This window comes from Lygodium microphyllum, chromosome 29 (genome assembly GCF_053477565.2).
Source record: "Lygodium microphyllum isolate KBCC chromosome 29, Lygodium_microphyllum_v1.1.10, whole genome shotgun sequence".
Lineage (NCBI taxonomy): Eukaryota > Viridiplantae > Streptophyta > Polypodiopsida > Schizaeales > Lygodiaceae > Lygodium > Lygodium microphyllum.
Window position 1 is genome coordinate 51,231,229 of NC_141163.1, and position 144,179 is coordinate 51,375,407.

The following is a 144,179-nucleotide window of genomic DNA, read 5'->3' on the forward strand; positions in this document are numbered from 1 at the left end:
CGTGATGAGCAATGGAGAAGATTGAAGAAGCCACATTTGAAGTGTGAGATTACTAATGAGCTTTTGAGGCACTTGGACTACAACACACAAATGTAAGAATGTGAGTATACTACAAGATTTTGGCCATTTTCTTTCTTGCTTGCTTGGATAATGAGAGGAGAGTAGATAGCTACAAGAATGCAGTGTTGATTCAATTTTGTGAGAGCTAGTTGAATCCAAAATCATTGAAGATCTTCTTATATTATGAGTTCTCTCCAATTATCGTATGTTGTGTTTTTAGATAGACAAGAAATAATCTAGTTATGGGTTGTTTTTTTTTAAGGTCAATCTCTCATGGTTACATGCCTTCCTATTTATTTCGAGACTACAATTTGCATGGGAGAGAGCTTGAAGCTTGGCTCAATATTAACATTACCTTCCTATTAGCACTCTTTATGAGTAAAAGAGTAAGATTTCACTCTATGATCATTTTTTCAAAAGCTATCTCTAAGCTTGGGGGACTAAAATATCAGTGCTAACTTGTTGAAAGTCATGCATCATGTTGATGTCACATGGTCATTTTTTATATATTGGAGATTTCATATGACTAAAACATTGTTAATCAAAATCCCCCTTTTTAGCCCATTTTGGCCCTCACTCATATATGAAATCATCAATGGATGCCCTTGTCTAAGAAAGCCTCAATATTTGCATCCTCTCTGAGCATATGTATTTCTATATACCAATAACAAGTCATAGATGGTTGCCCATACGATGGATTCTTTCATATGCATGCTTGCTCCTAGAAATTTTATGGAAACACTCTTTCTCTAACATAGTAGAGTTGCATAAGTTGGTTTCATTGTAGGTCTAAGAATAGAAATTTCATCCTGATTTTATTCTTGCCTTTATGGATAGGGATAATAGCATATATAGGCCAAGGGGTGGGGGAAAATTTGATGCAATGATGAGTTCAATATATAATAATGTTTGTGAAAAAGTTTGTCTTCTATCGTACCATCACCCATCTTGTCAATCAAATTTCTAAATTTCATAATGTTGAAGAAGCATTGTTGGGTTGAGTAGGTAAATATCAATGCTAGGCTAGTTAGAGGCATTATAGAGTTTTAGCCCATTTTGGCCCTCATGTAAGAAACTACAAATATTTGAGTCCTCTCTTTGCTTGTGAATTTATTTTAGCAAGATCAACTTATACTTGTTGCCAATGTGAGAGAATGTCAAACAACTACATCTTGATTATTTGCTCATAAAAAATGTCATTGGAAACACTATCACTCCACCTAGATGGAGCTTCATGATCTCTAAATTGTGCTAATGCAAGAAATGGACCTTGAGAATGTTTTCCCCAACTATGATAGGTAAGAAGTATCAAAGCTAAGCTAGTTAGGGGCATCATAAAATATTTGATTATAGCCCTTCCTTCATCAAGCTTGTGCAAGAATTGGGTATCATTGATAGTGGTGAAGAAGATGGATGATATGGGGTAAGAAGGGGTATTGCCATTTCTCAACTAAAACTCATGAGCTAAAGAGCTAATTCTCAAAATCTAAGCTTAAAGCACTTAATATTTATGAACATTAACACATGTTTGCAAATACCCTTGGAATAACATTTTTATGTATTTTTATGCAGCACAAGTAAATTGTAAGAGGACATCATAGAGAATTGGGCATACTTAGAGAAAGTTATATGTTAATATGCAACTCCTTATAGGAGTTTGCTGAAAGGAATCAAGAGGGAACACCTTATGTAATATCCAACTCATATTTATTGTTATATCATGTTTTATGTGAGAGTTAACCAAAGAAACATGCTCCAATGCTACTCTCCTTCCATCTGAGTGGTTAAATAACCACATTTGGACCTTGGATGTGAGAGTTATGACATTTTTTATTTCTTCAAGAAATATGTGAATTGAGAGGAATAAAATACATTTACTTTGGGGGTTTTGGCTCTAGGGTTTTAGCTTGGGGAATGTGCATATCTAATAAATATCACACAATTAGGATGGTTATCAAAGTGAGAAGGGTCACATATTGGAATGCAAGGCTTTAATCTCCTAATGCCTTGTAGCATCTTTATTGTCCCTCCTTAAGAAAATATGATACAAGCCTATGGTTTGCTGATAATTTTATCTTTTTCTTGAACTCATGTTCAAGCATATATATGTTTTTCATAGAGTTCAATGTGGTTCAGGTATACAATACATCACAAGTTATTGTCCTCATTTCATTCTCACATTACATCACTTATTGCGTGGAAAGTGGCTAGGCATCAAGGTGAAAATGAATACATTGTCATATATTTAAATTCCCACCCAAAAACTCAAATTTTCAAGAAATTCTCCCAAAACACCTCAATTTTTAGTCAACAATTTAGGTTTATTTGTTTCAAAAAAAATATTCATACACACAACATATTCAAATGAATAATGGCCCCACAACTTTTATCCTCATCTATATCACCTTCAACAAAACATATCCAATCTTTACTAGGAGGACTGTAAGGTGGATGATGTAATTAGTATGATATTATTAATTAATCAGATAGTTTTAACAAAGGCTTAGTCTAGTTGTAGTTTAAGTTAATTAGTATTTCATGTGATTATTTACATTAGCGATTACATATTGTAAATAAATAATTATTAAAGTATAATAGATTCATTATTTATTTCAATAATGAATAAGAGCCATGCATAAAATATACTAATAAAATTTGATTCAATCTTTATGTGGTTATTTTCATTAGTTGAGTGTAAACAATGAAATATTTGACTAAAATGTTTATTTATTATACATGAAATAATTGCTTATGTTGTAGTCCAAGGGAAGCTATATAGAAGAGAAAGTTAAATAAAATATGATTATGATATTTTGTATGTATGTTAGTAATGATCACAATTTAATTATACTCTTAGAGAGTTTTAAATTAAGAGCATTAATTTTTTAGTAATATTTTTCATTAAAATATTAGATTATTAAGAGAGCTGCACTATTGAATCAATTATCGCATATTGCTTGGATTAATGTTGAATTAATTGTCATTGTTCTCTTTATGCAAGTATTTAATTTAAGACTTGTAGACATATGAACATCTTCTTAAAATTTGTTCTTAGAATACCTTTGCTTTAAAAAGCATTAACACTTGATATTATACATCAATGCATTTGAATTCCTTCATTACTTTTGTCACATTTAAGGCTTTTTAGTTTAAATATGATCTTTTAATTTAAAAATGAATTGATACACTTAATTTTAAACCTCTATGAAGCACTTGAATGGAGGGCAAAGAATCCATGAAGAGTAATAAAAACTAGGGAGTTTGTTGAAATGCCACTCGAATCATTAAAGATGTTATTTTAGTTCCATGCATCTCAACTTGTCAATTTTAATATAAACATTAGTATCATGCATCTCAACTTATCAATTTTAATGTAAAGAGAACATTGCATACTAACTTATCTTTACAATAATGATTCCAAATGTATAAATGGCATTTTTTAACATTCAATACAATGATCAATTTGAATATGTTTTACTTTTATTCTTTATGTCATATTTTTCTTTCCATCCTTTGTTTTAGTATCTTTAGCTCTTCAATCAAAGTATGTAGTACAAAAGAAACTAATTTTTAAATGTATATTACACATTTGATGTTCTAAATACTTGAATATTATATATATAAGTTTTTAATGCTCAAAATATATTGTGATAGATTAAATTTGTCAATTGACATTTTAATAATCATGGGACATAAGTTCTTATACTTGCACAAGAGAAAACCAATTACCTACTTCAAAAGTTGGTCAAAAACATGATATTCAAGACAAAAAATACATAAAAGCACTTGACATTCTAAAATCATGTTAGTGAGCAAGAAGCTAGGCAAGTGATTGAATTACTAGTTTGAGTATTAGACAAATGGTCATACTATCTAGATGGAGCACAAAATTGAAGTAAAATTGGTTTTTCTATATTACCATGTGGATAACATGACAAGGACAATACACTTGGACCTACCCTACACCACAATGATTATTGCTTTTTGGTAGAACACTAGCAAGGCAAAGGAGTAAGAAGGAAAGAAAGCACTACCTAACCTAAACATAGTGCTTCAACTAATAAGGGGAAGAGGAAAGTGACAGTAGCATTATGCAAAGCCATACAATACCCCAGACAAGTGAAGGATAATAGAAGGTTGTGAAAATTTTGAACCTCACCCTCCAAGAATGGAGAGCTAAGAAGTAATCATAGAGGAATTAGAACAAATGGAGGAGACGTCATGCAAGGCAAAAAAAAAATTCCCAACTTGGTGTCTGGTAGTGTTTTACGTGCACAAGGTTAACCATGGCAGAGGAGACATTGTAAAAGGAAAAGGGAAATACCCAACTTGGTATCCAATAGTCTTTTACGTGCACAAGGTTAACCAAGGCAATCACACTTTTAGGATCAAAGGTACCTTCTATAGTAACTACCCTAACACAAAGTCTGAAGAACCTAAAACTGAGCATGCACAAACCTAGCCTACAACTACAAAATCCAAAACGTGGAGCTTTTACAACTAGCTATCACTTTGAAACCAAAAGTAAAAGAGGATTGTCAAAAGAAGTGCCTATATGCAAGGAGAAATACCCACCACCAAAGAGCAACTAGCACCACCCACCAACAACCTCAATTGCTAGTTTATTTGCAAATAAGAAAAGGGTGAAAGCCCTCACGTAGTAAATTTATGATTTAAAAATGATAAAAATGATAATCCTAAGCAAAATATAATAAAGATCCATTTCCAAAACTATCTCTCCCGCTAGTTTTGAAGCTCAACTACAAGAAGCATACAATAAGACAAATGGCTGGAAACTTGGCTAAGAAGAGTGTGTTGCTACTAGCCCAAGTTTTTGAAGGAGTTAGATTATCTTCACCATATGTGATAGTATGACAATATATGATCTTAAGGAAAGTTTATCATAATAAAATTTGACACTAATAGCTCTTACATGCGTTTCACTTGAGAAGAGCATAGATTGATAAGCATCAAATACTCAAAAATAATCTCAAGGGATAGTGTATCGATGCTTAAACTAATCTTCCTTTAAGAAGAGTTTACAGATCCCATGTGATGAAGGAAAAATGTTACCCTCAACAAGCCTTTATTGAAGAGGTGGTATGAGTCATGACAATAGGCATGCAATAACATCGATGTGGGAAAGCCCATTGACCAATGCATAATGCCACTAGGGTGGTTGAGAAGTCCATGAAGTATGATCCTATGTAAGTGGCCCCTATTTACTTGCACAAGAAGACAATCCTTCATGAGCAATCAAATCATTCATTTTTGGATAACTTTCTTAATTGAAGAAATTGTGAATTTCAAGTCATCTCTTAAAAGTGCATATCTCAACCTAACATTTGTAAACATGGGTGACTTAGATATTCTTTTAGAGTTTTTTTAAATGTGTTTTTTAAATTAATGTGAGGTATTTACAACATCCCAATCGAGACGCTTCAAACTAAATTCAGTTAGTTACAAACCTTAAGAGCTTTAATTAACAAGGACCTTTACCATTGATATGTACCCCAACATAGGTGGACCAAATTATCAATATATAGATAATTCAATTTTTTATGCCTCTATACATAAATTAAATTGTGAAAATGTTAACAACTAGCACACTAAGAGGAATAATCCACTCACATTAGAGTTTACCATAATCAACAAGAAAAACTTTTAGTGAGACGATTCATGAAGGAACTAAGGACCTTGGAAAAGTGAAATAACAACTTACATTCTATAGGGTCGAGGAATTTTAGTGGTATCCCAATGTTGAGCCAACTAAAAGATTTACCTTGACATCAATGTATACTAAGGTTGTTAACTTTAGAACCATATTTCATATTCATGCATCACTTTCACTTTTCACCTCCATCTCACTTTCCCACTTGGCATCCTTTGATTCCAAACTTCTAGTACTTATTCTCTCCTTTTTCCATGCTCTCCAAATTGCAATTCTTATCATGTGTGAAAATCTAAAAATTGTAGTCCAACAATTGTGCTTACCATTTTGGGGGGCCTAATCATATGTATATCACTTCACTCTCATGGCTACTCAATTAGAAGCAAGTTTAGATTTCTCTCATTTTGTAGCATTAATGTCATTGAAGATTATCGTGTATCAACTTTAAAAATGTGTGCCAATATCAACACACTCCAAAAAAACCTTTTATAATGAGACAATAATCTAATTTTTCCATAATTAGGGTGTGCATGTTGTTTTTCCTTATGTCAAGGTAAAACTCAAAGCAATGTTAGGCTAAAAGTAGAGCTATAGTTTTTCACAATTGAATTTAATTTTTTACGTGTTTTCATCATTACTAATCACTAGCATTGATTGTGTGTAGATGGAAAACCCAAGGAGTTAAGGACCTCCAATCCAAGGCTGAAGCAACTTGACAACAAAGATAGGAATCAAGCACTGCAAGCAATCATAGTATCTAGTTAGTGAGACCAAGGAATAGTGCACTTGATTGGAAAACCTTCATGGAGAGTCATGGTAAACTAAAGTCTCATTGTCGCAAAGGACTTGGACAACTTACCCAACTACCATTTATCCACTATTCATCCCATACACCACCAGTACAACTTGGGGCTTACTTCACTCTTTCAACCATCGCACCATTTCACTCAAGGATGTACAATTCCTCCACCCATTGTAGCTTTGATACCAACCAAATAAATTTCATAATCGCCAGGTCCAACAAAATCATGGAGTTAATCATTCCACTCAATGTCCAAGTAATAGAGAAAGTGTTTCAATTACCATGAAGGGTAAGACACTACCATCAAACGTGCAACTTCAAATTGGTATCCATGTATTTCCATGCCAACCAAGATAGAGTCATCATCCAAGATATCAAAACTATTGACGTTTGCATGCAAGTCCAGCCATTTAATGCCATTATAGCCTCACGCTTATCCTCCACATATACTTCTTAAAAGATATCATGGCAAGGAACATCAAAGTTCATAACTTCCATCACTTTGGCTGAGGTAGTCCAGCACCAAAAGTCACCAAGCAGTATGGACAACTTATATAATGACCTTAAGTTCTCCATAATCAAAGTTGGCCTTGCCCTAAGTTTAATCATAAAATCCACAATTGAAGAGGCTAGTTATCAAAATAGGCTTAACAACAATGGAAGAAACAAAAGCCCAAAACAAGGACCACAACTAGGAGCACAAAGAAGAACAAAGAAAGAGACAAGAGGAGGATGATAAGAAGATATCCTCCCCACCTCACAATGATCAAGTTGAGTTGGAGGCTACCTTGGGTAGAGGAGGAGTGCCTAGAGAAGAAATAGGATAAAGAAGAGTTCAAGCAAGTCATCCATGCATCCATAAAACAAGAATTGAAAGCAAAGTATGAGCATCTTCTTGAATATAGCTAAAATTACTACAAGGAAATAGCACCAATGGAAGATTCTTCAATTGACTACATCATTTCATTGTAACTCCAAGAGATGCTCCCTCCCAATGAGCCACCCTCAACTGACAACTCATGAAAACATTACAAGAGCTACCACCTCCATTAAATCCCACAACAAAAACTTCTCAGCCTTGCTCCATCAATAGAAGGCTATCTAAGATGAGCCCCTCACCACCCCATCAATGTGGGGTGGTAATCTCCAAAGCCTCATGGTCCCAACTTAAGGAAGGCCTAGAACTTAGAGATGCCATGGTCATATATGTGCAAGAACTAAAGGCCTCTTTGAGAAGCTGAGAGAGTGGAGAGACAAGCAATTGCATCACAAATATCCCTCAAGCTGTAAGAGATGAAGATGTAAGTGTAAGACTAGTCTTTCCTCCTACACACTTGATTCAAGCAACTCATAAAGGATTTATCTTGACAATTGGGATACTGTGACCAAGCTTATTAATAATGAAAATATTCAAGGCTAAAAAATACAAGAAAAAAGATGCTACAAAGACGCCCGCAAATGCACCATAGAGTAGGTCAACTGAACTAAGAGGGCTAACAAAAACCACCACCACCACAAGAATAGCAACAATAGGATGAATCAATATCTCACTCTAGCCAAATGGTCACCACTTTGTGGACTGTGTCTTCCATGCATAGATTAGTGATAGAAGCATAGCAATTGTTCAACAATACCACACAACAGGTGCACCACCATGATCTTCTCATCAATAAAGAAGGTATTGAAGACCTCCAAAACTCAAGGTCAAGAGCTTACAACCCTATCATTTTCAACTTCAAACTACCTTCTATGCAAGATTCTCCCCTGAATTTTTTGATTATGATGAGTTCTAGAATATTGTATAAATGCCTAGGACTTTAGCCAATCATTTCATAGATGCTCAAAAGTGACACCATATCTATCATGTCAAGCTTGAAAACATCTATGGACATCGACCAAATTGGATGTACCAACTTCTTGACCATAATGATGTGGTATGTTATGCATACTATGGCATGGAATCCACCAACAGGATGGACCCAACCTATTGTCCATAGGCCAATGTGGCCCTAATTTTGACACAAGGAGGGATAAGAATCATAACTTGTCTAAGGCTGAGAATATTTAACCTTGACGACAAACTTTAATTACTTATTTCATCTTCAAGATCTTATAGCCTCCTTTCATTCCTTGAGATTTTAGTAATTGCCCTAATCCTTTCTATGATTATTTGAGGCCTCTAAACCTATTTCTTCAAACTCTACCTACTATCTACCAAGAATGATTGTGACCCCTCCTTTTTATTGTAAATGCTAAAATAGACTCAACCAAATCTACCTTCCTACTCTTAATATTCATGCAACTACTTTATTCTACTCATCTTCTTGCAATTTCAATAGTGACCAACCACTATTTCTTTTCTCTCAATGACATTTCTTCTCATTTCCCTTCCTCCACCACCATCCCCTCCATGTATTTTATCTCTATACTTGGAAAAAATGACAAAATAAAAATGCAAAAAATTAGCTATAATGCACTAAAGGAACTATCACTGCCTCAAGGGAACATTAAGGTAGTAACAACTAGTGATCATGGTCAAATTACTCTTTGATAACCTCCTAGACCTTCCCCCATGTACTTTCAAGCTGAATTAAGGTTTAGACATCCCCAAATTTCCTCATCAAACCTAATCCCTTAGATCCACTACACAACACTCCATATCACATTTTCCTCATTAAGTAACTAACTTCCCTCAACATCCCTCCCTTCCAACCCTATCAGCAATGATTGCCAAGGGAGTGGCACCATTTGGCAAGGATTTATGTTACCACTCTATGATACATGATGCAAAAGATAAAGAAAAGAGCAACAAGAAGAAGAAAATGGTGCCAAAAGAAAGGAAAAAATGGTGTATAAAGAATAATTCAAATAATTTTTTCAACACACTAATCAATATTTATTCCTACAAATTGTGACATCAATTCTTTGTAAAACTTTAGTAATTGCTCTCTTGTTCAAATTGTTGAATCCTCCAAGACTACCATGAAGGCCTAGGCTAAGGATGGTGGACATTGTGATAAGCAATGGATGACCAAAAGGCTATGTAACTCTTACATATTATTCAAAATGGCTAATCAAATATTCTCTCTCTCTCTCTCTCTCTCTCTCTCTCTCTCTCTCTCTCTCTCTCTCTCTCTCTCTCTCTCTCTCTCTCTCTCTCTCTCTCTCTCTCTCTCTCTCTCTCTCTCTCTCTCTCTCTCTCTCTCTCTCTCTCTCTCTCTCTCTCTCTCCAATAGTTTGAGCTTGAACAAGAGTGTCTATTGCTTGACATGAGCCATTTAGTCAGCATGAAAGTGTGACACCTTCTTTCTTGCTTTGAACACTCTCCCTTGCCTCAATACCTCTCACTTTCAGGTATATATGGGTGGAGGATTCATGGCTTTTGGAGGTTCCCTTCAACCTTCTAAACTAGAATGGAACATATAGAAGTAAGGATTACTTATCACGATTCTTTTTTAGATGTCTTATAGCTTGCACACATTGTTAGAGTAGGAGTGGTGTAAAAAAATAGAGAGTGAAAGATAAGGATGGTTGAGTAGCCTAGATGAGAGATAGGTTGTCAAAGAGTGTGTGGAGACCCCTTAAGGAATAGGTGGTGTCATCACATTCCATACATTGAGCTAGATTGGCTTGACAAAACACATCTAATTATAATGTCTAATCAAAGAATGAATTTTCCTAGATAAATGTTGCGCAAGTATAAAATTAGAGTTCCAAACTACTAAAATGGTTTTTAATGCACATTGATATTATATACATAATACACTCATGAGACAAAGGAGAGTGGCTCATTGTATGAATACCATATTTGGGAGTACATATGCAGGGAGTCTTTATTTGAGTTTGTATGACTTTAGTTTCTTTTGCAATAGAGAAATTTAAGACTTTATATACTATATTTACATATATGGAACATGTCCAATATATGGTGATGATATATAGAAAAGGAAATCCCTTTCGAGAGGGTTGGACATATTTCACCAAAAACAAGTAAGAAGCTCAAATTAGAGATGGGATTAAATATACAAGCAACAAACAATGTAGAGCCAACAATAAAATACAACATAGCATGGAAGGTAGCAATGGGCATAAAAGTGAAAATTTGACTTTAATCACTTTATAATTACGAAGAAAACTTACTCAAAAAGTTTCCTTTTCTTCTTGTCGAGTATTACATCCTTGACAAAAGCACACTCTCTTCATTGCATTGCAAATATCTCTACCTTCCATATGCTTACAAGTTAGAATTTTGTTGAATATTTTGCTTTGTCCTCATCTACAGTCACTCTCCCTTTGTTGTACCCTAGATATCTTTAACTTTTGTGATGTACATAAGAACTTTATGAAACTTTTGCTCCCAAGGCATATGTTTTATAGAATGTGAAATATCAAACTCTAAATGCACACAAGCTAGGCATATAGCCAAAGAATTAAATAGTCCATGAATACATGTTTCCTTTTTACCTCAAAGAACCTTCTCTATATTGAATGGTATTTGAACAAATTCTGTGAACCTTGATAAAGCCTTGATGGAATCAGAATCCATATAGCATGTAAAACCTTACCTGGAGTGGTTTTGATATATGGCAATTGATTTTGGTTATATAGAGTGCAAGACTGGAGTATTTACCAAAAATGACTCACTAAACATATCACTCACATCCTTTTTCTCTATAGTTATGCAAAGGAAATAGTCATTTCTTGAAGTCATTAACTTGTATGTATCATTGGTATTAAGAATAGATCTCTCTCCATTCTAGATAATGCAAGAGTGTTGACACGTAATGCTTTCTATATATTCATGCCTTTCCTAACATTGAGAAGCAACTTAGGTTAGGCATGTCTTACTTTCTTTGAAAAATCAAAGTTCTTTCATGGAGATACATAGTTTGTAATAAGAACCACATCAAAAAATTCATCTTCTATTTGCTTCATTTTAATGTCATGTGGCACAACCATATAGCATCAAACAAATATCTAAGAACTTCGACAGAACGTACACAAAGGAAAGCATACCTTCAATGGTGGACAAAAGAGCTAAGACTTGAAGAGAACAAAATCCAAAATATGAAGGAGAAAAGATTTGTTGCACTTGGAACTCTGGACAAAAAAAGTTATGCTTTAGAACATGGACAAGCTAAAAAATAAGCTCTTAACGAAAAATGATATCTTAGACAAAATGGTGTGTGCAAAGGCTATCCTTATGGAAAGACGTTGCTTTTTGGAAGGAAACACCAAAACCAATCTTACTTCACAAATCAAAGATAAAAACAAGCCCTAAGAGCACTTACAAGAGCAACACACTACTTGGGAATAAGTTTCACTGATAGCAACCACCAATATAGGAAGCTTTACATGACCTTTTGGCACCGTAGGCCCAAATCGCAAGCCTCTTTCATGTCCATAACTAACTAGGTATTTCGAGGAATCATCTTATTCTCATATTACTTCTAAAGCTTCAAGGCTTTAAAACTATGGCTGGCTTATAGTGCTTATTGTAATTGTAAAAACTTTGTGTAGGGGCAAAGCAGTTTTGACTACCCTTTACACTTTTCTTATAAAATACACCATTTTTCAATTTTGGTGGATTGAAGCCACTCAGTCTTCTTTAAAATTGTGAAATGATAAGAATGACCAATTTGATAATTGTGAAGCCTTTTGTCCAATGTTCAACATCCTTCTATCACTTTGTACCATTAATTTCCACGTTTACAAATGAAAGGTGGTGTAACAAGAGAGGGTGGGATAGAAATGTTGTAGTTAAAGTGGATGTGGTCAATCCCAATGGAAGGGGAAAGTATCAACATTCTTAAATCTACAAGGTGAAAGCTCAAGGTCTCAATAGATAATCACCATGTGGGAAGCAAAGTGAATCCATGAGTTATCAAAGTGATTCGCTCAATGTGAAGCAAGATTTGTATTAGAACTACTACATTATGGTCCACTCTAAAGATATAGTAAATTTCAATGCCAAGAAATTGTAGGAGATTTATTTTCACTCCAAATCTATGCATGAGCTATTTCTCCATATGGTACCATCCTACATGCATCATCTCTTTGCCCTCAAAACTTTTTCAAACATCTTTTTAGATGATTAGCTTGGCTCGTTAGTTTTATTAGTATAATTTCTTATTATGTGCTTGTAAGTGACCTATCTCATTTCAAAAAGATTTCTTACCCAAGTATTTCACCACTCATTATAAATTTCTCTTGCTAAGATAATGCTCACATCTTACCCTTGTAGCACTATTTTCAATGACACTATTATGTGTTTAAGAGTTTGTAACACAATTTCATGTAACCTACGTTTGCACACACGCACACATTCTAATGTGTCCATTCACAAACGCATCAAAGTTTTCCAATATGCCAATTTCAATGCTAGTTATTCTAACAATTTTAAGATCCATCTTTCAATATTTGTGTGCGTGTGCACATTCACCGCACACGTGTGCACACTTGCACATATATTAACCTTTAGTTGAACTATTTCATGTATTCACTTGCACATATATTAACCTTGTAGCACTATTTTCAATGACACTATTATGTGTCTAAGAGTTTGTAACACAATTTCATGTAACCTACGTGTGCATACATGCACACATTCTAATGTCTCCATTCACAAACGCATCAAAGTTTTCCAATATGCCAATTTCAATGCTAGTTATTCTAACAATTTTAAGATCCATCTTTCAATATTTGTGAGCGTGTGTGCACATTCACCACACACGTGTGCACACTTGCACATATTTTAACCTTTGGTTGAACCTTTTTGCTAAGGTCATTGTAAGTTCCCAAAATCTATTTAAATGGCTATTATCCTGTAACACATTCCACTAGTGTGTGTTGGGGTGGGGGGGGTGGGGGGCTGTGTGCATGTGACACGCATATGTGCACACGAGCACATGCCACAAGTTTAGAGAAGACATGCAAAAGGGCAAAGATTGGTGACAAAAATTTTGCATTACCATCATCCCACAAAGATCTTGTATAGCTCAAATTTTGCCATCTAGATGACCTGAGTTGTAAACATTTCTAAAATAAAGCCAAGGTAGCCAAATAGCCAATGCCACCTTTCACTCTGCCAAATCACACATTAATTGTCATATGGCATATGAAGACTCCCAATCTTGTCTTGTACATCACAAACCTCCGTGTTGCACAATCCAAAAACATGAGACCTTTTAATTTTTAAAGATTATGCAAGTTTTACTATCAAAGTCCACAATCAAGGTTAGATATCAAGAGACTTTGGAGAAATTTCTTTTCAAAAAAAAAACCTCTAAGGTTGCTTTAAAGTCATTTTTAAAAACGTCATTCAAAGCATTCAAAAAAGCCTACAAATACTAAAGTTACACATTTTTATCTGTTGAATATATTTTTGGGAATAGGAATGCCAGCTGGGTTTTTTTCCACAAAAATGTTGCCCTTTGAAGGTACAGGCAAGGCCAAATTTGATGGGATGCCCAATATTTCATGTGACAACTAAGTTTATAGAAATACCTTTCATTTATTTGGATCAAGTATATAACTCTCTAGAAATATAAGTATACTTTACATAGTGCCAGTAAAAATAACAGACATGATCTTAGACAAAACATGTCATTTGCCAGGTATAATTTTTTTGTGTTCTGAAGGGCAAATTTTCCAAAAATAGGAAAAATAGCCGTCAAAATTTAGGCCTTCGGTACAAGCACAAACAACCATAAACAGTCAGCTTCTAAGAAGTGAATGGATGACTTGTTACAGCTTTGTGTGATAATTTTTCAACATGCATATGGTATTGGAGCTAGATTCACACCAGCAAGGCACTTTGAAAGGCAACATGCACCCTCAAAAGAAGCCAAGAAAACTGTCCTATCATGTTATCAAAGTGGAGATGATGTCTGGCTAGCCTTTCTGGTCTTTTCTCTAAATGTAAGATGAGATGTATATTGAACAAGTAAATGTAAGATGAGATGTATATTGAACAAGTAATTTCTACTGTCAGACTCCAGAGTTGTGCAGAAGTTTTCCTTTTAAAACCTATCCCTTCTGGTCTTGTGTGTTTGAGCTAGCACTCAATGTCCAAAGCATGATATTGTAGCTGAATTGTCCAAAATTATTTTGTACAGTAATAAATCAACAATCCATGAGAGCTCCACCTCAACACAGGGAGAGATGGCCAGACAAGCTTCCTTCCAGTTCTAGTACCACGTGCTTTGAGTACATGCCTACATTATATTGGAAGTTGAATGAGGATAAACAGACCCAAAGCTTGCCACTAATCTGGGTTAGAAAAAGCCTCGTCTCCTTTGTCAGCATGGTACATTTGCTGAATCCAGATGCACATACAAATTATTCAAGAAAGATCTGAATACGGTCACCAATCCCATCATTTATATCAAGCAGCTGCTGCCCAATTTGCATGTTCCCTTGTAGTGTCCTAGTAGATTCATCCAGCATTTCTTTCAAATTCAAACCTGCAACTCCTGACAGAAATGGATCACAATGAGATTCTACTATTGTTGTAGTGACTGAAAATATGTTCTGTAAATTCCTGTTAATTACTTCAGTGCAGAGTTTAAGTTATAACCTGGAATGATTCTGGTCAAGCCATCCAAAAACCCTGCCTGCACGAACCATACATATAGTAAGGGGAGACTTGACTTGATATTTTGATAACCATAAGATCAAGCACTTAATTTTAAAAGTGACTGCAAAGAGAGTGCAAAGAAGATGGAAAGCTCTGCTCTAAGACTGCACTTCACAAGATCTTTGTGACAAAGCACGTCAACTAAATCCTTCAAAAGTTAGCAGTATGTAAAAAAACGTGTCACACAGAACTAAAGGTCTACAGAAGAATACAAAATGTATGAACTGACTAACATGCCTTTCTCATTTACTGCACACATCTGCTCATCAAAATTAGTAATATCCACCTTCCTCACTCTTACACATCTGAACCTGCTGAGCTTTGTCAAGGTGGCGGCTTGCTTCTACCATGAGTATGCTGGCGTATCTGCTTTGGTCCTAGTCATCCAATCAATTCTGACTATTCTGACTGTGCCTGCCTAATCTCAGTGTGTGTAGCCCTGCGAGTTTGAAATCGCTCTCTTTAAGGTGGGACAACAATCTTCCCCCACAAACCTAACCCCTCTTTCAGACACAGCATCTTCATCAGAAAACCCCAAGGGATCTTTGATCTAGGACTGGAACACAATTAGAGAGGGTCAAACTCAGTTTTGAGAAGGCATTCCCTTACATCTCATATTACTAGAGCATCTGCCCTTTGCTTGGCTAGTCTCAGTACTCAACTGTTGTCACTCCCATTGAGCTATCCATACACCATCACCAACCAAAAAAGTTGGGGGGTCACATCCTGAAACAGGGGGCACATCCACTCTTCCATCCCTCACAGCCATCCCTGTCCCATCCATCCTGAAACAGGGGGCACATCCAATCTTCCATCCCTCACAGCCATCATCCCCTGTCCTGTCCATCCCCTGGTGAGGGACACCTTACAGGGGACCCTTCTTTTCCTCTTTTGAGTTCTCAAAAGAAAATAAAAACTTTTTCTGGACAAAAAGTTTCAATTTGTCATCATGTTGTTTTCACACACGCACACACGAGCATACTCAAGTCTCACACATATTTCACATACAAAATCAGCCAACATCTCTCTTTACAAATGCACACTCTTTTTGTGTTCTGTACACATGCATACACACACAAACGAGCACACACTTTTTGTGTGATCACTGATAGACCGTAGTGTAACAACTAATGGTAGATACAGAAAGCATTTGGCAACCAATTTGTCCAATGCAGAAAATGAAAATCATTACCGGGATACGCACATCAAGCTTCACAGCACCAGTGCTTGCTGTAACTTTCACACGAAGTGAACGAGACCAGATTTTAGAAGGTAAACTCCATGACTCATTTTCCTTTGACTCTTCTTCAACGACATAAGGAACCACATATTCCACTTCTGAGCTCTCCAACTGAGGCTCTTTTGTAGTTTCTGTTGATTCATCAACTTTGCTTTCTATAGAAGAGGAAACTTTCTCAAAAGATCGCAAAGATGCAAGATCTGTAACTTCACCATAATAGTTAGATCATTCACTTGAAGCATTATTCATCCAATTTATCAGAGAACAAGGAACAATGACTCAACAGATAAGCATGCATCCTGTCAGAAAATATTGGAGCAAAATTCAATGACGGCAAGCAGAACATTGCCTGAGATAACAGCAAGAACCCTTGCCCCCACTGGGTCTACCATTAGAAACTAAAATGTGGTACCCTAGTCTTTCAAACAAAGATTTTGGAAAGAAAGGGCAGAAATCTGAACTGCTTGACTCAGTAAAGTTACTGCATGAGGTGACATATTGTTGCTCCTCTTCATAGTATTTGTCAAAACCAACTACTCTCCTGATCTCTTCAAATGTAGGAAGGTCTGATGGAGGTGGCATGCGACCACTTTTAAGAGCAAGCAAAGCACGCTGAAAAAATTCAATAGAATCTGTCAGCTTGAGAAGTTGACTGATGTGTTTACAATGTAAATTTTCCATGCCTATATCTCACACATGTTGCAAATCATGCTTATAACTTGCAGTTGTTAACCCACCCAATTGAGAGAGTGAGGGAAGATGAGGTGACGTGCAAATTTGATACTAGCATCATGTAAGGTAGCAAATGGCCACATATTAGAACCAGATCATAACTAGAGGAGGATGAATCGAATAATAATTCAACAGATGTTCTTTTTTACAATCACCACCTAGCATTGTGTGCAACCAAATAAAAACCATTCCATTGCTCTGCTGAAAAGAGGGTGGTCAATTTTTCTAAATTTTTATTTTACCCCTAATTTGGATGACTCACCTGCATGGCAGAAATAGATACCCCAACCAAAGACAATGGATAGGCAACTATTTTGTAACCCAATTCTTCTAGCTCCATAGGAGTTAAGATAGGGGTTTTCCCACCACCCTCCAGCATATTTGCCTGCAATTCAAATCTACTTCAAGTCAACAATTGTAATCCTCCAGTTTTTGCCAACTGCAAGTTGCCAGAAACTTTGCACTTTTTTATACAATTACAAATATAAAGTAGACACTACTGGTTGTTCACTTTGAGTACAAAAGAAATCAGTCTAAGTAGACACTAGAGATATAAAGTAGCCATACACATTTGAGTACAAAAAAGGCAGAAATAAGTATCTAAATATCCTTTCCACAGCATGACACCCTTCAAACGATGTAAATGGTGCCAGTGATCTGTAAACTGTCCATCCACAGTCTTAGCTTCTGAATTGGACAGACTAGGCAATGTACAACATGAAGCAAATCCCCTTCCCACTCTAGGTACTTGGAATGTGGAATATTAAGAGTGAAGTGCTATTTTGCACATCCTCTACTATATCTAACCTCCTGCATCTCTTTTGAAAATAAAAGCGGCCTCAAACTATGTGCAGCTCTATACATGGCGCTTGCATACATGTCAACTAGCTCTAGTGATCCTCGTAGAACATCTCACGCTTTCTCCACCCTCAACTGCATCAAGATTTCTTCATCTTGCACCTCAAAGGCATTTCCACAATCTGCAAGCCAGAGGAACAAATCTCTGTCCACCTCAAGAAGTACAAGTCATCTTAACACCAGGAAGGCTATCTTTCAAAAGCAATTTGCCACCTTGACTAATACCCATGTTTGTTAGTCCACTCAAAACCCAACCTTTTATTATAGCCATTGCAATGACAGCTCTTATAGTTACCGTGTGCATAACCTTTGGCAACTACTCTTGCCTTATACATGCTCACACTATTGTTTACATTTTGTTTTACTTTGTAGACCCACTTGCAACCTATAGCTTTCTTCCCCTCAAGTAGTGGCACCAAATTCCAAGTCTGATTTACATCCAATACAGCCATTTCTTCATCCATGACTTTCTTCCAATGCACATAACCAATAGCTTTCTCAAAACAAGTAGGCCCACCTGATTTTATAACCTTCGCCATATATGCATAATGGCGAGCAACATAACCATCATATGTCAACCTATTTATGGGATGCCTTACTCTCGTTGATCCCCGCACTTGCAGAGCACTTTGTGATCCTTTTGCATTAGCCTTGGTTTTCCTTACACCAGGTGTACGAACAATTGGAAAACCAAACTCCTCATCCATACACTAATCTGAGCCATCAAATTCACCATCTATATGTGAATAGCCTGCAAAAACATCCAATACACTAAGTGACTCAACCATCTTTTCTTTTTCATTATATGATAACATTTTTTGTACTTATGGGAGTGCTATTCGCAGGCAACCTACCACTTCATAGTCTCTTAATAGACCTACTAGAATAGGACTCTTCAGGCCAACTCAATGTCTGTGACTATAGACCCACATTTTCTACAATCACCTTTTCTTTTGCATCATCTACAACAACCTATTTTTCAGCAGCATACAAACCGCTCATCTCATCAAACACAACATCTATGCTCATCTATAACTTGCGTGTAACCGAATTATAACACCTATAACCCTTTTGTTCATAGGAATAGTCCACAAATACACACTTTTCAACTATCGGATCCAACTTCTTTCTTAGCTCATCAAGAACATGTACATATGCAATGCATCTAAATACCTTAACATGTGACAAATCTGGTTTCTTGCCAATAAACTTCTTCTCTAGTATCACATCATGCATTGCAGTAGTGGGAGTCCTGTTCATAAAATACACAGCTATAGATATAGCTTCAGCCCAATAATAATGAGGCATGTTGTTTTTAGCCAACAAGGCTCATGCAATTTTTGCAATGTGCCTATTCTTCCTTTCAGCAACACCATTCTATTATGGAGTGTACCTACATATAAATTGCCTCTGAATTTCATGTTGTTTCAAAAAATTACTAAATTCATTGGAGAGATACTCTCCCCCTCCATCTGAACTCAGGCACTTTATCTGCACATATGTTTATTTCTCATTTAAATGTTTAAAATCTTGAAAGTGAAAAAATACCTTACTTTTCTCATTCATGAAGTGCACCTATACCTTTCTTGTACGATCATCAATATAGATTATATAATACTTACATCCAGCCATTGATGCAATATTTGTAAGTCCCCGTGCATCTGAATGTACAGCATCAAGTAAATGCTTGTTTACATGTTTATCACGAGAAAATGCATACCTTGCCAATTTTCCAAATTGGCATACTTCACACACTTTCTGCATAGCAGCGACTTAAAACTTAGGTAAGCCTATCACAATTTCATCATGTAATTATATATTTTTCAACCACTACACATTTACATGGCCAATACGTTTATACCAAATGTCAATGTCAACCACAACTCCTACACCTTGTGCAAATATAGTAGCCTTTAGCTCGGGTATATTTACATCCAAGGTAAACATCCTTCCCACATGCTTGCTTTTTGCAACCAATTTAAATCCATTTTTGAAATCTTCTACAAAGTAACCATTCTAATTGAACTTTACTTGCAATCCCTGCTCAACAAAAACAAAGTTCTTTGTGATGTTAGACACATGCAACACATCAACCAAACACTTAACTTTTCCATTCTATATAGATAATGAGACACTTCCAACATAAGCAATAGAATGCCTTGTATTATCACTTGTTTCCATAAAACCAACCATTTCAAGAATTTTTATTCCTCTAAACCATTCTCCATGAGATGCCATATGGTTAGAGGCACTTGAATCCCCATACTATATCATCAATCATTATTGTTGATGTATTTACATTTACTCTATTCACCACGTGCTACATAACAAACAACTTCTCATTATCAACCTAATTGCTCGTGAATGCATAATTGTTATGCTGTCTTCTCCAATTTCTGTTACTTTCACACTTTCTTTTTTCTAAACAGTCATATGAAATATGATCTTTTTGACCACAATCATAGCATTCTCTATTATCATAACTCACATTCTATCTACAATGTCCTCTATGGCTTCCCCTGCCTCAAGACTAGCCCCTACCACTTCTATATGACTGATCCTGTGAGTCATGAGATTGCCCTTGATTTTGCCCATAACAAACACCACCGCAACGTCTACCACCACAACCTACCTCTACTTGTGTTAGAGTAAAGCACCTGTTTTGAACTGTTCTTGCTTTTGACGAAGATGCACCAAGACTCAAATTTTTATCTTCTAATATCAACATAGATATGAGATTTACAAAATCAGGAATGATGCCTCTTGTGTTGATGGAGGTTCGAAACTGCTTGTACTCCTCGCCCAAGCCATCTTTACATACAACTACTATATCATCATCGTCAACCTACACTTTAATAGATCCAAGAGCTTCAACAATCCTCTCAATCTTCAATGCATAGTCATTAATAGATAGATTGCCACACTTGACATATTTAACTTAGACTTCAACTGTAACTTTCTAGCTTTGGTATTCGTACCAAAGGGGTTGGCCACGTTATTCTATGCTTCTGCAAGGCTATCTACATCTTGTATATGCCCAATTATAATATTTGAAACATTGATAAAAAGCCAATATATAACTTTCAAAGCACCTCGCTTCCACTTAAATGCCTTGGCCTACTCAAGCATGGCATTATCTCTTTCAATGTAGTTAACTCAAGAGCCTCAGCATTATCTCCTTCAATATAGTCCCAATAACCTTTACCCATAAGGAAATTAGTCAATCTGAATTTCTAAGCATGAAAGTTGTGCTTCTCAAGCTTGTCATTAACAATCTAATTAAATCCCTCAAACATTGTGCAACAAAACCCACAAATCTGCCTCAATAACCTACTAATTCAGGTAAATTATCGCCCATATTAAACTCAGTATCTAAGCATTACCCTAAGCAACACCTATAATGTCTAACAATATCTAAATATTGTCTGCCACATCCAATACCTGCAATCTGTTTGCAAAATAACAAGGTTTGCAAAGGTTGTGAATCTTATCAAATTCACATACAAACAACCTCAAACACCCGAATGGAGGCCGAAACGTGTCCAAAACGTGAATCCGAACACAAAAATCAAACCAAAGTCTATAACACTCCCTTAAGCACTTCAAGCTCACAAAGACAGCTCATCAATCAAAGATCGTATAAGAGAGATCTCCATAGGCATACTCCACAGTAGGGTTTCCTTGTAGACTCTTGTGTTTGTATCTCACAGCTCCTTACTTGAACTCCGCTCTGATACCATGAAAAGAGAGAGAGAGAGAGAGAGAGAGAGTTTAAGCTCTTACAAGACATAAAACATACAAAGAGAATGCACACATGATAGGAAGCTAAAACCCTAGTCTGTTTTCTTCTTCTTCTTCTTCACTATATGAGTCTACTTTAAATGAGAGAGAGTACAATATTCATAATATAAAAGCGTTCCATGATGTGAACACACTAAGTAAAAAGATGCCTACATAGATATCCCATAACTCAAGTAGGTGGACTTCTAACTAATGCCCAACTGTAAAGTATCACTGGAATGATAGGCCTATGCAAGTACCAACCACGTCAGTGATATGAATGCAGAAACGTTCATCCAAGTACGTGAGTGTCAGCTCGTGTTGAGCTTGACATCTCAACATTTGTCTATCTTGAATATGATCAACCTGAGATGTCTACTTTGAAATGTTGGCATCCATCAATAACAAGGTTCTCTCCTCTTGCCTTATAGAGGTAAAACATTAGCCTTGACCACCCAAAGGCCCCCACATCTAAAGATACCCATCCCCCTTTGATGGATGGCATTGATTGGCACCCGAAGGCAAACCAAAATCCTAATATCATGGCACATCTAGGAAATGCAGGGCCCCATCCTCCAGAAGGGGGTGACTACAAACTCGGTTTGGCTTGATATCCACAGCACAGCATCAAATTGAATAAGAAGACCAAGGGAATCACCTACACTACTACCAAAATAGAAAGAGTGAATGCAATCAAAAACACTTCTATCCTCTCACTGTAAACCGTTAAATTTTCATTTGAGTTCAAAACCCTTCAAGCATACACTTGTGGATTTAAACAACTAATCATCCTGTATATTTTTGTTACCAGATGATCACAATTACAAAGCTCTAACTACCACAGAATTACTGACTAAAAGGCTGTCTTGATCATGCAACAAAGCTACAGCATGACCATGGCTCAGTATCAAGATCTAATACAGCCTTGATATTGAGAAATATGTCGGATTCAAATACAGTTACTTAGTAGAAAAGGAATCTACCATCTTGGGTATGCCCACAGCTACATTACAAAAGGCCCGCATCTCTTCTTTTGAACAAAGAGCATCAATAAAAAGCACATCTGCCCCAGCATCTGCAAAGGCCTCAATTCTCCATAAAGCCTCCTCTAATGACACTGCTTGTCGAGCATCTGTACGTGCAACTATAACTATGTCCGAAAAGCTTTCCTTTCGTGCATCAACTGCTGCTTTGATTCGCGTAACTGCTTCTTCTCTTGCTATCACCTTTCTCCCCTTTGTATGACCACATGCCTTTGGAGAAACCTGCCCGCCAGGAATCAAGGAATCAGAGATCACAGCAAAGCAATTATGTGAGAACCAGAAAATGAACTTCAAATGATTTTCAAATACATATTGTCAAAGTGCACTAAACAGATTTATTGCAAAAATGATCTTCAAATGATTTTCAAAACATATTGTTAAAGTGTGCTATGCATAGATTTATTGCAAGCTTAACATTCGTGCATCATGATTCATAGACAAGAATATTGCTGCAAATGTAGAGTTTAAAGTAAAATCAAGGTTGCTAAAGATGTCACCAGCTACTAATAGATAGGATAAAGCTTTGGAATCTTTATACAACATCACATCAAAAAATTTGAAGTGACTGTTGAAGCTCCTTCCTCTCAGTCTGGTCATTGCCCCTCCTAGTTGCTCACATGGCTTGCTCAGCTCCTCCACCACCTCATATTGAGCCACTTATATTAGGTTTTGCACACAAACATAATTATGATGCATTAACCACTAATTGGTCTCCTTAAAACAGCCCCCAAAAGCAATCAATGCTAAATTACCCCCAAAAAAAAAAGACTTCAGGTTTGACAACAAACACACCCCTAATCCTCTATAAATAGGAGTCTTATGTTTGTGCATTTTCCATCCTCATTCATAGCTAGCTACTCTCAATACCTTCAAAGTAGCACTTGGGTTGGCAAAGGAGATCACACAATCTCAATTATACTCCATCGATTTGCAATAAAAGTTAAAGAAATACCACAAGGGGCGCCAATTTTGGGGCCAAAAGGCTGTCCAATGTCCAAGATTAAGAGTGGTAACATTTGCATTTTCAATTTATGTAAATAAAGTACTTGCAGTAACTATTAAATCAGGTTATTACCACCCTATCTAAGGAGGAAGGCTGGTTTCACTACTTTCAAGGGAGATTGACTTGGTTTATGTTCCCACACATGACAACTTGACAAATGTGTTTACAAAAGCGCTCTCTAGAGAGAAGCTTGAAGCCTTTTGCAAGGCTCTAAGCATGATATCATTTGGGGATTTATCTGTCTATTCCCTATATGTATTCACATCATTTACTAAAGGGGGGTTTGTTACACTTATCATGTTTCTCTGTAGTTTTGGAGTGAACACTCCCTTACCCACAAACACTTTTTACCTTTTGACTAGAGAAGGGTTCTTTTATCCATGTGAACACCCATCAGTGGGTGTGGTACTTAGTACCTTGGGGATTGTACTTTCATTATCATTCTCACATAGTTACACTTATCGAGTTCCTCTGTAGTTCTAGTGTGAGTGCTCCCTTATCCACTAGCACTTTTTACCTTCTAGTTGGAGAAGGGGTTTTTTCCCATGTGAACACCCATTAGTGGGTGTGGTACTTAGTACCTTAGGAATTGTACTTTCATCATCATTCTCACATAGTGGATGTGACCTTCCAACACTCTCCTCTCTTGTTGTTCACTTGTTTACTATGAGTGTGTGAGTGCATGTGTGCTACTAAATCCTAATCTAACACAAATTGTGTGTGTTCAAAGCTAAGCATTTTATTCTACAGAGGGCAACAGCATTTTGTACATTTTCTAAGGCTAGTCGGCCAATGTTTAGGACCCAAGCTGCTGGTGGGCCAGTTTTGATCATTTTTGGCTATATATACCCAATGGCCACTTTGGGACAGATCATATTCTTCTCCCTCTTGCAAGTGCACACTCTGACTTGGAAATTCTTCTTTTGGCATTTGCAAAGGCTGTTGGCTACACACTCTATCATCACCGTCTCTCATATTGTCATAATTTTTCAACCTGATCCGATGCCCTCACTAACACTTTGGGCCATGTACAAGGACTAATCAGTTCACCATTGTATTCAGCATTCATTTCAGATTCAATCCAGATTTCTTTTCTCTTCTTGCTGTCTTTTTCTTCTCCTTTTCTATCCGTGTTCATGTTCGTTTTCCATCGATACTCTCATAGTAGCAAGTAGGGACAAGGCTATGGGAGGCTGAGAGAGGGTCATTCCTGCCTTGTGTAAGTTGTGTGTGTGTGTGTGTGTGAGAGAGAGAGAGAGAGAGAGAGAAGGCTGCCATTGCTACTAAACAATGGACAGGTCATTTCTAGCCAGCAAGAGCTGGCGACCTACCGAAAAGAGGCTACAACAGTAGGTGACAGCAATTTGAGGGTTATTACAACCAAGCAACAGCATATTCAGTGTGTTCCATCAGTGGAGATAGCTTTCATGGTTGTCTAGAGAGGTCAGCAATTGTTTTTATTTTTTGTGATGGTAAGTCTGAATTTTCTCACCTCAATATTCTCTCTCATTCTTCAACCTATTCTTATCCTTCCTCAACAATTTCCAGCAGATTTAGCCATTGGAGGTGGAGATTTTGATGAATCTTTGTTGAAAACTCTAATTTAAAGCAAAATTTAGGGTTTGACAACCACCTCAAAAAGCATGCTCAAAACTTAAAGCCCTAAAGGCTTGAATTTCAATCACTGAATTTGGGGCAATTTCAAGAAATTCAAGCGGCCATTCAGCCAACAAGCATTTGGGCTGAATTTGTCACCCAAGGAGAACAAATGAAGGCCAATCCCCGAGCAAACCAAGGGGCAAATTGATTTGAAGGCTTGCTAGTCATTTATAACAGCGAGAGGCACTTGGGTCAACAAAGGAGATTAAAGAATCTCAATGTACTCCATCCATTTGTTGACCTAAGAAATGCATTCCATGTTGATTAGCACTTAAACAGCCCCAAAACAAGCTTAATTTAATGAAAACTCTAAAACGAGGCATTGTTCGAGAGAGTTCTCATCTATAAATAGATAGGCTGCCCCCATTCAGTTTGATCCCTTTTTGTGCATGTTTCTCACACTTGTGTGCAGATTTCAGCCATCAGTCTACGTCCACATGGCTGTCCAGCCCCACCAACTGGCCTAACGTCTAGGCTGTCCCCTTTCAGTCTAATCCCTTTTTGTGCAGGATTCTCACACTTGTGTGCAGATTTCAGCCATCAGTCAACGTCCACGTGGCTGTCCAGCCCCACCAACTATTGCTCCAGTGCCTGACGTCTTCTTCAACAATTGCCACCCACCATGAGACACCCTTCCAAGCTGCGTTTAGCATCCTCCAGCCATCACCAATATCTCCATCACCTTCTACAACTTGCGTTTGGTTCTAGACCAGTTAGGCAACAATTCCTACACAATCTAACTGCTTGCATTTGGTGTCTCTTTCTCCAAGCAATAGGTCCTAGTGCTTCTCATTTAGGCGACATCCACAGCTTGCGTTTGCATTCATCTGGGAGTCGCCTTCCATCTCCACAACCTCTCCTGCTTGCATTTGGTGCTCTAGGCTCTTCTAGCATCATCATTTTGCAGCATCCTCCTCTTCCTACACTCCGAATCGTGGTCACAGACTTGGGATCCATCTCCAATGGACATCACTCTCTGACACACTGCTCTGCCCTTGGGCACACTATATACTCTTACATTCATTTACAACATTCATTGACTTCAAAGTTGTGTTTTTTCTCTCCCTTCTTCTGTTTGTGTTTGAGTTTCTATATTTGAGTTTTGAGTTTGGCATTTAGGGTTTGAGTTTTACTTTCTATGTCTGTGTCTGTCTTTTTGTGCTTCTTTCTATCATGGTCATACACTCTGTGTTTCCTCAATGCAAACCCTAGCAGTGACTCCACAGTTTTCTTTAGATGGTATCAGAGCTGGTGCTCTTATAAAGAGTATCCTGCGGATATTGTGGAGTGCTAGTCTTTACACGAGGCACACAATACGACTCATAACCGAATCACAATGTCACAAACACCTTCTTCTCGTGAGCCCATGATGTCTTATCAGGCTTCTCCATCACTAGAGGCCTTGAGGAGATATGGACTCAACGAGGAAGATGACACTCCAAATTCACCCTCATCATCACCCTCTATGTTTACACCCATACCAAATACTCCAGATTTCATTAATCTCACAAAGGAGGAGTTTGAGGAGTACCTACACAACAAGTGTGGACCAAAAGGCATCCCTTCTTCCAATTCGCTACTCCTTCCGGAGTGGTTGGTCAGGCTGGCCACCTTTCTAATCATGTAGGCAATATGATATTTGGGATAACCACTTCTACTCGTAAGCCCATGATGTCTTATCAGGCTTTTCCATCACTGGAGGCCCTGAGAAGGCATTATGGACTCGATGAGGAAGACGACACTCTACATTCACCCTCACCATCACCCTCTATGTTTACACCTATGCTACATACTCCAAATTTCATTAATCTCACAAAGGAGGAGTCTAAGGAGTACCTACGCAACAAGTGTGGACCAAAAGACATCCCTTCTTCCAACTTGTTCCTCCATCCAAAGCACTTGGTGATGCTAGCCACCTTTCTAGTCATGGAGGCAATTCAACATTTAGGACAACTGGGAATCCATCTTCATCATCTTGGCCAGCCCTATGTCAAGTTCGTACAATCCTTTTGAGTTGTTCAAATCAAAATTCTATCTTATTTTGCCTTTCGGTGTGCAAGATCCAGATGGTCAAATGTATGTAAATCTTAATAGAGGGAGCTCAAGAAGCAAACATTCATCATCAGGTATACCTACATCTTCTGTTTCATTTGAGCAAGTCAATTACTCTTCTTCTCTCCCTCTCATCCCACCCTCTTCTCTTAAAGCCCTATCACAGTGTGCACTTCTCATATGCCTAGTGGGCACTCTGGGACCCATTCCCAAGTGTACTCCTTTCCATCACTATATCCACCCTATCCACCTTATCCGAGCACTACCACTACTCTTGCATCGGCCAAGAATGCCTTTATGGATAAGACTCATTTCAACAGATTGAATTTAACCACTTGATCGAACTATATGCAGCAAGTGCTTGAACCTCAGGATCTTTGGGACCTCATTGTTAGTCTTGAGCCTATGCCTAACCCTCACCTAGCCCACCCTAATTACATTCGTCAATGGAGAGCTCGCAATGCCACAGCCAACCTCGGGCTGATGCAAAGAGTTTCACTCTTAGTTATAGCACTTCCCTCTCGCATCGGAACGTTGGAGTCATCTCACCGGCTGCTATGCGGCTAGAGATCGTACTCGATGTATAAACATTGATCTTAAGCTTCAAGAGTTTTCCATTAAGGAAGGGGATAATCTGAAAGTCAAGCTGGCTGAATATCAGCGGTTACAAGCCAAGTTTGCCATCAGTGGCTCTATGAAGTCAAACGACAATCAGATCACGTTCTTCTTAAACAAGTTGCTCAACAAATACTTCCATTTTATCCAACACGTTATCTCACTATCTCGATTGCCAACCTTCTACGAGTTTGAGTGTCAGTTCTTGCGTTATGCAAGGTTGCATGATCAAGTCCACAAGAAGTCCACTTCTCACATCCATTCAAAGGAGGAAGGGTTGATTGCCTCTTCTTCGCTAGGGAAAACCAACATGGGCAAAACCTCACAAGATGAGTAGACAAGCCAAAACAAGGGTGACACCACTTCCTCCAACAAAAACAAAGAAACACGACCCCTTCGGCAACAAATTCCTAAGAAAAATAGGTTTTCCACCCATTGTCAGAGAGCAAGCCATGTGGACAAGGAGTGTCGCTCCAAGGCCTGAGGTTTACCACCTAAAAAACCCCGACAACCTACTACGACTACACAGTCTAGTGAGGCTACACCTCCCGCTAATGCCCCATCTGAGCCTTCAGCCCCCATGACTACTCGACGTGTGGCACACAGACAACCTTAGTGGCCATCCTTCTCTACTCTTGAGGGGTTGACTAATTAGTCTGCTAGCACCGATCCCATTGCATTTTATGCATCCACATCACATTTACCCTCATCTAAAACGACCTCACCACCTCGTCAGGCATTTCATTGCAACTACCTACTAGTGGGTGTATGCAATGATGGCCACCCTCTTAGCTTTTTCTCATTGTCGCACTCTTAGGACTTTAAACTATAGAGTCAGGCCCATAGGAGTCTTGTCTTTTTCCCTTTCATTCTTAAGTATTCTACTGCATTTACACACCCATACACATTTGCATTATTAAACTTGTTCATTCAATTAATTTTCCATTTCAATTTTTTTTTGTGTTTTTTAAAAACATCTCACTACTGACCTCTATGATTACAAACCTTGCGCTCTTTTGCAAAATTTGCTTTCAATGCAAGGGTACCATGCAAGTTTGTCTAGTCCTACTTGGGCTGGAAACATGAGATGTGCAATGTTCCATTCATAGTTTCATCTTCCTAGGAGTTTTGCTCTTCTACCAACATGGAGGCTTTCCCTCCCGAGACTGATCATGCAACATCTCTCTTGATGCTATCATGGTGGTGACTTCTATCATTGCTCTTTCAATAGGGATGCTTCCTCATTTTCATCCACATGTTTTCGACCACCTGAAGACCGACTCCTCTTCCTTCTTTGGCATCGACATCCAAGGTTGAGAGGGGATTCCTACCCTTATTGGTACTCTTCAAGTTTCGATACTTGTCTTTGACATCGGCCTTCCACCCCCCTATTGCACCTTTACCCTTTGCATTGCATGATTTCATCATCTTTGTACTAGGGCGCTTTGGCAAGTAAACAATTTTCACACAAGAGACACTCTCCAACTCGTACCTACTACATGAGCATTTCACAACATGTAGCATACTCATTGTATCGAGCACCACTAGATGGATCATAAGCTATTTCCACTAGTGGTTTATACACTACACCACCATTACTTCATCACCATTCCCTCCTCATCAACATCCTCGAGAGGAAGGGTAGCTTGTCTGTGTTGTGATGGGTTGGACCTAACCATCCCTTCTCATTCTCACATCTTCTATTGTTACTTAATCGACCATAAACCATATCTCACTTAACAAAAAAAAAAGACAAAAACGGTTCATTATAGTTCCATCCGCCTTTGTAGGGCTTGGTAGCCACTGGGCAGCCGATGATCACCCTTTGTCCAATGCCTTGTCTTCTCTAATGATTGCTTGGACTCCCTTGGTAAGATAACCATCACCTTTGTAGTCTTGGTAGACCATTAGGCAGCCACCGTGCACCCTTTGTCCGATGCCCTGGCTGCTTTGGGGTGGGACGCCTTAGGCAAAATGGGTTGGCCTTCCTTTCTCACCCTGTTTTGGGCCTGAGGGGGGGTGTTGAGCTAACAAATGCATTCCGTGCTAATTAGACACTAAAACAGCCCCAAAACAAGCTTAATTTAATGGAAACCCTAAAACAAGGTGCGGTTCGAGAGAGTTCAGTGAAACCCTAATTTGGGAGGATCCGTACTCGTCTTAAATAGACAGGATGTCCCCATTCAATCTAATCTCTTTTTGTGTAGGTTTCTCACCCTTGTGTGTAGATTTCAGCCATCAATCTATCTCCACATGGCTGTCCAATCCCATCAACTGCTACCACTCCATCGATTGTTGCTCCAATGCCTCGCATCTTTTTCTACAACTACTGCCCACTATGAGACACCCTTCCAGGCTGCATTTGGCATCCTCCAACCATCACCAATATCTCCATCACCTTTTGAGCTTGCGTTTGGTTCCAAACCAGCTAGGCGACAAATCCTACACACTCCAGCTACTTGCGTTTGATCTCTCTACCTCTAGGCGACAGGTTTTGGTGCTCCTCATCTAGGCGACATCCACAAGTTGCGTTTGCGGTCATTTGGGAATCCCCTTCCACCTCCACAGCCTCTACTGCTTGCGTTTGGTGCTCTAGGCCCTTCTGGCATTATCATTTTGCAACATCCTCTTCTTCCTACACTCCGACTAGTGGTCACAGACTTCGGATCCGTCTCGGGTGGACGTCACTCTCCGACACACTACTCTATCCTTGGGTACGCTGTATACTCTTGCATTCATTTACAACATTCATTCACTTCAGAGTTTTGTTTTTTCTCTCCCTTCTTCTATTTGTGTTCGAATTTCTATGTTTGAGTTTTGAGTTTTGCTTTCTGTGTCTATGTCTGTCTTTTTGTGCTTCTGTCGTGGTCATACACTCTATGTTTTCTCAATGCAAACCCTAGCAGTGACTCCACAGTCATCTTCACACCATTTCCAATAAAAGATAAGCAAATACTACAAGGAATGCCATTCTTGGGGCAAACAGGCTGTCCATTGTCCAAGATTAAGTGAGCATTTCAATTTATAAGCTTTAATCGCATGTTGCAATTATTGATTAATCAGGTTATTACACCCCCCTCCAAGAAGGAAGACTAGTTTCACTTTGGCCCAACCATCGATTCATCTCCATTGAAAGGATCTGACCTACATTTAGTAAGTTGGTCAGTTCTAATTTCTACCTCTATTTATGGGGCTCATCCTCATCATTGCAATCATCACTTCCTCATTCTCCACCATCATCTCTACTCATCATGATCAGTCTAATGTTGTTCGCAATCTCTCTACTCTTCCAACCACATGTACAATTTGCAATCTCTCTCCTCTTCCTCATCATTAGATCTTTGATCACATCTCTTTCCTCCATCTGGCATCCTCACTCATTCTAACCTCTATTGGCATTAATGCAAGGGTGCAAGTTCATCTTCAACATTCTATACAATCCTATTTACTTCATCATTATTCCAGTTTTGTGTTCCATTTATTGAGCTAAGAAATGCATTCCATGCTGGTTACCACTTAAACAGCCCCAAAACAAGCTTAATTTAATGAAAACCCTAAAATAGGGCACGATTTAAGAGAGTTCAGTGAAACCCTAAATTGGGAGGGTCCATCCTCATCTATAAATAGATAGGCTGTCCCCCATTCAGTCTCAATTCCTTTTTGTGGAGGTTTCTCACCCTTGAGTGCAGATTCACCCATCAGCCCCCACATACATGGCTGTCCAGCCTCATCAACTACTGTCACACCTTCCACTACATCTAGCACTCCTCCATTAGCATTGGTGACAATTTCTGACCCTCTTCTGTTTGTGTTTGAAGCCGTCACATTTTGGTAACTGCATGCATGCTTCTATCAGCCCTCCACAGCTTACGACAGCCTCTCCTCATCAAGCGGTGAGGTAACTCCTCATTGGCTGCCTTTACAGCCTTTAACTGTCGCCAGCCCTCTTCCACACTCCCTCTGCTTATGTTTAGTGTTCAGCATCAACTAACACTTGCGTTTACAGCATCCTCTTCATCCTACACTCCGATTGGTGGTCACAGACTTGAGATCCATCTCCCATGGAGTCACTCTCCAACACATTGTACACTCTTACATTCATTTACAGCATTCATTCACTTTAGAGTTGTGTTCTTTCTATTCCTTCTTCTATTTGCGTTTTGAGTTTCTATATTTGAGTTTTGAGTTTTGCGTTTAGGGTTTGAGTTTTGCTTTCTATGTCTGTGTCTGTCTTTTTGTGCTTCTGTCATGGTAGTACACTCTGTGTTTCCTCAATGAAAACCCTAGCGGTGACTCCAATCTTCTTCACATGGTATCAGAGTTGGTGCTCTTATAAAGAGTATCCTACAAATATTGTGGAGTGCTAGTCTTTGCAGGAGGCACATAATACGGCTTGTAACCGAATCACAATGTCACAAACACCTTCTTCTCGTGACCCCATGATGTCTTATCACGCTTCTCCATCACTAGAGGCCCTGAAGAGGCATTATGGACTCGGTGAGGAAGACGACACTCCATATTCACCCTCTATGGTTACACCTATGCCAGATATTTCAAATTTCATTAACCTCACAGAGAAGTTTAAGAAGTACCTACACAACAAGTATGGACCAGAAGACATCCCTTCTTCCAGTTTTGCTACTCCTTCCAAATTGGTTGGTGAGGCTGGCCACCTTTCTTATGATGGAGCCAATACGACATTTGGGATGACTCGCGATCCATCTTCATCATATTGGCCAAGCCCTGTGTCATGTTCGTACAACCCTTTTGAGTCATTCGAATCAAAACCCTCTCCTATTTTACCTTTTGGTGTGCAAGATCTGGATGGTCAAATGTGTAGAGTTAAAGCAGAAGCAGATAGAGAGAGAGAAAACAGAGAGCAGGCGCATTAATCAAGGTGCTCAATGATCCAGAACTGAACAGTGTTGAACAGTGAGATAGAGTGAGAGTGAGTCGACAGATAGGTGTGTACCAGTGTGGTACACACAAAGAATAAAAGAATGTATATATACTTAGGGTACGGTACACTTACACCCTCTAGGGTGAGTTCACGTGTGTGAAATAATAAATACACAAGTGAGCGTAAAGAGCCTTTACATTACACCCAACAACCTCCCACTTAAAGGTCCGAAGTGAACCTTTAACCAACTCCCACAATTCTAATGCAATGCTCATGTTGAGCCTTTGCAAGACTTTTAGTGGGAACATCTACAGGGTTATCCTGTGATTTGATCTTAGTCACGGTGACTAGACCATCATCCATAACCTGTCTGATAAAATGATACCGAACATCAATATGTTTGGTACGTGTATGAAACATGGCATTCTTAGCCAAGCATACAGCACTCTGGCTATCACATCTAAGTACAGGTGTTTTGGTGGGCAGCCCAAAATCCTTGACCAAACGACCAAGCCAAACTACTTCTTTTGAAGCTTCAGTGGCTGAAATATATTCAACCTCAGTGGTAGAGAGTGCTACTATTTTTTGCAATCTAGAGCACCAAGAAACCGCCCCACTAGTCAAGGTAAAGAAGTACCCGCTAGTAGACTTGCGAGTATCCAAGTCACCTGCCATGTCCGCATCACAATACCCCTGCAAATCTAACGTACCCTTGCCATAGCAAATGCATTTTCTTTGTGTGGTAGAGAGTGCTACTATTTTTTGCAATCTAGAGCACCAAGAAACCGCTCCACTAGTCAAGGTAAAGATGTACCAGCTAGTAGACTTGCGAGTATCCAAGTCACATGCCATGTCTGCATCACAATATCCTTACAAATCTAACGTACCCTTGCCATAGCAAATGCATTTTCTTTGTGTGCCCTTAAGGTACCATAAGATACATTTCTGTAGGGAAAGGATAGGCACGGAGATCGAGGTAGATAGACCTTACGCGCAGTGAGAGAGACAAAGAGAGTGCGAGTGAGCAGAGTAGAGAGTGAACACGTTTTTCGGTACAATGACAAGAGCACCACTTTAGGTTTTAGATAGATATACATATGAAAGTACAATGTGCTAAGGGTGTGTTCACACCCGTGCACATATAAAAGGCACGATGGCCCTTTATTCCCAACAACCTCCAACCTAAAGGCAATGTGCCTTAAGAAAAGAAAAGAATCAGCTAAGTCTAAGTATGTACAAAGCTGAAATAAATATATCTATCCAACTCCCATCATTTGTCGGCAATGAGCAAACCGCTCTGCTGGAAGACCCTTCGTGAGAAGGTCTACAAGATTATCATCTGTATGCACTTTGACAAGCTCAATGCTCTTGCTGTCAAATACATCTCTAATGAAGTGATACTTCACATGTATGTGCTTTGTCTTTGCATGAAAGACAGGATTCCGTGCTAGCATGATAGCACTCTGACTATCACAATGGAGAACAGGTAACTCTGTGATGCCAAGCTCTCCCACCAGACGTGAAAGCCATAAAGCCTCCTTGCATGCCTCAGTGACAACTACATACTCTGCCTCTGTAGTAGACAATGCAACACACTTTTGTAGCCTGGAGATCCAAGAGACTGCTCCTCCTATGAAAGTAAACACATACCCATAGGTGGACTTCCTGCAGTCCTTATAACCAGCATAATCTGCATCCGTAAAGTCAACAACAGATGCCTTCTGCTTTCCAAAGCAGATGCACAACTCCTTTGTGCCTTTGAGGTATCTCATAATACCTTTCACTGCCTCCCAGTGCTTCTTGCCAGCGGTTGCCATGTATCTGCTAAGCACCCCCACTGCAAAAGCAATGTCAGGACATGTAGCAACCATAGCATACATCAAACTGCCAACAGCTGAAGCATATGGTATCTTGGCCATTTCAGCCTTCTCATCATCAGATGTAGGGCTGTCCTCTGCACTGAGTTTCACATATGGAGGCAATGAAACCCCAATTGTTTTTCCCCCTTCCATATTGAAACGCTGCAAAACTTTGGAGATATACTTCTGCTGAGATAGATAGAGTAAGCCTTTAGATCTATCTTTGAGTATTCGCATGCCAAGAATGTGATTTGCATCACCCAGATCCTTCATGTCAAAGCTGCCAAGAAGACTTTGCTTCAATGAATCCAAGGCATGAGTATCCCTGCCAGCAATCAGCATGTCATCAAGATAATCAAGCTGTCATCTACAGCCTTCTTGGTGTACAAGCAATGATCCACTTGACTTCTATGAAAGCCTTGGGACTGCATGAATGTATCAAAATTATGATACCATTCTCTTGGTGCTTGTTTCAGCCCATACAAACTCCTTTTGAGTTTACATACCATTTTTTCCTTCCCTTGTTCAACAAACCCTTCAGGCTACTGCATATATATGTCTTCATGCAGATCACCATGTAAAAATGCAATCTTTACATCCATCTGTATGAGCTCCATATCCTCAACTGCAACCAAGCCCAAAATGGTTCTCAATGTAAGCATCTTGACTACAAGAGAGAAAATCTCATCAAAGTCAATTCCATGCTCCTGCTTGTACCCCTTTGCAACCAATCTTGCTTTGTACTTTGGTAAGGAACCAAAAGTGACCTTCATTTTGTAAAACCATTTGCATGGAAGGGTTTTCTAGCCTTTAGCCAACTGCACCAAGTCCCAAGTGCCATTTTTTCCAAGAGATTCCATCTCTGACAACATGGCTTTATACAATTTCTTATTGTCATGTCTGTCCATTGCTTCCTTGAAGCAAGACGGTTCACCACAGCCTGTCAACATGACATACTCAGCCACATTAATTGCACCAGGAACAAATCTATCAGGTTGTCTAGTAGCCCTAGACGATCTCCTAACCCAATGCTCATTGTGTGCTGGCTGTTCCTGCAAATTTCCATTTTCAGCATGCTGTCCTGGCATTTCAGCCTGCAAATCAGCATTAACAGCTTGCTGTCCTGGCTATTCCTGCATATGTAATGGCTCATTTTCATGGGCAATAGCTGGTTGATCATTTCCTGCATTTACAGGTTCATTTACAGCAGGTATTTGCTGCTGTACAACGGGCACATTTTGCTGTCCAAAAGGTATTTCTTCCCGGAATACAACCCTACGGACCTCCTCAATCTTTTCAGGCTGTTTGTGCATGCGATCTTCCCAGAAGATAACGTCATTGCTGCATACTATTTTCCTTTTCTCGGGATCCCACAATTTATACCCCATTTCACCCTCATCACCATATCCTAGGAAAATGCATTTACAGGACTTTGGCTCAAGTTTGCTGCGTTTTTCTTTACGAATGTGCACAAAAGACTCACAGCCAAACACTTTCAGATGAGCATATGAAGGTGGCTTGCCCGACCACACTTCTTGGGGAACTCCCCCCCCCAAAGACCTGTTTGGTGACCGATTAATCAAGTGAACCGCTGTCATAACAGCCTCTGCCCAAAAACCATGGGGTAATGTAGCATGAGACAGCATCGTACGGACCTTATCCTGTATGGTCCGATTCATACGCTCTACAACTCCATTTTGGGGTGGATTATGAGGGGCAGTGAGCTCCCTCTTTATCCCTTTGCTGTCACAAAATGCCTGAAAGGCTTTGGACACATATTCCCCACCATTGTGAGAGCAAAGACACTTAAGTGTCTTATCTATCTGATTTTCAGCCAATGCCAAGAATTTTTTGAACTTGTCAAGCACTTCATCCTTGCTACGAATAGGGTAAACCCATACTTTCTGTGTAGCATCACCGACAAAGGTGACAAAATATTTCTTTCCCCCTAAAGATAATCCTGGCATTTGACATGCATCCGAATGTACTAACTCTAGAGGAGAAGATTTCAAAGAAAGAGACTTTTTGTAAGAAGTCTGTGCATATTTGCCATAAATACAATAATCACAGTGCTCAAAATCAGCATAACGAAGACAAGGCTTGCAACCTCTAGCAATAACCCTGGATCCCTTACAGATCTTCCATTTTCCATCACCAAAGGTGGTATGAAAACCATCATCATCTAGCTGCCCTGTGCTAATCAAGCTCTTCTTGAACTAAGGTACATGCCGTACATGTTGAAGTGTAAAGACAGAGCCATGCTGAAACTCTAACTGCACACTGCCAATACCTGCAATCTCACATGCATAGTTGTCCCCAAGATGGACAACACCATGTCAATCCCCTGTATATGCAGAAAACCACTCACGATGAGGAGTGATATGAAAGAAAGCACCTGAATCAAGAATCCAGGTATACATGTTATCATCTGTATTTGCAAGTAGAGCATGTGCACCAAAATGTGAAGAGACAAAGAGTACATCACTCCCACTGTCACTGTCATGAGTGACTACATTCACCTCTTCAATTTTTATATTGCTTTTCTTAGGCTGACTGTCTTTCTTCTCTTCCTTGCAGTCATCTGTCTTCTTGCCTTTTCCTTTCTCTTTCTTCCATTTGTAGCAGTCACGTTTACAGTGACCCTTCTTACCACAATGATGGCACTCAACATCTTTTCCACATGATTTATTGCGTCCCTTGCCATCATATTTGCCCTTTTGCTGTGATCTGCCCCTAGTATGCAAAGCACTGGAAGATTTACTGGATGCATTGTTCTGCCGATTCATCTCTTCCATAAGTAGAGCACTCTCTACATCAGCATACAAAAGGATCACATTAGAATTGCTCATAGCAGTTCTGAATGTATCCCAACTCTCTAATAGAGTGCAAGGCAAGAAAATAGCCTTAAATTCCTCATCAATTATGAACTTCAAGGCAACCAGCTGGCTGAAAATGGAGTTAAACTCACTCAAGTGAGTAGACATTGCTGTACCTTCTTTCATACGCAAATCCATAAGCTTTTTCAGCCAATACACTTTACTTGCAGCGCTCTTCTGTGCATACAGTTCTTCCAGTCTAGTCCATATAGCATATGCAGAATCCAAACCTTCAATGTTGAAGAGCAAGGCATCAGAAATTGATAGCTCTATGGTTGAGTGTGCAAGCTCATTCAACTCATCCCAATCGTCCTGATCCATGTCCGCAAGCTTTGCCCCTTTAGTTTTGATCGGCTTTGCTTGCTTCTTTTGTAACAGGATATTGTAGCACTGTTTTTGCCACACTGCAAAATTATGTGCGCTTTCAAGCTTCTTTATATGCATCAAATTACTGCTGTCATTGCTGCCAGCCATGGTTTTCAGCTCAAATGTGGCCAAAAAACCAGTAAATGCAGGCCCAAATTGTCACCCAAGTGACCAACATACAAACAAGTACCAATCAGCAATAAATGACCACGCAGAAGTACAGATTTCAGATCTGTAATTCAGTTTTCAGAAGCACCAAACCAAGTGCTACAGCATTATCCAATTGATTACAGCTGTTCCAAAGGGCATGTGCATCACATTACATGAGAAATCCCAAAATTTCAGCTGCAATTTCTGTTGTACATGTACCCACGGGCATAAAATTCGACACGAACGGTCAAAAGCCCCAAAATTTTGTGCTCAAAAGCGTCAAACACACATCTGCATTTCCTCCGTCATGCATAGACTGTCCAATTTTGCCAAAATAAAACAATTTCAGCAAAACCCCCAAATTTCACCAAGTGTTGATGTCCAAATTGCGCGGAATTCAACCTGCATATACATAAAATGACCAAATACTGCACAAATTTTGCCCAAATCGCAAAAGCCCCAAATTGCACGGGGTCCAATGTGCCTCAATGTCGAGAAATTGGGTCAATTTCAGCCAAATTTATGTATGTACATGAAAAGCCCCAAATGTCGGGGACAAAATGTCACAAATTCCTGCAATTTTTGAGACAAATATCACTGTTGCATCTTGCTCGCACCAAATCTGGACAAATCCCCAAATTTTCCAAGTCCTCGTGCACTAATTTTAGTGAAATTGAAAGGATTTCACTAAAATGTAAAAAAGCCCCAAAATTCCCGAGCAAATGTGCACCGACTTTGCAATTTCTGAGTTAGATTGTCCAATTCTGCGTTGAGATCCCAAGATTCGAGAAAAGCCCCAAATTTCTGAGCCGATTTTGCACAGAACTGAAATCTTGTGCTTTCACGCGCGAAACCCCGTCAGTGGAGGTGGGTGAAGCATCAGAGGAAAAAAAAAGGTTGAATTTTGGAAAGAAAAAAAAAACTGACGGGTCAACGCCATCAGCCGTGCGCTGTAACACTAGATGCCCCCATTGCCCATCGTGCAGTCGTTGTTCCTTGCAGATGTCGCACCCTCTGGTCCACGCCTAGCACATTGTCGCCTGTCGCCGTGCAGCTCTCACCCCTGTCACCAGTTTGCAGTCGCCGTCAGCTACTACTAATCGCCCGCTACGCCTGCAGCAACAATCGCCTACTCTCCAGTATCCATGACTTATCGTGTGCCCTGCAGTGACGACTGCAAAATGTCGTCTGCTACTCGTCAAACTCTTGCAACACACGAGCCTGTTTGCAACCTGCCCGTTGCTTCTATCGACTGTATCTTGCCAGCTCTGATACCAGTTTGTAGAGAAATGATAGGCATGGAGATCGAGGTAGACAGACCTTATGCGCAGTGAGAGAGACAGAGAGAGTGCGAGTGAGCAGAGTAGAGAGTGAACACGTTTTTCAGTACAATGACAAGAGTACTACTTTAGGTTTTAGATAGATATACATATGAAAGTACAATGTGCTGAAGGGTGTGTTCACACCCGTGCACATATAAAAGGCACGATGGCCCTTTATTCCCAACATTTCACTGCTTCCCAATGTGCTTTGCCAGGATTTGACATAAACTTGCTTACAACTCCCACTACATAAGCAATGTTAGGTCTAGTGGCAACCATAGCATACATGAGTAAACCACAAGCTGAAGCATAAGGAATACCCTTCATAGTACTAGCTGCCTTATCATCTTTTGGGCAATCTGCTTTGCTTAGCTTAAGACAAGGTGGAAAAGGTACACCAAGAGGCTTAGCATCAACCATAGAAAAACGATCAAGTACTTAGCTGATGTACTTTTCTTGTGAGAGAAATAAGAGTTGTTGCTCTCTATCTCGTGTTACACACATGCCCAAAATATGTTCAACTGCACCCAAACCCTTCATGGAAAAGGCTGAATTCAGCAGTCTTTTCAATGCATTAATCTGGCTTTTATACTTACCAACAATAAACATATCATCCACATAAAGCACAAGTATAATAAGGCTTCCATCATCAGCCTTCTTAATATATAAGTAGTGATCTGCACTACTCCTTTTAAATCCATGTGAGAGTATAAAGGCATCAAACTTTTTATACCATTGTCTAGGAGCCTGTTTCAAACCATACAAGCTTCTCTTAAGCTTATATACCAAATGCTCCTTTCCTTGTATAACAAAGCCTTCAGGTTGTTTCATGTATAGCTCTTCTTCTAGATTACCATGCAAAAATGCAGTTCTAACATCCATCTGATCAAGTTCAAGATCCATAGATGCTACAATGGCAAATAACACTCGAAGAGCAGTCATTTTGACAACAGGAGAAAACACTTCCTGAAAATCAATGCCCTCCTTTTGTGTATAGCTCTTAGCCACAAGTCTCGCTTTGTATTTGGGTTTGCCATCCACACATTTGATTTAATAGACACATTTGTTAGGAATGGCTTTTCTATGCTTGGGCAATGTAACCAAATCCCAAGTATCATTATGATACAATGACTTCATTTCTTCCTACATAGCTAGCTGCCACTTTTTCTTTAATTCACGTGATAAGGCCTCTTTATATGTAAGAGGTCACCTTCATTTGTGAGCAAAATGTAGTCCAAAGAAGGATCAAATCTTTGTATAGGTCGTCTGACACGTGTAGACCTTCTTACCCAATGTAACATCTCACCGGACCCACACACGACCCCCCCCCCCTTTTTTTAATAGCTTAGATTGAAAAGAAAAATTTTAATCACTTCCCCCCCTGTTAACGCCCACAGCTGGCGGAGGGAGAGGGAGATGAAGTGAGAAAGACGGCGTGATGATAATAAGAGAGGAGGAAGTGGATGATGGCAGGAAAGAAGAAGTGGTAGGCGATGATGACGAAGTCGAAAAGGAGAAGGACGACCATGCCGAGGAGGGAGGAAGTCGAGACGTGGATGGCGAAGAAGATGATGTCAATGGAGGGGGAGGCCATGTGGCCAAGCTCCTCCCCCTTGGGCATAACGATCCCTTCACAGCAGCTAGGAGGCCCCAATTATAAACCCCCTTCCCCCTATATAAACAAACCCCCCCCCCCCCCCCCTTAAAGAGGAGGGATACCACTTCTCCCCTCCCCTTGCCGTTGAGAGAAAAGGGAGATACCACCTCCTTGGCCCCTGCAGTCTCACTGAGAGAGAGGGAGAGAGAGAGAGGGAGAAGAAGAATAGAAGAAGAAGAAGAGTAGGGAGAGAGAGAGAGGAGAAGAAGAGAAGAAGAAGAAGAGAGAGAGAGGGAGAAGAAGAGGAGAAGACGAAGAAGAGTAGGGAGAGAGAGAGAGGAGAAGAAGAGAAGAAGAAGAAGAGAGAGAGATAGGGAGAGAAAGAGAGAGGGAGAGAAAGAAGAAGAGAAGGAGAAGAAGAGGAAGAGGGAGCCCTTCCCCTCTTTAGAGGGTGACCGCACACTTCGTCTCTTCCCCGCGATTTATTCCCTTTCCCCGCAAGTTTAATCCTAGCCTTCCGGCAAATCTAATCCTTTTGAGAAGAATCATCCTGGCACACCATCTCTCCGTCAAGAGAAAAAGAGTGATTTATAGGCCAAAAGTATGGTCTCAAAACGGAGGGAGACACGCATCAACAGTAAACCTGCATCCAACAATGGAGCCACCGGCCAAGGCATTTCTGCAAATACAAATACAACGTCGGGTATGAATAATCCATATTCGAACATCCAGGTACAAATTGCCATCACCACTATTCATTGAGGCATAGGTATGCGCATGAGTTCAATTCAACAAGTAGCTTGAATTTATCTTTTTTGACAGTTAACGAACTCATAGGGGACCATAGGTTAATTCTTTCCGCAATCAAAGATGGCCTCGCTTAGATTTATACATATGGCGCATTGAGGTTCGCACAAACCCATGTACTCAAATACTTTACATCCCAGTGCTACGCAACGAAGTCATACGTGGCATAAAGAACATAAAGGTTACTTAAGGGTTATGCACATAGCCGGTGCATGCATGGGAAAGATTATATGACACATGCATCGATGGCACACAAATTGACCTTGCACTAAACTCTTGCTAATATCACGGGCTACTAGTTCATTGGGTTCTTGAAGTTATGCGTAACTAGTGTAAACAACAATCATTAGGGTTATAACTGTGAAGCCTTCAGATCCGCCCAATAAACACTATGTTCATCAATCCAAATTTGGGGATTGGGCTAGATATAGATAACTCTAGGCCTCAAAGGCAAGTAGAGAGCTCAAGGAAACCGAGACAAAGGAAAGGCCAATGTCTTCGAACTCGCCGAGAAGAGGGCTAGGTTATTGATCAATATAAGTGCTCAATAGAATTTTACATTCTCGCATAGTTGTAAAAGACCTTGGCATGTGTCTTAGCCAAAGTGTTAAGTAGATTTTGCATGAAATCGCTTAGATCCCAAGGGGGAGAGTGAGTATGCGATGGAAGGTTATCGCAATTGTTCTTACAATGTTGGAAAATGTTACTTCGGATTGGATACCTCTGCGTAAAGTAGGATGTCCAAAACACAACGCTAGAATGCTATTAGGAGACCTTGACAACTAGGAACCCAAATTTCAGATTGATCCTAGTGGGTTCGGCCGCGAACATTCCGTTGCGAGACTAACTTGAGAAACCCTAGGCGACAAACCCCGGAACATTCCATGGGAGTGCCGGGCGGTGACGCTTAGATTCGTTTCTCAATGGACCGCTAAAACGTGCTTAGATAGCCAATAGGCAGGCACGTTACACCCAATGATCTGTATTATAAAGTAATGGATCCACATCCAAGGGAATGTCAATGACCTCATTGTTTGGCTACTGAACTGCATGTTCAGGTTGCTGTAATACAATTTCAAGGTACTATAATTCATTTTCAGCATGCTGATTTTGGTGTTCAAGTTGATGTTCACCATCCCCTTGCTGCCCATTTTCATCTAGCTCAATAATGATACGCTGATTGTCATAATCAGTATCAAAAGGGGCTGAATTTTCAGTGGCTAATGGCTGCTCAAGTGATTGATCGTGCTGAAATTTAACTTTTTTTTCTGTCTGAGTCATTAGACGTGACATTTTTCAACAGCTTTCACTCATTAAATACCACATCCCGGCTGCGTAGCACCTTTTTCAAGCTTGGAACCCAAACTCTATAGCCCATTTCACCCTCATCTCCATAACCCATGAAGATGCCTCTATGAGATTTTATGTCAAGTTTGGTTCTGCTATGAAAGATGACTTAGGAAAAGACAGAAACGATGAAGCCTGAAGAAGAATAGTTCTCCTCCGTGAGCACGAGTGTCCGTTTCTCCTCCCAACCTCGCCTAAATAAGTGTTGGCTCCTCTCTCCCCGTTTCCTCTGCCAGCCGTCCACTTTTGGTGAGTCCTACTATTCTTGGACTCTCTTACTCTCTAGGCTCCCCTTAACCCTGTTCGGGCACCCAAGAGCCCGGACGGTCATTCTCATGCATGTTCCCCTAGATTTACCTTAATGTCACATTAAATGTCACTTTAATGTCACATTCAATATTTGTGACCTTAACGTTACATTAAATGTCACATTAATGTCACATTTCCTTCCCCTTAAGAATCGGTTTCGTCCTCGAAAACGATACTTGGAAGGTCTAACTGTAAATCGGGAAACCTTTTCTTTAAAGTACTTACTCGCTCCCATGTTGAGCTTTCTTCTGAACAATCTTTCCACTTAACCAAACATTCTTGATAAATAGTATTCCTTGTTCGTCTATTACGAACATTTAATATTTTTTCTGGTTCATGTGGATTAGATTGGTCATTGAATAGCTCCTCAATATCATCATTTAAGATTAGATTATCCAAGTCACCCAGCTTCTTCCTTAATTTACTTACATGAAAAACTGGATGTATTTTACTACCAGCAGGTAGTTGGAGCTTGTAAGCCAATTCTCCCACCTTTTTAAGTATTATGAAAGGACCACAATACCTTGGTGAAAGCTTTGGACATTGTCCCTTTTTCATAGTTTTAGTTTGTTCAGGCACCTTAAGATAGACCAATTCTCCTTCTTCAAAGGAGATGTCTCTTCGGTGAGGATCTGCATATGCTCTAGCTTGATTTTGAGCTTTTTTAATATTTTCCTGAGCAAATTTTAACATACTATTCATATCCTCCAAAAAGTCTTTAGCTGCCTGAACCTTTTCCTTATGCAGTCCTACTGCAAAAGGAGCTCTGGGCTGAAACCCATACATTAACATAAATGGACTATATCCAGTGGAAGAGTGCTTGGCACTGTTATATGCAAACTCTGCTATCGGTAAATACTCTTCCCAATTAGTTTGCCTTTTACTTACATATGCCCTAAGCATATCTTCAAGAATTTGGTTAACCCTTTCAGTTTGCCCATCTGTTTGCGGATGATCCGCCGTACTCATGCTAAGTTTAGTATCCAATTTCCTAAATACCGCACGCCAAAAATGGCTATCAAATTTTCTATCCCGATCAGAAACTATATTTGCCGGAAGGCCATACAATCGGTATATGTTCTCTACGAACAATCTAGCCAATTCTGGTGTTTTAACATCAATTGAAGTTGGAATGAACCTAGCCATTTTGGTTAACCTATCCACAATCACCCACACAGAGTCGTGCCCCCTCTATGTTCTAGGTAAAGCAACAATAAAGTCCATGGAGATACTCTCCCATTTTCCCGAAGGAATTTCTAGTGGATGGAGAAGTCCTCCCATTTTTAATCTTTCAGCTTTAATAACCTGGCATTTATTACATTTGACCACATAGTCAAGGACGTCCTTATTCATTCCAGGCCAATAGAACTGCCTTTTAATAAGACTATAAGTCTTATTAACTCCTGGATGTCCCGCGCTAGGGGTATCATGACACTCAAAGAGTATCTGGCGCCTTATTTCTGTATCTTTCGGGACACATACCCTACCCTTGTAGAGTAAATAACCATTATCAATGGTAAAATTCTTCCACTTGAATCCAGTTTGAGCAACCCCTGATGCTCCATTTCCTTGTTGAACATCCTCAAATATTCCTTCCTCAGTAGAAGCACTTTCATTTGGATCCCCATTTTTTATTGCTTCCCATATGTTGGAATATGCCGGATCAACCTGGCATTTCCCTTTTAAAGATTCAAGCAAGTTGGAAGTGAACTGAGTAAAACTCAATTCATTAATGATGGGCATTTTGCTGAGTGCATCAGCTACTATATTATACTTTCCTTTTCTATATCTTATCTCATAGTCGAACTCTTGGAGGAGTTCGGCCCATCTGGCTTTACGCCCGTGTAAATCCGGTTGATCATTAAGCCACTTAATGCTTTCATGATCCGATAAAATCAAAAGTTTGGCACCATACAAATAGTGCCTCCATTTCTTCATTGCATGTACTATTGCATACAGCTCCCTCTCATAAACAGAATAGTTCTGTTTTACACGGTCTAATTTCTTGCTTTCAAAAGCAACTGGTCGACCTTCTTGTAATAAGACCGCGCCTATTGCCTTATCATTGGCATCAGCTTCAACCACAAATGGTTTATTAGGATCCACTATTAATAGTACTGGAGCTGTAGCAATAGCTACCTTAAGTTTTTAAAAACTTTCATTTTGGTCTGTTCCCCAATTAAAACTTTTTCCTTTCCCTTTAAGTTGGTCTGTCATTGGAACAGCTATTTTGGCATAATCTCGAATGAATCTTCGATAAAATCCAGATAAACCTAGGAAGATCTGCAGCTCTTCCAGGTTTCTTGGAGGTGGCCATTCAATAATTGCCCTTACTTTTTCTGGATCCATGTTGATTCCCTCTTTCGAGATAATATGCCCCAAATATTTGACCTCTTGTGCAAAGAATTCACATTTAGTTTTCTTCGCATAAAGGGAATGTGTTCTTAACAGTTGGAATACTAATTGTAAGTGTTCCAAATGTTCTTCTCTTGATTTACTAAAGATCAAGATATCATCCAAGAAGACTACTATAAAATGTCCTAGATAGGGCCGTAAAACACTATTCATCAGCTTCATAAAGGTAGCTGGTGCATTAGTGAGGCCAAAAGGCATCACCAAAAAATCATAATGCCCGTATCTAGTACGAAATGCTGTCTTGGAAACATCCTGTGCCTTAATTCTTACTTGGTGATAACCTGATCTTAAATCTATCTTTGTGAAGAATTTTGCCCCTTGTAATTGATCAAAAAGATCTTCCATTCTGGACATAGGAAATTTATTCTTCACCGTTATTTTATTAAGTGCTCTATAGTCAACACAAAGTTGCATAGAACCGTCTTTTTTCTTTACCAATAAAATTGGTGAAGCCCAAGGTGAATTACTGGGTTGAATAAACCCTTTATCCAGGTAATCCTTAATTTGTCTTTCAACTTCTTGATGCTGTGTTTCGCTTAATCTATACGGTGGTTTTGAAATAGGGTGTATATCCTTATTTATATCAATTGGGTGATTTATATCACCCCTATCTGGTGGAAGGCCACTTGGTAAATCAGAAGGAAACACATCTTTAAAATCATGTAACAAACTACTTAATTCATTATTAATATTCAACTCACAAACATAAGAAAATTGTTGCTTTATATTACAGAAAGTAAAAGTATTCTGTACAGGAAGAGACCACAACATATATGCCTCACAAACTTCCTTCTTTATCAGCTTCTGAACTTCAGTAGAACACAGCAAAGGATTATCAGATACTTCATGTTCACCTTGAATAACAAAAGTCTTACCATCCCTTTCAAATTCCAGTGTATTATGGTGATAACTACGTTTTAAGGATGGTTCCAATCCCCATAGCTACTCCCTCCCTAGAGCAATATCAGCTCTTTCCATGTTCATTATTTGGAAATCAAGTTTATCTTTATATCCTTGAATCTCAATTTCCAAATTGGATACCATTGTATCCCATATTTTATTGTCTTGGCCTTGCATCATACGAACAACATATTGATGCCCACTCTTTTGTTGGGGAAGTTTCAATTTTTTGAAAAGTGCATAATTTATAAAATTATGTGTGACAGAGTCATCAATCATGACTCTAACCCTCTTTCCAGCTATCAATCCATGTACTCTAAGTAAATCATGTGGCCCAAAAGTAGGCTGCCACATAGAAGTTGACATACAACACTTATGTTGTACATCCATGTGCAAGACCTCTAAAGATTTATACTTTTCATGGCCCTTTAATTCTAAGGTCTGCACTACATGGATTTGTTTTTCTTTTCCCTTGCCCTTGTCCTTATCCTTTCCTTTGTCTTCCCCCTTTTTCTTTTGAGGGCAATTCCAAGCAGCATGGTTAGGGGATAGGCAATTGAAACACAACTTTTCTTTTTTGGCCTTATCAAAGTCATCAGGACTTAACTTTGGTCTTATATATGGTTTCTTTTCAAAAGGTTGTTTTTTACCCTTTAAAAATGGCATTTTCCTTTTAAATTTGCCCACAAATTTTGAGGTTTCCAATTCCTTAGACTTGGGCTCCGTATCAGTGAGACTAGTGAGTGTACCTGGACGCATACTATCTTCATGAATTAATGCAAATTTAATTGCCTCTTCCAGCGTCTTAGATAAACTCCGTTTTACTTCCTTTTTACAGGCTTTATCTAGTCCCCTAATGAATCCTCTTGTTTTTTGGAATTCATCTATTCCTTCCAATTTGAGGATTATCTCACGATATTCCTCCAGATATGTCAGCAGGGGTCGTCCCTTTTGTCTGACATAATCCCAATCTTCCCAATTTCTTTCCATTTCATTTTCAGGAAGGCATTCTTTCAAAAAGACGGATTCAAATTGAGCCCAAGTTTCAGGTATTTTATTTGCCTCCTTTAAAGTTCGCCACCACTTATATGCTTTGGGCCCCAAAGTTAAACTAGCCTCCAGTGCTTGGAGATGTGGTGGGGTATTTTTTAGTTTATGTAAATCTTCCCATTTTTGGAGGAAATTAAAGATTGTGTCTTTATTCCTATCTTTTTTCTCCCCGTAAAATTGAGGTGGTTTCATATCCTTTAGAACTGGATTATCCCTCAATTTATGGTAAGGTTGGGGTTCCTTAGGATCTCGCATAGTCACATCTAAATCTTTCGATGAAGATGGGACATCCGAGGTTTCTATCTTATTTTTATCTCTTTCCAACAATAAAGTTAATTGAGATTTTATTTCAGTGAGTGTTTGGGTTAAAAATTCCATTTGAACCCCAAGCTCACACGAGCAGTAAGATCATCGAATTGCTCTCGTGTAGCAAAAAATTCTTCCCATTGTTCTTCTTGTATTTCTGATTCATGGGGATCCACCATAGGTTGGTCCCCAGAACTAGAGCTTTCCATTATCCTTTCTTTCTCTTTTTCTGCCATTAATACACTAGAATTGGAAAGCAAAGATAAGAAATTTGCATACAAAGTAAAGTACTTCCCTGATTTTAATGGCAGACAGTTGTTGCTGGTTTGGAAATAAACCCGAAGAGTAAGAAATAAATTTTATCGCCCGAACAAAGTCGGTCACGCAGGAAATGGAGCTTCTTTGCACAAACTACTAGTATTCAGCCCCCTTCTTTAATAATCACGCAGGCCATCAATGTCCCTTTCCTGAATTTGCTTTCTGTTGAACTTGTACTTGTGATATAAATACAGTCGAGGCTGAAAAGAAGAATTCCGAACACGCAGTCGACTGATCAAACACGTATCAGAAAATAACTTCAACTTCAGCCCGTGAAAAGGAGAAGAATGAGTGTTTCGTTGGTGTGTTCATGGAGGGGCATTCACGGGCAGGCGTGACTAGGATTCGGTGGCCCACGATCAGCCTACGGCGTTCACGGACAGGCGTGAAAAGTAGCTGCCCTTTCGATACGTTACGTGACCAAAATTACACGTCACGTCAAGTTTTTCGTGACGTGTCACCTAACGTTTGACCAGCAGCTTTACGGGTCCGTCGACTGTCGACTGAATGGATAGCGGGGCACTTGACGTTTGACCAACGGCTTTACGGGTCCGTCGACTATCAACTGAATGGATCGCGGGGCACTTGAAAATCCGTCACTGCCCTTTCGTTGAAGATCTCCAGGAATCCACACGGCTAAACCTATAAGCTCTGATACCAATGAAAGATGACTTAGGAAAAGACAGAAACGATGAAGCCTGAAGAAGAATAGTTCTCCTCCGTGAGCACGAGTGTCCGTTTCTCCTCCCAACCTCGCCTAGATAAGTGCTGGCTCCTCTCTCCCCGTTTCCTCTGCCAGCCGTCCACTTTTGGTGAGTCCTACTATTCTTGGACTCTCTTACTCTCTAGGCTCCCCTTAACCCCGTTCGGGCGCCCAAGAGCCCGGACGGTCATTCTCGTGCATGTTCCCCTAGATTTACCTTAATGTCACATTAAATGTCACTTTAATGTCACATTCAATATTTGTGACCTTAACGTTACATTAAATGTCACTTTTAATGTCACATTAATGTCACATGCTATCAACAGATACATATACATAGCATTTGCAACCAAAGACCAACAAGTACATGTACATAGCATTCGTAGCCAAAGACCCTTAAGTAGTCATATGAAGTAAGTTTGCCAGACCAAACCTCTTCAGGGATGCCGCTTTCAAGTGCACGATGTGGAGATCAGTTGCAAATATGCATCATGGTTTTAAGTGCCCCCCAAAGCGATTGGAGATTAGCTATGGATAACATGCACCGAATCTTCTCACATAACGTGTGATTCATTCGCTCAGCCACACCATTAGATGATGGATTGTGAGGAGCTGTAAGCTCTCGTTTAATCCCATTGACATCACAAAACGTATTGAATTCTTTAGATACATACTCTCCCCCATTATCTGTTCTTATGCATTTTAACTTTAAGCCCTTTTAAGTATTAACCAATGTATAAAACCTTTTAAAAGCATCCAATGCCTCACTTTTCTGCTTAAGCAAGTAGACCCATAGCTTCCTAGAATGGTTATCAATAAAAGACACAAAATAACAGAAACCACTATGAGTTTTTATTGGCATGGTGTAAACATCAGAATGGACTAAATCCAAGATACATGCCTTCCTAGAGCCTCCATGAGAGTATGGACTCTTTACATGTTTACTAAGAACACAATCATCACAAAAGTTAAGCTTTGAGTTTTTCACATCAACTCTTCCTAGTGAAGAAAGTACCTGTAAACCCTTTTGGCTCATGTGTCCAAGACACTTGTGCCATAACTCCATGTGTGACTGTACATCAGCAACTACAACAAACTTTCCAAGAAGTGCCTTTCAGTAGAGATAATACAGAGTCCCCTTTTTACCACCTCTAGTGACTAGCATAGATCATTTCTGTATTTTCCACATACCACCACCAAAAGTAGTGAAGTAACCTTTTGTTGTCTAGCTGCCCAACACAAAGCAAGCTCTTCTTGATTCCACGTACATACCTAACATCATGAAAAATCAATTCTTGATCATTTTCTAGAGCCGGGTGTATGGTGCCCATTCCTTCAATATCACATGCATGATTGCTGCCAAGGTAGACTTTTCCAAGATTACCTTCTACATAAGTAGAAAAACACTCCAGAGATGGAGTTACATGAGAAGAAGCACCGTTGTTAACAATCCACAATTGTGGCAAACCATCATGAGCTGACAAAAGCATCTATCACATCTGTTTTAGTGATATACATGTCCTCCGCTGTCATAGCAAGCGGATCTAAAAATGCATCCAGCAAATCAACATCTTTATCATCTTCTATTTCCTCAATAACAACACTAGATACCACATTTACCTTTTCTATCTCTTTAGGGGTAGAGCTGCTATCCTTGTCATTCTTTTTGCCTTTTGCATTAGCCTGCTTCTTGCGTTCTTGTTCCTTTTTAAAGTACTTGCAATCAAGCTTTTTATGCCCTTTGCGACCACATTGATAACAAGCTACATCTTGCTGTTTTTCCTTGCTTTCGCTGCGATTTTTGTTTTTATTTGCAGTATTATATCTTTTTTCAATTCTTCCTCTTACATTGTAGGCTGATCCACTGTTTTCCCCACTTGCCTTGCGTCTAATCTCTTCATTTAGAATAGAACCACGCACACCATCAAATGTCAAGTTGGGTTATTGCTCAATGACATAACCAATGCTTCCCATGAATCTGGCAAGGTCATAAGCAAGAAGATAGCCCTCAATTTATGATCAAAAGCTGGCAAACCTACATCCTCTAACTGACTCAAAATACTAATGAAAGCATTCAAACGCTCTGAGGCAGGCTTAGACTCATCAAGCTTCAAGTTAACCAACTGTTGCATGAGATGTACCTAGTTGACAAGAGTTGTATTCTCATACGTAGCCTTGAGTTCTCCCAAATTGCATAGACAGTAGCAAGTCTCTTGATATCAATCACGATATCATTTGTGACAACCATTTTAATGTAAGTAATGGCCTTTTTATTCATTTTAGCCCAATCCTCATCTAACAAAGCAACAAGCTTATGTTCTGCCAAGGCATCATCACAATCCTTTAGAAAGAGTATACTCGACATACGATCTTTCCAAAGATCAAAACCATTGCCATCGAATTTACGAATCTCAAAGAGATTCTTTGTGTCAGATGTAGATGCACTGCCAGCCACCTTCGGCAATACACAACTGCAATAAAGGGCTGAATGCTTTCAGCCAATAGCAAGGTTGCTGAATTGTAACAGCAAGTACACACTCTTGTACTTCCAAGGTGTCCAAGAAGTAGATGTTTAGCTGCAATTTCAGTCTCAAGTATTGATTACAGCATATGCAAGAATCAAAACTGATACATTTGCATTAAAGATAGCTCCCACTTCAATAATACATCACCAAATTTCCCAAATGCAATGACCTAAATGCTGTATTTACCACTGTTTCACTGCATAGTGTGTATTCAGTAATACATGTACCAAGAGAAGCTGCCCTTTTCAACATTTGAAGCATCAGTGAATCTGCTGCAAATTTCATTGTCCAATCTCAAATCGACTCAAAAATGCATCACCAATGTGAAAAGCCCCAAAATTTCTGCAATGAATCTGCTCCAATTGCATCAATACATCTTCCTGAGCATCAAGTATGAGCTAATGTTGCAGAAATTTCACAAATCCTGCAAAAGACCCCAAATTTCGAGGTCCAAGAGTGCACAATTTCCAAGAAATTGGCTCAAACAAGGAAAATTTTCACTTGCATCTGAAAATCCCCAAAATTTTTAAGACCCATGCACTCAATGTCTGCAATTTATGGATCAAGAGTCATTGACCATGTGTCTAGCATCAAATCTCGGAAAAGCCCCAAATTTCCAGGCTCAAATTTACACAAATCTGGGTTTTGTGCCTCCAACGCGTGACCTCCGTTTAGAGGAAGGAGTTTCAAAAAGGATTTTGAGGAAAATAACGGTCTTTGCAAAGAAAAAAAAAAGAAGACCAACGAAATGACGGGTCCATTGACCCATTAGGTCTGATAGCGCCTGATCCAGCCGCATGACCCCCGTCAACTGCCGCGCCCGTCAGCTGCGCGTTGTGCCGTGGCCCCTATTGCTTGCCACGCCCGCCAACTGCCTGTTGTGCCATGTGGCCTGTGGCCCCTGTCGCTTGGCACCCGTCAACTACCTGCTTCGTTCGCCTGCACCCGACCCCGTCACTTGGCTCCCGTCAGCTACACTGTTCACCTGCTGCTGACGTTTGTTACCTACTCACCTACTCCTTAACAGCCCGACAAACTGTTACACCTATTGGTTCCAATGGTGTGATGACTGTACTGTCAACAGTGCCTACCGGTCATGATTGCCTACTTGCGTGAGCCATTGGCTCTGATACCAGTTTGTAGAGTTAAAGCGGAAGCAGATAGAGAGAGAGAGAACAGAGAGCAGGCGCATTAATTGAGTGAGGTGCTCAATGATCCAGAACCGAACAGTGTTGAACAATAAGATAGAGTGAGAGTGAGTCGACGGATAGGTGTGTACTAGTGTGGTACACACAAAGAATAAAAGAATGTATTTATACTTAGGGTACGATACACTTACACCCACTAGGGTGAGTTCACATGTGTGAAATAATATATACACAGGAGAGCGTAAAGGGCCTTTACATTACACCCAACAAAATGTATATAAATCTCAATAGAGGAGGCTCAAGAAGCAGACATTCATCATCAAGAATACCTACATCTTCTATTTTATTTAAGCAAGTCAAATACTCTTCCTCTCTCCCTCCCGTTCCACCCATTCTCTTGAAGCCATATCACACTCATTCTAAAACCTCAGCATACATTCCACATCCGCCTCTACCACACTGGAAGTTGGACCTTCTATCTCCGCTCCTAGCAAATTCTTATTCTCTCTTCCATATTCACACTTCCCTACTACTTCACATCACAATGCCTCACTAGGGGGCATCCCACCTCTTAACATTGTCACCTACTCTTTTCCACAAACCACTCCACACTATGGAGCTTCGTTTACATGGAATGCCACCCTCTAACACAATTCCCTCTACCTTTCATCATACAGGCACATCTTTTCCCACTAGGACGGTTGTGATGGGCATCCCTCTCACTACCCCTACCCACACACATACCATGACCTCTTAGATGCAAGGATTTTTATCCTTTGCTTATGGTGCATCATCACACTTTCCATGGGTCACTCCTATGCAAGGCTTTCCTTCCTTTGCTCCATGTGTCACTTTCCATGGGTCACTCCTATGCAAGGCTTTCCATCCTTTGCTCCATGTGTCCCTATCCCTCCCCCATGGGGTACTCATGTGGCAACAATGCCCATGCCTAGTCATCCCACGCAAACATTTGGATCCACCATACGCACTTCTCATATGCCTCATGGGCACTCTAACTCTAGCACCTATTCCCAAGTGTACTCCTTTCCATCACAATACCCACCCTATCCACATTATCTGAGTACTACCATTCCTATTGCATCGACAAAGAATGCCTTCACGGACAAGACTCATTTCAACATGTCGAATTTCACCACTTGGTCGAACTATATGCAGCAAGTGCTTGAGTCTAAGGATTTTTGGAACCTCGTTGTTGGTCTTGAGCCTATGCTTCACCCTCGCCTAGCCCACCCTCATTACATCCATCAATGGAGAGCTCACAATGCCACAGTCAATGTCAAGCTGATAGCCTGATAGAGGGTTTGCTTCCTGAGTTTCACTCTAAATTACAGCACTTCCCTCTTGCATCGGAACGTTGGAGTGATCTCACCAACCACTATGCGGCCAAAGATTGTACTCGGCATATAAACATTGACTTTGAGCTTCAAAATTTTTCCTTTAAGGAAGGGGATGATTTGAAAGTCAAGTTGGCCAAATATCACCCGTTACTAGCCACATTTGCCACGACTAGCTCTCCGAAGCCAAACAACAATCAAATCACATTCTTCTTGAACAAGTTGCCTGACAAATACTTCCATTTTATCCAACACGTTATCTCACTATCTCGATTGCCAACCTTCTACGAGTTTGAGAGTCAATTCTTGCGTTATGCGAGGTTGCACAATCAAGTCTACAAAAAGTCCTTAGAGAGAGGCAAGGGTTGGTTGCCTCTTCTTCGGGAGGGGAAACCAACAGTGGCAAGACCTCACAAGATGTGAAGGCAAGCCAAAACAAGTGTGACACCACTTCCTCTGACAGAAATAAAGAAACGCGACCCCTTTAACACAAATTCCTAAGAAAAATAGGTTTTGCACCCATTGTCAAATGGCAAGCCATGTAGACGAGGAGTGTCGCTCCAAGGCTTAGGGTTTACCACCCAAAAAACCCCACCAGCCTACTATGACTATACAGTCTAGTGAAGCTACACCTCTGGCTAATGCCACATCTGCTCCTTCAGCCCCCACAATTGCTCGACATAAGACCCACGAAAAGCCGCAATGGTGGCTATCCTTCTCTACTCCTAAGGGGTTGACTCCATCTCGTCAAGCATTTCACTGGTAGCTACTTGCTTGTGGGCGTACACGATGGTGGCCACCCTCTTAGCTTTTTCTCATTGTCGCACTCTTAAGACTTAAGGCTATAGGGTCGCACCCAAAGGAGTCTTGTCTTTTTCCCATTCATTCTTAAGTCTGCTGCTGCATTTACACATCCATACACATTTGCATTATTCCACTTGTTCATTCAATTAATTTTCGATTTCAGTTTTATTGCGTGTTTTTTTAAGGTATCTCACTACTAACCTCTGTGATTACAAATCTAACTCTCTTTTGCAGAATTTGTTCTCAGTGCAGGGCTACCATGCAAGTTTGTCTAGTCCTACCTGGACTGGAGACATGAGATGTGCACCGTTCCATTCATGGTTTCATCTTCCTAGAGTTTTGCTCTTCTACCAACATGGAGGCTTTCCCTCTCTACACAGATCATGCAACGTCTCTCTTGATGCTATCATGGTGGTGACTTCTATCATTGCTCTTCTAGTAGGGATGCTTCCTTATTTTCATCCATATGTTTTTCGACACCACCTAAAGACCGACATCCTCCGGCTCCTCTTCCTTCTTCGGCATCGACATCCAAGGTTGAGAGGGGATTCCTACCCTTCTTGATACTCTACAGGTTTCAACACTTGTCTTCAACATCAGCCTTCCCCTCCTTGTTGTACCTTCACCCTTTGCGTTGCATGATTTCATCATCTTTGTACTAGGGTGCTTTGGCAAGTGAATAATATCTCCACGAGGGACATTGTCCAAGTGGCACGTGTTGCATGAGTATTTCACAACATGTAGCATACTCATTGTACAGAGCACCACTAGACGGATCCTAAGTTGTTTTCACCAGCAGTTGTATAACATACCATCATTACTTCCTCATCGTTCCCTCATCATCGACATCCTCAAGTGGATAGGTAGCTTGTATGTTTTCTAATGGGTTGAACCTAACCACCTCATCTCATTCTCCTATTTTCTGCTACTGTTACTCAATCAACCGCAAACCATCTCTCACTTAACCCAAAATTATATATATTTTTTTTTATTTTATTTTATTTTATTTTTTAAACGCACTGTTCATTGTAGTTCCATCCACCTTTGTAGAGCTTGGTAGGCCACTAGGAGCACCCTTTGTCTAATGCCCTATCCTCTCTGGGGTGACTACTTGGATTCCCTTGGTAGCATAACTATCGCCTCTATAGTCTTGGTAGACCACTGGGCAGCCACCATGCACCCTTTGTCCAATGCCTTGGTTACTTTGAGGTAGGACGCCTTGGGCAAAATAGGTTGGCCCTCCTCTCACACTATTTTGGGCCTGAGAGAGGGTGTTGAGCTGAGAAATGCATTCCATACTGATTAGCCACTTAAACAGCCCCAAAACAAGCTTAATTTAATGAAAACCCTAAAACAGGACACGGTTCGAGAGAGTTCAGTGAAACCCTAATTTGGGAGGACCCATCCTCATCTATAAATAGACAGGCTACCCCCATTCAATCTCAATTCCTTTTTGTGTAGGTTTCTCACCCTTGAGTGCAAATTTCAACCATCAGCCACCCCCATTCAGTCTCAATGCCTTTCTATATAGGTTTCTCAACCTTGAGTGCAAATTTCAACCATCAATCCCCCACGTACATGGCTGTCCAACGCCATCAACTGCTGCCACACATTCCTCTAGATCTAGTGCTCCTCCATCAACAATGGCAATAGTTTCTAACCCTCTTCTATTTGTGTTTGGAGTTGCCACATCTTGGCAACTGCATACACTAATGGCATCAGCCCTCCACAGCTTGCGATAGTCTCTCTTCATCAGGCGGTAGCTTCCCTCCATCAAGCAGCCCCTCATTGGCTGCATTTACAGCCTTTGACTGTCGCCAGCCCTCTTCCACACTCCCTCTACTTGCATTTAGGTGTTCAGCATCAGCTGACACTTGCGTTTACAGCATCCTCTTCTTCCTACACTCTAACTAGTGGTGACAGACTTGGGATCCGTCTCCAATGGACGTCACTCTCCAACGCATTGCTTTGCCCTTGGGCACACTATACACTCTTACATTCATTTATAGCATTCATTCGTTTCAGGGTTGTGTTCTTTCTATCCCTTCTTCTATTTGTGTTTGAGTTTCTCTATTTGAGTTTTGACTTTTGCATTTAGGGTTTGAGTTTTGCTTTCTATGTCTGTGTTTGTTTCCTTGTGCTTCTGTCGTGGTTGTACGCTCTATGTTTCCTCAGTGCAAACCCTTAGCAATGACTCCACAATCTTCTTCACCTCTCTCTTTTTTTTTTCGTAAAAGGTAATTGTATTAATTATGAAAAAAATACTTCTTCACCTCTCTCTCTCTCTCTCTCTCTCTCTCTCTCTCTCTCTCTCTCTCATTGTTACATTGCTTTGCCCTTGGACACATTGTATACTCTTACATTCATTTACAGCATTCATTCGCTGCAGAGTTGTGTTCTTTCCATCCCTTCTTCTATTTGTGTTTGAGTTTCTCTATTTGAGTTTTAACTTTTGCATTTAGGGTTTGAGTTTTGCTTTCTTTCTTTTTTTTCGTAAATGAGTTTTGCTTTCTATGTCTATGTTTGTCTCCTTGTGCTTCTGTTGTGGTTGTACACTCTGTGTTTCCTCAGCGCAAACCCTAGTAGTGACTCCACAGTCTTCTTCACACACCTCTCTCTCTCTCTCTCTCTCTCTCTCTCTCTCTCTCTCTTGCATTGTTGCTCCCACAACCACACTCAACCAATTCCAACCAGCTTCACTCCTAGACAACACTAGTATACCCTCTCTCTATCATGCTCACCTTCCTGTTTATAGTTCATTCCTCTCATGATGCAACTAGTATGTTCTCAACCACTCCCTTTCGTCTCTAGCACCTTTCTAGTCTTTGCAGAAACCGACCTTTCTTTGAGTGATTTTTGCCTTGAGTGTGAATGATGGAAGCCTCTAATCCAATGTCAAAACAACGCACCATTCAACCTTGTGCTCATAGTTTTTTCATAGAGCAATCATATATAATATGCAAATGGATATAAAAGTATGATTGGAGTATGATTTAGACCCTAGGGCTGGATCATATATTGTCCTAATTTCAATTTTTAGAAGTAGTAACTTAAGATAATAAGTTGAATATAATATTAGAATTTCATTATTTCAATAACATTAGATTCTACAAAATAGTCAATACTAGTGAGGCATTCAATGATCAAGACACAACATTGATTTACCAACAAAAATTCAAACTTTGATTTCCAGTCATTTGAGTCATGACACAATTGAAGCATAGATGGTAAATGGCTGCCATACGATGCTGTCTATAGGTAAGCAACACCTTTTTTTATAAAATTGTCAAGTTTTGTGCTTTTTTAAGTCCTATTTTACCCCCAAAATCAATTAAGTCTAAAATAGGATATCATACTCTAGATTTCATATGTTTTTCACACGTTTGCATTAGCAATCATACGCTTTCGTGCCGCTACGCGTACACCGTGTAAAAAATCGAGTGTGGCTTTCTTATTGATTTAGAGACCCAATGACATTTTAGACATTAGTGTTAGTGTCCCTGGTTTTAAAATATTAGATTTTTGGACAAGTTTTAACCAATTTTTGATATTTTAGATATTATCTCTTGTAAAAATCCATAAAACTGTGACAACTTCTAGATTATGATAACATGTAAAAGAAAGCATGTAGCTTTCAGCTAATTTGAGAGGATTTTATGTAAAAAGAGAGATTAGCAAAATCGAGCAACGCGTAGTCGCTGTTTTCAAGCAGTGAACAACACTCCAAAGTGAGAGATAGAGTAATCTGGCTAAATTCTAGCCAGGTGTTATGGCATTTTACCCCCCTTTCAGAGCCAATGGAGGCATCAGATTGGCAATCTAAGCAACATAGAGGAAGGTATTATTTTATATACGTTTTTGTCTATTAGAGTTTTATCTTCTCATAATGCAGGAATAAACTGACATGCTTTATCTTTGTTAGTATTCTTCTACATTTTCTAATTCTCTTTGGGAGTATTCTTCTACGTCTTCAATTTCTTCGAACCCCTTCTCTTCCGTCTACTCCTCTCTCTGAATCTACTTTCACCTTGTTGTCTCTTACCCCCGTAGTGGACTCTCAACACCAAACACACCGACACCATGTTAGGGAAAGTTTATACTATCATCAGAGGTGAATTCCGGAAGATATTTGGGCTAATTTGGGGCTGATATCTTCAGCCATATTCAGAGAATTAGCTACAGCAATGTTCTTTTAATTCATTTCTTACTTTACAGAAGACATATTGTCAAAATATGCAAGTATTATGCGCCCTTATGGCAGGGCAATGTTTGTAGATCATTCATAGATGCTTTGAGTTGAATTAAGAGGAGCTTTTTGTCTTATTTCTTGGTTGTGGTAACTTATCCTTATCACGAACTCAATTTGGCTCTCTTGAAGCAAGTCTCTTTGCCCTACAAACCTTGTAATTGACTCATAAGCCTTTGTCCCTAACAATCTACATTGAATGTAATCATGCAAAGTTGATTCATGCCATGGCATCATGTATGAATGATGGGATGCAGAGTTGTTTATGATACATAACAGCATATTGTACTTGATTTAATAATTTGTGATTGCTCTTACAGTCAAGAAAACAAGCTTGATTTGAGTTAGAACTTATGAGATAATACTCTTGTGATCTTTGCTAAGAACATGCAGTTGGAAGCTCTATTAACATCTTCAAAAACTTGGCTTGAAACCTTCAACCATTTTCTTATCTCTACCATCTCTGGAGTCTAAGCTCTTGAACCCCCATATATTCTTCTCTCTCAAATCCCTGTGATTGACTGTGAAATACCTCTTGAACCTTTAAACATTCACTATAATCTACTTATCTCTTGAAGACACATCTCTATCTATCTTGTCTAGTTTTCTTGCCAAACCCCTGTGGTGACCTTCAACCCTACGCGCACCGACATTGGTGAACCCGACGTGAAGATCGGTGTAAGAGAACTCCAAGATGGGGGATTCTTCAAGAGATACTCTACAACAGTTTGTGCGCATACTGCAGCAGACTCAGCAACAACAAATCCAAATGTTACAACAACAACAACAAAGGCAAGACGAAGAGAATATTGATTTCACAACTATCAAGGCCCTAGAGGAAGTTGGGCAGAAATTAAAACAATTTAATGGTCAAAATGTGTCTGTTTTCATTCGCTTGTATGTTGAGAAAATGCTCTTCTTTGGTGTACCGCAACATGTATGGAGTCGCTATTTTGCCAGACTAGACAAGCATGGTCTTGAAGAAAGAATCCATGGTCTTTTTCAGCGAGATGCGGATTGGGCTATATTTAAAAAAGCCCTACGCGAAGAATTCTTCTAAGAAGACTCTGGTCTAATGACGAAGAAAAGTTTCACTGATTGGATTGAGAAACCCAACAAAGGTTTAGCTGCAACAGCTTTATACCATGAGTTTGAAAGTAAATTTAGACAACTTGATGCTGAAGACCAACAAAGTATAAAAGGTCAAAAGATTGGATTATTCATTAAGGTTGCAGATCCCATTCTGCAAGAGAAGCTTGTTGATCACCTAGAAGATGCTACCTCCAAATCAGGAGTCCAGACTGCATGGACAGATGTTACTGATGCAATTAACATGATTGCTCGAAGAGAGCAGATGCGACTATGATTGAGCTCTACTTCAACTTCAACAACTCCATTGATAGAGCTTGTTCCACCTTCAAAATCCCCTATTCCTTTGACTAATCAACCAACTCTTTCTTCTTCTGTTTCTTCTAAAAATGATGTAATGGATGAACTCATTAAAAGCATGCGAGATCTTCATCTGAATCTTACAAAAATTAGTTCCAAGGTGGAGAAAGTGGATGTCAAAGTTGAGGAACGAGGACGATCATCAACTCAAAGATCCATGAGAGAATGCTATAAGAGGCGTTGTATTTGGTGACAGTCAACAACATGACAAGAGGAAGTGTTCTGCCTTGCATGAGACTGAAGCACAAAAGCTCGCCTTTTGGAAAGACGGAAAAATTCATGCAGCTGAAGTTGGTCTTCCATTGGAGCCAAATTTTGGCAATGGTGAAATGAAGAAAAGATTAGAAGATTTAGCTATAAAAAAATGCCTACGCAACAATTGATGCAGCTATCTATGTGCTCCAAATTGAGTCAATTAAATCAAATTTAAAAGCATGTAAAGCTAATGTGCAATCTAAAGTATAGATGTAGGCATTAGATCAAATAGAACGCGGCAAAGTAGTCAAAGATGATTTGACTAACCCCAGTCAGTGTATTCGAGGAATAACTAGTTGGAAAGAACCGGTAGATTCATTTTCTACCTTTGCACATTTGGTTGACGTCAATCATTTGCAAGCTCTTCGAGTCTTTATGCAGAATGAAGAGAAGCTAACTCCACAAGGAATCCAGCTTGAAGCAGTTAAAGAGTTAATTGTAACAATTGAAGCTGAAGATAAAGAAAGTATGGATGCAAAAATTAAAGAAGTGAAGGCTGAAAATGTAATGGTCGGCTGGTCCAAACCAGTTGGGCAACCCACCTCTCAAAAAGAAGGCCGTCTACAGCACATGCATGATGAGGAAGAAGCCCGATTCATTCCAAGCAGTCACTACTTTCATACACATTGGGCAAGAGCAACAACGGAGACAGTCGTCAAAATTGAAGAAAAAGAAACACCATGTATTGCACTCTTAGACCATGGTTCTGAGATAAACGTCATGGCAAGGAGTCTCTATAAAAGCGGCGGATGGCCCATAGGATGTTGATCCAAGTTCTAAGTCTACTAATCTTTCAACCGTTCATAGTATGGCCTTTGCCAGACTAGTTGGTCCTTGACTTCCTACATCTCTCTCGGCCCACTCTTGCATGCCGAATAGGAATAGTCGTCTTTTGAGCTTTCACTCTTCTCTTCATCCTTATTGTTTTGACTATTGTCTTGATTCTTGTTTCCTACTTCAACTTCCTTCTCCTTGTCCTCCTTTGTATCTTGAGCTCTCCTAGATGCTTCCTCCCTAGCTAATGTATGAGAGTTGTAAACAACTCTTCTCGAGAGTTATATGCTGCATGTCCTAATGTGCAGATAACTATTGGAGACATAAAAGACAATTTTCACTTTTTTGTTCAAGACTCTTGTAGTTACCCTGTCATTCTTGGGCAACCTTACATTTCTAAAGCCCGCTTGGAAACAAAAGCTCTTAATAATGGTTCATCCTATGCTCAAATCCAAAGCAAGGATAATGAACGAGCTGTCCAATTTCTTATTGTGAGTTTTAACTATCATCAAAGCAGAGATCGATTGCGTGATTATCCTGTGCCTCCTAATGCCCGAGAATTCAAGGGTTTTCGAGCTGCACTGCTGTAAAAGGAGGCTATAGCAGTGCATCATATAAAAAGATTGAACCTCCTTATGCCACAGAAGTTGTGTCTCTAGGAAATATGTATGTATGTACAGCCAATAGTATAGGATGTTATAAGTCTCTTCCAGCTATGACTAGCTGAAAGAAAATATTTATGTCATGTAAAAAGGGAGCTGAAAACTTATGACATGATGGCTGAAAATGAAGATATTTCACGCATTATTTTTGGATTGATTACTACTGATACATTGGTTGAAATATATGCAACTGCTCATACAGAAAATCAAGCTGAAAATCAGTCCATAGAAGTATGTACATTGGATTTTTATCAAATAATTCAAGAATTTGTTGAGTAGGAAGACATTGGTTTACTCAACAAGGCTAAAGCGCCAGTGGAAACAAAATACAAGACAGTGGATAAGAAAGTCAAGCATGTGGCAGTCCCACTGCCTCCTGAAAGTGAAGGCTAGCTAATAGGGCAGCAAATCAGCCAAGTCTTCGTGATTCTTCCAACATTGGTCACAAGTTCACATCTGAAAGTATAAAAGAGCTCAAAATAGGTGAAAATTCTTTCCTTTCACCGGCTAAAAAACTCTTTTAGGCAAATACTAATGAAACATGGAAAAGCTTTTGCATTTCAACCAAGTGAAGTAGGCTGTGTGGATCCAAATATTGTGGCTCCTATGGTCATTTTTACGGTCCCACATATGCCTTGGAACCTCAAAAGCCCATTCCTGTTCCAAGGGCGCATTTGCCCAAACTATTGGAACTTCTAAATGAGAAGATTAGAATGAAGATTTTAAAACCTTCTTCAGCACCTTACTCAAATCGATGGTTTACCATGCCCAAGAAAAATGAATCCTTACGATTCATTCAAGATCTACAGCCTGTTAATCATATCACAATCCGAAATCTTGATTCGGGTCCAATTGTTGAGGAGTTTGCTGAAGCTTTTGTAGGTAGAGCAATTTATTCTATGGGTGACCTATATTCAGGATATGACCAATTTCAGCTTTCATTAGAAAGGCGAGACATTACCACAATGAAGACACCTCTTGGATTGGTCTGCATGTGCACTCTACCACAAGGTGCAACGAACTCCGTAACCCATATGATGAATGCCATGCACAAAGTCTTAAGGGACTTTATTCCGCAACTTACTCTTCCATTTCTTGATGATGTACCTATCAAGGGATGTGAAGTCAATGAAAAGAATAAGGAACTTGACGAATATGGCTGCAGGACATTTGTAGTTAACCATATTTATGATTGTGGCAAGATTTTAACAAGGCTAGAAGAGGTACGTCTTACTCTTTCTGGAGCTAAGTCGATTTTTGGAGTAAAAGAAGTCCTAGTGGTCGAGCATCTGTGTGGCCCCTACGGACGTAAACCTTCACCAATCAAGATAGATGCCATCAGCAGAATATAAGAAAAACGCACAAATATTTCAGAGGTGCAAAGATTTCTTGGTACATGTATATTCTATCTCATATGGATACCACATTTTACTCATGTCGCCGAAATCTTTATCAATTATTAAGAAAAGACCAAAGATTCTCTTGGGGGGAAGAGCATACTCTCACTATACGCAAACTAAAGAAGAAGTTAATTTCAGCCCCCACTCTCAAAAGGGCTCATTATTCTAATGGTCAATCCATCATCCTTACTGTGATACAAGTCCCATTGGGATAGGATGGGCTATTGGCCAAGAAGACCTTAAGGGTAGCAGGTATGCAATTTGTTTTGGAGCAAAGGTTCTCAATGAACGTCAAAGAAGGTATGCACAAGTAAAAAGGGAATTGTGGGGAATTGTAACAGCATTAAAGTGTGATCGCGAATACTTTATAGATGCTTCCGTAGTGGTAGAAACTGATTGTCTTCCACTCTTGGGCATGATTGCCAACTGCTCTACACTCGACATTGCTATGCTAAGATGGATTGCATATATTAAATCTCTCAACCCCGAATTAAAGCATATTGCAAGAAAGGTGAATCCAGTTGCTGAAACGTTATCACGTGTAAGATATGACAATGAAGAAGAGCTAATGGAAGAAGTTGAAGTTGAAGAATCTATGCTTATTGAATTTCATTCCATGGCTGCTAAAAGTACCTTTTCAGTTGCTGCATATACAAACCCAAAGCTGAATCTTGCAGGTGAAGCTGATCTTTTTAATGGTATAGCATTAAGTACAGTAAGAACAAGAAAAGATACTGCTGTAAATCAACATACAGCAACAAAGATCAAAGATTTATCTATGGAAAGCACTAGAACAAGTCCAAAGATACGTGAGAAGAGAGAAGGATAAAATCAAATCCGAGAATGAGCTAGCGGCAAAAGCCTTCTTTGATGTCATAGCGGAAATCTTTACAGAAGTCCCCATGGAGACTCAAGGTCCCCTTCCTAGTTAGATTCGTCCTGGAAATATTGATGTGACAGGCCAGCAAAAGAGGAAAGCTTATGGCTTTTTTCTTAAAGAATGGCATCTATGGAAGCACGCAAAGAAGAAGAAAGAAGCGTATGTCCGAGTTTTAGGTAACAAAAGATTGCAACAACAAGTAATAAAGGAATTTCATGAAAGCCTGTGGGCTAGCCATAGAGGTATATGGGGAACCTTTAGTAAAGTCAAAGAAAAATATTTGTGGCAAAACATGTATCGGGACATAGCACATTTTGTTGAAACTTGTTATGTGTATCAAATGTATTCTATGGTCAAGCATCGAGATGGGTTACAACCGACTTATCCCTTGTCTATACATTATAGATGGGTTATTGATCTTATAACCATGCCTACAAGGATATGGAATATACAGTATTTAGTGCTTGCAAGGAAAGATCTAACCAATCAAGTTGAAGGTAAAGCCTTAACAACCAAGACCACTCAAGTTGTTTGTCGTTTTTTGCTTGAAGAAGTGTTTTGCAGATATGGTTGTGTGGGTAAAGTAACTGCAGATAGAGGAGAGTTGGATGCTGATGAGACACGCAACTTCTTTGCTCAATTGGGTATTAAGTTGGCTTTAATATCAGCCTACAACCCTGAAAGCAATGGGAAAAGTGAGAGAGGGCACCAGCCTATTCTCAAAGCTCTAGCAAAGCCTTGTAGAGAAAAGATCAAAGAATGGCCTAAAATGCTACTTTTTGCATTATGGGCTGACCGGATTACTCATAGTACAGTGACTGGCTATATACCAATTGAACTTATGCATGGACAACAACCACATGGATTCTTCTACCTTGGGAGGAAGGCATCAATAGAGAAGAGTTGTTGATTTTGCGCATATGGCAGCTAGAAAGAAGGCCTGAAGATGTTCAAGTAGCTATTGAGAAGCTAAAGACAGCAAGACTAAAGAACAAAAGAAGATTTGATAAGCGACATCGACTTTGGCCAAGAGCAATTCAAGAAAATGATTGGGTGCTTGTCTATGACAACAGCCTAGACAATCAATACAGTGCTTCTAGCAAAATGGTAAAGCGTTGGTTTGGCCCGTATATGGTAAAGGTCATTCATGACAATGCCACATATTCATTGGCTGAATTGGATGGAACAAGCATGAAGATACCCATAGCTGAAAAAAGAATCAAGCTCTTCAAACGAAAAGAAAGTTCAACATATGAGTTAGAAGACTTGGATATAATTCAAAAGCATGAAGACATAGAGGAAGAAGAAAAGGTAGAAGATGAAGACATTAGCATGGCAGAAGATACTTCTTCTGACACTACAGATCTGTAAGACTTTGGCACATGCCAGAGGATGTACAGGTTAGGAGGGGATGGATGTCGTGCCACTACGTGCACACCCTGTAAAAAAATCTAAAGTGTGGCTTTCTTATTGATTTAGAGAGCCAATGCCATTTAAGACATTAGTGTTAGTATCCATGGTTTAAAAATATTAGATTTTTGGACAAGTTTTAGCCAATTTTTTATATTTTAGATATTATCTCTTGTAAAAATTCATAAAATTGTAGACAACTTTTAGATTATGATAACATGTAAAAGAAAGCATGTAGCTTTCAACTAATTTGAGAGGATTTTATGTAAAAAGAGAGATTGGCGAAATCGAGCAACGCGCAATCGCTGTTTTCAAGCAGTGAACAACATTCCAAAGTGGAAGATGAAGAAGGGGTGATCTGACTAAATTATGGCCAGGTGTCTTGGTATTTTATCCCCCTTTCGGAGTCAATGGAGGCATCAAATTGGCGATTTGAGCAGCATAGAGAAGGTTATTATTTTATACACGTTTTTGTCTATATTAGAGTTTTATCTTCTCATAATGCAAGAATAAACTGACAGGCTTCATCTCTGTTAGTATTCTTCTACATTTTCTAATTCTCTTTGGGAGTATTCTTCTATGTCTTCAATTTTTTCGAACCCCTTCTCTTCCGTCTACTCCTCTTCCTGAATCTACCTTCACCTTGATGTCTCTTACCCCCGTGGTGGACTCTCGACACCAAACGCACCGACACAATGCTAGGGAGAGTTTATGCTATCATCAGAGGTGAATTCCGGAAGATATTTGGGCTGATTTGGGGTTGATATCTTCAGCCATATTCAGAGAATTAGCTACAGCAATGTTCTTTTAATTCATTTCTTACTCTATAGAAGACATATTGTCAAAATATGCAAGTATTATGCACCCCTATGGCAAGGCAATGTTTATAGATTATTCATAGATGCTTTGAGTTGAATTAAGAGGAGCTTTTTGTCTTATTTCTTGGCTGTGGTAACTTATCCTTATCAAGAACTCAATTTGAAGCTCTCTTGAAGCAAGTCTCTTTGCCCTACAAACCTTGTAATTGACTCATAAGCTTTTGTCCCTGACAATCTACATTGAATGTAATGATGCAAAGTTGATTCATGCTATGGCATCATGTATGAATGATGGGATGCAGAGTTGTTTATGATACATGACAGCATATTGTACTTAATTTTATAATTTGTGATTACTCTTACAGTCAAGAAAACAAGCTTAATTTGAGTTAGAACTTATGAGATAATACTCTTGTGATCTTTGCTAAGAACATGCAGTTGGAAGCTCTATTAATATCTTCAAAAACTTGGCTTGAAACCTTCAACCCTTCTCTTATCTCTGCCATCTCCGGAGTCTAAGCTCTTGAACCCCCATACATTCTTCTCTCTCAAACCCCTATGATTGACCGTAAAGTACCTCTTGAACCTTTAAACATTCACTATAATCTACTTATCTCTTGAAGACACATCTCTATCTATCTTGTCCAATTTTCTTGCCAAACCCCTGTGGTGACCTTCAACCCTACGCGCAGCGACAATGCGTATGATAAAAACAATGTTTATGCTTGGTCCTTAACGAGGATCTTATCAATGAGAGCCATAGAGAAATACTCTTAAGACTGCAATCGCAGGTCTCTCCCCCTCCTACAATCAACTTTGAGATTGGTTGCAAGCATCCTTGCTTATTTAGCTTCACGAAGCAAAGGCCATGTTACTCAAGAGAGACAATTACATGGTGAGACTTACTTCGTTGGACACAATCAAAGAATTATAACAACTTCCTAGTACCACTCAAGAATAATATCCTCCAATAAGTCCCATGGTATATCAGTTTCAGCATGGAGTAGCTTAACTAACTCTACAACATACCTCATTCCTAATTGTAAAGAAATACTCAAATCAGAGAACATAAACAAAAATATACAACAAACCATAGTGTGATTGATAATAGAACTCAAAGGTGAAGAGTAACTCGAAGATGATGAACACAAAAGATGAATGAATAATGAACAGATACAATACTCAATGTAGTAAACACACTAAGTAGAGTAAATGCAAAACCTCAAACTCTTGTCTCTGAAGGACCAAGGCAAAGAGATGAACTTGAGAGTGTGCCATACTCTATATGGATCCTAAAACGTAGTGCACAGCCTCTAAATGTGACTAGCAGCTGCAAACGCAGACCTATATCTAGATCAGGCTGAAAACAGCAGTGGCAGCTCAGAATAGTGGGCAGCAAGATGAGGAAGATCAGGAAGATGAAGGCAACAGCAGCACATTGCAAAATGCAGCTGTCAGCTGCCCCTAGAGTGGAAGGCAGCTGCTGGATGCTGCAAATGGAGGCTGAGAAGGAGCTGACAGCAGCAAACAGGACTATCTGAAGGCTCACGCTGTAAACAAATCACTAGGAGCTGCAACAAGGTTGATCGTCACCGCAAACTGAGGTATCCACCATGGACCGGTGTAGACAATAATGAAGAGGTAGGCACCAGCTGGAGGAGGACCTGGGACAAATAACTAAGATGGGCTGAGTGGAAGGTCAGCCTCCTATTTATAGATGTAGATCCTCCCAAATTTGGGTTTTGGCTTATGGCGCATACACACTTTCTAGGAAAGTTTGGTAATTATCATGTTTCACAGCTGTAATAAAGAGTTAACCAGTTTGTAAGACATTTTTTAGCTCAATACCAATCCCCCTCCTCTTCCCTCATAGGAAAATGCAACAGTGGGACTGCAGCCTCACGTGAGTGACAGCATCCACAAGTCAACCTCGTGTCTTTAACTATGTTGCAAGGAGCAGTAAAGGTGTTGGCAAGGATGCTTGGGCCTTGATACCATGAAGATGATCAAAGATGCAAGGAGACAAGGAAGACAGAAAGAGAGAAACAACATTGAGCACCAAAGAACAATGTATGGATATAAAGTACATATACTAGGGCATACAAAGACATAGTTAGAAAACCTACTGACACCTAGAGACCACTAGAAAACACGGGCCAGATAACCTGGCCATGGAGAACCAGCTCATAAAAACCAAAATTCCTAAACAAAAACCACTTTGATCTCCTCCAAACTTTGGCAGGCTTGAAAGTAGCAGACGGCAAAGGTATCTCATTTCAATTTTGGACATGAATGGAGGCTAAGCGAAAATTTAAAAGAACAAATAAGCTTTAGATAGTGGTTGAAAGAACAAATAAGCTCTAGATGGTGGTGAACAACCCCAGCTCTCTAAACACTCTCTAAAAGAAGTCCAAGACATTGATCAATCAAAATATATATGGTGAAATAGGGAAAGGAACATGTCAAATATTTAAAAATGGTCTGCAAGAGTTCATTTACATGCTATCTAAATGGCAACATGGAAAAGTGTTTTGGGACATGCTAATAATCTTTACATGCATAACAACCAGTTCTAGTAATGGCCAAAAAGCTTGAATTGGCAAAACAGAAAATGTAACTAAATTGCATATCACAATGCTCACCTAAACCTTAAGCTTTCTACCTGATCTTCTATTAGAATTCCTGCAAATCCTGCTTGTATATAGCCTTTCACAGTCCTCTTCACATTCATTGCATTTCCATACCCATTGTCTGCATCACCGATCACAGGAATGGAGACAGCAGATGTGATAAGTCTGCCCTGATCTACCATCTCCCCATAGGATATCAAACCTGTGTCTGGTAAAGCAAGCCGTACAGCAGAGACACTAAAACCTGCAAATGCACCGACCAATTTTAAAAGTTTAAAGAAAGAAAAGTAAGAGATTCTAGCAGTATATCAAGTAATTACAGTACTTGATGCTAGATGGCCATACATTGACAAGCTTCCAGGAAAAAAATGTCCCAACTGTGTTAATGCAATTTATTGTTCTATTACAAGAAAAATGTTAAGGTGCATATTGTCCTACTACAAGAAAAATGCTGTCTTGTATACTCTAATGTACTCTAAACCCACCTTTTAATCAGGCTATCACTTTTGCTGCAGCCCAAGTTTTGAAGACCTGCTACATGTTACGATCACATGTGAGTTGAGTAGAATAAGATTTGGATTTGTATGAGGTGCAAAATGCCTTGTATTATCATTATGGAGAATCAATTTCCATTAAGGCTAAACCTAGCAATGCACTACTCTGAACTAAACTGGGAACTACAAGAGCATTATGTGAGGGTAATGCTTGTGGAAAGTCAGAGAAATCGAATGCAACATCTATCTATCAGAAAACAATAGTGATACTTCCATATTTTTTTGTGTATGCATTTTTTTTATTACACACCACTTCAAGAAGCCAAAATTAGCATAATAAACACCAATAATATAGCCCCCCCAATTTGGTTTTTCAGCTATGAGGTGACACCAGTCTCAAAAGGCGTTTTTCCAAAGAAAAGACAAAGCCGCCCTCTGAGGGGGTAAAAGGTCCCAAAGGAGGTGCTGCCCAGGAGCAAGTGCATCATTTACTGTGCTTTTTGCTGCTCCACCTGCATTTCTGCTGGTCAACAGCAGATGCAGTGATGCCTCATCTATATGAGGTCTTCCTAGGTGCACAGTTTTCAGCAATCTGACCAGATCTACTAATCTGCATATCAGCGTACAGTATGCTAAGCACTTTGACATTCCTGCCCTGATTGACCTTGCCATCAGCTAACCGACATTCTTTTACTTGTACTAGTGCCATACAACTCTATTTTCAACCTTGGAGGAGCAGCAGACCATGCATTTTTGTGGATGGCCACTATAGCAATCTAGCATAGTTGTGTTTTGGGTGGACAGCCACCTATAGGTGTGAAGAAATGCTATAAACGCAGAAAACACAAAACAATCATATGACAAAGTACAGACTATTAAACACAACACAATTAGGGTTAGGGTAACTTAGAGACAATGAACACAATGAATAATGAAGTGAATGACTATTGAATATACAATGCTCATGCAGCAAACCACTATGCAGCGAATACTGAACCTCGAACTCTCATATCTCTGGGATCAAGGCAGAGGTTATGAGCTGGAGAGAGTGTCATACTCAGAACAAATCCCAAATCGCAGCAGGGGCAGCCTCCAAGTGTTGAGTGCATGTGTGTTCTATTTGATATGGATTCCTCACTTTGCACATGTAGCTGATGCCCTTTATCAGCTTCTGAGGAAAGGTCAGAGATTTCATTGGGAAAGGAAACATCAGAAAACAATGAAGAAATTGAAGCAACTCTTAAAATCTGCTCCTACATTGAGAAAGGCTGACTATTCACATGGAAAGCCTATCATTATTACTGTTGATACAAGCCCAATCGGGATTGGATGGGTAATTGGGCAAGATGATGAGGAAGGGCAAAGATATGCAATACGCTTTAGTGCAAAAGTATTGACTGAACGACAGAGAAGATATCCACAGGTAAAAAGAGAATTATGGGGAATTGTGACAGCCCTTAAATGTGATAAAGAATATTTTATGGGTGCTCATGTTGTCATTAAGACTATGGAAGACTAGATCTCATGCAAATGGCAGTGCAAGAGAGAGAAAAACCAAAAAACGTGGGTACCTGAGGAGAGAGAAAACTAGGTGACAGCTGTTGGATACAAATGCAACAAATCAAGGAGAGAGAAAGTAATGGCATAAGTCATAAACAGAAAACACAGTCTAGGGAGGAGAGAGAATGTCAAGGCGGCGGCTCCAAACTGTAAACGCAGCCTCCAAAAGGGTGTGTGCAACTGGCCGATTAGTGAAAACAGCAAATCATCAATGAAGAGCAGTCACCATCAATAGCAGAGCCTCCAGATGCAGTCACCAACAATGGATGAAGGAGATGAAGGCTGAAATCAGGTGCCAGATGGTAGCAGATGGCTATGGGAAGCTCTGATTGCGATGTTCTCCGCAAACCGGATGTGGGCAACAAAGATATGGCTCCTTAAACCTACAAAAACAAGATTGAAGAAGAGTGGTGGGCTGCATACCTATTTATATAAAGTTTGGGGCACCTAAAGTAGGGTTTTGCATGTGGGACACAATAACTCTCTAGGATCCCATTTCTTTTTAAAACAATTAAGTATGTTTTGAAGCTAATGCATTTTTAGCTTATCACCCCTTCTCAAGCCCAGAGCTGAGCCATGAGAAATAAGCCCTTCATATTGATTTTTCTTTTACCCCAAGGCTGAGCCATGAGAAATAAACCCTTTATATTGATTTTTCTTTTACCCCAAAGCAACCAAGGCATCGATCAGGCAAAGGGTACACGTCGGCTACTCAATGACCTTCCAAGACTACAGAGACGGTGGTTATCTTATCAAGGGAGCCCAAGTAATCACCCCAAAGAGGCCAAGGCATCAAACCAAGGGTGCACGTCGGCTGCCTAGGGGCCTACCAAATCCCGCAAAGGCAGATGGAATCAACAATGGACCTTTTTTTTTAGAGCTTTGTTTTAATTTGGTCAAAAGATTTAGCATTACGTGAGGGTTTCAAATAAGTATTCGTCCTATTGAGTTACTCTATCTCGAAGTATGGGAAAGAAGGATGGATAGCCCCATGACCTTCATAAAACAATACACACTACTAGGATAAGTGCCTCAAGATTTCAAAGGGTGTGTATATGTGTGTCAATCTTATGAAAAATATGTGGAAAAACAAGCATGACAACATGGAGAGCAAGCAGGAGAAATAGCTCCACCAGCCAAAGTAAAGACATACCCACTGGTAGACTTTCTAGTGTCAAGATCTCTTGCCATGTCTGAATCACAAAACCCTATAGCTCTAGTGTACCCTTTCTTTCCATAGCATATACATTTGTCTTGTGTACCTTTTAAGTATCTAAAGATACATTTCACTGCATCCCAATGTGGTTTGCCAAGGTTAAACATGAATCTACTAACAACTCCCACTGCATGGGCAATGTCTAGACGAGTTGCAACCATTGTATACATCAAAGAACCACAAGCTGATGCATAAGGTATGCCTTTCATCGCAGTAGCAGCTGCATTATCTTTTGGACAATCAGCTTTGCTAAGCTTTGTATATGGTGGTAAAGGCACTCCAAGAGACTTAGCATTAGCCATATTAAATCTGTCAAGTACTTTGCTAATGTACTTATCTTGTGAGAGAAACAACAAGTGTTGTTCTCTATCTCTTTTAATGCACATGCCCAAAATGTGTTCAACTGGCCCTAAATCTTTCATTGAGAAGGAGAACTCAACTGCCTTCTAAGAGTATGTAAAGTACTCTTATGCTTTCCTGCAATCAGCATGTCATCCACCTATAAAACCAGCACAACAAGGCTTTCATCATCAACCTTCTTAGTGTATAAGCAATGATCTGCATGGGTACGTTTGAATCCATGGCTGAGCATAAAGGTATCAAATTTTTTATACCACTATCTGGGGGCCCGTTTCAGCCCATATAAGTTGCGTTTTAGCTTACAAACTAAATGCTCTTTTCCTAGAATAGTAAAATCTCATGTTGTTTCATATACAGCTCTTCATCCAAGTCACCACATGAAGAAAAGCAATCTTTACATCCAACTCTAAATCCAAGGATGTAGTAAAGGCTCGCCTTGTTACCTGATGCAGTCGGACTACATAGTCGGACTGCCACGTGGCAGTCCGACCTGCAGCAGGCAGTCCGACTGGGCATTTCTGGCGCCCTCTTTTGTCCAGTTTTTCGGCTATTTATACTCGACTTCTTCAGCAGTCTGGTACACTTCTCTGCTCGCAGATTACAGACCGGTGACACGCGCAGATTCCGTCTCTGTTCGCAGATTTCAGACAGCAGACAGTGCAGACTGCAGCGGACTTCGAGGTGAACAGCAGGTTGCATCGTCGAGGTGGAGACACGCAGTCCAGCGCACTGCGCCCGTGTATATATCTGCATATCTTTGTATTCAGCATTCTTTATACAGCAGATCTTCATCGTCCACTGTCTCTTTCTCTCTCTTCTCTCTCTGCGTTCTCTCTCTCTCAGTCCTACGCTTCCGCACCGCTGCACTCTGCCCGTGTATATATCTGCATATCTTTGTATTCAGCATTCTTTATACAGCAGATCTTCATCGTCCACTGTCTCTTTCTCTCTCCTCTCTCTGCGTTCTCTCTCTCTTAGTCCTACGCTTCCGCACCGCTGCACTCTGACACTCTAGAGCGTAATAATTAAGAGTAGTACGAAGTTTATAAAGCAAATCTCCTTGGAGTTTCCTAAGCTTTTTAGAGTTACTGATTTTCTTGAAATATTAAACCTTTAAGGGTGGCTCCCAAAACCTCTTTATATAGTCATCAAGTGACTCATTTTTCCTTTAACAAAGCTAATCCCAATCCATTTTTACATCTCTTTTAAAAAGAACAGGAAAGAATTGTCCTTATATAATGTGAATAAATATCCACCAAGATTTTGAAGTAGCATAATCATATTTCAACCCCATCCACCAAATGTGGGCAAAGTTAGTCAAATGTAGAGCTACAAACTTAATCTTTTATTTTTCTACTGGTCACGACCATATAAGATTTGAAATTGATGAATAAACTTAAAAAGAAGATCAAGATTTTAAAAACCATCATATATACTGAATTTGATCTTCTTTTCAAGTTGAGATAATGACCTAGTCTTTTTCTTTTTATGCCTTCATCCATAACTGGATCTTGAGGTTACAAGTGATTAAGTGATTAATTAAAATGAACATGGAGACAAGGATGAAAAATGTTGATGCCTTTGTCAATGATGAGATCTTCCATGAGAAGGGTACGACTCTTCATCACTTGATGAGGGTCTATTAAAAAAAACACCTAATGATTTTGAAGAAAATACCTAGTCTTTTTCTTTTTATGCCTTCATCCATAACCGGATCTTGAAGTTACAAGTGATGAAGTGATTAATTGAAATGAAGATGGAGATAAGGATGAAAAATGTTGATGCCTTTGTCGATGATGAGATCTTCCATGAGAAGGGACGACTCTTCATCACTTGATGAGGGTCTATTAGAAAAAGCACCTAATGATTTTAAAGAAAAGGATGGGGTTTGACAAGAACTCTTTCTTTGTCTTGAAGTAAAATGAGAACTTTCTCTTGTTCCAATATGCCTCTAGAAAGTAACTGGGTTTTTTTATCAACTACATTCATCGAAGAAATATACTTAAGCACTCAATACAAGGACTAAAAACAAACAAACTTATAATTGTAAGCACTATTAATGTTGGGGTAAGGATCGAGTCAAGGCTTTGATACTACTATAAATACCCCAAAGTTCAAACAATATAATATGCTTAATAATTATAATATTTGTTTATTATCAAGACTTAAATATTTCAAAAAATGGAGAGAACAAATAATCAAAGTTGAACACTGCAATTTACAACAATGAAAATATAAAGTAGTGCAAATAAGATTGAGAATTGAAGATGGGCAAAACAGTCCCCCTCTTCCTCTTCCCTCCCAGAAGGAATTTATTTTTGCTTAACCAAGTCCTCTAGGAAAGAGCTGAATTACAATCAACCAAAGAATAAGGAGAAGTAGTTATTACTCCCACAAGATCATAAAAAGATGTATACATACACATACATCACTTACTATGTAATAAAAATAAAAGATTTTTCTACAAGATGCAAGGAGAAAGACAAAAATCATCTTTTCTCCATCATTGATCATCAATACATTGACATGGCTTGGTTCTTGTTCTAGAAATGAAAAAAGAGCTCGAGAAAAAAGGGCTATAAAATGAATTTATAGGCCTACTATCCTATAAGCAATAACGAAAGAAGAGAGAATATGGGGGTATTTGATGGTGGAGAAGTGGAGGAAGATAATGTAGATGAATAGGACAGACTTAAGGCTATCTTTAGTTGCTATTGTACAAGAGTTTACAGCTAACAAAGCTACTTAGAATGAAAAAAAAAAACAAGTTCTCCTTATAATTGAAAAAGGAGAGCTAATGCAAAAAGGAAAAGTGAAATAGCACAAGACAAGTGTCCAACCACATGTTATGAGGTGTGATAAGTGAAAGAAAACTTCAAAGCTTGTGTAACAAGTGCCATAATGCTTATCTCTTCTCTATGGGTTTCCTTTTTGGACTAAGACTTACTGCTTTTAGATGGTCATCCCTATTTTTTAGAACTAGTATTTTTGTATCAATCCGAGACTCCTAATCAAGTCGTATAACATCAAAAATGCATGAATCCTTTGTCTACACTAGTCAACTCTAATATACTTTTCTTTATATCTAGTCTAGTAAGTATAAAGGAAACAAATTTAATCTCAATAATAAAAGATACTAAATGATAGAAACGATAAAAATCCTTTTTTCGTATTATGACACAAGGTCTTCTTATGATAGAAAGAGACTAACTTTGTCGACACTCCCGCTACAACCCGAAGTCTACATAAATAAATAAGGACAGAATCCTGAAAGCTTATGGAAAGGAAAGTCTAAGTCCAACTGCATATCCTCAATTTGGTTAATGTGCTCTTGCATTGAAGGGAAACCATCAACTAAGAGCATCCAAAGTTTCTTCTCTGTGGTGATGCAGTGGATAAAGACTATTTGATCGTAGAGAAAAACTATCTTTGCCCACACTTTTGTTGCGTCTGCACACATGGAGAAGGATAAAATCCTATAAGATCGGGCTCTAGAGTTGAGTTGATCCCATAGAGTAGCTTGGTCCATCCTAAAACTAATGTAAGGATCCTCCATGAGATGGGGAATAGGGGGTCTTAACAAAATCCCAAAGATCAAAGGTGTCAAGGATGCACTCTCGTTTACATGACTAATGTAAGTAATTCAATCCATCAAGTCAATCATCTTTTGATAAGAAAGGAAGCATGAGTACTTAAATAGGCGGTGTCATCACGGCTATGCGAAAGCATAAGATACAAGCCTTGCACAAAATATGGAGAGAAGCCAGGAGGGTGCATGGGGGAGAAGAAGGCTCTAATTTCTTGACCTGGCTCAGTGAAAATAAGGCTCTAAATGTTGATCTTTGCATCTTCTTCGCAATGGTTTGATTGGTGTGACTATCTAACAAGAGAAGAAGGGACAAGCTCCTCTTTAAAATCACCAAAAGCATCAAACCAATAGTATTCTATCTCTAAAAATCTACAAACATACTAGAAAAATTTGCATTTTGGTGTCAATATGCCCGAACAAGGGAAGTTGCAGTTGCCTCTCCAAATTTCATAGAAGACCCAAAAACAGCAGCAAGCTTGAGTTCTTTGCAACAAGTCTACTCCAAACAACAACCTAGATGTGGTCTCCTCTGGTAGAAACATTCACATTCTTAGGTGATAATACCATGTATGAGTGCACAACTAAAAAGCAAACACGAACATGGAAAGAGAAGGGAACAGAAAGATTGCAATGAAAGAAGACAATGGAGAAAGAAAATCTACACTAAACTCTAAAAGAAAGCTGAATACAATGAGGATTGCTCAATCCCTGCACACAACCCAAGGCATCAATGAGGGCATTGGATCAAGCTAATGACGAAAGGAAGCAATGAAAGATGGAGAAGAGTCCCTATAAAGCCAAATAACCCAAAGATTAGCAAAATACTATATAGGAATACCAAAAAACTAGCTAATTCCATAAAATAAATCACATGCCACAATGCTACTCTAGATGTAGAAGCTTCTATAGGTGATAGGCACAATACTGTTCCAGCCAATCCCATTATCAAGGAATGCCTTGTTTACTCCAAAATGGCAAACATCAAACTTTTCTCAACCAATCATGAATTCTCCAAGCTTGTATGCTTGAATAAACAAGGTGAAGATGAAAACTAGCAAGGTTTTTTATCCTCCAAGGCATGTTAAAATGCCATTTTGATTTTTTCTTATTAATTTATGATTGGTCTCCCCAAAACCCCATTTGGCTATCCAAAACTTAATTTAGAAAATTCATAATTTCTAGGGTATTGCCAATGCAAATGTCCATCATGCCCAAGGCTCTAACTAAGTTCACATACTCGTGACAAATCCCCCTCTTGAAACATGGTTTTTATAATATTTGGAAAGGCAAACCAAATGTGTGTCAAAAAATGAGCCAAGTCGTTTTGCAACTATGGCTAGCCATTCTCATTGATGTCTTGGTATTGGGCTACCGTAACTCTAAATAACTCTACATAGCAATCTATTTGGCAGAGTTTTATGAACCACCATGTTATTGAGTGTCTGGCCTAAAAGAGTATGCATTGATGCTTCCAGGTGATATCTTTTCACTTCTTTTGATGTAATTTGGTACATAAATCATGCCACACTAAGTGTGGTGATATCTAAGTGAAACTCAATTTGTCTCCAATGATACCTTCACCAAGCACATTAACTCTACTCCATCATTGTTCCAATATCATAAAGACCTGTGCAAGATAATACATCATGAGCATTACATCATGAATCATGAATGTAACATTATGTGACCTAATTATGAAGATTAAGTGACCTTTGTTTAGGATCATATATTAAGCTCACGATTATACATCAAGTGATATAGACTCTTCTTATAGGGATATGTTTTACCACTGTTCCTGATTCTTTAGTTGTGAAGTCTATTGCCCTACTTGACAACGCTTTCACCCCATACCAAACCCCAAAAAAACAAACAAACAAAACAAAACAAAAAACCAAAAACCATCAAGGTGTTCTGTACTTACAACAGATAATTCGCTTACCGCTCATGAATGTGAAGCTGAAGCCTGCATCTTCGACTAGCTTAGCGCTCAGTGCATCGTGACATGCTGGACCTTGGTGCAGGCCCGGGGATGCGAGAACTCTCCTCAAGGCCTCAGCTTTCGAACCCTGGATGACTTTATCCGAGCTGCATCTCACCACAAGAGGGGCTCTAACCTTGCATCGACGAGACTCTGGTGCAATACCAACAGATATTGATGATAGAGGTAATTTGAGCGGATGTGCGTAAGCAGAAGCCCTTACGGAAGAGACCTGCATGGAAAGCTCGGGACGTGAGAGCATGGCTGCTTTGTCTAAACGCGGCTCTCTGATTATGGGCTTCAATGGAGATGGCAATGCAAACTCGGTGACGTAGTTGGACATCTCAATCGGTCGGACTACCAATCAGCTTTCGGGATGCTCTGTGTGTGTGTGAGTGTGGGGGAGAGAGGGGTGTATGCGTGTGTGTGAGTGTGAGGGGGTCTCTCTCTCTCTCTCTCTCTCTCTCTCTCTCTCTCTCTCAACAACCAAACGGCAAGGTAATTTCAAGCATGTGCCAATGGTTAGAGATCGGTTTAGGGTAAAGTAAATTTTGTGGTTAACGAATGAGATTGAGAAAAAGTTGCAAAAGAAATTTCCAAGGGGTTGATCATGTTAGATATGCTCAATATCCCTTCCTCGTATTATAAATGGTCCTCAAAGTTGTAAGGCCTTCATTATGAGAAGAAATTCTATGTGAATCCAAATATTAATTGGATCCTAACTTATATGTCAGATGAGGTTTATATGATCGAATGGTAAAAATGTGATCATTATGGATCTAGCCTTCAAGTTAGATAGAGGAATTAAGTAGTTGGTACCAACTCAAGGCACATTGCAACAAACTTTGCAGTAAGTGGCAATTACGATGCATCCCTATTTTAGGGGAGCCATAGAAGCAACCCTTAGCTCGAGGGTCTCCAAAGGAGGGACCTAGCAAATGTCTAAGATCAATGCCCTTAGTCTAATAATAAAGGAAATATTCCTTGCAATATTCTTTGACTAATTAGCAAAAGTTCATAGCATGATAGGATGGTCAAGGTGACTTGGCCACTTTCACAAGCTATAAAGGGAAGACCCCTTCACAACCATCATTATCTATCACGAGCGTTCCGCACGTGCTTTGCGTGTACAAAACGCTAGGCCGCTTTGCGGAAGCTTTGCTACTCCGAAGCAACAAACAAGCAAAGTTCGCTCAACAATCCATTTCTCATCTTTCTCTCTCCTCTTTTCCCTCTCTATTTCTACTTTTTTTCCTTACTCTCTCTCTCTCTCTCTCTCTCTCTCTCTCTCTCTCAAAATATTTAAAATTAAAAAAAGCTTTTCTCTTTTATTTTTTTCCCATCTCTCTTCCTATTTTTTCTTCTTCTTCTTCTCTCTTTTTCTCTCTCTCTTCTATTTTCCTTCTCTATTCTCTTTTTTCCTTTTTTTTCTTCTCCTCTCTTTTTTTTCTCTTTCTTTTAAATTTTATCTTTCCTCTCTCTATATTCAAATTCTCTCTCTCCTTTTCTTCTCTCTGTCTCTCTCCCTCTCTCTCCTCTCTTTTTCTTTTATCTTTTTCTCTCTCTCTCTAAAATTTTATATTTTCTCTCTCTATAATTCTCTCTCTCTCTCCTTATTTTTCTTTTTCTCTCTTTTTCTTTCTCTCCCCCTGCTTTCTCTCTTTTTCAAATTATATATTTTCTTTCTCTCTTTCTCTCTCTCTCTCTCTCTCTCTCTCTCTCTCTCTCTCTCTCTCTCTAAGTCAAATACTATATAAAAAAAGGTTTAATTTAAAAAAGACTATTCTCTTTTCTCTTTCCCCTCTCTCTCCGTCTTTTTCTCTTTCTTCTTCTTTTAATCCTTCTTCTTATTCTTATTCTTCTATCTCCCTCTCAAAGTGTGTGAAAAACTATGTCCAAAAAACTTTAAATTAAAAAAAACTTTTAAAAATATTTAATTTAAAAGAAATTTTGAATTAAAAAACTTAATCTAACTAAGAGAGAGAGAACCTAGGCCCTACACATGAGAGAGAGAAGAGGAGGGGAAGAAGAAAAAATTTTAATTTAAAAAATATTATTCTCTTTCCTCTTTCTTCCCCTCCTCTCTACGTCTTCTTCTTTTTATCATTCTTCTTTTTCTTCTTCTTCTTCTTCCTCTCTCTCTCTCTCTCTCTCTCTCTCTCTCTCAAAGTGTGTGAAAAACTATGTTCAAAAAACTTTAAATTAAAAAAGTTTTAAAAATACTTAATTAAATGAAAGTTTAAATTAAAAAGTTTAATCTAAGAGAGACACAAAGAGAAACTTTTGGTTTAAAAAGAAATTTGATTTAATTAAAGGAGAGAGAGAGAGAGAGAGAGAGAGAGAGAGAGAGAGAGAACCTAAGCCTTGCACATGAGAGAGAGAGGGGGGAGGGGGGATGAATTCAATTATAAAGGGGAGGGGAAAAGAAATGAAAGGGATGCAGGAGACGCGAGAGAGGAGCACACACAATATAGGTGCTGACAACAACGTTATGACAGCCTTATTACACTCTCATATCTATATGAATAAAGAATATGGGCGGTCACTGTACATACGTAGGCCCAATGGCCTTTTACCCCAACAACCTCTCACTAAAAGGCCAATGGGCCAGGGAGCAAAAAAACAAAAAAAAACAAAAGAGGCAAGGTGAGGAATCATGACATCTCACCCAACACCCAATCGGAAAGCGAGCTGTGCAATAAGTATCGAGAATCTCCGAGTCCAAGACATCCAAGAGGCAAGTGATCTCGCAGCTCCATACAACGGAGCAATCCAACACAACTCATGAGTGCAAGGATGTACATCATCATCATCAGAGTAGCGCATAGCATCAACGTGGCGCATACAAGACAGCGAAGAGCATCCAAACTCTCCAGAGTCAATCACTAAAAGAGGGCCAGCATCCTGGACACAAGTTAGACGGGGTCTCGAGATAGTATGCGGCCTCAGTGAAGCGGAAGACTGGCATACGGCTATAGAATCAGTCGTAAAGCGCATTGAACGCGCATCAAGAGGTGGTGTCTGTGTCTCATAAAAGACAGCACGACAGCTACATAGAACCTACTAGGCATCTAAATCCCAAAACCTATAAGCCGTAAAGTCACCATCTCCATAACCAAGGAGTATGCATCTGCGTGACATAGGCTCATGTGGCATACTGACACATGCCTGGCAGCCAAACATCCTCAAGTGATCATAGGAGGGTCTCATACCACCCCATGCCTCATGTGGTGTAATACTGTCCAAAGTCAAGCACGGCATCATGTTAACCAAGTAGACTGCCGTCATAAGGGCCTCAGTCCAAAAGCCATAAGACAACCTAGCTATGGTAAGCATAGAAGCAACCTTTACCTATAAAGTCAGGCACATGCCATGAGCAATCCCATAAGACCGTGGGCATAAGAAATTAATGCCATATTGCTTACAAGGGATCTGTAAGCTGGGAGAGATAGCATGACTCTCATAATCCATCTGCAAGCATCTAGGCCTGCTACCAGCAGAATCCATAAACCTATTAAGCATAGTAACAGCATCCTCAATCCATATCAAAGGGTAAGCCCAAACAGGATGGGTGGCATGATTCATGAAGGTCACAAAATACGACGCTCTGCCAAGTGACTAGGAAGGCATAGGTCCATATACTGCAACATGGACTAGATATAGAGAAGCATGCCTCACATGAACGCCATAAGCCAAAGAGGCTCTGCACAGACCATGAGTATAATGAGGGCAAGTAGCATGGGGAAGAGCAGGCAATAAGCCCATATCACATAAAGCATCCATCTTAGTGTGTCATACATGGCCTAGGCGACAATGCCATAACAATGCATGTGGTATCTGCATAGCTGCAACCATAGAATCTCCAACATGAGAGACATGCACTACATAATCATTGCCATATCTAGCACCTCTGGCCAATACCAAGCAACCACGGTGGATTTTCCATGAAGTATTCCCAAGAGAGACATAATATCTTGCACCATGCAATTGACTGACATAGATCAGGCTCTTACTGAGCGTAGGTGTATGCAAGACATCACGGAGCATAAGAGAAGACCCATTTGGCAAAGCCAAGTGTATATCCCCTGTACCAATAACATGACAATCCTGCTCAAGGCCCAAAGAAATGCATCCGTCAACCTCCCTGTAAGAAGAGAACCAAGCTCTATGCGGAGTAACATGACAAGATGCCATACTATCTAAAAGCCAATCAAAGGTATAGGCCGTATCACTGAGCAAGTAATCTGTAGGGTAACACGATGCCAGGAGTCGAGGCTCAGCTGCATCATCATGGGTAACTATATACACTATACCACTATCAGCAGTGGTCTCACCTACTGTATCGCTAACTCTGCTCTCATGTCTAGTGCGGCACAATCTTTTTTGCTCTCTAATCCACTTGAAGCATTTACGCTTCACATGCCCTGTCTTTCCACGATGAAAGCAAACAGAACCTGTAAAACCTGTAGAAGAGGACAACTGCTCTGTAATAGTATGAGTAGGTCTATCCAATATATCCAATGAGCTCAAAGAATCAGGGAAACTCTCATCAGAGAGAACATGCTTATCATCAAGAGGACTGTTTGCATGACTAGAAGAGTTGGAAGTCGTCATAACATATTGCAAAGGGGACTCATCCAAACCAGAAGGGGAGAACACAAAGGTATCAACCACGGATGCAAAAGCTCCCACACGGACAAGCCTAGCAGACAAAAGCATGACATATCCAACCACTGTAGCTCGCAACCATAAAAGCATAAGCATGCCTCGAAGCCATAGATGCATAAGCATCCCCGAAACATAGGAGTATACATAACTTTGCAGTGTCTCATACCATGTACTAACATACATGTCCAATCAAGAACGGTAGGTGGCAAATAAACCTGCAAGAATCAAGCTCCAATAAAAGCCCAAATATCTGTGTAAAAGCATCCAAGTAACAGGCTCTGCAAAATACATAGCAGCAAACCAAGTGTATACACGGATGGCCATAAAGATCAACTGCTCCCTAACATACAATGACAATAGCAGCCCAAATAGCATAGATGCCATACAATAGAGAAGCAAGACAACCATAATTGTAAATCCCAAGCACTATCCAAGTCCACTGATCAGTAAATATCATGCATATCAAATGCAAACGAGCAATCACAGCTCAATAGGCAACTGCCAAAACAAGGGAGCAGTCATTGCTTAATACTTGTAAGTGCATCTAAGTAATAGCCAAGATCCATAATCAGAGCATCAAATTCCATATAGCATCCAAGGTGATAACAGAAAAAGCCAAGTCAATGTCCAACTGCTCAAGAGAATACTCAAATGAATGTCGAGATGAGCTCAAACAACTGGCATCCACAGCCAAAGCATAAAGCATTCACCAAGACATCATAACCCGTACTGGGTAGCCTAAACATAAACCATGTCACAGATGAAATGCCAGCTGTAACGAAGTGACAATCAAACCCAAATCAAGCTCTAATCTCAACTCAAAAGCATTCCGGATCATAAACAAGACATGTGACATAGTCCAAATACATCATGATATCATACCGAGTAGCTGGGAGCACCCCATGACCAACAGGCATAACCCAACTGTAGCATAAATAGCTTCAGCCCTGAAGTTTCTAATAGCATATAACCTCTGTAAGCTGAGCAAATTAGTGCTCAATCCAAGCTCAAATCCATAGGCAAACCATAGGCATACATTCCCATATATATAGGCACCAACCGGGCATAATCAGGCATCAAATGCCAAGACGTGTAGCATAAAATTGAAGTAACAGGTGGCTGCCCTGTTTTGGATAGATCTGGGACTCTTCAAAACAGTCAATGGCTGAGTTAAATCAGCTCCAAATGCATCTCACATAAGAGGCATAACATCCACAAGTGATCTGATATCAATAGACATTAGTAGAAGTATTACATAAGCCATAGGCATACAAATACATACTGTCTCAGAATTGAAATCTATTGCAAAATATTCAATCATCAAATTTTGGCAAATCGGGCATCACCATCGCATCCGGAGCGTGCCAAAACCCCAACTTAGACTCTTACCTTGCCTGAATCGGGTTCCGAATGCCTGAGATATGACAAAAAGAGTGATTTTTGAGCCATTTTTACAAACATGCGCAAATAAAACGTGAGCATGCTATTGTACTTGAGGGGCCAAATCAGGGTGGGTAGGGGATAAGCAAGAGCCCAATGAAGGCCTACAATAGGCCTACACAATCCTAGGACAAGTCCAAGCAAGAGGTGAAGAGTACAAGCTTCAATGATGGAAGTTATGGCTGCCTCTTCATTAAATCCTGCTATTCATGTCAAAGAATGGCTGAGAATTTAGTGAGAAGTAAGCTCTTATACCTCATATAGATGCCAAGGAAGGTCGGGAAGCACTCGTGAAGGACCTGCTTTGATACCAATTGAAAGGGATGCATGAGACATGGGAGAGAAGAGCACACACAATGTAGGTGTTGTCAACAACGTTATGACTGCTTTATTGCACTTTCATATATATATGAATAAAGAATATGGACGGTCATTGTACACGGGCAGGCCCAAGGGCCTTTTACCCCAACAAGAAAGAGAGAGAGAGGAGAGGGGTGGGGGAAGGGGCTTTTGATGAAAAAGGGAGGAGAAAGAGAAAATGAAAGATTACACGTAAGAAAGAGGGGAGGAGGTTTTGATTGACAAAGTGAGGTTTGAAAAAGGGGTAGGTTTTTGGGAAGCTCTTTGGAGGTTTGGGGCTTTTCAAACCTACAACCATCATTATCTATCATTCACCTAATCATAGTTCTTATAACTAACCTTAAGCTCTACACCTATATCTATCTAGATCACTATTTAAGCTTCTCTCACAATGGAGATGCACGAGTGGACAAAGCCAACTTGTACCAATTTATTTGGAATTAAAGATATTTATATTCTTTTCTATTTGTTGTGTCCTCTCAATTCCTTCCTCAAATTATGTAAATTGTGCCACGTAATTCTTACATATCAGAGTACAAACAATTGTAATACCTTGTTTTGGACAAGGGGATATCAAATTTGAAGAGCCTCTTTGTGCAACAAATTGTGTGTTAATTCTTGCATCACCATGCATAGCATTTGGAAAGCAACTATAAGAAGGTGTCCTTTTGGAGGTCTACGAACATCGAGAAGTGACATGTTCAACATTTGGTAGTTTGATACGAGTCAACAAGGTCTCAAGGTTTGGTATTAAGTAAGTGGCAATTTCTTATAGCTTACACCATCTCTTTGGCGCAAAAAGGGTGATTGAAGGGAGTGAAAAGAATATTGTAGTCTTAACCTAAAATGTCCCACCCCAAAAGGACCAAGGTTTCAAGCCAAGGATGTCAAGGATGCCATGATGGGTTGCCCACTGCCTTCAATGAGCACAAAAGTAATGAACACTTCTATGGGACTTCAATATTTACATCTTTGGCTTTATTTGACTTGATTAGGATCATTAATTTATAAAAATGCAATGTTAAAGTACAAAACAACAATCAAGGGTACTAATGTAGAGGGTATGATAAGCTAAAGGGAAAGATGATGTGAGGAGTATGGTAGCTACTTGGGATTCAAGGGTGAGCAATAGAAGCTCATGATGCTCCACTCAATGAGGCAAAAAGGGATCATACTATACAAATGCACAAGTTTTTACTTGGAGGGATATCCACAATCACACACATTTTCATCTTTTTTGAGTCTGTAAATCCCAAGCACACTATCATGCAAAGGAAATGAATAAGAGATAAGCTCATGTAGCCAGGTTTCACTTGGATAGTACCTTTGTAAGGGAATTTCTCACTTGCCCAAGTGCCCTTTCATAATGGCAAAATGAATGTAGTCCATGGTGGGTAGATACATAGAGAAGGGATGGGTAGATACAATGGCAAAATGAATGTAATGCATGGGTAGAAACATAGAGCAGGGATGCAAACGTTGGACATAATAAGAAATGCAATAGTACTAAGTGGGAAAAGTAACCCCCTCTCAAACCATGGATGTCAATGTCAAAGGATGAGGATGAGGCGAAGTCAGCTAATGGTACTAAGAACCTAATGAATAAGATGAAGCACCTCAATTCAAGGAGTTGTGTTAAAGAAGCAGCCATAGTGATAGCATCCATCTTGGCCTTAAGAAGGGATGCCTCCATGAGAGTCAAAGATGCATGTTTCAACCAAGAGAGAACTCAAAGCCATTAAGGAAGATCTAAAAAACTATGTATAAAAACCTAATAAAGACAAATAGATACCTACATTGTTAGCCCTTAATTGAAATACAAAGTCTAACATGTAAGTATGACAATTGTTATCAAGGTGGTCCACTTTTAGAAAATAGTATAAGACCTATTCTTTTTAGACAAATGGTTTTGGACATGTTTTTTTTAAGGTGTTTCCTTACCATTATCATGTGCCTTTATGGAGGTATGGGAGTGATAACTATAAGACTTATAGTTGACTAGAAGGGTGTAGTGTACACAAGGAATATTACCTATACAATAACACCAAGGGTCATAGCATGGTGCACTTGGAAGGTGAGCAGGAAGCATGAATGGAAGCAAGAAGAGAGATACTAGAGTGTGTAGGAACTCTAACAATTGCAACATGTGACGTGCCTTCCCTTTGTTTTTTAATCACTAAAAGAATAAAAAATAAAGTGAATGCGATGAGCATCTACCACTTGTAGTAAATAGGTGTGCGGGTCTATATCAATAAATGTAGGTGGCTAGGTATATATGGCCATTAACCTCTAACAACCTCCCACTTAAAGGCACATGTGCCTTGATGAGAAGTAAATGAAAAAAGAGATAAGTACTATATATGTATATATATATATAGTACAATAGGATGAGGAAGGACGTCATCATCTTACGCCTGTCAATCTCCTAAGGAAGGCATATCATTTTACTACAATACTTTAGGTGAGCAAATCTAGAGGATTTGTATCCATAGTGATTTTGCCAAGCTCAATGGACTTGTAATCTAACCACCTCCCTAATGAAGTGATAGTGTACCTCAATATGCTTTGTCTTCACATGGAAGACCAGGGTCATGTGCCAATTGAATAGCACTCATTAAATTTGGATGCAGTGTAGGAGTCATAGTCATACCAAGATCTACAACTGGACGGACTAACCATGGGGCTTCTTTGCAAGTCTCAGTGGTTGCAAATGTACTCAACCTTGGTAGTAGACAAGGCCATGCATTTTTATACCCTGAATATCCGAGAGATAGCACCTCCAACATAGGTTTTAAAAAATACCTAGATGTTGGTTTTCTATTGTCTACATGTTCTCCATAATTTGAGTTAGTGTAGCCCATGATTTCTATATCTTGGCTACCATAGCAAATGCGCATATCTTGGCTACCATAGCTACATATCTCATGATACCCTTCATGATATCCCAATGTTATCTACAAAGTATAGTCATATAATGTGCCACAAGTCCCACTGCAAATGCTATGTCATGATGAGTAGCTAATCATGGCATGCATCAAATTGCCCATTGCTAATGCATAGATAACCTTAGCCATCTTGGCCCTCTTATCATCTGATTGTGGACAATTAGACTAACTAACCTTTATATGAGAATATAAAGGATAATCAATAGGCTTACTATTCTGTGTATAGAATCACTTAAGTATTCTGTGTATGTACTCCTCCTAGGACAAGTAGAGAAGTCCTTTAGAGTGATTGTGTATAATGCACATACCAAGTATGTGGGAAGCATGTACCATGTCCTTCATCTCAAAGCTCTTCTTAAGTAGAGTCTTTAAAGTATCCAACTCAACATGAACACTCCTAGCTATAAGCATATCATCAACATAAAATACCAAAATAATAAAGCTACTATCACGGGCCTTCTTTAAGTATAAACATAGATCTATATCACTATAGAAATACCCTTGTGCATGCATGAAATCATTATACTTATGGTATGACCCCCTAGCTACCTGCTTAAGTCCATAAAAACTTTTTTATATTTTGCACACTAGGTGTTCCTCCCTACCTCTCTCCACAAAACTCTTAGGCTATTGCATATAAATATCCTCATACATATCTCCATGTAAGAAAGTTGTCTTAACATCCATCTAATAAATATCCAAATTCAACTGAGTAACCAAGGCCAAGACTAAGCGTAGGGTCATCATCTTGACCACAAGAAAGAATATATTATCAAAATCAACTCTCTCTTTTTTGCTTAAAGCCTTTAGCAACCAATCTAGCCTTACATGATGGCTTTGGGTGACCAAGGGCACTCTTCAACTTGTATACCCACTAATATGGCAATGCATGCTTTCCATCACGCAAGGAGACTAAGTCACATGTATAGTTTTCTGTAGCAAATCAAACTCAAATTACATAGCCCTCTTCCAAAAATGAGAATCACCTCTACACATAGCCTTCTCATAGATAAGTGGCTGAGCAAAGTCAATCACTGTGACATAATCCATAGAGGACTCATAGCGATTAAAAGGATGTGAAGCTCTAGTAGAATATCTCAAAACTAGCTAGGCGTGTAGATCCCAAAGACGATAGCGCATCTCACCTATATTCCCATATCCAAGACAGATGCATTTGACAGACTTTGGATCCACCTTATTGTGCTTGTCTTTGGGAATATGGCAGAATGCCTAACATCCGAAGACTCACAAGTGTGCATACAAGGAAGGTTTCCTAGCTATACCTCCTCTACAACTCTACTACCAGAGACAAAGAGACTTGACTCGAGAACGGAGAACAAGCAGCAAGTACACTATACTGAAGAACAAACTAACCATGACATTGCATTCATCTCATATGAGAATGATAAGCAAGTACAATGTTAAATAGGACTGGGTAGGTGCAACCTTTCTTATTTATGCCTATGGGATTCAGATGCCTACATGTCCTTAGCCCAGGACTGCCTTATCCAAAGAGGCTACAATAGGTGTGATTGTAAATCTCAACATCTAGCAGCCATAAAGACAAAGGTCACATGAATCAAAACAAGAGCAACACAAGGGTGGAAGATACTGCAAACATGTCAATATCATCATTCCTTTCAAAGACGTGCCTAAGGCAATGATGCCATGAAGATACATGCAAAAGATTGGTCACAGCCAATACATGGTCAATGGATCTAAAAACAAGCAAAGGGTCAAGACTACTAATCTTGGCACCTCTAACAAAAACAAGACTGCCACATGTGATCTCCATGAATAATTACCAAAGGATACATGGTACATGTCATCATCCAACTATCTAGATGAAATAAGGCTTTTGTTAAAGCCAAGACATGATATACGTCATGAAGCAAAAATGGAGCAATACTACACTAACATCACCTATGCCAATGATATCGAATTTAGTAACATGGAAAGAAGCCCGTGAATCAAGAATCCAATACTAAGAGTAAGCGGATGATGCATGGGTCAACTAAGTGGCATCAAGAGATAAATCTACAAGAATGTAGTCATCAAAATTGTACTCCAATGCATTAATCTCCTCTATCTTCACATTGGACTTAGATACAACCTTCGTGGACTTTATAGTTTCCTATACTTTTCCTTGTCTTTCTCATTGCACCTATAATTGTGCATTTTATGGCACTATGACCTACTGTGATCTTACTGCCCAAAATAATGACATGTTAAAGAGGACTTATGACCGTGGTACTTATTATGAGATTGTCCACAAGAGTAAGACTTGGCCCTATTGGATTGTGAGTCTCTTTCACAGTTATTATTACCATTTTCACCATTTTTGTCTTTAACAGTCAATGCATGAGAAGTGCAGTCTGCATCAATATCCTTCATGTTTACTTCTTATGTCAGTAGAGTACTCTCTACATCACTGCATTTAAAACCAACAAAAGGAAAATGAGCATCCATAGTAGTACGAAAGGTATCCCATGACTCATGCAATGTGACAAGCAAGAACAAAGACTTTATGTTATCCTAAAATTTGATGTCTTGCGAAACAAGTTGGTTGAAAATAGAGTGGAACTCATTCAATGAGTAAAGATAGGTGTGCCCTTCTTCATGTAAAGGTCCAGAAGATTTTTCAACCAATCAACTAAGACATGTGACTCTGCTTGTCATAAAGATCAAGGATTTTCTTCCATAAATTATATGCATTATCTTTTAGTGAAATAACGTTAAAATACACATGCTTAGATAAGGATAATATGATAGTGGAGTTGCATAGCTCATCAAGCTCATCCCAGTCATCTCTATCACAACCTTCTTGCTTCATGCCTTTTGTCTTCAATGGCCTAACCTACTTCTTTTGCACCAACCTACCATATTTACATCTTCCAATATTGGAAGCTATTGCTATCAAGCTTTTCAATGTTGAAAAAAACACTATTGGCTTATGCATGAGAAGTATCTATCATAATGACTACAAATGATTGCATATGACAAGAGTATGGGATGTTATAACAAAAAAGCCCCAAAACTGATCTAAAACGATGAGCAAAAGGGTGGGAACAAAGAGGGTATAGTATCCACAAATTGCAATCAATAGAATGCCAAAGCAAAGTATTTGCTCTCCCAAAGAATGCTTAAGATCATAATTACAATACTGCTATAATAAATACAGTAATATACGTCAATCCAATTGTGGGCAAATATATACGATAGCAAGCTCCTATTGCTAGGCGTATCTGGATAGCAATTAGGATATAAAGACTGCAACTAGTATTGAATATGCATGGACCATCGATATTGAAGACTGTCACATGAACTCAAAGTGTCAATAAACCATACATCCCATAAGCATATACATCATGCATATAAAATATCTCAAGAGCAACTAGAGAGATTTGCCAAATGAAAAATATACTGAGTAAATAGCAACGTCACTTAATTATATAACCAGTATACATGACAAACTACTAATAGAGGTAAGTACCGATGTCCAAAGCATGTGGAATCAAATCAGCCCATAAGCGCAAGTAACCGCATCAAGTAACACATATGAGAGTACAAACATAAATTAAGAGAGTCCCACTGTCTCAAAGAACCAAGCTCTGCCAAGTAGATACAAGGGTTTCCCATTGGAAGAAAATCCATAATGATAAGTGAGCAAACCAAGCTCAATGCATTTACATTAAATCATGCAGGAAGCCCAAGTGCATCAAAGATACATTTGGGAGCAATACATTCAATAAGCCTTCAACTCGTAAGTGAGTAATCATTGAAGCAACTATCCAAAGCTCAAGTACATCAAGTGTAGCTCAAATCCAAGCCTCAAAGCATGTCATAAACATATCCATGAATGTAGATCAATGCTAAGCATAATTGTAGCCAACTAGCATACTTGAGATATATATAGGCATAATAGATGTAAACTTCTTAGTGAAAAAGCTTGTTGCCCACACTATTATAGCAGTAAAAAGCTTGTTAAAATTAATCTAATGTGAGCTCAAATGTGTTCCCAAAGCACCTCAATACATCAACAAAGGATCTAGCATCAATATATGAGTATATAGGCATCATAGATGCAATAGTGAGCTCAAGTCTTTGAGAAAACACTATCCAATACCTATAACAACATGTTTGTTGTATATTATAGCTAATAATTGAAAGCTTAAGCCTCCAAGGAGTGCCCAATCACAAGAATTGAATGTTGGGAAAGTTGCTAGGTATTTGCACAATAGCTAGGAGCTCTAAGAGCTTAAAGAGAAATGCATACTACTAAAAATAAGGGTTGGATAGCCAAGCACAAATCATGCATATGATGCTGATAATGTGTTCACCACTATTGCTGAAGGTCAAGGGGCACTTGCTAATGCTCAATGTGTCTCTGAAAGGGCTCAAATAAGGCTAGAACAAGTTGGAGTGAATTTACAATGAATGGGACTAATGCATATCTTGGGATTGTGGCTGTTATGAAAGCTTGAACTAAAGCTTCTTCATGGGGTGAAGTAAAATATGGATGAAGCTCCTTCAATGCCCACTCTAATAATAGTTAAAAGGTGAGTAGAAGGTGGAAGAACGAGTAGAAGCAATAAAAAAACAAGAATGGAGGTCCAAACAAGAAGAGAGAGATTGATGTGTGTGAGAACTTCAATAGTCACAATGTGTGGCCTACCTTCCCCTTATTCTATTTGTCACTAAAATGAATAAATAATAAAGTGATAGTGATGGGCGTCTGCCACTTGCAATGTATAAGTGAGTGGGTCTATATACAAGTAAATGTAGGCGACTAGGCATAAGTGACCTTTAACCCCCCAAGAATACTTGTGGAGGAATGAAGAGGTGCATATTGTGGATGACATTATCAATAATGAAGCACTAGCGAGCAATGTGATACACACCTAGGGATAATAAAGATGTTAATCTAATTTAGGGACTACCACAAAGTAGCTATTAAATATTATGTATAGTAGCTTCATGGAGTCCAAAATTTTGAAATCAACTACTACTAAGGGCACTCAGAGTTACTAGAAGCATCATTTTCACATGCTAGCACAAATAACAACTATCATGAATAGGAAATACTAAAAACATTAAGTGATGATCAATAATTGGAAGTAGCAAGGTAGAGCCCATAAGAATAGTAGAGTAACTTTCAAAGATATTGAAGGTCTTGAAGCCTCCTAAAGTTATATCTCTATTCATGTTTTACTCTCAAGATTAGTTCACTATACTCTAGAGTTAGTTTGTAAAATACTTGTTGTACAAGAAACATGTTTATTTTAAAATCCAAGTACACGGTTCAATCCCATGTAAAGTATATAAACCTATGAGTAAAACAAAAATATCCAACAAGAATGTGCACATACAATACTTCACAAGCTAAATATAATTATATCATGCATGCATTGTAAATCATCAAGCAAAGTCATGAAGGCCTAGTCTAAAGACTTGGCAAGGTAAGTGGACAAAAGAGAGACTACAAGGTTGAGAAGATCCACTGAAAGAAAATCCTATGTGCATGACATGAAAAAATGAATAGAGATATCCTTGTGTGTGCAAACTTGTAAGCTCTTACTTCCATCTTCTCTTTCTTGCCTCTGTGATACCCAAATCTTGGACATTCATCGTGCTCACAAAGCCAAATATTAAGGATAGTACATTCTCTTGGACTCATATGTACTAGTTGTTTTCTTTGTGAAAGATGATATTCTTGGTATATAGATCTTAGTAAAGTAATTTCTATTTAAATGTAAGGCATTTTTTGTGTTCATGAAGGTAAACACTAAGGATAGGGCATTCCCTTGGACTCATACATAGTAGTCATTATCTTTGGGAAAACTAACAAAGTGTCGCAAAGACATGAAAATTTGGATTTCTCTTTAAATTAGCTAGTACATTTGTCCAATTGTTGGACATTTGACGCACTCCAATGGCAAAATAAAAGTCCCAAAGACCCCCTATGACTATGCATGTTGAATCCTAAACAACAAAGGATATGACTACTATGTAACCCAACATAGGCCAAACCAAATGATAATCTCATTATTGTTGCCCAACTTGTAATCTTAGATTCACAACAATGGCAACCCTTGATTGTTGCTTATATTACACCATAAAAAGAGAAGAACTAACCACACTCAATGAGAGTAATACACCGAAACTCTAAATCTTATACCTAATCAACAAGGAACTATTGCCTCATTTGAATGTCAAATCCATCCACTAGTCGAAAGCAGGCAAAATTGCCAAGATGCATACAGGCAAAGAACATCTAACATCATTTTTTGTATGTGAAGATGACCTTTGTGGATATTTAGATCATCAGGATGAGTCGAGGAATGAGCGACGAGGAGCTATAGGAGATCTTCATCGAGGAGGGAAGGAGGTTAAAAAATCAGTGCAAATTGTCCAGGTGCTCCTCTTGCATCACATGGTCAAAATTTTGGTGAAGATCAAGCATAATGGTAGTTAATAGGTTTTCCAAGGCATCATGAATCATCCCCTATAGGTTGCATGAAGAGATATGGCCATGGCAAGAATGAGAGATGAAAGAGAGAGGGAGAGAGTGAAGGTAATGGTGACCATGGTAGTGGAGGCAAGAGGCACAAAGAGAGAGAGAGATAAATAGAGTGAAGGTAGTGGTGGTGGTGGTGGTTGAGATAGTTGTGGCGGTGGAGGTAGCCATGGTGGTGGTGGTAGCGTTGGTGGTGGTGGTGGAGGTGAAATATCTAGGGGTGGAATAAGTGGACTATGTGGAACAAGAAATAGAGGTTGTCTAGAAAAGTTATCTCAAAAAGCTCACCTCTTGCTCCCCCCGTAAAAAAAACAAATTCTACAAGATATGGATATGGGTATTGAAGATTCAATTTTTATGCAAAAAGATCTTACTAATGAAGAGTTCTTTGATTAAGTTGATGTAAGAACAATGGAATGCTATGGCAAACAAGATGTCTCATATCACTATAAGCTTTATGATATTATCCAACAAAGCTTTATTTGTGAAAATTTGGAATCCTTGATTCATGAAAAGGATCCTTTGAAGAAAAGGATGGATGGGTTGCAAAAAGAATATAACAAAATCCTCTCTCCTTTCCTTCTCTCTTCTCTCTCCCCCCCTCTCCCTCTCCCCTCTCTCTCTCTCTCTCTCTCTCTCTCTCTCTCTCTCTCTCTCTCTCTCAAATACCAAATTTTCACTTTCTCCCTCTCCTACACACACACACACACACACACACACACTCTCTCTCTCTCTCTCTCTCTCTCTCTCTCTCTCTCTCTCTCTCTAAAGTAGCAACTTCTCTCTCTCTCCCCCCTCTTAATTTGCAAGGGTCATCCATCCATTTTTCACAACCCTCTTATTTTTGCAAGGTCATCCATCCGTTTTTCACAACTCTCTTATTTTTGCAAGGGTCAAGGGTTTGCATGAGGCCCATTCTCTTAAACACTTTTAGTTGTTAATATTAGGACGAAAAGAATATCACATTGTTACTCCCACATGCATATATACATTCACATCCTCTCACTTTTATGTGCATGATTTGATATTATATCCTAATATATCATTTCGACTGTGCACACATAAGCGAAACTACATCGCACATGTTTTCATTACTTTCAATTGAGCATTATTGTGTGGACTTACTACAAGAGGATAGGGTATCAAACAATTTGTTACACTCATTGCAATAACGTGTGATATCTATTACTTTTCACCTTTTTCGAATAGTTTATATGGGAACAATAATATTACCTCATTGTTACTCAATCCACTGTGCACATATGCATTCACATGTGTGCATGTTTCTACTCTACCCTTTCTTAGATATTTTGCACGTGTTTGATTTACACATCTTGTAGTATTGCAATTGAGTGAATGCCTATACACAATCTCCTTCACTTGCACATTCCTCTCTCTTTCTCCTCTTCCCTCTCGTCCTCATTTCATTGTTCTTGTAAATAAACACAATCTAATAATTCTAAAAGCTCATATTCATCATGCACATCAAATATCAATCGAGTTCCATTGCTGGGGGGTGCAATTGGTGATTCCTAACAAAGTCTAGGACTGAACCATGAAAGCACGCTAGCTTAGTCAAGTAGGGAATCATGTCTCCAGAAGGATAGTGTCCATGGGGTTTCCCTCAAATGGGGATGGGCATATAAATGCATTGGGTGGATTCATCTGCATCTTCTCCATACTATCATCCACAAATAGTGACGTTGTTGGTGCCTGAAGTTTAGGACAATCAATGTTATCAAAACATTTCATGAGAAGGGGCTTTGTGTAACTCCTTCTGGTAGAAGTTGTTGTGGGAGTTGCTTTGCACTTGCCTTGTCCATATTGAAATACAAAGTTGGTGCTTGCTTTGACGACTTCACACATTCACTTCTAACCAATTGGAGTAGCTCACTTACGTTGTCTTCTTTTATGGAGCTCCAGATGGCAATGTTAAACAATGTAGATATTTCCTTTAAAACCCTTACGAACCCTGGCTACAAAATCACCCAATACCTATCTACTTCTAGGGGCTTCACCAATAATGATCCCTTTTGCTTTGGCCGCCTATGTAAAAGCACCCCATTTATATCAAACATGATTAATTTTTGGGTCGTGGGAGGTAGCTATACATGCGCATGTGGAAGGGTGAGCACCCATATATTGGTATGACGAAAAAGAATACTACATTACAGTCAAATATTGTACAAGTTTATGTAAACATATTATCTTTGCTCTTAGATATCTTCCATCTTTGGCATACATACATGCAATTTGTCTATTGGAATTTTGCGCTACTGATGCAAGGTCACCACATCCCGCATTGGAATCTAAAATGGTGTCCCCTTCTTTTATGTACATTTGCAAGAACGAGCTGCAATAAGCCTTGCCATGTTGCATGCCACTTATAGTATGTGACATTCATATAACAGATTAGGAATCTACTAAATGTATACAAAACATCTCTGCAAGAGTTTAAGAACATTGGATCTCATATACTAACCTCTTAGTGGGGATTCTGATGTGTCTCGCACCCATTCATTCGTAGTAATGTCGTCTTTTGTGAGCTCCGGAGGGATGATTCCATTGTAAGTGATATCTGAATGGATGTATGCTAGAATATATATCACATGTACCTACATTTAAAGCTTGAAATACTAATTTTAGTAATTGCACTCACTAAATGGAGCCAACAAGTGAGATACATAAACAGTATCTAGCATGACCATATCATGACTTTAAAACTATCACCTCTCTACCTCCAATGACATGGACAGGCATCTCGCAATGAACAAGCTGTGTCATGTGTAGTAAGGCCCAACACTTCTGCCCTAACTCCATCCGTCGGTGTCCATCCTCCACAACCTACTTGACAAAAGCTCTACCATGGAGTGTGTTGTGGCGAGGAAAAGTAACATCCATATGTCCTTGAGAACACGATTAGCCAGATACATGGCATTGACTGACTTTGCCTCAATATCGGAGTTCCATGAAGAAATTCCATCCCCCAATCCACACACGGCACTATCTTCAGGGAGATCAAACCACCATGATATCGCATGCTATGTTTGTGGTTTTCTTCGTCAATCTTGATTGTATCCCCCTCTACAAAAATACAAACCATTATTATTGACATTGTATCGTGGGAAAAAAAAACCATGAGTCACGCTTGTTTGCCAATGCCATGTCCCCTGGCATAGCTAGTCCATCTTCTTGCATTCTTTCCTTCCCTACACAATGATACACATCCCTATTAACATCATATAATAATAGAATGTTTTAAAGCTCTGACATCATCCAATCACGGCCTGTGTGGAATTCATGAGCATCGTTTCTTTACCTCTCTATGCACGAGCCATGTCCGATGTGACCTAAAATCCAAGACACTCATTTCTTCCACCCTCTATACAGTAAAAAATATTCTTATTGTTACTTTGGTGATGAACAAGAATTACATGCCTTCACATCTGAGTTTTGTGCAAAAGCAAACTTACCATCTTGGTGCTCTATAATACATGTGTCAATTTGATGTGATGCCTCACTGCTTTGGTGATGAACAAGAATTACATGCCTTCACATCATGAGTTTTGTGCAAAAGCAAACTTACCATCTTGGTGCTCTATAATACATGTGTCAATTTGATGTGATGCCTCACCGCTTCTCATCATTGTTGTGCATCTCTCTATAGCAGTGTGTAAGGTAACACTCTCCACTGCAATATCTGGAAGAACTTGATGTATCCTTCTATCCATGCCAATGATAGGACCTTCTCGGTGGTGCCTTCCATTGCAATCTACTCTTTAGTGGTATCAATCAAGGGGACAACATGGTGTGGTGGTTATGATTCATATTCAAGAAAATATTTTCACTACTAGGGACACAAGAGATGTATTGGCTATAGTACTTCAAAACATCAAACCTTTTGGGTGTGGAGAAACCAAATTAATTGGTGATGAGGGTCGATTTTTGCTTGGCCTCTCTTTAACGATATTAGATGTGCACTTGCTTTTCTGTTTTCTTTTTTTAGTAACCACACTACTAGTATCAATTTCCTGTAAACCCATCATAGTCTCTTTATTAGGAGACAACAAAGTGCAATATACTCCTAAGAATGCAGCTCATTTTACTTGCCATGCCTCTGGATCCTTGTGTCTCTTGTGTTTGTTTTTTCCTTTAGTATTTTTGGTACAAACCCTTCTCATTTGAGGGATACTCACCTTCTGGATGAGGAAAATAAGGCATGTTTGATATACATTCTCATCCCACTCTTGCTCTATCTGGTAATCCTCATACATACACTGATCCTCCTGCAAGTTTGCCCAGTCCTCACATTCTCCTGGCAAAGTTTGTGTAGCCCCCCCCTCTCCATCTGCCCGTACATAAACCTGAGAGAGAGAGAGAGAGAGAGAGAGAGAGAGAGAGAGAGAGAGAGAGAGAGAGAGAGAGAGAGAGAGAGAGAGAGAGAGAGAGAGAGAGAGAGAGAGAGAGAGAGAGAGAGAGAGAGAGAGAGAGTGTGTGTGTGTGTGTGTGTGTGTGAGATAGAGAGAGGGAGGGAGAGGGTGAGAGGTGGAGAGGGAGAAGGGAAAAGCCTAGGATAGAAAGGTGAGATAGAGTATATGTGATTATGAGAGGGAGAGGTGTAGAGAGAGAGAGAGAGAGAGAACTGTGCCAAGAGTGGGGGACTAAAAATACAAACTTGAATTGCAAGGGGAGAGGGGTCATTTTAAAGACAAAGGAGAGAGAGCGAGGGAGGGAGGGATAGAGAGAGCCAGTCACATACCAAGAGTCGTGGGAATGATTCGCAATGTGAAAAGGGGAGGGATGGGTCTTTTTATAGGTGAAGGAGAGAGAAAATGGGGGGAGAGAGAGAAAGAGTGATGAGAGAGAGGGGGAAAGAGAGAGAGCATGCGATATATGTAATTTTTCTCACCAAAAAGGGGTCGCCCTAGTAGCCCCTTATTGAGTGATTTTTTTTTTGGCCACCCATTCTTTGTGAGAGTAAATTTTCACCCAACTAGATTTGTGATTTTTTTTTGCCCACCAATAAGGGGCTGCCGGAAAAGCACTTCTCGACAAAAAACAAACCACAGTTCTGAGAATAAACATCGTGGGGAGAAGAGAGTGCAACAAAGTGTTGGTTTTTTTCACCCAAGAAGGGGTTGTCGACGACCCCTTCACATAAAAAAAAAGGAATCCACAGGTCCGAGAATAGAGAGCATGGGGGAAAGAGAGAGTAATAGAGTGATGAGAGAGGGCGAGCATGCAATATTTTTTCATCCAAGAAGGGACTGCCAGTGACACCTTCTCGGCGAGAAAAAATAATACATATTGTGTGCTCACACACACACACACACACACACATAAAGTAAAAAATGCTATTGCTTTTTCTAAATCAATTCATTAATAAACTAATTAATTACTTAACTTACTAATCAATCTATTAATTAAGTAAGTAACTAATAAAATTTAAGTAATATCTTCTTTAAATTAAATAGTTAATCAATAATTTCTTAAAATTAATTAATCAATAGCTAATTAACTAAATAAATAACTAATTTACCAATTAATTAATTAATTAGTAATTAACTAATTAATTAATTAGCTAATAAAATTATTTAATATTTAATTAGTTAAAATTAATAACTAATTATTTAAAACTAATAATTACTTAATAACTAATTGGTTAGATATATTTTAAGTCAATTAATTAGCTAATAAAATTATTTATTAGTTGATTATTTAAAATTAATAACTAATAACTAATTACTAAAAACCAATAACTGATTACCTGAAATTAATAATAAATTTATAAAAAATAATAACTAATAACTAACAATCAATTATTAATTAATTAATTATAAATTATGTAAATTAAAATCAATTAAATTAATTATTAACAATCAATAAATATATTTAATTCAAGTAGTAACTATTAATTTTAATTTTATGTATTTATTTTATTGAATTATTATTAAATGATTTTATCACATAATTATTTAGTAATTAGTATTATTTATTACTTAATTTATTAATATTAATATATTAATCAAATTATTAATTATTTCTTTTATTAGTATAAAAAGTAATTAATATGTATATTAATCAATTAATATTTATTAAGATGGTGCCAGTTAGTTTATTGATTAGTTAATTATTGTATCCATCAAATTATATCAACTAGATTATTAATTAATTTATTAATTGATGTTAGTTAGCTTGTTTATTAGTTCATGCATATCAACTAGTTTATTAATTAGTTCGTTATTATAGTGATCAATTAGTATAAAGTGAATCATTGGTATATTAATATTACTTAATTTGTCTATTGATTTATATATCAGTATTAATTATTTCATATAAATCAATGTGTTAGTATAGTAATACCAATTAATCAGTTAATATGATCGCACATTAATATGTTAGTTGTATGGGTTTTTTTTTGGAGGGAAGGAAGAGAGAGTGCAAGTGCATGTGGATTAGGATCATTCTACCCAACCATCGAGAAAGGGGTTACCAGTGCCTGCATCTATGTTAGTTATTTGGGTTTAGGGTCTAGGGTATGCGAGAGAGAGAGTGTGTGTGGGGGGGACAAGGAAGGTTGGAGAGAGAGAGTGCATGTGGACTAGGATCATTATGTTGCTGAAGAAGGGGTTGCTGATGCCCCAATATTTGGTGTAGAAATATATGAAAAGCACCCTCCCCCCTCTCGCATCTCTCTCTTCATACAACACGTCTCCCAATCTCTCTCTCTCTCTCTCTCTCTCTCTCTCTCCCTCTGTGACATGCATTTAATGCCCCACTATCTCAAAGTGGTTATATAAGGCCACACACCCCTTATGACATGCCTCCCCCTCTCTGAAGTTGTGGAATATTTTATTAATCTTGTATGTATGTACACATCTCTCTCTCTCTCTCATGCAAACACTTTATATATCCTCCTTCTCTCTCTCTCTCCCTCTCTTATATATGACATACACTCCCACACTAAGTGTTTCAATGACACCCATATCTAACATGCGTATTCGTACATGTGTAGATAGCTTTGGAAATGGATCCAGCATCAAGTGTTGCACCAAACACCACCAAGGCCCGCATATATGTATCCTCCCTCTCTGCCAAACCTATTATGCACTACACAAGTAGTCGGTTCCTGATGTTGAAGAAGGAAGACATTTGCAATGGCAATGGCTACCATAATCTTGCTATCACCCATGCGAATGGCTGAATACAAAGCACGCTAATCCATTGTAATAATGACCATGAGGCTAGCCAGGTATATGTTCTGGATACCTTGGTCTTGCAAGACTATCTTGTCGAACAAGGAAATGGGCCTACATTGTAGCCTTCCCCCACCATAAACCTTAGCTAGAGCCGTTATAGCATTGAGAAAACAACAATCACTGTGGAAGCCTCATCACCCCCCCCCCCCCCCCCCCCCCCAGACATTGAAAAAAACAAAGCCATCACTATGACACTCGCTGTGGAAGAGGAGGGGATGCAACAATCCTTTTATGCTGTAAGTGTGGTTGAGTACATAATTTCTTCAAGGGGCTGACCACTGAGTCTATTATCAAGTGAGCATAACCAAGTGTCAACCACTAGCTGGCCTTCAATAGATCAGCTCCATCTCTAACGCTATAGCCCCCTCTCTCCCTAGCTCACAAGTTCAAGGCACATTAAGGGTATGATACTCTAGGCTTGCTTGACAAACAAGTTACCTTGAACCTGCCACACCACCCATCTCATCATCAACTCAATCCTCAAGTGTGGAACACACACCACGAAGCTTTTGTAAGTAGCTTGGCATTAGATCCACCTCGATCATGTACCCCATGATTGCACTATTAGACACACCCCTAAGGAGAGCACAACTTATGCATAGATGAATTGAAGATGGAGCTAAGGTATCCTTCAACATCGATGGTCATCTATCCCTTGTTAGCATCAACCATTCCTTATATTTTCCTCTCATTCTATGAGTTCTATACATTCTCCTTATCCAAACCTCCATGAAAGACCATTGCATCAAACTGAAGGAGTGTGTCTTGGGACTAGCACTTAGCTAGAATGAGGGTAGCCTTGTTGGGGCTAGCACTTAGCTAGCATGAGGGTTAATCTTAATCTTCACAACAAAAGGCTATTGAAGGTGAGCTAAAGCATAAACAAAAAGAATTGGGAAAAGATCAAATGATACCAAAGTCAAATGTTCTGGATTGTGATCCAATTGTAAAGAGCTTAACGTGCTGCACATTGATAAGATGCTCACGTAATATTTCCAAACTCATTACTTATGGATAAGAATATTTTCTTTATTGTAAATATAGTGAGAGTATGCAAATTTTTCTATCACCTAAAGTTACATTTAGAAGACTTGTAAAATGAATGTGAAGGTTGCATGCAATCTCTACCTAAATTTGTTTACAAAAACCAAAGTGCGCATAAAAGGAAAAAGGACTAGTCATAATAATTGTGGAAAAATGGCTAAGGGATTTTTGGTGTACATAAATTTGGAGCTTCCACTCGACTTGCTTCTTGTTTGTCTTCTTGTACACCATTGCTTTAGAGTGAGGGAGATAGTGAGTGAGAGTGAGAGACTTGGAGAGTGAAACTTCTTTTCTTCTCCTGCTTTCCTTCTCTTCTTCCGCTTTAGTTTCCATAGCTCGAAGGGTGAGAGAGAGAGAGAGAGAGAGAGAGAGAGAGAGAGAGAGAGAGAGAGAGAGAGAGAGAGAGAGAGAGAGAGAGAGAGAGAGAGAGAGAGAGAGAGAGAGAGAGAGAGAGAGAGAGAGAGAGAGAGAGAGAGAGAGAGAGAGAGAGAGAGAGAGAGAGAGAGAGAGAGAGAGAGAGAGAGAGAGAGAGAGAGAGAGAGAGAGAGAGAGAGAGAGAGAGAGAGAAGAAAGTTATATTAACGTCTTCTAAAGACCAAAACTGGCCTATGAGACAAACTGTGATACAACTGATGAGGTCCAGCTATCCAAAATAAAAGTGTTGAATGAAAAGCTAAAAACTGGAAACTAAAAATACGTTGCTGTGAGTGTGATAAGTGTCGTGTATGTGTATGTGTGTATGTAGCTATGGTACTCCAGATAATGGCTACAAAAGGGGAACAAATGTCGGCTGTGATAGGGGAACAACTGTCGGCTATGATAAAGTGGTGCGATGTGTATATGTAACAAATGCAGGGAGATATACTATCCTGGGATGTAGTAGCAGTCGTCGAAGTCACTAATAGCAGGTGATCCCTCCTGGATACAGGATGTGGTACATCGGCGGTGGAGAAAGAGCAAACTAGAGATCTGAGATCCAATGTGTCGAGTGTCGTCGGATCTCAGTCTGCTGTCGATGTAGATCAAGAATCCTCCGGATCTCCTGTCGGTGTGGCTGTGGGGTCCGAAACCCACGGATCCTCGTGCGGCATCGGGTACGCTGGTCCTCAGCCTGCTGTAGTGTGAGCCCGAAGGTCTGGCTAGAGGCTGGTACAGTAGCTCTCACTCTGTCTGTCTGAAAGAACTGTGTAATAGTCGTCTGGGTGGGCCCCTCTCTGACTGGGACCCGCTGTGTGCTCTGCTCTCTGATGTGCCATGCCTCTCCCAGAAAACGGCCAAATGATCTCTGATCCATATCAGTCATACATCCCTGAAGTGAGCTGCTCAATGTGTATCTAGATCTCAACTCTGAGTATGCGGGGCATCTGAGAACAAAATGCTCCTCACTCTCCACCTCTGATCTGCAAAGGGGGGATATCCTCTCCTCCCGTGGGATGCCACTGGCTCTACCACTCTCAATCATAAGCTGATGTGATGATACCCTGAGCTGTCCAATAAGAACTCTCAATCGATGTGGCATATAGATCTGCATATATCTCAGAATCTCTATGAATCCCTACTCTGGTATGCTCAAGAACTGTGTATAATAATGTGCCATCTTCGATGGCAGGGCTGTGCAGGGCTGACCCATGTCCTCTGTATATAAATATGCCATATCTCCTGTATGATGACTCTGTTCCTCTCAGAGAGAGAGAGGGTGTAAGTGGGAGCATGAGTATCATATAGAAGAGGTGGGAGTCTATCAATGTCCAGCCCATGTCTGTCAAACCAAGCTCTAGTCTGTGCATAACATGATGTGGTATCCCCCGCTCGAGCCATCTCCTGAGATGCCATATATGCTTTGTATGCAATGCGATCTCTGTCCATATCCTGAAATCTGTGTAGGAAGCAGACTGTCTGACTCCCAAATATACATATGATCCAGTGACCTCAATACTCCCTTCTGCTGCCATGAAAATACTCTGTCTGCGTATCTGAGCTGATGTATGGAATATAAGAACCTTGGTTTTACCAAGGTTCACTGTCATGCCTCTCTGTATGCAAAAATCATCCAATGCTAATAAATGCTGCTGTAATCCCTGAGCTGAATCTGAGACCAACACAATGTCATCTGCATATAGTAAGATATGAACTATGGCTCCACTGAGATCTATACCTCCACTGGCTCGCTGTTGAATAAACTCTGCTATCTCATCAATGTATAGCCCAAATAGAGTGAGTGAGAGTGGACATCCTTGTTTCACACCAATGGTGCTCACAAGGGGATCTGATGTACCTCCCAGACATCTGACTCTGCCAGTAACCCGCTCATATAGTGCATAAATACCCCACATCATGTCATCATCCACCCCCAGATCAAGTAGGCGTCTGAAAAGCCTCTCTCTCAGAACCATGTCAAAGGCTTTGTGGAAATCCACAAAGCAACAGTACAATCTCTGTTTCTTCACTCGTGTTTGGTCGATCAGACAACGGAGAGTGAAGATGTGGTCTATGGTAGAAAATGCCCGTCTGAACCCTGCTTGTCCGGGTGTGCGCATGCACTCTCTCTTTGCCAGCGTGCTGAGCTCCTCCTCCATCACCGTGCCATAAAGTTTGGCCAAAACTGGCCCAATCATAATGGTCCTATATGTGTTAGGATCCATAGGATCCCCTGACTTGTGGATAGGTACAATGGTGTGCTCTGTCCACGAGTCAGGGAACCCCTCAGACAATGCACGGTTGAAGAGGTGAGCAATGAGTGGAGCCAATGTGTCTCTGCCATATATAATATGCTCTGCCTGAAGATCAAACTAGTCTCGAGCGCGGCCATGCTGTAACCGTGAGATAGCATGTTTCACCATACTAGTGGTGAAAAAGGATGAAATACCCAGTCTCGGTGTACATGGTGTGGGTATCAGCGGCTGTGCGGGTACATGATATAAACTTTGTGCGTATCCATGCCATACTGCAGGGTCATGTATCGGTGTGGGTGAGCGTGGTTCTCTGATCTGCCTCCATGCCTCTGCACAATCTCTGCTCATAAGAAGGTGGTATATATCCCAATATCTCTCCTCCTCCCATTCCCGCTTTTTACGGCGGGTCAAGCGGTGCATGCGTCTCTGCGCCTGTCTGTGTGTGATCTCTCCTCTGGCCTCCAAATCGCGTAGCTGTCGACGTAGATCTCTGCACTCATCATCATACCACCTATTCTGTGGCATGGTATCGGTCCGAGGGGGGTGCGTGTATGTGTGATGTGGAAAACTGAGTGTAGCAGAATCATGCAGAATGCATGTGATATCAGTGGTCAGTGTATCAAGGGGTGCGTATGGATCAAGTGACGTGATGTGCTCCTCCAGATGCTGTAAGTAAACATGTGAGAGCTCATGAGTGAAGTGTATGGTAGTATGCATGTGGGGTATGATATCTACAGGTGGTGATGGTAATGAGGCGAGGAGTGAGAAACTGAGAAAGGTGTGATCGGCACCGAGTGGAAGTCTCCCAAGGCCGAAGGACTCGATAGTATGCATCCCATCGATCGGTCCGAGCAGATAATCTATAGTACTCTCGCCCCCCCATGTGGGAAGCATGTAAGACCTCTTGAATATGGCCATTGTGCCATCCCGTTATAAATAACGAGATGATGTCTACTACCAAGCTTAAGTAAATGCCCTCCATACCCTGTGGCATCTGGCCCAGTATCTGCTGACTCCTTACTGATCCCCAACTCCTCAGGGTCTAATGCTCTCATGATCTCTGGCTGCTCCATATCAAAACTCTCACACTGTCGGCTCTGTGTGCGCCCATTGAAGTCCCCTATAAGGAAGACCTCACCCAAACTAGAATACAGAATAATGTCCTTTGAGAGCTGTGAATAAGGGGAGGGGGAATCTCTGGCCTGAATATCACCTTGCGTAGTAGCATATCTGGACCCTCGTGGTAAAAAGTAGCATACTGCCATATAGATCCATCTCTCATCTGATATCTGCACTCTGATCCATATATAACTGGCCTCCTCATCTCGTCTCACTAACTGGATATGTCTCTGTATCCCCTGACGGAATAGAACTGCCACCCCTCCTGAGCCCCTAGATGTACTCTGCCTAGTAGTAGCCCAGTATGCAGATACTCACTCAAATCTTGTAATGCGTGGAAGCCCTCTCTCTGGGCTCTCATGTGTCTCTGTGAGGCATATAACATCATGGTCGGGTAAAATCTCCTCAAGTCTGTCCGGTCGTGACCATAGGGAGCCGTTGCAGTTCCAAACTGCCACACGTATTGGGGTCTCCTGTACAGTCCTCTGCCCCGTCTCATAGGCCACGCCCCCCTATTTGGTGGGGCGTCCATCTATAAAAATCCGGCCATCTCGATAGAAGTCCTTACGGCCTTCTCTATGTGCTTGGAGTATCTGTGGCATGCATGCTCGTCTGTGTGCAATCTGCATCTGAGTCAGGTCCTCATCCATGAAGATGGGAGCCCCAGTCATCCCTCGGAGCGAAATCCGCTTCCGAAAGAAAGCGGCTCTGTCCTCCGGTGTGCTCATATGTAATATCAGAGCTCTGACCCTGGTAGTATCTCGTCCTGCACGTCATGCCTGAGTAAAGGGCATGCTCGTGTACCCTAGTCGGGTGCATAGCCCGCGTGCGTCCTCCTCCGGAGAGGCCCCTTCGAGGAGCCCGAGAATACGCACGTTCAATCTACGCGCGTTCCTGAGCCTCTCCTCCTCTAAGGTCTCCTGAACCCGGACTACCTCCTCCTTTTTATTTTCTTCCTGGACCTCCTTCTTAATGTTCTTCTTCACTACCTCAATCCACCCCTCCTTATTCCCTTCTAATTCTTCCTTCATGTTTGCTTTGATTTTTTCCTCCCATCCCTCTCTCGAAGCCTCAACTTCAGTTTTAATGCATACCTGGAGGTCCTCTCAGCATTTCTTCGTGATAGCCTCTCGGAGGTCCGCTTTGAAATCCGCGTCCTCTCTTGCCTCCCGTAGATGTGACACTTCCGTTTGTAGCTTGTCCAGGTCGATTTTGAGATCCCTCTTCTCTTCCGTGAGTGTCTTCACCATTTGCTCCAGTCGCCGGATCCTCTCATGGAGCTGGCGGGTTTCTTGGTTCAAGGCATTATCCGCATCCTTCTTGAAATCTTTCTTCGCCTCCTTGATAGCCTGGCTGATTAGAAGCTCCACATTATGGAGCTCGAGCGGCATGTTGCCTCACGGGGAAAAAGCCCCCTCCTGGTTCAAGGATCGTGGAGATTTTGCGGGATTGGGGGGACTGTGGCAGCGGGTCTGTGGGGGGTTGCGAGCAGAGCAGGCGCAGGGGGGGCAAGGGTCACAGGCAACGGGGTAGGCAAGGCTGTGTGACGGCCGGGCAAGGCTCTGGCAGCGGGGCCAGCGAAGGCAGGGGCGACGTACGCAAGCTGCACAATCCAGGCAGGGCAAACAGCGCGGCGAGAGAGAGAGAGAGAGAGAGAGAGAGAGAGAGAGAGAGAGAGAGAGAGAGAGAGAGAGAGAGAGAGAGGCATGCCTGTTTGCTGCTCTGTGTCCTGTCCTGTCCTGTCAACCCCTGCAGGGCATGCCTGTCTGCTGTGTCTCCAGAACCCCTGCAATGCGGCACCCACCACTCTCTAACATGTGGATTTCTTCTACGGTCAAATTTGTGTCTTGTGCCACTGGCCATACGTGGGGAACCTTGGGTAGTGTGTGATGAATGGAAAACGAATGTTTCATGTATGGTCCATACTATCATTACAAAATCACATGAGCTGGCGCCACCTTCCATATTAATTGCTACCTTCTCCTCTTGAGTTGGACCACTCCATGATGCCCCAAAACAAAGGTGTAAGCACCCCATGTGTCATATAAGCAAGATCTCTCCCTTCCTTCGATTACATTGTTTGGACTACCATTGAACACTGTGCAGATGCCTCTTTGCACCTCATGGTTATGTGTGTCTTGATGGATGAACGGTCTTGACGTTGGGTTCATTGACATCACATAATACACTACACACTTGCACTTGGAGAGTAGGATGGGGGGTTCTTACAATAGAAGCATCCAAGGCTTCCGAGACCATCAGCTAACATTCCAACGATTGGTATGTTGGTATTGAGTTTACATGCATGGCATGTATTGGGACTTGATTAGTATGATTTACTTGCAATAGGGTACTAGAACCATGTCATGCTACTTTGCAATCATTTTAATGATAGTGGAGCGAATGAAGAATCTTGTACTTATCCATGCCACCTTGTTTGGGGAGCCAAAAATGGACATGCCAGCATAATTTCTATTGGGACACTCTAGTTCTTTGACACATTTACTTTGGCAAATAGTACTAGGGAATGCCATCGATGTTGATGTGGGCTTTGTCTAACAATGGCCATCGTACTTTTACACCATATCTTCCATTGGATGCATATTGTCTACTACTGCCATCATACAAAATTGGGATATCCTCCACTCTCTTTACAGTGCTCATTTTCTGAAGCAAACCCCATATTAGAGAGTGGGACTTTGGGGGATTGCTTGTATAGTATCTACTAGGAAAAATTTCACCTGTAAGTAAGAGGATGAGATTTGACCATGTGGATTTCTTCTACTATTAAATTTGTGCCTCATGTCACTAGTTATACTTGTGGAACTTTGGGTGGTGCATGATAAATAGAAGAACAAATATTCCATGTATGGTCAACGCTATCATTACGAAACCACATGAATTGGCAATGCATTCTATATTGATTGTTAGCTTCTACTCTGAAGTTGAGACCACTCTATGATACCCCAAAACAAAGGTGCAGCCACCCCATATGTCATGATTCTGATTGGGTTTTTGCATTTTTCATGTCTATCTCCCAACCATACTTGACATTGCACATGATTGTGAGTTAGAATCTTTTTTATAATCCCAACGGTGTTGCGAATGACCGTCTCTCCACCGCCATTTCCTCCAAAGAATCTGGTGATACTACCCGACCTCAAAGTTTAGTTTTCTTGTGCCTTTTCTTCTAGGTATGTTTTCAATAACATACTCATGCTTGTGAGAGGCATTTGCTTCCTCTGACCCCACTTTCCTATCAACCTTATGTCTCCTTACTCCAGTCACATTGCCCCCTAGAAGATCAGGATGTTGATGCAATTATGTTCCTTGCTATTGCTTGAGGTGTAGGGTTGATTCCTTGTTGTAGTCGACTTAAAAGCTTCTCTAAACTGGGTCTTGCACCATGGAACATTTCGCCAATGAATGCATGCTGTTTTGTGCTTTTTGTAGTACAGCATTGGCTAAATCATTGACATATGCATCGTACAAGCCTATAGATCCTTTGAATTCCTCTCTTTCCAATCAAATTGCATGCATTGGCTCTGTTAGATTTGTGGTTGGCATATGAGCAATGTCCTCCACCACTTGGACAAATACTAGTATGAGAGGGTATTGCACTACACGCCACATCCTACTATATTGAATTAGTCTTACCCTCACACCATGAATCCTTAGAAATCAGTACTTGGGTGGCCACATTTCTCCATCACTTTATTCATCTTTGTCCAAAGAAGTGCATGTGCATTTGTATCCTCTTCCTTCATCTCACATATTGTCAGAGTCATCAACTCTTGTACACTATAGAAACACGACATGAATTTAAGTTTAAGGAGAACTATGTTAGTTAAGTTCGTATTGTGATGGTAGAATCATTTAAGAGAAACTACCTTGGGTCATACAGATGTGCTGCCACGGTGGTCCAATCATTAATGTGATGCATGTGGTTGAAGCATATCTAGCTATTACACAGGTCCCCAGTGCCATTCCTTCACATACAATTCACTATGTCAACCCCTGAGGTTGGCCCGTTCATTTACATTTTGAATATAAAGCACCTACTATCATTGTCAATAGCTTGCCCAGGAAATAGACTACCATGGAAAAATTTGTATGCACAACATTGCTTTAACTTAAGAAGACGAGATTCCATTCTCCTTGATCGCTCTCATTACGTGTTGCACGGACCATGTGTTTAAACCTACATGCATGGAATACTGAACTTCATATGAATGGCTTTTTTATGATATTTTTGGAGTGAGGTGTATCTGTAAATGGAATAATATGTTATCTGTTTCTCCGAATGAGTGGTTGGAATTCCTCAACATTGTTGAGAAATCAATGTTAGACATGGAAACACCTTGCTCATTAACTAGGGCACTTGTCATTCACTAGTCTTCTAGCCATAGTCATTTGCAAGTGTCAAGGTCCAGTTGTAGTAAAGTCTCTTACCATTTCCTCTACAGTCTTTCGTACCTCTTTGACATTAGCTCTGCACATGCCTCTTTGCACCTCATGGTTATGTGTGCCTTGATGGATGAACAATCTTGACATTGTGCTTGTTGACATCACATAATACACTACACACTCGCACTTGGGTAGTAGGATGGGGAGATGCTTACAATAGAAGCATCCAAGGCTTTCGAGACCATTGACTGACATTCCGACACTGGTATGCTGGTATTAAGTTTTCCTACATGGCATGTAATAGGACTTAATTAGTATGATTTACTCGTAATAGAGTACTAGAACCATGTCATGCTATCCTGTAATCATTTTAATGACTTTACAAATGGAGAGGTCCATGCCACCTAGTTTGGTGAGCTAGGCTAATACAATTTCTATTTGGACACCCTAGTTCTGCGAGGCATTTGCTTTGGCAAACAATACCAGGGAATGCTATCAATGTTGACATGGGCTTTGTAATGACCATTCTACTTTTTCTCCATACCATCCATTGGATGCATATTGTTTGCTACCAATGGAAGCTCGTACACCAGATTGCCATCATACAAAACCGGGATCTCCTCCACTCTCTCTATAATGCTCGTATTCTAAGGCAAACAATATAACACTCAGTGTTGCCCCCTCGAAGACATATTGTACTCAACCACACTTGCAGCATAAGGGAATGGTTGTATCCCCTTCTCTTTCACATCAAGTGTGATTGGGATGGTCTTGTTTTTCTCAATGTCTAGGGGGGTGGCAAGGCTTCCAGAGTGATTGCTGTTTTCTCAACGTTGCAAGGCCTTTGGGTGAGGTCTACTGTGGGAAAAGGTTGCAACATAGGCCAATTTCCTTGTTTGACAAGATAGTCTTGTGAGACTAAGGTGTCTAGAACATATATGTGGCCAGCCTCATGGTCATTGTTGCAATGGATTGACGTGCTTTGTATTCAACCATTCACATAGGTGATAGCAAGAACACGGTAGCCATTGCCATTGCAAATGTCTTTCTTCTTCAACACTGAGAACTAACTGCTTGTGTAGTCCATAATAGGTTTGGCAAAGAGGGAGGATACAAAAGTGTAAACCTTGGTATTTGGCATATCACTTGATGCTGGATCCATTTCCAAAGCTATCTACACATGTACAGATATGCATATCAGATATGGGTGATGGTGAAATACTTAGTGTGGAGGTGTATGCATATATATATATATATATATATATAAAGTGTGTGTGCAAGAGAGAGAGAGAGAGAGAGAGAGAGAGAGAGAGAGAGAGAGAGAGAGAGAGAGAGAGAGAGAGAGAGAGAGAGAGAGAGAGAGAGAGAGAGAGAGAGAGAGAGAGAGAGAGAGAGAGAGAGAGAGAGAGAGAGAGAGAGAGAGAGAGAGAGAGAGAGGTGCATGTACGTGCAGGATTAAGTAAATATTCCACAACTTGGGGGAGGGGGTGTGTGGCCTTATATAATATCTTTGAGGTAGTGGAGCATTAAATGCATGTCATATGTGTGTATGTGTGTGCCTATGAAAAGAGAGCCACAAGGGAGGGAGGCGGAGGGGTGTTTGACATATTTTTCTTCACCAAATATGGGAGTGCTAACGACCCCTTCTTTGGCCATAGAATGATACCATCCCACATGCACTCTCTCTCTTCAACCATCTTGGCCTAGATGCACTCTCTCTCACATATCCTAGACCCTAAACCTAAATAACTAACATAGGTGTGGGCATTGGTGACCCCTTTCTCAGTGGCAAAACGATCCTAACCCACACCCACTCGCACTCTCTTCATCCTCTAAAAAAAAATCCATATAACTAATATATTATCATATTAATTATTATATTGGTGAAATAATATTACTATACTAATATACACTAATTTATATGAGATGATTAATACTAATATATTAATTAATATACAAAGTAATTAATATTAATATACTAAGATATCACTTCATACTAATTGATTACTAGCTTGTTAATCAATATACTAATTGATTAATATATTAATATATAAATTAATATAAAGTAAAAACCATTAAAATAATTTAATAAAACTACTAATTAATATAACTAATTGATTAATTAAATACTATAAAGTAAGTGCTATTAAAAAATTAATTAATTATAATAAACTATTTCATTAACTAAATACTATAAAATAAGTAATATTATGGAATTAAATAATTAATTATAATAAAGTAACTGACACTCATGAATTATTAATATTGATAGATAATAACAAATTAATTTATAAACTAATTGATATGTATCCATTAATTAATAAGCTAATTAATATAAATTAACTAATTAATCGATAATATAATTTATTTTAACATATTGATAATCTAATTATATAATTAAATGAACATTAGTTGATTTATACACGTATTAGTTATTTTTAGTATTAATTAGTAAGTTAATCAATAAGTTAATATTAATCAGTAAACTAATTGATATAGATTATTTAAAGATTAATTAATTCATACTAGTATTGATGTATACTAATTATTATTAATTATTATTAATATACTTGATAACTAATATTAATTAATATAAAGTAATTGCTATTTAAAAACCAATTTATACACTAAGTAATATAACTAATTATTTAATAAAATAAATGTTATCAATATAAAGTAAAAGATATTAAGGAATGAATTGATATTTATCAACTATTAATACTAATAGATAATAATATATTAATTAATAAACTAGTTGATATGCATTAACTAATGGACAAGCTTATAAATATGAATCAACTAATTAATTAATAATAAAATTGATATAATTTAATTAATTTATGCTTGTAGTAATTAATTGTAATATTAATTAATAAGATAATTAACATAATTTTATTAATTAGTAAAATAATTCATATTGATGATTAAAATATTAATTAATTTTATTAATATTAATGTATAATAATAATTATTGATTGTTATTAATATCCTTGATAATTAATACTAATTGCTTGATTGATAAATTGATTAACTAATTACTAATCAATTCATTAACTAATAAATGATTGGCAAATTACTAATTAATTGATGACCTTAACTAATTAATATTATTTAACTGATTTATTAACAAAAAAAGTAAAAAGCAAACATTGTATTTAAAGAGAGAGAGAGAGAGAGAGAGAGAGAGAGAGAGAGAGAGAGAGAGAGAGAGAGAGAGAGAGAGAGAGAGAGAGAGAGAGAGAGAGAGAGAGAGAGAGAGAGAGAGAGAGAGAGAGAGAGAGAGAGAGAGAGAGAGAGAGAGAGAGAGAGTGTGTGTGTGTGTATGGGAGTGGTGGTCAAATTTCCCCCTCCAAGGGGACAATAACAATTAATTTAGTTAATAACAAATTGTTAAATTAGCTAGTTACTAACAATTAAATAGTTAGTAATTAGATAGTATTAACAATTAAAAATATAATTAAACAAGAGTTATTGAAAAGTAAAATTAAATAATAAGTACCAAGAATTAAGAAAAATAATAATTACTAATAATAAAGTTAAAATAATAATAATTAAATAAGTAATTATGATTAATAAATAAATAATAATAGTTAATATTAAATAAACAATTAATACTAATTTTTTATTGATAGTAATAGTGATTAAGATAAACTAACTAGTCTGATTCATTAATATTAATAAATGCTAATAATCAATACTAATAAATACTAATAATTAGATAGTTATTAGATAGTAATAATAAATATAGTTAGTATTGATAAGTAGTTAGTAATTAGATAGTATTAATAAGTAATAATATAATTAAATAATAATCATTTAAATTTAATACTAAATAATAATTACCAAAAAATAAAAGAAAAAATTAATTAGTAATAATTAAAATGAAATAATAATTAATAATTAAATTAGCAAATAATATTAATGATTAAATTAAAATAATGATAATAATTCCTAATAATGAATTCATTACTTTTAACAAATAATTAATAAATTAATACAAAAAATAAATAAATAATAATTAATAATAATAACTAATAATTAGTACAAATGTAATTAATACTAATAAGTTATAATAATGCAAATAATTATATATAGCAATAAATACCAATCTAATTGATATTATTATAAGTAGAGCTAATTAACTAGTTTTATTTTTTAAGACCTGTAATTGATATCAAATAAATTATAAATTTTTTAATTAATACTAATAGTAATTAATTAATACTAATAATTATTACTAATAAATACTATTAATTAGGTACTATTTGTATAATACTAATAATTAATCAAATAATAATATCACTAGTTATAATTGGTTAATACTAATAATCAATATTAGTTTGTTTAATACAAACTAAAGGAATTAAGAAATTGTAATCTAATTAATACTATCTAAATTAGTACAAACTAATTAAATTGATACATTATTAATATTAATACATTATAAACTGGCTATTATAAATTTGATAATAGTAAAATATGATTAATATTAACTTATATTATTATATATTATTTGTTAACTAGGTATTTAGTATGTTATTTATTAACTAACTCATGATATAATGCTAGTAAATTTACTAATGTATATATTATTTAACTAATGTGTATATATTAACTAACTAATTAATAGTGTATGTACACACACACACATACATATACACGCATGTAGAGGTAGAGAGAGAGGTAAGGAGAGAGAGGGATATGTGTATTTTTTCCCATCAAGAAGTAGCCCCTTCTTCAGTAAAGAATGATTCCACAACTCCCCTCTCCTAGATAAAGGAGATTACATAGAATTATTTTTTGCCGAACAAAGAGCTGTCGGTAGCCCTTTCACAATAGAAAAAATTCCATGGGTCCTTTGAGAGTAGAAGCATGGGACGACTTGTGAAATTTCTCTTCGCTCAGAAGGGGGTTGTTGGCAACCCCTACTTGGGTTTCACTCTCTATCTCTCTCTCTCTCTCTCTCTCTCTCTCTCTCTCTCTCTCTCTCTCTCTCTCTCTCTCTCTCTCCTCTAAGAGATGAAGGAATAACTTGGTAGATTTTTTTTGCCCAAGAAGGGGGTCACTGATAGCCCCTCCACTTGTGACTTTTTTTTTTTCACTCGAGAAGCGGCTGCTGGGAGCGACCCCTTCTTAGGCAAAAAAAAAGTCACAAGTGGCCTTGTGGCTTTATTTTCAATCAAAGAAGGGGCTACCAATAACCCCTTCCTTGGCAAGAAAAAATAGTACATATTGCATGCTCTCTCTCTCTCTCTCTCTCTCTCTCTCTCTCTCTCTCTCTCTCTCTCTCTCTCTCTCTCTCTCTCTCTTATCACTCTTTTACTCTCTCTTCCCCCCATTTTCTCTATTCTTAGACTTGTGGCTTTTATTTTTTGCCTAAGGAGGGGTATCAGGACGATTCCTTTTTTAGTGAAAAATAAAGACACAAGTAGACGTGTGACTTTTTTCTCCGCCTGAGAAAGGGCTATTGGTGATCCCTTCTCGAGCAAAAAATAAAGCTATATGTGGATTTGTGGCTTTATTTTTCGCTTTTGGTGATAATAAGGGGCTCTTGGGGCAACCCAGTCTTGGCAAGAGTAAAATACACATATCGCATGCTCTCTCTCTCTCTCTCTCTCTATGAACGGGTCACTGGCAATGATGGGAGAGAGAAAGAGTGATGAGAGAGAGGGGGACAAAGAGAGAGCATGCGATATGTGCAATTTACTCTTGCCAATAATGGGTTGTTAGGAGAACCTTATCGGGCCTGGGACTTATGACTTTAATTTTTTCCCAATAAGGGGTTGTCAGTGACCCCTTCTTGGTAGAAAAAATTGCACATATTGCATGCTCCCTCTCCCTCTACCTCTCCCTCTCCGTCTCCTTCTCTCTCATTACTCTTTCTGGCCCTATAAAAGAACCCACCCCCCTTATCCAAATTGTAAATCCTTTCCATAACTCTTGGTATGTGGCTCTCTCTATCTCTCCATCATTCTCTTCCCTTTCTCTCTCCTTTGTCTATAAAAGGACCTCCCCTTGCGATTCATGTTCATGTTTTTTGTCCCTTACCCTCGGTATGGTTCTCTCTCTCTCTCTCTCTCTCTCTCTCTCTCTCTCTCTCTCTCTCTCTCTCCCCCCCTCCCTCTCTCATCTTTCTATCCTAGACTTCCCTCCTCTCTTTCTTCTATCCCAAATATGTACTCTCACTCACTCACTCACTCACTCACTCACTCACTCACTCACTCACTCACTCACTCACATAATCTCTCACCTTTCTATATTGGGCTTCCCCCCTCACTCTCCCCCTTTCCTCTCTCTCTCTCTCTCTCTCTCTCTCTCTCTCTAGGTCTCTTTTTGTAGGAGAGTTTGTACCTGGATTTTTTTCTACCTGGCTATTGTGTTTATGTGTATCACCATTGGTATTTGATGGCAAGAAATCAAGGAAACAATATATCTACAATAAGTAAATATAAACCCCTCTATCATATCCACATTGGATTTCAAAAGACAAGATCATGTCAGCCTCTTCGAGGGTGATGAAAGCATAGGAGAAGGTTTAGTTTGTCAGATGTTCCCCTCGCCAAGTTTACTTCTTGGACGAGTGCCAGTTCTTGTCACCCTCGTGCATTGAAGAGGTGTGAAGGCCAATGGCATAGGTAATACTGAGATTGACTTTAAGAAAAGCAGAATTGTGCAATGGCCAATGGAATTGATGATAAGCAATCTCTCTCTTGATTTTTGTTATGGCCGCTTTTGTGAGAATGTGGGATCTAGATCATGGCAAAATCTATGGAGGTTGGAAGGTGAAGACTAAATTCATGTTGACATGCACAATGAGTAGACAATTGGTACACAAGTGAATTAGGTTCCAAGATGGAAGCTTGGACTCATAAAGACAAACTTGTGTATTGGACCGACAATGACAATGACACTAATTGAAACAGGGAAGCATCATGATATTGCATTCATCATTATCAAAGTGATAGTCAAGTACAATGCTTTATAGAAGTTGGGTTGTTCTACTCTCCTCACTGTCCATATGGGATTTAGGACAACTCTTCTTGGAGCATACATCATTTGTCATTTCTCAACTCCCCTCCTCAAATGATGAGTTCCTACACTTGCTGGCTTTTGCCCCCCCTACATGATGACATGGCCCAAGAGTCATAGGCAACCTAGTCAAGTTAAAGCTTGAAACTTTACATCTTTGGCAATGGTTTTTACAAAGCAAATCTACTAAGGGAAAAATAGAGATCCAGTATGGAAAAAACATATGAAAGATACAATGAAAATTCTTTAGAACAATCTATCAGAGTTGTTGATGGTAGCAAAAGCATCTTCTTCTTTTTCTTCTTCTTCATTCATGAATTGGTTCTGGTGGTGATCATTTTGCATCTGATGTGCTCTTTTCTCATGGAAACATTCACTGGCTATATGGCCAGTCTTGTCACAGTAATGGCATATAATTCGATCCTTGTTGTTGTTAGTATTGAGTCCTCGATAACGGCCTTTTGCTCCATAAGTGCCCTTGGTGTATTGTTGGTGGTGTGTTCCTTGGTATACTTCCTTTTAACTTTGCTTTCTCCATCAAGTAGTAAGTGCTCAATATCTTTAAGTGAGAGGAACATTACTTAGAGTGAACACAAGATTCTCATATGGATCCTTATTTACACTTGCAAGTAGTATGATCAATACTCTTCTTAAGAGTTGCAAGTTGGGTTTTTAGGCTCTTGAACTTGTTAATGTATGGAAGTACTATCTTTTATATCCAATTTATAAAACTACATGAGTATTTTTACCTTTGAATTCTTTGCTTGGGTACCAAAAATCCTGTCAAGTTCCTCCCAAGCAATTCTAGCATCTTTGGTGCTAGAGATATGATGTAGCACATCATCACTTAGTTCCCAAGCAATGATGCCTAGTGCCTTGTTATTCACCTTCGTCCATTCTTTGGTTTTTGGTGGAGCTGCTGCAAGGATCCCACTTTCTGAATCTTCTTTCCCACCATCTACATCACCTTCATCATCTTCAAAGAGATCCCATAGGTCTTTCCTCATGAGGTGGTACATGGTCTTTTCCTTCTAGGCATGAAAGCCTTTACCATTGAATTTAGCTATTTGCTCAAGTTCACTCATTTTGAAGGAGGTCTTACCATGAGCGTACTCGGGCAATGCCTATCCTTTTACAAGGGGGTTAAGACTTACAAGAGATTTGATCAAGTAGCTGAGATGGGATCAAAATGAGTTGTTCTTGAGTGAGCTTATGATCCAAGTGCTAAGAAGCACTAATGGAGTATCAAGAGATACTATGCCTTGACTGTGCCTTGAAGACTCAATGTTGAGCTTGATAGTTGATGCTTGATGTTCCAAATCTTCTTCTTGAGAATTTTTATTGTTGGAAATTGATCAGTCCCGAGTGTTTGAGGCTTCAGTGTGTTGGAATGAAGTGGAAAAATAAAGTGTTTATGACCTTGAAGGTCAATGGCTATGGCTTCTTCTTTTAGGGTTTTGACAGGTGACTGTCTTTTTAGCTTGTGTAGCTTAAGGACTTGACCATTGGAAGAGATATTGCATGGCGACTAGGCTTACCTAGTGAGCTTCCAAAGCCCTATACCTGCAAGGTAAATCGTGCAACACATGAGACGAATTTGTGTACAAACTAAAATCAACACAGTTTTGAGTAGTGACTCAGGAAATGCGTAATGTCGAGAAGGGAAGAGGCCAATGTCGTGGTTTGATGTACTGGCCTGAAGCATCCTCGGTAGGAGAAGATTTTCTCAGTTCGAGGCATGAGCTATCTCCTTTTCTTTGGCTAGATCCAGGTCCTCCAAGCAGACAAGGTGCTGTTGGCTATAGCAGCCATGAAAGCTAAAGGTGAAGCTAGAGTAGGAAATGAAGTGTTGAGATGATATCAAGTTGGGTAGAAGTGAAAGGGAGCTGGAGAAGCAGAGTGAGGAGCTGACCATGCTCAGTTGAGCTCTGATACCATGTGAGAATGTCAGATCTAGAGCATGGCAGGAGCTATGGAGGTTGGAAGGTGAAGAAAAAATTCATGTTGACATGGACTATGAGTAGACAACCGTTACACAGGTGGATTAGGTTCCAAGATGTAATCTTGGACTCATAAAGAAAATCTTGTGTATTGGACTGATAATGATAATGACACTAATAACTGAAAGAGGGAAACATCATAATATTGCATTCATCATTATGAAAGTGATAGGTCAAGTACAATCCTTTATAGAAGTTGGGTTGTTCCACTCTCCTGACTGTGTATATGGGATTCAAGATAGCTCTTCTTGGAGCATACATCATTTGCCATTTCTCAATAGCTTTATCTCCCCCTCTTACCTTATTTTGGATTCTTGTTTGTAGGAAAGAGAGGAACTACTAGATGAGTCTCCCAAGGACTATGACTTGCATCCTCAACCTAGAGTAGGACAGAGGCTGTTGTCACCAGTAGTATGCAATTTTACAAGGGGAGAGCAACACAAATGTGATCATTGACATCCACTAAGGTGCAAGCAGCCATTGCACTTGCATGCGGGGAAGGAGTGACATTATGAGAAGGTAGACACTCTTTGACGGCGCAGATGAGGAAGGGCAAGAGAAAGCTTGTAGTATCAAAGAGTGATATCAATGAGAAGAGCGACACCCATCAAAGCATCGAGTCCTTTAGTGCACAACAGGGGCGTGTTTGCGTATAATGCAAGAAGAAATGAATGCAAATAATAAAAAAGGAGCACATGATAGAGGCTAGTGGTGAGATTGCTTTCACAGTCACTTGCGATAAACATATTGTGCAAGCTTACTTCGAAGACCAGTTGGAAATGTCGATAGTTAGTACTTATAAGAGATGGTGACATGATATTGATTATGGTTTTTATTTCTTTACATTAAAGTGGGTATTACTTCATTGTTTCATACAGATGTGGACATCCATCCCTTTGTCACCCATCCCATTATGTCATTTAGTTTCCATTCTATGATAAGACAAGTCACATGAAGGTACAAACACCTCTTAGAGATCTTTTTTAGCAATGGGTATGTTAGAGGGATGGGTATATTCATAGTATCATTAGAGACTCCAAGGCACCAGTGCAAGGAGGTTGATGATACAATTAGAAATGAGTGGGATCCCCATTGGCTAAAGAAGGATGAGGAGTTTAGGTAAAAAATCAATGGCACCGATTGGGTCTTTTTGTCCAATTGCATATTTTATGTTTGGGGTGGTAACCATCAGCTCACAACATGGATGAATAAGATACGTATATATGAGTGGCCCTAAACTGTAGGACCTTAACATTTTCCAATGTGTTTGTTGCCTATGTCATCGTTAACATATTTGATTGTTTGCAGTAGCCTTTCTAGATAACATGAGAAAATATGTGCATGTTAATTGTTATCTTGTGAAAGAGACAAGCATGGCAGAGGGGAGATTTTGTCAGCAATATCTCATACAAATAGGTATGCAATGGACCATTTTCTCATATGCTTGGAATGCCTTTTTGTGCTAAATGTCACCTGTATGAAGAAATATACATGAGACCTTGATGTAGAATGTATAGAGCCTCACACAAAATGGGGTTGTCCATACCTCGTACCTAGACCTTGTTTGTGAAGCAAGGATGCTAGGGCAAGTTGACCATGCAACTATTTTTGACAAGTTAATTGATGATGGAAAGGCATGGGTGCAAGCGCACAAAAAGCCAACACCCATTCTCGCATGGTACATGGCACCATTGATTGCACTTGCCCATGTCATATGGAAGATAGATAGATATTCAAGCTAATTTAACTATTTATTTTACCATGATACGTTTTTTATCATTGTAATAATGTTGTCCTTAATTACTAAGTGCAGGACAAGTATGATATGGCAGTGTGGCTAATCGAACAAAAACAGACACAATTCTTTGACTTTGAGTTTAAATCAAATGGGGTGAGATGTACTATATTCTTTGACTTTGAGTTTAAATCAAATGGGGTGAGATGTACTATAGTGTTAATGAAAATGTCAGCAAGAAAACTTGACATTTGCTAAGTGCTGTAGACCCCAGCCCCCCCTTAGAGAGAAGTGGTATCAGTAAGTTGCCACCTCTCTGTACTTGCCATTGATATGTACTCAAACTATATTGGTTTGAAGTAATAACATCTTTGTCAATGCAAAATTATCTCATGCTTAGAGTGGGGCTCCAAGACTGAGGGTGTGTTGAATGAGGAGAGAGTATACACATTGGCATCCTCAAAGCTAAACGAGACAGATCACGTAAGGATATTGAAAGCTATGGAGAGTTTTGACAGGAAAATTTGAACATTTATGGATATGCTTGAATGTAGGTTATTCTCATTCATCTATATTATCTACATCGTAAGTCCAACAAATTAGTATTAAACAACATAGCTTTGATTTGAGCAGATAAAAATGCACCTTTTTGAAGTTGGGTTTGGAGACTACTCTTGAGTTTGGAGGACTATCATAACATTTGAGTAGAATATGATTTATTCTTCCAATATACATAAGAGGTAAAGAGAAAACATAGAGAGCAAATGTTTTGCACCGTCTTCCATGATTTTAAGTCGGATGAAAATATAGAGTCACAAAAGTGATAAAAGTTGGTAGCTTGGAGGCTTTTGTATATGTAGTTCACAATATCCTTATCTTATAACATGTTTGTGATGCTATCTTGCCAATCCATTTCAAAAATATAATGGTGATTATGCCTACTAGGTTCATGTATGGGTAGATGGAGAGGGGGGGTATGCAAACACTGATGGGAGAATGCAAGGACTAGGTGGACCTGCAGGATGATCAATGTATGTATGAGGATTACTAGATAGAGCAAGCATGGGATGAGGAGGTATATCATAGATGCCCTATCTTTCTCAACTACCCAAAAGGTGAATACCCCTCCAATGAGAAAGGTTTGTACTAGAAATACCCAAGAAAAAAACAAACGCAAGAGACACAAGGTTCCAAAGGCATGGTTAGTAAAATGAGTTGCATTCTTAGGAGTATATTGCACTTTATTTTCTCCTAATAAAGAGACTATAATTGGTTTATAGGAAATTGATAATACTAGTGCGATTGTCAAAAAAAGAAAACAGAAGAGCAAGTGCATACCTAGTATTGTCGAAGAAAGGCATATCGACCCTCATCACCAATTAATTTAGTTTCTCCACACCCAAAAGATTTGATGTTTTAAAGTACTATAGCATAGACATCTTTTGTATTCCTGCAGTGAAAATAATTCACTAAACATGAATTGTAACCACAAGACCATGTAGGTCCCTTGATTGATACCAGTGTAGAGCAGATCGCAATCCCAACGATGCAACAAACAACATGCTCGAGTAGTAGAGGTAAGACGACTAGAACTTGCAAGTTGCCATTTATTACATGTTTATCCATATTGTTCCATTCCTTGACATGTTTCCAATGGACTTGATTTGTAATGAAAGGCACCACCTAGGAGGTCCATGTTGTTGGCATGGATAGAAGGATAGAGCAAGTTCTTCAAGATCTTGTGGCGGAGAGGCTTACCTTATACACCACTATAGAGAGACACATGATAGCCAATGAAAAGTGACCAGGGAATAGTCAAGGACATGGCGTTGCATCCCACTAATACATGTATTATAGAGCATTGAGATGGAAAGCTTGCTTGTGGAGAAAACTCATAATATGAAAGCATGTAAACCTTATTCATCACAAAACTAACAATAACATTCTACTTTTTTCAGAGAGTGAAAGAGCTGAAGGTATTGGATTTGCAATGATAGCAAACATGGCCATGCACAAAGAGATAAAGAAACAATGCTCATGAATTTCACATGTTGTGATAAGACGATATGAGAGCTTAAAAACATTCTATCATTATATGATATTAATAGTGATGTATTGTCCTATATAGGGAAGAAAAGAATGCAAGAACATGTAGGACTAGCCATGCCAAGGGATGTGACAGCTACTGGTAAACAAGCATGACTCATGGTGTTTTTCCCCACAATACAATGTGAAAAGGGATGGTCTGCAAGGGAGGTACAATTTGAGTTTATGAACCTACAATAGTGGAGGATATGCTAGCCACAGACATAGGTGAACTAATGTGCCTCAAGAATATTATCTATGGTAACATTTTGAAATAAGAATATGTAGCTAATTGTGAGGTCATCATGCAGAGGGCCATATTGAAAGCCGCATGGAAGCCCCCTTGCAAGACACTATCTCCCACAAAGCTGCAATGATGCAGGATGTGCCAACCACACCACAAGTAAACAAACATGTCTCAAGAATATTATCTATAGTAACATTCATTAAGAAGAATATATTGCTATTCATAGGGTCAATATGTAGAGGTCCATACTAAAAGCAGCATGGAAGACCCCTTGCAAGTCATCTCCCATGCTGCTACGATGGCGAATGTGGAGTTGCATACTATTCTCTGCGACCTATTCGAGATAGGAAATGTATTACAAAGTGATCATCCAAGTGAGGGATTCTCCCAATCGGCAGAAGTGTTGGAGGAGGTCAACCAACACAAGATGGTTGAGGTTGATGAAGAAACCACAAACACAACATGCAATATCATGGTGGTTTGTCTCCCTGAAGATAGTGCCATGCATGGATTGGAGGATGGAATTTTGTCATGGATTGGAGGATGGCATTAAACCATTGCAAATATGTTTTGTAGACATTTTGCCTAATCTCTTATATGAATACCATATACTATAGGTGACATGCAATGTGGCATGGCTTTTTGAAGCCTGTTTTTGCAAATGTACACAAAAGAAGGGGATAGTATTTTAGATTGCAATGCAAGATGTGGTGACCTTACATCAATAGTGCTAAATTCCAATATAGAAATTGCATGTCTATATTGCTTTCAAAGATGGAAGATTTCTAAGAGCAAAGGTAACATGTTTACAACTTATACAATATTTGACTATAACATAGTACTTTTTTTTGTCATACCAATACATTGGTACTTACTTTTCCACGTGCATATGTACAACTACCTCCCACAAATTGAAAATTAATTCTTTTTTATGTGAATGGGGTACTTTTACATAGGCAGCCAAAGTAGAAGGGATCGTTACCGATGAAGCCCTTGGAAGTAGGCAAGTATTGGGTGATTTTATGGCTAGGGCTCACAAACTTTGGTCATGGCCATGCTATGTGATAGAGGAGCTAGTCATGATAGAGGAGTTGGCTGAGAAATGTGTGATGCCAATCAATGCAAAGGGAGAGCACATGGATTAACAGATGAGTAGACATCCATCTCACTCTAGTGATTACAAGTTGTCCTTAAAATTCTATAAAGACTTGACCTCACATGCTTGAGTTATCTCTAGTCCAATTGAAAGTTAGAATTGATGACTTATTCTCCCTCATGAATCTTTATAGTTAGATACATCTCATCATAAGTCTTGTCAAAAAGTACATTTTAGGAGCATGAGAAAAACCCATTTAGAATCCATATCATTAATGCCATAAAGACTTTTGAAAAATACGTAGAATATTCTTGGCCTTCCCACCATTCTATATGAATAAGCCCTTTTTGCAAAAAATACCCCAAGTTAAGAAGAGTTCCCATTTCCACATTAGGATTACAATCCCATGAAGAAAATCTCACACTTCATGTAGTAGGAATAAAATCAATTTTACTTTTTTAGCACAAGGAAATCCCACTTTAAATAGTAGAGTGTTTATATGATTATGCAATTAAATACTAGTAAACTTGAAGATTATTGGGCCTGTAAGAGTTGCAAATAATCACCTCATTTAGGAAATGCTTATATCTATCACTAACTAATTCAATTGGATAGCCAAACCTTGTCATAATGTTAGAATAAAGGAATTGAGCAACACTTGCTACTTTGTTGTCTGTTGAAGCTTGTGCTTCAACCCATTTGGCATAATAGTCTGTACACACCAATATATATTGGTTGTTTCTTTGACAAGCCCCTAGTTTGATGGGGCCCACAAAATCAATACCCCAATTTTGAAATGGATTTATGCGTAGAACTAGATGATTTTGCATCCTATCCCTAGGCTGCGGTTGACATTCCTACATCATGTAGAAAATGCATTCTTTTGCATTATTGAGACAGGTATCCTTTAACAACATATGCAACCATAAACCTACTTGAAGAATCTTTTTACCCATAATCTCACGAGAAAAGTGACCTCTTGACAAACCAACATGAGCTTCATAGAACACACCAAGTTGTTTCTCAACATGAATACATCTTTTGAGCACTTGATCAATACCCCTCTTATAGAGGACTCCCATAATAACTTGAAAATGTCTCCTCTACAATGTCTACCTTCTCCTTTGATCTCTTAATAAGTCTACTAGCATTACCCCATCAAGCAAAAAGTTAAGCATTTGATCATAATAATAGTCAAACATATACTCGTACTTTGAACAAATCACCATTGAAAAGTTGATCATTGACTCCATGCATAGGATCTACTGATTCAATCTACTTAAAAACTTACTATTACATGTTCCTTGCCCAGGGTGTGTGCAATTTGATAATCAAAATCTTGTAGTAGAAGCATCAATTAGGCTAACCTTCTTGTTAACTATGATTTTTTAATCAAATGCAACAAAGCTTGGTGATTAATATGGAACACCACTTGAACAAAATAGTGGTGAAACTTTTGCAATGAAAAATCATACCCACAGCCTCTCTTTTTGTAAATGGTATAATTCTTTTCTAATGTAATCAGCCTCGTGCTTGCACAATAGACAAGTCTAAACCACCCTGCAATTCTTTCCTGCATCAAAACTACCCCAATCATAGTGTCTGAAGCATCAATAAAAACATGAAATGGTAGGTTCCATTGTGGGGGTTGCAAAATTAGTGCCACTAATAACATCTTTGAGATAGTAAATGCCATTTCCTAATAATCTCTCCATACAAACAAGACAATTTTCTAGTAAGTAAGGTAAGAGGAGTAGAAATGTGTGTTAAATATCTAAGATATCTACTGTGCCATTTTAGTTGACCCACGAACCACATAACCTCTTGCAATATCGTAGGGATTGCAGCCTTCCAAATAGATTGGATATTTCTAGAATCAATAATCATTCCCTTAGGTGATATGATGTGTCGCAATATGACTCTTATTTTAGTATAGTAGACATTGATTTGAAAGGGTTTAATGATATCCCAAACTTGCATATCTGTCAAAGCATAGCCTTAAATGCTACAAATTATCCACCTTCTTTCCAAAGAATGGAAATCATCAATAGATACCCTCATGAATGTAGTAAGATAAGGATAAATTTTTTTACATGCTACTTCTTGGAATTTTGGTGGACCATTCTTCAATCCAAGATTCATTGCTGTATTGACAAAAGCTCCACCTTTGGTGATAAAGGTGGTCTTATCCATATCATCATGTTTCATTCGAATTTGATTATACCTTGAGAAACCATCCAAAAGGCTATAGATTTCATGACCCATGACATCATCTACAAGTGAATCTATAAATGGAAGGGAAAAAGGATCAGTGATAGTAGTTGCATTTAACTTCTCGTAATCAACACAAACCCAAATGTTGCCATTCTTCTTTACAACAACCACTATTGGTGATAATCATGTTACTTCATTAACCAATTTGATAAAATCAACTTTGAGCAAGTTGTCAATTTCTTCCTTTACCTACTTTACGTAGTTAGGATTTATGCGATACCTTACGGATCAAAACCTTTCATGTCAATATATTCCCCCATAAAAATAACTTAATCTTTACATAATTGTAGCAAATACCACTTAAAGTCCTCCTTTACAAAGAAACTCATCTTGATGGTTTAGAACTTGCTTCAAAGTCCAAATTAACTTATTGAACATCATATTCTAGTAATCTTGTTGATTTATTTTGTAGAGGTGATCAACCACCAAGACCCGTGGACTACTTATTCTTTCAAGTGTTTCAAGCCAAGCACTAATGGCTACCTTGTAGTTTATTTTTGTATAAGGTAAGGCATTTTGATTCTCAAATTTTTAGTATATAGAGTGATTACACTATTGATTGCAAATAACACTCCTTTATTTTTGCTATTGGCTTTAGGGCATTGATTGCTTCTCTTAGCTAAGATATCTCTAAATGTATATTTATTGTTGATCCACTGCTACCAATGGACTTGTTTTCAAGATCTAGTTTAAACATAGCAATGTTTTTCAAATCTTTTGATTTCATCACAAACTACCATATCTTTTTTCCTTATATCAAAACGTATGCAATTTTCCAAAAGGGTCAACATATGCTTCTTTGTTGTATTTATTTCTTACTAACATTTCACTTTACAGAGGACATTGGAGTCTTATATATATCAACATACTCACTAGAGAAATTATTCTCATGAACTCTCTAAGTGGTATCCATACCCAAGCAAAAATGTGCTTTGAATGGAATAATACTTGCTTTTTTGTTAATTAATTATTTTTATTTGATTGGTTATTTTAGTTACATGTTTCCATTTGCAGTGCTAGTAGACTCATGACTACCTTCTTGGATACCACATATAAGGATATTGTTGATCTTGAAAAACCATATAGCATTCTCCAACAAGAAGTACCATTGCAAAGCGATGCAATACTTGTGAATGGAGAGTGATTTTAAATGTTGACAAAAGCAAGGCAATAGATTCAAAGTTACTGAAGATAGATGGGGCGAATGTAAGTCTCTTTAATATTGTTTGTTTTTTGAGAGAGTGGTGCATTTGCTAGGAGTCTTTGGGATTCCCATAAGGACCTAAGACTTAGATCTTGAGCATATAACTCTTTGCTTAGAAGTGAAAAAAGAGCTATTAAGGCAAGAATATGAACGTAGGCTAGACATCTCTCGAATTCAATGAGAGCAACGTGAAGAATGGTTAAGTAAATATGCCAAAATGCTTTGCAAATACTCCTTGGACTATAGTAGTCTAGTATATATTAAAGCTAGAGGACTTACAACCCCTCGTATAGTAAGAGGAGTCCTAGTCCATGCAAAAGTGGGAGTTTACTCAGTCTTAACACCTAAGACTACGAGGTCAACTCCTTTTAGAACCAATCAAAGTGGTGGATCAATATGTGAAGTGCCCGTCCGAGGAGCTGCTTTCTTGTTGGCACGTTTTTAGTAGCCCATCAAGAGATATCCTAGACAATGTCATCCAGGATCCCATGGAATATCTCGAAGTTTGCTACCTAGGCTCGCTTGAGTCTACCTCACAACAGAAGTTTTGGCTGTTCCCACAAGGATTGATTTGAGTTTTAGGTTCCTATTATTGGTCAAGTTACCTACTAACGGTCGATTAGCGTCAGTAATTCGAGTTCCAACTTCCTATGGGATTACTCAAATTGAAGCGGACTTGCATTGCACTTGGTTCAAAGAGAATGCAAGATGAAGGGGAGTGCGGGAAGTCAACCCTTCTTCCCATAGGGCAAAATCCCATTCCAGCTCCCTAAAACAATGCAAGTCGAGTTTCTTAATATCTAATGGTCATTTGTTTACCTATTTTATGAATGTAATTTTTTTTCCTTTTGAGGAAAGCTCTCGACTTACCAAATCCACCCAACCATAGGTTTGGACCCATCGGGGATCCATCCTCCCGCTTCCCTCAATAGATTATTTTTAATTACCTAATTACCTGCCACTTTAGGTTTGATATATAAAAACAGCTTCTTTGATTATCTCCTTACACAAATTCGTTACATATCTTTGTTTCATGACACAAAATAGTGTAAAGTAATTCTTTCTCAATAGTTCGTTTAAGAAAAATATATTTTTACAATGTTTCCTATTCTGGCTGGATGTAATATTAACCTAAAGGTATTATTCTCACCAAGTTCAACTCCTAGACTAGTATTGAAACTTCCAGAGTACTATCTAGGTTTGAAGGATAATTGACAGTTCATAAGAGTCTAAGGAGTTTGTGACCAGAGCCCCCTAGTATCCTCACCTCATCCTACCAACTAGAATTCTCTACAATAGGACCTTTTGCATCATGATTGATCTATACTCACTAATGCAAAAACAAAAACCCCTTGAAGCAGGTTTTATTCACGGTAACCTTGGGGAGGTCTAGCGCCATCCGAGAACACTGCCTAAGTCAGCGTTCATAGTGCCCATCAGAATACTGCCTCAATCGACGATCTATACTTGATTATCCATCTTTTAGCCTAATAATTTAGGAAATATTAGTACCTAATTTACAATCACAAACAGCTTACTTTAAATACATTATACACAAACTTTCAATGAATTTCTTTCTAAGACAAACCCCTTTTCTAGAATAACAATATTAGGGCTAAACTTAGAGTAAGTGGCCATATCTTCCAATAATCCTCTCCGATTACTCTCTCCTTGGGATCTAGCCAAGGTAAACTTAAATAAGAGTTTGTTTTTCCTAGACTTCTATTTTTAGGGAAACTTCTGTGATGATCTTTTTCTTTTTCATAACAAAGTTCTATGGATCCTTATCTAGTGATAATTCACTAGTTCCAAAATTCTTGGTTATTTTTATTACGAAAAGTATTTTTAACAATTTCATCTCAATACTTTTGTTAAGAGAATTAGCATTCATATTTTCCGATCAGAGGTTCCATCAACTCAATATAAATCAAAATTTTAACTTCTTAGAAAATATATTATTGCAAAAATCTTAGTCTCTGAATCTAGTTCTTAGAAAAATCCTATTTTTATGCAAAAAAATTTTAGAAACTCTTTTCGAAAATGCAGTATCTTCCTTGCACCCTCTTACTCATATAAACCCAAATTATTCCTTGGAATTTGCAGTTAAGAATTTCTTAGGATTTTTTAATGCATGAGATTTTTTTTAAAAATCATATTCTTACGAATGTAGCTTTTTGTTACCAGTCCATAGGATGATGATCTATTTGTTGTCTTTAATATTTAAATTAATAATCAAATATAGTACATGGGGATTTATGATGAGTGCTTGGTTAATGTTGGTATTCGCAGCTTCGTTTGTAATCCTAGTACTCGCCATTTCGTTTGTAGCGGTCACATCCGCAATGTTATTAGGCTTTCATAATTTTCTTCTTCGAGGCCATGTCTTTGATCACAATATTGTAGGGAAGACTTTGATACTAGAGCTTTGGGTCATCACAATTGGATTGATGGAGATGGAGATTATTAGGAATTGAGAGAAAATCGAGTAGATTCTCAATTCTATAGGGGAGTGAAGATAGAAGAGATGGGATTCGATTTCGAGAGCTAGCAGAGTATCCTCCTTGTCTTTGCAACAAGAATTTCCTTTCTCGCACTCCTCTTGGCTCTCTCCCTCTTGCTCTTCTCTTGGTTCGAGCTAATCTCCTCAATGGCTCCTCATGCCCCATATTTATAGTTAAATAGAAAGGGGGAGGGATTCATGGGTTGTGTCCAAGAAGAGTTCTTTATGGAGGGCATCTTGCCAATGTAGCTATCTGGAAGCTTTCAAGATGCAATTTGATGTTGGCGATCTAATCTTTGAGGTCTAGAGAGGCTCTAGAGATGCCATGATTGATTTGCCTGGCTTTCGGGTGATCTTACTTCAATCTAGGTCTCTTGTCAAACTGAGGAAAGGGGGAGATTATTGGAGTTTTTTGCTGAGATTGAAGAGGAGAATTCAAGCTTTTTTTTCCCTACTTCAGTTTTCCCAAATTGGGAAGGGAGAGAGAGAGATGACATCGTTTGATCTCGAAGAGGGGAGGGAGTAGTGTTAGTTCATCATCTTCTTTCTCCTTCTTAATATTTTTATTTTATTAAAGATTAAAGATTTTTTTCCTTCTTCAAGCCTTAATCTCCATAAGTTGGTCTTGACTTACTCAAGTTTTAAATGCGACATTTGGTCAATTTCAGACTTATAAGCCATAATTGTCATGCATATGACAATTCCTGTGTAGGGATGTTTGCAGCCATATCAGTCCCGGAAGGTATTGGGGTACGAGATCTAGATTAATGTATTCAAGTCCTCGCTTTTAATAGTCTAACTTTCTGAATCTTAATTACAAGAAGTTGAGAAAGTCGAAATATCACATCCTCTTCCCCTCAAAGGAATCGAGATGTCCTCATCTCAAATGAAGCTAGGGATATTGGTTACATAGTGATTTTTCATCAACCCAAGTGGCATCCTCTTCAGGATAGTCTTTCCACTGGATGAGATACTCCCTAAGGGTTTTGCTTCATAGAACCTTCTCTCACATGTTAAGTATATTTTCTAGTTGAATTTCAAGGACTCCTTGACTTGGCATCACAATTTGTTGGTCATTAATTACATGGTCAAGGTTGGGAACATAGGCCCTTTCAATAGACTGATATGGAATACATTATGCACTTTCAAGTTGTTAAGGAGTTGCAACTTGTAGGCATTAGGTCCTAGACACTTTAGCACCTTATATGGCCCACAATACCTATGACTTAACTTCTTGAATTCTCCCAAGGATAAGGAACTTTTCTTTGGAAAAACTCAAATAATAACCATGTCACCTTCTTTGAAAATGCGTTCTTATCTTCGTTGATTGGCATATGCCTTCTACCAATCCTTTTGGCAGCTGGCATATCTTTCCTTATAGCCTTTACTTGTTGCTGATCCATTTATTTCAACATTTACTTGGATGATTCTGCATGTAGGGTAGAATCAAAAAAATTCAGTGGTGTTAGACAACCTTGCCCATACAATGCCTGAAAAGGAGTAATTTTTGAATAATTTGATGGTATGGTGCATTGTAGGCAAATTCCGCTAAGGATATTGGATCCACCACTTAGGTTCCCTATTGCAATAAGCTCTAAGTATATCATCAATAACTTGATTGATCCATTTTGTTTGACCATCGATTTGGGGATGGTAGCTAGTATTGAAGGAGAGCTGGGTTCCTAGAGCTTCGAACAAACTCTTCTAAAAGTTTGATGTCAAGAGAGAATCACGATCACTAATGATTTTCTGGGGTAATCCATGTAATCTAAAAATTTCCTTAATGAAGATTCTGGCAATATCGGAAGACTTCTAATTGGTTTTTACAGGAATAAGATATGTACCTTTTGTTAGCATATCAATGACTATCATAATTGAGTTATATCCTCCTTGTATCAAGGGCAATCCAACTATGAAGTCCATGTTGATATATTTTCATTTCATTTGAGGGATGTCAAGTGGCTGGACCTTGCCTAGCAACTTGACACGTTCAACCTTAATTTGCTGGTGGTTTAGGCATTCAGTAACGTACTTGAGTACATCACCCTTGAGTCTTTCCTAATAGAAGCTTTTTCTAACTGCCACTAAGAGTCTTAGCGTATCCAAGATGACCTAAAAATGGAGAATTGTGAGCTTCCCATAGTATTTTCCTATTGAGTTCTTGGCTTGCAGGAATACATAGTCTTTTCTTGAAATAGACAAGCTCTTCGCCGCTTATGGAAAAATCTCGATACTTAGATCACTTGAGTTTTGGACTTGAATCCTTAATGGGAATTTCTCTTAGCATTCTCTGATAGCTTGGATCCTTCACTACTTCTTCTTTGGCCATTTCTATGATAGGGTTATTGGGCATTTAAATTTTTGTAGCAAGATTTTTTGCCCTAGAGGGTTCCTCTAGGATTAGAGTATTAAGAAATGATTTATGGCTTAGGGCATCCGCAATCACATTCTCTTTGCCTGGTCTATACTTGATTTCAAAGTCAAATTCCTGCAAAATCTCAATCCATCGGCATTGTCTCATATTGAGGTGTGGCTGGGTAAAAATCCCACTTCATGCTTCTATGATCAACTAAGAAAAACTTGTTACCAAGCAGATAATGTCTCCATGATTTGAAGGCATGAATTACAGCAACAAGTAATTCTAGATCATGTGTGGCATAGTTTCCTGTTTTGCTTTATCAAAATTTGGATAACGTATCGATCATTTTTATACTCAATATGTTGATAAAGAAATAGTTTGTACTTCTTGCATGCAGGCTCTATCCAAACCAATGCATTTGGTTTAGATTCTAAATTGATATCAATGAAAGAGACCTAAGTCAATATATCCAAATCTCATCATGTTTTCTTCTATGTTTAGATTATATGCATCTATGATCCTCTTTTTTGAACTAGAAATTTGTATGTTCTAATGCTAGAGTTTAGTCTATCCTATCAATGCTTAATAAAAAGTATATGCTTGTAAAAAGGTCATATGAATTATGAAAATCATAAAAAGAACAAGTTTCTTACTTCTAATGCCAAGAAACTTCTTAAGTAGTACATAATTTAAGCCCGGGAAATTCACTACATGTATACCCTCTATATCACGTGTGTTTAATGCCTTTCTGTAAATATTCTTATTTGTGAGTTTTTACTTAATAAAACATAACCCTTTTCTATTCAATCTGTAAGTAACCCCTTTATATGGTGTCGTACTGCTGCGCATCCGAGGTGTGGAATCCACCAAAAAGTTGTGTGTGTGACATTTGTTACTTTGTACATATTTAGTCGTTGTGTTTGCATTTTTTTTCTGCGTACCAGTATAGTGGAGAGGAGTTTGGAAGTGAATATATTTGTGGGAAGCACAGTGGTAGATATGGTTGGGAAGTTTAGATCAATTTCAAAAGCACTAGAAGATCGATTACCATCTACCTTGGATCTTGCAATGGAGGTGCCTGAAGTTGAAAAGCTAAGGGCTGCAATAGATGTCATTAAGGAAGAGCATCCAGTCCTCCTCATAGAAGCTCCACTGCTTCCCCAAGGCTTAAACAATTGGGTCAAACCTTTGGAATTGTGTGAAATTGACAATTATCTGCATGTTTACTACTCATTACTTCCAAAACCCCTGAGAAACCATTGATGGATCTGGTCTGATTTGCCATTAAATCACTCTTCTATACCTGAGTACAAAGATGTCTTCTTGATCCTATTCCAACCTCTTAGATCTTACTTCAGATTACTTTGTTCCTTTGGGAGAGACAGGCTGCTTATTGTTCCAATGGATATGTTGAATCAATGGTTTAAAAAAGTTCCAAGAGAAGCTTCATAGGGATTCAGACTACATGAAAAATTTGTTGACATGAGTTTTTGTCAACGCGTTTACTGGAGATGCTCCCAATCAGATGTAGTTGATTCTATGTCTCATATTATCTGAAATTGAGCTTTCAAATTGAATCTGATCTCACTAGATTGATCTTCTATCTTGAAATTTGTCAAGGTCTTCTGTAGACGCGACTTAGCTTTCGAAATCCCTTTGACATCTTTGGTTCAAGTGTTGCGGATCCATCTCGGACCCAACCATGCGCAACGCGCCATGGACCATAACACAGTTCCCCCCAACATGGCACAGCACCATAACACGGCATAACACCGCTACTCAACACGGTTTCTCAACTCAACACAGCGCCTCAGCGCAACACGGCACGGTAACGCGACATGATTCCACAATCCACCATTGTGTCTCCCCCCCATGGGCAAGAGCCTTTTTCCCAAGGCACTTGAAAGTTTCTGGTGCTTACGCAAGGGCTCATGCATGAAACCCTTCACTTCGGGCCAACACCCCACTCACCTCTCGCCATGAAAAAGACTACCCATACCCCCTCTCACTCACTGAATGCACTCACCATCCCCACTCACCTATTCCTGGGGGAAGCCCTGAGCCACTTAACCATGCCCAAGCGACACGCACTACGGCCCCATGCCGCGACGCGCCCAAGGAGAGCCAAGCCTCGAGTAGGGTACCTCCCCTATACACTTCACCAAAGATGTCGAAGGGATTTCGAAAGCTAAGTCGCGTCTACAGAAGACCTTGACAAATTTCAAGATAGAAGATCAATCTAGCGAGATCAGATTCAATTTGAAAGCTCAATTTCAGATAATATGAGACATAAATCAACTACATCTAATTGGGAGCATCTCCAGTAAACATCTTGACAAAAACTCATGTCAACAAATTTTTCATGTAGTCTGAATCCCTATGAAGCTTCTCTTGGAACTTTTTTAAACCACTGATTCAACATATCCATTGGAATAATAAGCAGCCTATCTCTCCCAAAGGAACAAAGTAATCTGAAGTAAGATCTAAGAGGTTGGAATAGGATCGAGAAGACATCTTTGTACTCAGGTATTGAAGAGTGATTTAATGGCAAATCAGACCAGATCCATCAATGGTTTCTCAGGGGTTTTGGAAGTAATGAGTAGTAAACATGCATATAATTGTCAATTTCACACAGTTCCAAAGGTTTGACCCAATTATTTAAGCCTTGGGGAAGCAGAACTTGGTTGTAAGCAGTGGAGGATTATTGTGGAAAGAGTGTTTAATCAATACCAGAAGTAATGTGCCAATCAGCATCATTGTATCAATCGTTGGCAGGATAACTGCTACATAGATCGTTTGCTTTCTTGTAGATTAAGCGGTACTTCCTTGAAGAATTTTGGGCCCTTCAACTCTTCATCAAGGATTTAATGAAGTCCTCTGGCATCAGCAGCTTGAGCCTTTGGCAACTAATCATCTAATTGTTTGAGGGTTGGAGAAAGGGGCACCATCTCTCCATCAGGGGCTTGCCAACATGCTCCATCCATCTGGAAGCAGAATCCGTTATGGCTGTTCAGTAATCCCCACATCATAATCTGTCCTTGCTTTTTCTTCCCCCAGGCACTTTGCCAGAATTCTGCCACTTAGAAGTGCAGATAGCTGCATCATAACCAGAAAGCCGAAGATGTTTCACCAATAAGTGCCGGATACAGCCCCCTTTGCATTCTGCACCAGGCTGCAGAAGTAGACTAGAATTGAATTACTCTTGGCGTTGTGTTTTCAGTTTAATATCTCCAAAAGCACGTGAAACTGATAGGATTCCACAAACACGCCCATTGTTTATCCAACCTCCAGCTTGCCTTATTCTTTTAATCTCATTGAGAGCAGACTTGCTCTTTCCATATGGACGATGATCTCCTCTGCTTTTCCAGCATGACTTATAACCTTTGAACATAATCCCAAAGGCCATCTGATGCCAAGATAATAAATTCAGCATCTGCTATATTTGTTTCAGCAACTTTTGGTGCAGTTGTCACCCAGTCTCCGTTCATCTCAATTCTTGATACAAACTTGCTCGACCAAAGGCCATCTTTGGCTCCTTCATCCAACATACTTGAAATTCTCAGATTTATTTTCATCATTGCATGCATCAGGCTACAGGCAGACGAGGTCTACCTCTTTGATTGTTGAAGCAAGTACGGTGAGTATAGAGAAGCGGCCTTCTCCGCTTTGTTTGGTATGATTAGCCTCAGGGTGGCTTTCCAGCATGGATATAACCTTACATACATGTCAATAAGAGCACCAGCAACCACGACATCAAACTGCAGTCCAGCTTCAATGATAAAGGCATGGACTAGTTTGCCTTGCATCAGACAACTTGTACTTGCACATGCTTTTAAGATGTTAACAAATACAGCTTGATTTTACACTAGTCCTACATCTCGTGCTTGCTTGAAAAGTTAAAGAGCTTCCTCCCTTCTCCCATGCTGGGCATAGGCTTCAATAATGGCACTCCATGTCACAGTATCCTGTTCTGGCATTCTGTCAAAGATGCAACAAGCCTCTTTGACACACCCACATCTCCCATACAAGTTAATGAGACAGTTGCAGATAAATAGCTCAGATGCAAGCCCCATGTCAATGACCTGCATATGGATAAGCATGCCCAGATTTGACAAAGCTTCTCATCAGTTCTCTGAAGACATAAATGGCAGTCTTTAGACCACCTCTACTTGCTAAATCAAGGAATTTGGAGGCAAGTCCTATATGTCCCCATTGATTACAATACATGCACAGCTATCATAGTAGAGCCAACCACCATCATAGCCTTGTTGATTTGAATATGCATACACACCACTCACTCTGCCTGTGGCAGCTCTTATTAATTCAAGGCGCTTGTCTAACTTTCTGAGTTGATGATGGCTTCCACTCCCATCAACTGTAAGCATTAGTTTCTGATGCTCTGCATCAATTGTCACATCCCCAAACAATGAGATAAGCAAAGAATGTAGTATCTTGAAGCAGTTTTTATCAGTTGCAGAACCCTTAAACCCATTGCCATTAACTTCCAATCCAGAAGTTGTAGCAAGCACATTGAATGTATCAAATATTATCTGTGTCATCTTCTCTCTATTGGCCTTGGGATTCAGTGGAGCTTCTACGAGGAGGACTGGATGCTCTTCCTTAATGACCTCTATTGCAGCCCTTAGCTTTTCAACTTCAGGAACCTCCATTGCAAGATCCAAGGTAGATGGTAATCGATCTTCTAGTGTTTCTGAAACTGATCCAAACTTCCCAAACATATCTACCACTATGCTTCCCACAAATATATTCACTTCCAAACTCCTCTCCACTATACTGGTACACAGAAAAAAAATGCAAACACAACGACTAAATATGTACAAAGTAACAAATGTCACACACACAACTTTTTGGTGGATTCCACACCTCGCATGCACAGCAATACAACAATGGAACCCTTCTATATGTAAAAAATGTGTAAAAATGGTATTTTAAAAATCCCTTATGTTGAACCCACGTGATACATACATATATTTATGATTGAACTCCTCGAGAATTTAAGATTCCACTTTATATGGCTAAAATAAGCCAATGTCCTATATATGTACATATTTATTTTAAAACCCCTTACTTACAAGAAAACTATTTTTGGTGCTAGATGATAGGATGATTTGAAATTTTAGTATGTTTGAACTTTTAAAAATTTTCAGTGATGAGTCCTTACAAATTCCAAGTAGTAGATATAAAAGTTGCCTTCAATGTGATCTCATTATAACTAGAAGTGCACCATTAATATGGAACTATCTTTAAATATATGAAAAATGCAACATAACTTTCTCTAAATTCTTTCAAATTTTAGAGAATCTTGTCTTCAACATTTTCATTGAAGTGACACAAATATTGGACTCTTAACTTTTCTATTTTGAAAATAATAGTCAAAACTCGTCTTTAGTTGGCGTAGTCTAGATCTTTGAATATGATTTCATCTCCCAAAAGTATATGTCTCCTTTGAAGAAGAATATTTAAAAATGCACCTTATCTATTATATATTTCACGATGAAAAAGTTATGACAAACATGGGCTTGAAAGATGATCCAATGTAGTAGCAAAATGGCATAAATAAGCAAGTGGATTTCATGTAAAAGACATAGTATGTTTCAAAATTCTACAAAGCTTAGTGACCAATTATAATAAGTAGACACATGATTTAGTTTAGTTACTAAGTCTAAAAACTCATTGTGATCTTTGGGTCTTGGAGTCCAATTTGAAACAACCCTAAAAATGTGATTATAAGAAGCTAATTTTATCAAAGATAATAAGGAGATGAAATATTTAGTTGATATGAGTTTTTATGACTTAGTTCTATGGAAATTTGTTCTTATCAACAGATCATGTTTTAATGAGGTTTTTTCATTTGTGATATATTTATAAGAAAATCATTCTTAAAGAACACAATTATTTGATGAAGAGTACCAACTTTTTGGATATTAGTTTTAAAGGATATGTTGTAGTAGCGATGCAATCAATCTTAAATTGATCTTTATCATTTATATACAAAAGATGATTTTTAATGTTAACTTGATCATACATCAAAGCCTTGGTTTTCATAATTTGGGACACATGACAATGTTGTGAAGTTGTTAGTTCTTAGCAGAACCTGTTTGTTGATCGAAGTCCAACTCAAAAAGTTCATGCCACATGATATCTAGCCTCAAATCCATGCAAATCTTTTAGCAAGGTATGCTATCGATAAACCACCTCAATATGCGGATTGGAGCCTTAATTAGGCAATTTGCAAGGTTGAGCAACATGACACAGCATCCACAACAAGGGCACACACAAGCAAAAATGGTCCTGCATAAATTTTTACTTCTATGAGATTCAGTAATGCATATGTATTATTTTTAGGGATATAACATATATCTCAAGGATAGAATATAATTATATGGTAGTACAAGTTATGTACAAGAAAAGAGATAACCCAAAAATACTTCCTTTCAAATCATATGTCAAAATGAGAAGCACAAACACAACTTCACTTTGGATTTGGATAGATGGTTTTCCACTATAATTAATATGGATATATTTTCTTTGTTCAAAACTAATCTTCTCCCATTGAGCTTTATTTTCGACTAAGCTCTAAAATTCTTCTTGGGCATGCATCATTTTGTGCATTAGTGAACGTTTGGCCGTAGTTTGTTGACTAGGATAAATGCACATGAAAATTGTGTTGGTTTTGATATCCACCATGACAACACATGTTGTCCATGAAAAATGCTATGTCCTTTAATTTAGGGATGAAGGCAATCCTCATAGATCTTGCATGATGCTCAATATTTGGAAGGTTTCCCTTTGTGACAATAGTGTAGTGTCTACTTGAAGTAACAAGGTTTAGCATGTGAACTCTACCTTAAGCACTTGCTCAAGCATGTCAACAGTGAAAGCTTCATGGAAAAAAATATAATTAAACAAAATGTCCAAATTAGTAGACTGTTATGCATTCTAATTTTCTTATTTTCCCAATTAGGTTTTCTAAAACATACCATAATTAAAGAAATTGGTATATGGAGTAATTATATCAACTAGATTTTTAAAAGTAGGATTAAAACTTTTTCAAGTCCTTAGAACACTAGTAGACTATTTAAGTATGTTAATAATTAAATAGATGGTTCATGTAAATCTTAAACTTGAATATGTGGTTACTATGGAAGCTTGCCTTAGTTTGGGTGGTTCATGTTACTGAATCATCACTAAATCATTTACTTGGTTCACATATCTAGATGTGCATGTTCCCATGTGCAATTGTGATTATCAATTGTTCAAACATTAGCAAGTGTTGATTCCCTCAATCACCTTATTGGGTAGGGAATGGGTGTGAGGAGAGAGGGCGAGAAAATAGGGTTCTATTTCTTCTATTATCTTCTTTTATGTGGAAGTGGTCAAAATTGTGCACTGTTCAATTGGTTTCTTTAAGGAAATATAGTAGGTTTATAAATTATGCTAGCATACTAACATACTAACTTTGTAATTTCATACATTGTAGTTGCCTCATGATTTTAGGTGCGACTTTAGGCCATGTAAGGGAGAAAGAGAGAAAATCATTTATCTTCCTCAAAATGTGAACAATCAATATTGTACACTTTGTAATTGATTTTTTAGGATAATTAGGAGGTCAATTCATGTTGGCATATTGATTGTGGCTGTAGATTTCGTACATTTTGACCTTGCCACTTGTGACTTTAGGCAACATGCCTTGGTTTCAACAAAAGTAATCTCAACTAGGTAGCTCACTCAACATTTTGGGTCACATTTCCTTCACGTATAGATTGGCAACCCATTGGCAATTGATTATCCCATGAATTGTTCATAACTATGTGCAAAAATATTGGCAAACTACCCTTGAGGAAAACAAACACACTCTTCATTTGAACTTTTTGACTAATGAAAAATATGTTTCAAATGCCCAAAAAAAAAGAATCTCTAGCCTCATAAACTGGGTGGAGACCATGCATACACTCCATTACTGTGAAGAGACAACAGGACATACTTAGAATTTTTCCCAAACGTCTAGAAAATAGCAAATCCATTTTTTATTATTATCTCTCACTCGATTGGTGGATAGTGATAATTTTATGGCATGCATGCATGAATGCATGATCATGCATGCATGAATGCACTTGGAGTGGAAGGGTTGGTGCGTGAATGCATGCATTGGGAGAGTATGGTGCGCAAAGGTGGTAGGGTATCCATGCATGCATTGGGAGAGGATGGGGCGCAAAGGTGGTAGGGTATCCATGCATGCATGCATGGAGAAGGATGAATATCAGAATAAGGTGGTTGGGTTTGCATGCATGCGTGCATGGGAAGGAATCAAGGACGAGAAAAGGTGGCGGGGCGATTGAATTGAATCGCGGGAGAAGGCGGCGAGGTGATTCAATTAGCAGAAGAATAAGTATGGATGTAATTATAATGAGATGATGGGCAATAAGCAATTTAGGTGATGATGGGATGAAGGGTGATACCCGGCAATCCAGATGATGGTTCCGACGATGGACAAGACGGCGGCGAGGATGGCGAAGGGCAGCCCCAGCAGGAAAGCAAAGGGCCTGCATTGCAACGCCTCGCTCTCTTCTGATGGTGCCGCATTACTACTCGCACTGCTGCTCTTATTACTCTTTGCCATCTCTCTCTCTCTCTCTCTCTCTCTCTCTCTCTCTCTCTCTCTCTCTCTCTCTCTCTCTCTACGCCGTAGAGACTGTGTCTATCAGCCTCTCTCTTCCTCTATCATGATCTGTCTAGCGCACAGCCACACGGAGAAAGTCTATCGGAGCACAAGACGTTTCTTATAACATTCATCCAACCGCCTTCCCCTTCTCTTTTTCTCTTCCCTCTCTCTCTCTTTTAAGGCCAATAATCTATTTAGGTCTATTCAAGACAAGAATGTATTATGCTCTTGTTAGCACTAGACAAGCACCATATGCCCATATTCTCATAAGTAAGTTTTCCAAAAAGAACCCCAAGGGGAAAGGGTAGGTGAAGGAAACACCACAACTTCAAAGCTACATATTAAATATTAACCTTCCTGCCCCTTGGTTTTTCCATGGTTGCCGCTCAAAAGGGCACAACTAGGTGTAATTAAAATGATTGCAATTTTTTTGGGTAATACTGCATCTTTTAAGAAACATTTTAAATCTTTTGAAAGATTCCTAAAAGTGTTTGCTATGTTTTTCAGTAAACTACTTTTTAAAAATATTGATATGAAATTCCCCATTTTCTAATTTGTTTTCTTCTCATCCTTCTTGATTTTTGCACGCTAATCAAAACTTGGATCTAAAGAAAGTAGGCAACTTATCTTTCACTCCAACATATCAAAGGTATGTCAACAAAATGTAATGTATAAACACATGCAAATTTGTTTTGAGGTGTCATGCCTCTCTATCAAAATATGCATCTATAAAAAAGCTTCAATGCCTTTACGCCAATAATACCATCAATATAAACATTGTAATACAAATCAAAAAAGTTTATCATCATCAATGCACACTTTGGCAATTTCACTAATGCAAATAGGAAATTATTTTTGAGGTTTATACTAATGCAGGTAAGAAATTATTTTCAATGCACATACAACATGCACAAAATAAAAAACCAGCAAGGATCTAGCCTATTATTAAGCCAAATTTCTAACTACTATCCTATCAAACATGAGTATGTTGGATATATATACATATTGCAAAATTTCAAATACAACGCAAAATTAGAAAATTACTCAATACTAAAATTAATTCAGAAGTGCTATGTTACATGTAATACATTATTTCATGCATCTAAGAGGTGCATGAGGAGCTCACTCTCTAGGAAGGACTACTATCACGGCCTATTAGGATCTCCACATGAAGATATATGCATGGTACTTGCAAGATATGATACTCTTGTAACTATCAAAATTGCACCAATGAAAATATATGAGATGTGACTCTCCATATTGACGTGTAATGACACAACCAACATATACACATTCATCTCTCTCTCTCTCTCTCTCTCTCTCTCTCTCTCTCTCCATTTTTCCCTTCCCTCTTTCACTCTTAACGTAGTCTTAATCTCTCTCTCTCTTTCTCTCCCTCTCTCTAACTCTCTCTTTCTCTCCCTCTCTTAATGTGTATCTTTCTCTAGCTAGCTTCCTCTTTCCCTTTTTCTCTCTCTCTTTCACACACACACACACACACACACACACACACACACTCTCTCTCTCTCTCTCTCTCTCTCTCTCTCTAAATCCTCTCCTTCTCTCTTTCTCTCTCCCTCTTCTCTTGATCTTTCGCAATTGATA

The 144,179-nt window shown here is 38.9% G+C and overlaps 2 protein-coding genes across 8 annotated transcripts; both read right to left on the reverse strand.

Moving 5' to 3' along the window:
• Positions 1–14,375: 14,375 nt before the first annotated feature.
• Positions 14,376–79,425, reverse strand: LOC148010615 (Phosphoenolpyruvate carboxylase family protein). 6 transcript variants are annotated; one of them, XM_087671474.1, is made up of 9 exons: positions 79,164–79,323; positions 78,893–79,084; positions 69,767–69,978; positions 22,765–23,046; positions 17,406–17,528; positions 16,873–17,023; positions 16,364–16,617; positions 15,112–15,148; positions 14,376–15,007 (listed from the first exon to the last, which is right to left on the reverse strand). In XM_087671474.1, exons 2-9 carry the CDS (start codon positions 78,897–78,899, stop codon positions 14,874–14,876), a joined length of 1,200 nt encoding a protein of 399 aa, XP_087527600.1. In that variant the 5' UTR covers positions 78,900–79,084; positions 79,164–79,323; the 3' UTR covers positions 14,376–14,873. The 6 variants fall into 6 exon arrangements, with proteins under 6 accessions (XP_087527600.1, XP_087527598.1, XP_087527597.1 ...); XM_087671472.1 differs by having other exon boundaries at positions 14,376–14,998; positions 16,376–16,617; positions 78,893–79,425; XM_087671471.1 differs by having other exon boundaries at positions 16,376–16,617; positions 78,893–79,424.
• Positions 79,426–139,827: 60,402 nt separating this feature from the next.
• Positions 139,828–142,709, reverse strand: LOC148010616 (signaling peptide TAXIMIN 2-like). Of its 2 annotated transcripts, none has more exons than XM_087671734.1 (2): positions 142,372–142,709; positions 139,828–140,203 (listed from the first exon to the last, which is right to left on the reverse strand). In XM_087671734.1, exons 1-2 carry the CDS (start codon positions 142,530–142,532, stop codon positions 140,080–140,082), a joined length of 285 nt encoding a protein of 94 aa, XP_087527860.1. In that variant the 5' UTR covers positions 142,533–142,709; the 3' UTR covers positions 139,828–140,079. The 2 variants fall into 2 exon arrangements, with proteins under 2 accessions (XP_087527860.1, XP_087527861.1); XM_087671735.1 differs by lacking the exon at positions 139,828–140,203 and adding an exon at positions 141,428–141,872.
• Between the last annotated feature and the right edge of the window lie 1,470 nt (positions 142,710–144,179).

Bases quoted from the DNA above. Each gene is read 5' to 3' on its own strand.
- LOC148010615 (XM_087671468.1), bottom strand. From the start codon at position 79,274: ATGTCCAACTACGTCACCGAGTTTGCATTGCCATCTCCATTGAAGCCC. The intron at 17,529-22,764 runs GTAGATTCCTTT...TTTGAATTGCAG, and splicing joins CTGTGGGCATACCCAAGATG to GCAAATATGCTGGAGGGTGG. The intron at 17,024-17,405 runs GTGAGTCATCCA...GAATTTTTTCAG, and splicing joins TATCTATTTCTGCCATGCAG to CGTGCTTTGCTTGCTCTTAA.
- LOC148010616 (XM_087671734.1), bottom strand. From the start codon at position 142,532: ATGGCAAAGAGTAATAAGAGCAGCAGTGCGAGTAGTAATGCGGCACCA. The intron at 140,204-142,371 runs GTATCACCCTTC...AAATTTATGCAG, and splicing joins ACCATCATCTGGATTGCCGG to GACCATTTTTGCTTGTGTGT.